Source organism: Aquarana catesbeiana, linkage group LG07, assembly GCF_042186555.1.
Source record: "Aquarana catesbeiana isolate 2022-GZ linkage group LG07, ASM4218655v1, whole genome shotgun sequence".
NCBI classification, from domain to species: domain Eukaryota; kingdom Metazoa; phylum Chordata; class Amphibia; order Anura; family Ranidae; genus Aquarana; species Aquarana catesbeiana.
The window spans coordinates 200,897,836-201,042,014 of NC_133330.1; the positions used below are offsets into that span (position 1 = coordinate 200,897,836).

The 144,179-nt window shown below is 43.1% G+C and overlaps 1 long non-coding RNA gene across 1 annotated transcript; it reads left to right on the top strand.

Annotated features, from left to right (window-relative positions):
- The first annotated feature begins 641 nt into the window (after positions 1–641).
- Positions 642–120,622, top strand: LOC141102517 (uncharacterized). Its single transcript, XR_012235130.1, has 4 exons — positions 642–708; positions 1,087–1,216; positions 117,388–117,549; positions 120,528–120,622. It is a non-coding gene; the product is annotated as an uncharacterized lncRNA (long non-coding RNA).
- The last annotated feature ends 23,557 nt before the right edge of the window (positions 120,623–144,179 follow it).

Genomic DNA, 144,179 nt, shown 5'->3' on the forward strand with positions numbered 1-144,179 from the left:
CCTATGCTACCTACACTACCCAGGTGCAAGGGTCTTAAAAAGACTCTGCCACATCTAAGATGGCCACCAGAGTACCATGGGTGGCTCAGCATCCAATCGGATTGTTGCCCCAGTGACTCGGGAAAGCATAGTGGAACCAGGTTCCTCATGACTTCCTCTCCCTCTACATTGCCGCTGTGGTTGAGCACCACCTGCAGTGGAGACAGCAGGCTGCACCTGTTCACAATATAGATAATACTGCGGTTATTGAGAATGAGCTTCAGCCATGCTTCCATCATACAGAGACAGCTTTAATGTAACCTGTTTAGAGGTAGCTCTCATTTTGATGCTTATTTCAATGTCCTTACCTGATTATAAAGATGTCATTCCTGTTCTTCGATTCTTTAATAACTTTAATATGTATAGAGCCCATTCTGTTTCAGTATCACTATTTTCAGAATATTTGGGTATTTCTTGTACTTATTCTTTCTGTTTTCCTTTGTATATCTTTATTTGAAAACCAATAAAAGAATAAAAAAATACTGTCAGGTTTAGATTGCAGGCCTGCTGCCCCCTCTGTTTGAATTCCGAAGCATTCTGATTAGGCAAAGGTCCTTGTAGCATTGCAGCTTGCCTGTCTCATCCTGCCCTATTTACATATTCTTTTGGTCAAATCCCAGCATAGGAATGTGTGCGAGACAGGATGGATAGCTGAAGCCACATTTACCAGTGAGTTTATTGTAACCTTGCATATGAGAATTGTTTATTTGTGACAAATGCTGTTGAAGTTTTGCTGAAATTGGTTGAATTAATTATAAAGAGGTACCCACATTTAAGCCTGTGTAAGGATAAGGCTGCATATAATGGCAAATGCCATCCACCAGCACATATGGATTTTAATATTTACAGTAAAATTCATGTAACATGCTTAGTAAAAGAATAGAGGAGCATCCATGAAATGTCATCATTGTTCACATCTCTTTAGAGCACGATAAAAACGCTTTGCTTAAGAAGTGCTTTTGTGTTGGTCTGGGGTATTCTTTGTTTTATTGCTGGTGCCTAAGTGATAAGAAGAATTTAAATATATAAATGTGTCCTGTCTTGCAGCTGGGCACTGTATAAATAAAAGGGGGACTGAGAAAAGACTGTGTTAATACATACCAATGATCATCCAAACAAGTCCAGGAGATGCATCCCAACTCTGAACAGTGTTCTTGTCTGCTGAAAATATATTGCGGTAAGCAGAGTTCACACTGAACATTTATTTTTTCATTTAATATTTAGTTATAGCTTTATACACGTAAGACATATAAACAGCATAAAATATACTGCATTTATATTCCAAATTATGCTGCTGTCTAAATAAAAACAGATTTAGTGCAATGTGTTAAAAACATTTCATTTTAAATATAGCGTGTAAAACTGAAAACCATAATTGATAACTATGGCCTGGATTTAAAAGCATCTTTTATAAACCTGAGGATATGACTCCAGCAGACAGCTTTTCCTGATTCATGGGCCACACACACTAGCTCTGGGGCAGATTGTCTGCAAGTGATGTCACTGCTTTGGAACTAAAACCTCATTCACACGAGTGAATTGATCAGTACACCCGTGCAGAGGACCATGTGTGCCTCCCTGGCCATGTAAACACAGCCCTCTGCATGGGTGTATTGATCAATATACCCATGTGAATGAGGCCTAATCAGTGGCGTAGCGTGGGGGTGCGGAAGGGGGCCATGGCCCCGGGCGCAACATTTAGGGGGGCGAAATTCCGCGCCAGTGTGTGACTACTGGCTGCCTCCTCCTAAATTCACTGCCCTGTGTCCCCACGCTCTGGCCGCCATGTTCAGTCTCCGGCGCCCTGTGATTGGCCGTATAGGGTCATGTGCGGCGGCGGGGCTGGCCTGTTCACGATCGCGGTACATCCTGGAGTCCCGCCTCTGCACATGTTCAGTCTCCGGCACCCTGTGATTGGGTGAATGGGGTCATGTGTGGAGGCAGAACTCCAGGAGCAAGCGCAAGCGTTAACAGACCAGCCCCGCCGCCGCACATGACCCCATACGCCCAATCACAAGGCGCCGGAGACTGAACATGGTGGAGCGCGGGGGACACAAAAATTCGAGATTGTGAGCCGCTGCTGTCTCCTCCTCCTGCTCCCCTCCAGACTGATGGAAAACAAAGAAGAAAAGGTGAGACTCCCTCGTGATGAGAGTCGTGTTGCTGGCCCCGGGGGGGGGGGGGGGCACGGTCTGGGAAGAGGGAGCAGCCAGCCAGAGAGAGAGAGAGTGAGTAGAAGAGCAGCTAGAGTCATGCAGTGTAGTTGTCAGTATAGGAATACTGTAGGCAGGATAGTGTAGTGGACAGTAAAGTGGGTCAGTGCAGTATAGTGGACAGTATAGTGGTCAGTATAGTGTAGTGGACAGTGTAGAGGTCAGTATAGTGGACAGTATAGTGTAGTGGTCAGTATAGTGTAGTGGTCAGTATAGTATAGTGGTCAGTGTAGTGGACAGTATAGTGTAGTGGACAGTATAGTGGTCAGTATAGTGTTGTCCATATGAGGCTCTTTACACTGATATGACGTTCTCAGTCTCTAAAATAAAATTGTGTGTAGCGCTACCCTAGTAGGAGCTACTAGCTAGGAGGGGTCCTCTGCGCTTTGCCTTCACCTTTTCAAGAACCTCAGCCCCTCTGACACACTAGGTTGAGTGTACAAACATACAAAATGACAAGAAATCACTGAAAGTAATACTTAGTAGTACTATATCAAAGAAAACAGGCACCAAACTAGGTGGTAAAGGCAAACTCAATATATTGTCACCTAATATAGTTGATAACTAGGCAAGCATAAAATGGATTAACCATGGTAATAATGCAATTTAGCATACAGTAAGGTCTAGGCATAAAATGAGATTTGACAGTAGTAAGGCCACCTCATGTGCAGCATTGAGCAGTAGTAAAGTTGAATCTACCAAGTGCTGGAAGTATACTGCCGGAGCACATTTATAGAGGCAATGCTAGTCCTAGACCGACTAGGTATGCACTGTCCAAAAGAAAAGAAGGATGGTAGCAGAGGGGCCAGGGAAACAAAGGCGAAAGAATATTTATTACAGGAGGCACAGTCCTTCGAGCTGTTCTTCTGCTGGCTATTATTGGGGCCCTTTAAGAACATCTTTGCACTTACAGATAGTCCCAGGGCAGCAGCATACCCCAATACACAAAAAAACAGCAGGTTGCATTTTATGAAGTGCACCACAAAGCACACTGAGGAATTTATAAAGGGTATCGAAGACACTTTAGAATTCCGTTGGAGCACAGCACTGAAAGTGTCAGTGCTTGCACCCAATTTGCATGGCATTCCGGTGAAAATGCCCCTAAAATAGAGTAGATAGGTTGCACCTCATAACACCAATCACTCTCTTTGCACCAACTCCTGAGTTTTGACTTGCTCCGCCTTCCAATGCGTGCATGTATTTGAGTGTTGGCATCTTTGCCCTAGATTTTAAATGACCTTGTCCCAGCACTACATATTAGTTAGTTTGCATGCATGCTACGTTCAAAATAATTTTGAAGCTACATTTTTAATATTTATATTTTTTATTTCTGTTTCTCTTTACATTTTGCCTTTTTTATTTCGGACCTTTATTTATGGCACACAGGCATGCTGACAAGTTTTTAATAAATGATTACACAGATCAAAACAGTCAGCAATGCATCCCTATGGGTGGGCAGATGTAAGCACACTTGCGTACAACTATATCTACCTACATCTGGATCTGTTCAGGTTAATCAAAACCGAACTTAAAAAGATTGTGTTCAGGACTGCTTTTACTGATGGACCAGAAGTGGGCGCATATAGGTGTATGCAAGTCCACTTAGGTACATTTTTTCCATGTAGGAAAAATCAGAACAAATAGAAAATCCAAAATGTCAGTTTATGATCCCCCGCTGAGACTGAACAAACACTGCCCATGTGAAAGGGGGCGTACACTGACATATATACACTAACTGACATACATACAGTGACATAGGCATACACTGACAACAAAGTAGGAGATTCTGGTTCTGAAATCTTGGTGCAGTGAGATGCAGGAGTGTTAGCTTTTGGCAAAGATACTTCCCTCACTCCATAAGGCAGCTGTGCAATTTTAGGGGTTAAATTTGTTTTAGAAATTAGTAAGGTAAAGCTTTAAAGCACACCTTCGCTCCAAGGAACTACTTTTACCTCTGGTATTCCTCCCCCCTCCGTAATGCCTTTTTTTTTTTTTTTTTTTTACAATTTTCTTTTAGTACTGCTCTACCTCCCACAATCATTCTTACCTTCACATATCCCATTTGGTTGCAAAAGCAGGGAAGCACAGCGGCCAGTAGGTGAAGTTAGCATCATAAAGGGACCGGGGGGGTAGTGACGTTCCTCTTTAAGGGGTACTTTAATGTGAACCTGTTATTTCCTCATGCAGGGCAAACCAACAGGTTCATTTTAATGGCTGCCTCCACAACAACCTAATATTTACCTAATATTTACATATTCTTCATTTCCCTACTGGTCCACTCGCCCTCCAAGAGCAAAACGTCTTAATCCTTAATCCTGTGTATGTTACAAGTTACAACTTGGATCAGAATTCTCCCCCTGCCCTCACTTGTCAGTGCTGGGTACCTGTTCGACCAGTCATCAAACACCAGCCCTGTTACATGGGGGTAAGGGAAGCAAGTTACGTATTATTCCCCCTCATACTTGGACGTCCTGGTGGCTGGACAGAGAAGTTAAAGAGAAAATACAATGCTTTGGGCCAATTTTATTTAAAGTTATTAAACTAGTTATATAAAATCCTACATACTTTTATTGTATCTCTAAACCCAATCACTAAAGTCTCATATAAGTATTTATACATCAACATGCTTTCAAAAGTTTTGTTCTCCAATCTTTTAAAATCTGCAGCTAAAAGCCATAAAGTTCTTTTTCAGACACCTCTTGTAATCAGATCACAACTCTTCATATGCTACCATATCATCCTGTTTCGTTTTATTAATTTATTGTGTTTTGTGTGTTCCTTTGTGCTTCCTTCCTGTTTGTGTAATAAATTGGTTGTAAAGGCCGAAGGTTTTTTACCTTCATGCTTTGCATGAAGATAAAAAACCTTCTGTGTGCTGCTCCCCCCACAGCCCCCCTAATTCTTACCTGAGCTCCCTCGCACGGGAGCCTCGGCTGTCCCGGGACTCCCTCTCCTCACTGGCTGAGACAGCAGTGGGAGCCATTGGCTCCCACTGCTGTCAATCATAGCCAGTGAGCACAGACCAGGGAGCGGGGCCGAGCAACGGCTCTATGTGTCTTATGGACACATAGAGAATGGCTTAGGAGTGAACACGCACAAGTGCCCCCATAGCAAGTGGCTTGCTATTGGGGTCACTGGTCAAGGAGGAGGAGCAAGGAGCTCTGGCGGGGACCCCAGAAGAAGTGGATCGGGGCTGTTCTGTGCAAAATCACTGCACAGAGCAGGTAAGTATAACATGCTTGGTATTTTTATTTTTTTAAAGCTAAACCTTTAATACCACTTTAAATGATTTAGCCCCAGTTACACACTTACAACCTCTCCATGCTCATTTTAGTTTCATTTTTACTCTAGCTGATTTAAGCTGGTCATACATTATACAATTTCCCTTAGAGTTGCCTATAACTACATAGTGCAGGGGTAGGCAACCTTGGCCCTCCAGATGTTTTGAAACTACAAGTCCCATGAGACATTGCAAGACCCTAACAATCACAAGCAGGACTCCTAGAGGCAGAGGGATGATGGGATTTGTAGTTTCACCACAGCTGGAGGGCCAAGGTTGCCTACCCCTGATGTAGTGCAAGCGCCTGTGTGATTGGATACTAATTGAAAGTGTTGTTTAGGTTTGGCCTCATACTTATATCATGTATGGCTAGCCTAAAGCTGACCATAGACGTTCATGGTGGCGGGAAAGAAGATCGCTAGATTTCCCCATCAACACAGCCAGTGTTGATGGAGGAACCCTCCCGCAGAGCTATTGTGTTCTCCCAGTGCAGGGGCCGGCTGGGAGAACACAGTGATTATTGCTAGCGGCTATAATAAATGGCATAAAATATACGGCAGGCTGGTTGTACCCAAGTTGATCAACTTGGGTACAATCAGCCTTCCCATACATGGTTCCAGTCTCAGCTGGTCCCCACTGAACTGCCCGAGATTCAAACCATCTATGGCCTGCTTAAGAGAACTTTTTAGAGTGCGTAGGTTATAGACACAAATGTCTTTTCACAGAAAAAAAAAAACATCCTATGTAATGTAACATTGGAAGAAACTATACTGGATTCAACTTCTGAGGCTTCTTGGTTGGGTGGCACTCTCTGTGCATCTTGTAGGTTCAATAAGTGCCCATATTTACAGACTGGGTCTCAGGAGGTATGTCTTTTGCACAAATCGACTTCTGGAACAGAAAAATCTTCCAGTTGTGCTCCTGCACTGTCATGTGCATCTAGGATAAATAGTACCAAATCTAGAGGGAGTTGTGCTATACAAAAGTATATTGCATTATGCCTGGGGCTGCAGAAAGAACAAAAACGTAACAATGCAGCTATGAAATATACATACAGCCATTTTTGTAGCTTAGTACCTACAGCTCATATGTTGCTATTTAGATGGTAATGTTAAACAATTATTTAACATGCGCAAGCCTCCTAAATGGCTAATAAAGCCTCTCAGAACCATAGGACACAGGCTCATAAAAGTCACAATAGTGACTGTGTTGTAACCACTCTGTCACTCCCTATTGTTTCCAAAGCCTTATTCAAATACTGTTTATGCTAAAGTATTATATAAACCACATAACTACTGCCGCACTAAGTAAACAAGAGAAAATTGCAAAAGAGGGTGCCCCGGAGGATTTTATGGGCAAAGGATGTTAATCAGAAAAAGGAATAACAAGCGTATAAAAATATACAAAATGTATTAAATACAAAACAGTAGTAAAGTACAGTGCCTTGCAAAAGTACTCACCCCCTTGGCTTTTTACCTATATTGATACATTACAGCCTTTAGTTCGATGTTTTTTTAATCTGAGTTATATGTGATGGATCAGAACACAATAGTCTAATGCCCCGTACACACGGTCGGATTTTCCGACGGAAAATGTGCGATCGGAGCGTGTTGTCGGAAATTCCGACCGTGTGTGGGCTCCATTGGACATTTTCCATCGGAGTTTCCGACACACAAAGTTTGAGAGCAGGCTATAAAATTTTCCGACAACAAAATCCGATCGCGTCAATTCCGACCGTTTGTGGACAATTCCGACGCACAAAGTGCCACGCATGCTCAGAAGAAATTCCGAGACTGAACAGCTCGGTCTGGTAAAATTAGCATTCGGAATGGATAGAGCACTTTCGTCACGCTGCAAAAATGGTTTAATACAGCGCACTCTGTTCTTCTTTATAATGTGAGAAGAATGAAGTAGTTTTGCTGCTCATATTCACACAGACTTCTCAAAACTTCTTTCTTTATTATTTATCATGATTCCCTCAATATATTTTGATTTGTCACATCTGGCCAAATTTCTTTTTTGTTGTTTTATTTTATTTTTTATTTTTTTCAAGGCTGTTTTTTTTTTTGGGGGGGGGGGGTGTATTTTTTTCAAGGCTGATCTTTGTTTTATTTTATTTTTAGTTTTACTCCATAATATTTTTGTGTGTGTTTTGTGTGTCAAGTTACCACAACACCATTGATATCTTGTATTATTTAATCTCAAGGAGATTGCTTGGTGTTGGTGTCCCTTGTTAATTTCACATTGTATTTTTGAAATGTACCTGAATCCTCACAAACTGTCCTTTTTGAAGGAAAACACACATAGGTGTGTATAATTGAAACAAAAATTCCTTTATTAAGGGCTCAGAACCAAAGAGGGAGGCAACGCTGGAGAAACATCAGAAATTGGCGAAGCCTTGGACCCCCAGGGCAGACATCAATTCTTTTACTGCAAAATTGGTGGCCATATGTAAGGGAGTGCAGTCTGGTCCAGAAGTCCCAGAGATCATGAAAGCAGCAGATGACATCTATGTCCCCAGGCTGTGGTACTACAAGAGCCTGCATATTTTGTCAGATCAGACTGGACCCAGGGTCATCACTCTCTGGTCTTCTTTCCACGCTTCCTTCCCGGCTGTGGCTCTGGTGTTGGAGATGTGGCAGGAGGAGGAGTAGGACCTGGAGGAGGAGGAGGAGGAGGAGTAGTAGGACCTGGAGGAGGGGGACTATGTGTGAGATTAAAAATGTAGGTAGCACATGTTATTTGGCCCCTCAACCCCTTATTGAGAGCTTCCAAAATTAAGGACTCACACAGGAGTCGTTGGCCCTCCTCCATCTGCATAATTTTGCCAGCAGTTATGCCAGCAAAGTCCTCCTCCACACTGTGGGGGCTTCTCAGGGCCTCTGTAGCCTTCCAAACGAGGCCTATGGCAGCCTCCTCCAGGTTACTCCTCTTCCTGCCACTTTGTCTTTGAAGGTGTAGGGGAGGGACCTGGATATCAGGCAGCCTGCTTGGCCCGGCCACCTCCTGGCTGAGACTTCCCTGTGTATGAAAAAGGGACATGGTTTTAGTTTTTGCATCATCAATCACAATCATAAATTAGTACTCCAAACTAACATCTAGTTAACATCATTGATTGGACAATCATAAAGATTTAGAGGAATGCTATACCTGGCTCAAGCTGGGCTCCTCCACATGTTGCTGCCTGGAAGGCCCAGGTTGGACTTCAGAAGCCTCAGCTTGGGGGGAAGGAAGCCTGGAAGGAAGATTGGAGAGTGCTGGCCTGGGATGAGTCCGACCTGCCAGAAAATGCAGTCTGTCATAGTACCACAGCCTGGGGACATAAATGTCATCTGCTGCAGCTCCTGATCTCTGAGAATCCTGGACCTTCTTGTGCTCCCTTAGACAAGTGCTCCTCAGGCCACCAATTAGGATCTTCAAATAGGTGATGTCTGCCGTGGGGATCACCGTCTTCACAAATTCCAGCAATTGATCCAGCGCTGCCTTCCTCTTTGTTTGGTTCTTACATTCAGGGTGGTTTATCTCCCATAAACAGGGTAGCTCCCTGAACATATCAATGAAGATTGGCATAAAGTCCTTATCTTTCAAGATATCCATTTTCACTGCAAGACACAACAAAAGACAAACCCTAATGTCAGCCTGAAGTCTTCTAAACTTGTGCAAATACAGGCCTCAATCTAGAAGCAGTATAGGCCCAGTGTTATATAGTATAGGCCCAAATCTTACCTTCGCAATCACGATCGGCGTCTCCGTTACTCCTTCCTCCACTCACAGATTGTACGTACTACGCACGCGTGTTACGCTTTATAGACACTGCGCATGCGTGAAACTCCGCCCACCCCTGACGTTCTTTCTAGTCTATTCCCCGCCCCTTCTCATTCGTCGCAGTGGGGAAGAGCACATGGCGGAGTCAGAGCAGGTGTCTGATAATTACTCCAATGAGGAGGAGGAAAGCCCGGAGGCAGAAACGTCCCGATCCAGAAGGAGACGATTTATGGCATCAAATATGTCCTTTGGGGAGATGTTGGAGATGGTCGATATGCTGAAGAAGGCCGACTATGACGGGAAGTATGGACCTTACCCCAACCCCAATGTCCGAGAGGCCAAGATCATGGTGAAAGTGGTCAAAAGTCTGCACCAGAATTTCGGGGTACGTCGATCAAAAGATCAGCTCAGGAAGCGGTGGTCGGACCTGAAATTAAGAGAGCACGAGCAGTACAGAAAGATCCGGGGAGTGCTGCAAAAAAGTAAGTAGTTGTGCTGTGTTCCTATTCTTTTTATGTTTATTACGTTCGTGCTGCTCCATGTGCTTTTCTTAACTGTTATCCAGTTTAAAATGTCAACTTTCATGTTCATTGGCACATTATTCGTTGGTATCAAACATTTTTCTTTTGGCCTATAAAACACCATTGTTTTGGCCATATGCATTTGCCCACATTTTTTAGGGCCTACTTGTGTGAAACTAATTTGGTTGTGTAGATGGGTTTGTTACTAGAATGAAATGCAAACTAGATTCTGTGTAAGGAGAGGACACTCAGCAGCTGTTTACACATCTGGACGCTGGAGCACTAGTGTGGGACACAAGAACACCCTTTTTATTAGGGGGCCCACACAGGTGCTCCAGTGTATACTATAGGGGTGTCTCTATCTGTGAAGCTTGTACAAAACAGGTAAGTATTGAAGCTTCACAAAGGACAAGAAAAATGCAACATCTTGGAACTCTGCCAAAACAGACAATTGTACCCCACTTCCAAGCAATGTTTCATATTTATAGTTCTGCCATCAAATATCTGTGTGCTAAGTAGACCTCGGAGGACACCCCTCATCCGAGGAGACCAGAGACCCCCCACCTCTGGAAGAAGGGGAAATCCACCCAGAACAAGCAGAACAGGAGGAGGAAGACGTGGTGGAAATTGGCACCACAACAGGTGAGTGTCTGCGACCACAGGCTCAGGTAAGAGATGGATGCCGGCATATTTATAATACATCGTGTTTTTTGGTTTATATCTTTGAGGTGATCGTGATGTTGTGGATCCAGATCCTTTCACCTCGGAAAGTGCACAGATCCTGATTGGGGAGATCATAAGGTGTAATAGGGACTTGGAAAACATCAAGAAAACCATCAATGATGTTATTCAAAAAATGAAGAACATCATTGATGTTTTAGGGAGAGTTTAAAATCCCTCAAAATCCCTTTGTTTTTTGTGTGCTAAAAATTTTTGACATTTTTTGACAAATTTGAGAAAAGCCAAATTTTGAAGATGCACACAGTGTGTCAACAAGTGCTATCTGCCATCATGGGAAATCAACAGACGCGTTTTGGGGGTACAACCCCTTCCTCAATAATAAAGTAGCTGTGAGGAAGGGGGTGCACCCCCAAAACACGTCCCTTGATCCCCCGTGATGGCAGGTAGCACATGTTGACATTCGTAAATTTGTGTGCATCTTCAAAATTTGGCTTTTCCTGGGGTGACTTCACCCCATCTGAATGCAATATCAAACACAGTTTGTAAATACTCATGTCTGATATTGCCTTCAAGTTCTACCAAATGTGAACTTTGTAAGTTCAAGATTTGTGTCGTTCTTGTTGGTTTTAAACATGCCTGTTTTATCTTAAATGGACATTTCTACTTTTTCTAATGTGACCCCAAAAATTGTTATACAACAAACATGTTGGTTTGTTTTAAAAACCTTTTCTAAATGCACATGTGATTGTGCTGGTATTAAAAAGATTGATAATCAAGAATGTGTGGATTATTGTTTCAACGCTCCAACACTTTTGTGGTGCTCTAATTGGTGAATTCTGTGACAATGGGTGTTATTTCCTAAGGGCAAATCCACTTTGCACTACAAGTGCAGTTTCAAGTGCACTTGTAGTGCAAAGTGTCTTTGCCTTTAGTAAATAACACCCACCAGTGCTTTGTAAGGTTACACAATCATGCCATTTTCAGGACTCATCACATTTCTGTCAGCTAAAACAAACACAAGCAGTAAATGTAACAAAATATTTGAGTAGTTATTTTGTTTTTTTTATTTGAAAAAGGTTTCAGACATTGTCTGGCATATTGATAGCCCCCCTACCTGCAAAGAATTTTAGGTATCTTAGCCGGACATCACGGGCACTCAGGGGGGGCAAGCCAGCACGGCCACTTTCAAGCGCCGTCAGGGTTGTTTCATTTTGAAGTCCAGCCTCAGGCCCAACTGAGCCAGCATAGTTGGCAGAATGTTGCCGTAAAAAGTTGTGTAGAACACAGCACGCCAGGATAATATGATTCAGTTTGTACTCCGCCATGTGTATGGGTGTAAGAAATAGGCGGAACCGGCTGGCCATGATTCCAAACGTGTTCTCCACCACTCTTCTGGCCGGTAATTAAAAACCCTCTGGTCTGGGGTGAGGGTCCTCATCGGGAATGGCCGCATAAGATGGTCCCCCAGCGCAAACGCTTCATCTGCAATGAAGACGAATGGGAGTCCTTCCGCATTGTCTTCTGGAGGTGGCAACTCCAAGCTGCCATTCTGGAGACGCCTGTAGAACTCCTTCTGGGTGATGACTCCACCTTCGGACATCCGGCCATTCTTCCCCATGTCCACATACAGGAACTCATAAGTAGCTGACACCACCAGCAACATCACAATACTATTGAACCCCTTATAATTATAATAGTACGACCCCGAGTTGGGGGGTGGGACGATGTGGATGTGTTTCCCATCAATTGCCCCTCCGCAGTTAGGAAAGTCCCACCACTGGGCAAAGTGGGAGGCCACAGTCTGCCATTCCTGTGGCGTGGAAGGAAACTGTGGAGTCAAACAAAAAAAAATGTAGTCATTTTGCACATAAACAGGGAAAGCTGATTTTTGAGGGAGTTTTTAAAGACCAAAGTATAAGGTACACCTATCAGATTCCCCCCCCTCATGGGCCATTTCTAACATTTTGGGGGGGGGGGGGGAACTCTTGGACAGGTAACCCTCTCCACTTCATTGAGAGATGAATGCCTAAATAATGTGTATTACTTTGAACAGCCCCTCCTTAGTTACACTATTGACAGCCCACTGGACAGGTAAGAAATGTCATAATACAAAGATATACATACACATTGTACACATTTGAGCACATTTGGACATTCTGCTATTACCTATCAAGATAATAATAGTATACAGAAACTTGAAACAATACCATTTGAAAGTATACAGGCAGGCCCTTGCACTACATGCTTTGGGGAATTCATCCATAAATCTGACCACAAAAGAGGTGGGTATAGTGTGTATGGGTTTGGCAAAGTCAGCAGATAGATGATTGAAGATAGATAGAGAATTGGTATCAGCTGACTTAGCAGTTGGCGGGGAGGGAGGGTTCCAAATGATTTGGGGACCCCCCAAAAAAAGCCTCTGGCACTCTGCCTGAATTTAAAGCACAAATCACATTTCAAAACATTTTAGGGGGTGTTTGGGGTAAAGCACTACTATGGAGCTGATAAAATACATTGTTAACTGACTACATGAGTAGTGATATTAAAGGATAAAATTCTTACCTTAATATACTCCTTCTGCAGGATCTGGATGATGGCAGAACAGGTCTCTGGGATAATGATCCCCAGAGCCTGGGGGGAGATGCCTGTCGAGAACTTCAAGTCCTGCAGGCTTCTCCCCGTCGCCAAGTACCGCAGGGTGGCGACGAGCCTCTGCTCCGGAGTGATGGCTTGCCTCATCCAGGTGTCCTGCCTGCTGATATAGGGGGTCAGCAAAGCCAACAAACGGTGAAATACGGGGTCTGTCATCCGGAGAAAGTTCCTGAAATCATCAGGATTATTCTCACGGATCTCACGGAGCAAAGGCATATGACAGAACTGGTCACGCTGAAGCAACCAATTCTTGGTCCATGAACTCCTCCCCACCCTGTTCATGGACTGGACTTGTGTCAAGGTAAGGACCCCAACACCAAGCCCCCGCACAGCATGAACTCTACAAGGAGTACGTATGCGCAACATGGCTAGAAAACGGTCGGCTGCTCAGAACGAAGTAACAGAACGCACTGAAGAACAGCAAGGCCTGTGAAAAGCTACCTAAAAAAACAGTAACGAACGAACAAGAACAGAATGACAAGAGTCACGCGTCACTTGCTGCACGCACTGAAGAACAGATACAAACCCACAAGCACAAACTGAACAGCAGAAAACGATCTCAAAAACCACGAGTCTGAAAAAGCTCCGAATCGTCTCTCACCAAACTTTTACTAACACGAGATTAGCAAAAGGAGCCCAAAGGGTGCCGCGCTTGGTTCTGAACTGGCCTTTTCTAGTCTCGTCGTACGTGGTGTACGTCACCGCGTTCTTGGCGATCGGAAATTCCGACAACTTTGTGCGACCGTGTGTACGCAAAACAAGTTTGAGCCAACATCTGTCAGAAAAAATCCATGGATTTTGTTGTCGGAATGTCCGATCAATGTCCGATCGTGTGTACGGGGCATAAGTTGGTGAAGTAAAATTAGAAAAATATATACATAAAACAATGTATGAGAAATAAAAAACTGATAATTGGCATGTGCGTATGTATTCACCCCCTTTGTTATGAAGCCCATAAAAAGCTCTGGTGCAACCAATTACCTTCAGAAGTCACTTAATTAGTGAAATGATGTCCACCTGTGTGCAATCTGTGTCACATGATCTGTCATTACATATACACACCTTTTTGAAAGGCCCCAGAGGCTGAGGCACCACTAACCAAACACTACCATGAAGACCAAGGAACTCTCCAAACAAGTAAGGGACAATGTTGTTGAGAAGTACAAGTCAGGGTTAGGTTATAAAAAAATATCCAAATTGTTGACGATCCCTAGGAGCACCATCAAATCTATCATAACCAAAGGGAAAGAACATGGCACAACAGCAAACCTGCCAAGAGACAGCCGCACACCAAAACTCAAGGACCGGGCAAGGAGGGCATTAATCAGAGAGGCAGCACAGAGACCTAAGGTAACCCTGGAGGAGCTGCAGAGTTCCCCAGCAGAGACTGGAGTCATAGAACGACAATAAGCCGTACGTTTCATAGAGTTGGGCTTTATGGCAGAGTGGCCAGAAGAAATCCATTACTTTTAGCAAAAAACAAAATGGCACGTTTTGAATTTGCAAAAAGGCATGTGGGAGACTCCCAAAATGTATGGAGGAAGGTGCTCTGGTCTGATGAGACTAAAATTGAACTTTTTGGCCAAAGAAAACGCTATGTCTGGCGCAAACATAGGGCCAGGAGACCATGCTGAGGAGGTAAGTGAAAGCAAATATGTATGAAGGACAACAAAAATAATTACATAAAAATCCAGCATGCATGAGGACAAAGGGGACATTCACAGCATATTACAATCATGGTAATTAGGGAATGAGGAAAGAAATACAATACATTAGCAAACATTAAATACAATAAAATGTGATATTAAAGGATAAAATTCTTACCTTAATATACTCCTTCTGCAGGATCTGGATGATGGCAGAACAGGTCTCTGGGATAATGATCCCCAGAGCCTGGGGGGAGATGCCTGTCGAGAACTTCAAGTCCTGCAGGCTTCTCCCCGTCGCCAAGTACCGCAGGGTGGCGACGAGCCTCTGCTCCGGAGTGATGGCTTGCCTCATCCAGGTGTCCTGCCTGCTGATATAGGGGGTCAGCAAAGCCAACAAACGGTGAAATACGGGGTCTGTCATCCGGAGAAAGTTCCTGAAATCATCAGGATTATTCTCACGGATCTCACGGAGCAAAGGCATATGACAGAACTGGTCACGCTGAAGCAACCAATTCTTGGTCCATGAACTCCTCCCCACCCTGTTCATGGACTGGACTTGTGTCAAGGTAAGGACCCCAACACCAAGCCCCCGCACAGCATGAACTCTACAAGGAGTACGTATGCGCAACATGGCTAGAAAACGGTCGGCTGCTCAGAATGAAGTAACAGAACGCACTGAAGAACAGCAAGGCCTGTGAAAAGCTACCTAAAAAAACAGTAACGAACGAACAAGAACAGAATGACAAGAGTCACGCGTCACTTGCTGCACGCACTGAAGAACAGATACAAACCCACAAGCACAAACTGAACAGCAGAAAACGATCTCAAAAACCACGAGTCTGAAAAAGCTCCGAATCGTCTCTCACCAAACTTTTACTAACACGAGATTAGCAAAAGGAGCCCAAAGGGTGCCGCGCTTGGTTCTGAACTGGCCTTTTCTAGTCTCGTCGTACGTGGTGTACGTCACCGCGTTCTTGGCGATCGGAAATTCCGACAACTTTGTGCGACCGTGTGTACGCAAAACAAGTTTGAGCCAACATCCGTCAGAAAAAATCCATGGATTTTGTTGTCGGAATGTCCGATCAATGTCCGATCGTGTGTACGGGGCATAAGTTGGTGAAGTAAAATTAGAAAAATATATACATAAAACAATGTATGAGAAATAAAAAACTGATAATTGGCATGTGCGTATGTATTCACCCCCTTTGTTATGAAGCCCATAAAAAGCTCTGGTGCAACCAATTACCTTCAGAAGTCACTTAATTAGTGAAATGATGTCCACCTGTGTGCAATCTGTGTCACATGATCTGTCATTACATATACACACCTTTTTGAAAGGCCCCAGAGGCTGAGGCACCACTAACCAAACACTACCATGAAGACCAAGGAACTCTCCAAACAAGTAAGGGACAATGTTGTTGAGAAGTACAAGTCAGGGTTAGGTTATAAAAAAATATCCAAATTGTTGACGATCCCTAGGAGCACCATCAAATCTATCATAACCAAAGGGAAAGAACATGGCACAACAGCAAACCTGCCAAGAGACAGCCGCACACCAAAACTCAAGGACCGGGCAAGGAGGGCATTAATCAGAGAGGCAGCACAGAGACCTAAGGTAACCCTGGAGGAGCTGCAGAGTTCCCCAGCAGAGACTGGAGTCATAGAACGACAATAAGCCGTACGTTTCATAGAGTTGGGCTTTATGGCAGAGTGGCCAGAAGAAATCCATTACTTTTAGCAAAAAACAAAATGGCACGTTTTGAGTTTGCAAAAAGGCATGTGGGAGACTCCCAAAATGTATGGAGGAAGGTGCTCTGGTCTGATGAGACTAAAATTGAACTTTTTGGCCAAAGAAAACGCTATGTCTGGCGCAAACCCAACACATCACATCACCCAAAGAACACTATCCCCACAGTGAAACATGGTGGTGTCAGCATCACGCTGTGGGGATTTTTTTCAGCAGTCAGGACTGGGAAACTGATCAGAGTTGAGGGAAAGATGGGATGGTGCTAAATACAGGGATATTCTTGAGCAAAACCTATACCACTCTGTGTGTGATTTGAAGCTACGATGGAGGTTCACCTTCCAGCAGGACAATGACCCCAAACACACTGCTAAAGCAACACTTGGTTTAAGGTAGAAACATGTAAATGTGTTGTAATGGCCTAGTCAAAGCCCAGACCTCAATCCAATAGAAAATCTGTGGTCAGACTTAAAGATTGCTGTTCACAAGCGCAAACCATCCAACTTGAAGGAGCTGGAGCAGTCTTGGAAAGAAGAATGGGCAAAAATCCCAGTGGTAAGATGTGGCAAGCTCATAAAGACGTATCCAAAGCGATTTGGAGCTGTGATAGCCGCAAAAGTTGGCTCTACAAAGTATTGACTTTAAGGAGGTGAATAGTTATGCACATTGAGTTTTTCTGTTATTTTGTCCTATTTGTTGTTTGCTTCACAATAAAAGAAAAACATCTTCAAAGTTGTGGGCATGTTCTGTAAATTAAATGATGCAACTCCTCAAACAATCCATGTTAATTCCAGGTTGTGAGGCAACAAAACACAAAAAATGCCAAGGGGGTGAATACTTTTGCAAGGCACTGTAGGTACATAGGGTATATAAACCTAAAAACAAATTAGTCAGACTGGATAGTTACATAACAGCTATATGCCAAAACACACAGTTGATCTCATGGTAGGAGGTCAAATGGAGTGCGTGTGCATAGATGTCCAATACAGGTATGAGTAATAAATTCCTTCTTCAGGGACCTATTAGAAACAAGCTGTTTTTTTGTCTGATAATGAAATAACAAAGATATCAAAAAGAGGAGAAAATGAACAAATGTAGAAATGTAAGAACACAGTAGGTAATAGCTTTGCATATATTAGATAGATAGATAGATAGATAGATAGATAGATAGATAGATAGATAGATAGATAGATAGATAGATAGATATTATATATATATATATATATATATATATATATATATATATATATATATATATATATATATATATATATATATATATATATATCGATCAAGTGATACTTACAATATAACTATCTTTAGCGAATATAAGTGCACATCAGGATTCACATGAAGGAGGGGCTTCAATCCCTAGAATGCCCCATTGCATAAGAGAATGCTCTGGATATTGGCTGGGGGCCTGGGTATGCGTCCTCACAGCACCGCTGATGTATGGTTGCTGGTGCCAAAATTATTGAGTTGTGTGGCATGAGATAAGAGGCATCCCTGCCGGCATAGAGAACACCAGGGCCCACGGGGATCGACCACAAATGTGGGGACGAGTCTAGCACAAAAAATATATATGTGTGTCTGTATGGGAACATAACATATTCAATTAAGGGGGGAATGCAATATTATGTGAGTGTAGGTGCGTCGCCATGTCGTGCAAGTGCACACATAGAGGCGCAACAAACAGTCAGTAAAGGTATAAGAAGCACACCATTCCCAGAAGGTCAGGTGGTCCGCACAGTAGGATATGCAAGAAGTGAAAGGGCAACAGGACATAAAGTCCGTCATAGTACTTACTCACATTGGCCATTTGGTATAGGTATCTAAAGCGTGGATTGCCGTGTGGTCCTGGCTGTGCAGCAGTAAAGGATTAAGCTTACCTGGCTTATAAAGGAGTGGAAGGTCATGTGGTAAACGCCCATAGTACTAGCAGAGTCCAATAAGTTGGGCAGATAGGTATCAGGTGATCGGGGGGCCCCCATCAAGGGTGATGAGTCTTACCGATCACCTGTATACCTGATGTGCATCAGGACTCGTCTCCTCAGGCGGTCCCCCGGTACAGGAGGGTCCAGCGTCATCGCTCAGGGCGAAGCCATGACGTCAGACATCGCGAGGCCGCTGACACACAGGATGGGTGGTACGTCTTAGATCGGATGGCAGTGAGCCTTATGCGCATGCACGAACTGGTGTGAAACACCGATCCACAGCACAGCAGAGAATTATAAACACATATATACTGCGCTGTCTATAAAATAAATCAAACAAAAATTGAAAAAACTAAAGCAGCCAGCACAGCAGTGGATAAAATTTCAAAAATGACAAATTGGGTGAAATGTGCAGCGCTTATGTGATCATATAAACCATAACAAATGCTATAAGTACAAAAAACGTGAATAATAAATGATGTGCTCAAAAATACTCCAAGCAGTCCTCTATTATGACATGTGATGTCTATAAATAGAGGAACTTGGACGTGTGATGTCCAAAAAAAAGTCAGTGACAAACTTCAATCATGTGTGATGATAGTCCTCAATCGCATGTGGATATGATATAGTGACAGTCTTTAACTTCAAATATGTATGATGTAATAATAAGGGATTGAACTCAAATAGGTGTACACCTAGTGAGTCAATCAAGCTTTGTGGTATAATATACCAAGGGGATCAGATGCTCTATCCAGATATGACCTCCAGATGGACCTCCGAACAGGTGTAAGGTATGGATGGACTCAGTAGATATAGGCAGTCAGCCCCACCATTAAAAGAAAGAGGAAGGCATATAGCGTAACTCTGTATGGAAATTTTAATACATGAAAAGCAAAGGAAATACACTTACATGTTTAGCAGTAAAATCAAGTGCTTGTATAAAAGAAGACAGTGGTCTCAGCATATCCTCCCGACGCATTTCGACTTAGAAGTCATCATCTGGGGTGCTGGATCACTATACTGACTGAGTATTTATAGATACTGGTTACCCTCATAACAAGTGGCAGCTCCATCTGATTGAAAGTGCAAATTATGATGATTACTTCCTGGTTCCATCAAAATGGCCCCTGGGCTTGCATTCCAAGCCTTGTTTTCATATGCAGAGGAGGATTGCTTCCTGGTTCTGCCAAAATGGCGCTGGACAAGAGTTCCAAGCCTTTTTTTAACATGTGAAAGAGGATGTGACATCATGTTTGTTTACTTTGTTTATTGGTAATGGAATGGTCCCTGTTCAGAAAATGTGTGACCGCTTCTATACCTCTGGTATGGGGGATACAGCTGTACAATGATGCCACGTCTGCAGTGGGACCTGCTGATGGCCACTGCAGACGTGGCATCATTGTACAGCTGTATCCCCCATACCAGAGGTGTAGAAGTGGTCACACATTTTCTGAACAGGGACCATTCCATTACCTATAAACAAAGTGAATATATTATTGAGCTATTACAATTCGCTACCAAACACAACTACTTCTGGTTTGACCAAAAGTTTTTCTTGCAACAGAAGGGTGTGCCTATGGGGGCTAAATTTGCCCCCAGCCTTGCCAAACCTTTTATGGCAAAATGGGAGGAGGATGTCGTCTATTCTCAACACAGGCCCTCACTGGCACTGTGGGCCAGATATATAGACGACATCCTCCTCCTATGGGATGGCACCCCTGAATCCCTCAGGGATTTCTTTGTGTTTTCAAATGACAACGATCAGGGGATTTCGTTGACATACGAATTTAGCTCATCTAAAATTCACTTTTTGGATCTCGAAATCGAGATGGTCTCACGCTAATTTAAGTTTCAAACTTACCTCAAAAATACTGACCACAATAGCTTTATACTAGTTGACAGCTGTCACCACCAATCCTGGTTACAGTCTGTGCCTCGTAGTCAGTTCCTGAGATTGCGCAGGAATTACACAGATGTAAACAACTATCTTACTCAAGCGTCAACACCGAGGGACAGATTCATAGAAAAGGGGTACGACCCAACATCCATAACCTCAGAAATAAATAGAGTGGCTGCAATTGACAAAAATTCTTTGCTGACACCAAAACCTCCTCGTGAACAAGATAGCTCCTTTAAATGCTCTATCCTCACCACTTTTTCAGTCCAACACAGAGAAATCAAAAACATCATTTACCCACATTGGGATATACTTAGGAATGACCGCGTTTTAAAGGAAATACTCCCATAACAACCTAAGGTCATCTTTAGAGGTGTGCCTTCTTTGCAGGGAAAAGTTGCACCTAATATCATAAATCTCCCCATAAGACCTTCTTTTTTTCATAACTTAGTGGGTTATTTTCCCTGCAAAAAATGCACTGTAAATCAATACAATTCCTGTGGTAGACGTAAAAGCCTCGAGTTTAAATCGAACACTACAAACTGTACATATCCCATTAAAACATTCTGCACTTGTGCTACCACACATGTCGTTTATCTGATTACCTGCCCCTGTGGGAAGCAGTATGTAGGCCGTACAATTCGAGCTTTCTCTGTTAGAGTAAGTGAGCATATCGCTAAAATAAAAAGCGGTGACGTCAAACATAATGTGCCTCGACATTATAGAGAGTATCACAGACGAGACCCTACTGGTTCCCAATTTCTTGTCATAGATAAATATACATCTCCTTGGAGGGGAGGAGCTAAGACAAGGGGAGTCTCTCACTTGGAGACTTATTGGATCCACCAATTGTAGACCTACTCCCCTTTTGAACATAGAATGGGACATCAGTGCTTTTATCAACCAATCATGATGCCTTTTCTCTATTTATGGTACTTTAGGGTCTAGTTGGTACCCATTAGAATATCTTTTATGAGAGGTTTTTTATAAGTATTTTTAAATGTTTTTATGAGGGTTTTTTATAAATTTTTCTGATAATATATATTTTAGATTTTTTATATTTTTTGTTTGAATGTATACTGGTTTGGCCCCTATTACGAATATCAGCTCGGTCCAACCAATAACGTGTCCTTTTTGAGGGGTGCCATCATTTGTCACACCTTAGTATCATATTTTTTTATATATATCACATCATTTTTATATATATATATATTTTTTTTTTACCCCCACATGGAATCTGGATTCAAACCAGCGACCCTTCTGCTGCTGGGTGAGCGTGATGGCCGCTACACCACTGTGCTGCCCATGTTCAGGCTAGAGCAATGTTTGGATGCATTGTATTGTTTTCCCATGTTTGCTGCCATAAGGGCGATACCTTGTGACTTAGTGTATTAATATACTTGTCCTTATGAAAAAAGGGCTCCATGTTGTAGGTTATATACACCTGACATTGCGCCGTTTTAAGCCACATCCGCTCCTATATGTCCCCCATGTTTTTGGCTGTTTATACCAGTCATTGTTCCACATGATGTCACATCCCCTTTCACATGTTAAAATGAGGCTTGAAACTCTTGTCCGGGCGCCATTTTGGCAGAACCAGGAAGCAATCCTCCTCTGCTTATGAAAACGAGGCTTGGAATGCAAGCCCGGGGGCCATTTTGGAGGAACCAGGAAGTAATCTCCCTAATTTGCACTGTCAATCAGACGGAGCTGCCACTTGTTATGGGGGTAACCAGTATCTATAAATACTCAGCCAGTACAGTGGTCCAGCACCCCAGATGATGACTTCTAAGTCGAAACGCGTTATACGCGGATATGCTGAGACCACTGTCTTCTTTTATACAAGGGCTTGATTTTACTGCTAAACACGTGAGTGTATTTCCTTTGCTTTTCATGTATTAAAATTTGCATACGGCGTTACGCTATATGCCTTCCTCTTTCTTTTAGTCATGGGGCTGACTGCCTATATCTACTGAGTCCATCCATACCTTACACCTGTTCAGAGGTCCATCTGGAGGTCATATATGAATAGAGCATCTGATCCCCTTGGTATATTATACTACAAAGCTTGATTGACTCATTAGGTGTACACCTATTTGAGTTCAATCCCCCTGGTAAGCAGCTTCTGGTGTCTTTGGTGGTGGATCTACTATCAATTGTTATTACATCATACATATTTGACGATAAAGACTCACTATATCATATCCACATGTGGTTGAGGATTATCATCACACATGATTGAAGTTTGTCACTGACTTTTTTTGGACATCACACGTCCAAGTTCCTCTATTTATAGACATCACATGTCATAATAGAGGACTGCTTGAAGTATTTTTGAGCACATCATTTATTATTCACGTTTTTTGTACTTATATCATTTGTTATGGTTTATATGATCACATAAGCGCTGCACATGTCACCCAATTAAGCACGGCAGAGAAGACTGAGCCCCAGAGGGTTCCCCCGAGGTGCAAATTGCATAAAGGGGCCCCCGCGTGCCGGGGAGCCCCGGTGTTCACAGACCGCAGAGATGGTATACGTAAAAATGAGATCACGCTGTAAAAAAACACAGAGACATATGCGATAGAGCAATGATAGGGAAAATGAAAAAAATATAAAATACAGACAAGTTAACGATGTAGATAACAGATATATAACTTGATGAGAAATCACTATAACATGTATGTTACACATAGATAATTCAATATCATCTTTTTGATATATTTGTTATTTCCTCCTACCATGAGATCAACTGTGTTTTGGCATATAGCTGTTATGTAACTATCCAGTCTGACGAATTTGTTTTTAGGTTTATATATCCTATGTACCTACTTTACTACTGTTTTGTATTTAATACATTTTGTATATTTTTATACGCTTGTTACTCCTTTTTCTGGTTAACATCCTTTGCCCATAAAATCCCTCGGGGCACCCCCTTTTGCAATTTTCTCTTTTGTACTGGGATGTGGCAAAGGTTTCCAGCATTATACCTATAGATGGTTTTCTTTTATCTATACTTTTTCTTCATTACCTGGTAGTATATACCCACAAGTCCCCCCACCCCCGTTGGAAACCAACCCTATAGTTACCAGTAGGCTTTCTTAGCATGGCAGACTTTTGCAGTCAGGCATGGGATGACTTTGCATCCAAACTCCAGAGGGAGTATGGCCAGAACGAATCCCGTGAATCTGAACTAACATTTTATTTTCTGGCCTTACCAAATGTCTGGAAAATAAATCACTCATGCATTGGCACATTAAGACATTCGAGGAATATATCAGGGAGGACCTGAATCCTTTGGGGCTTCGTGTACAGATTTTCTCCTCTTTTGAAAACATTGACCTCACCTTTAATATTGTGTGAGAGAGTAATCTCAAACTGTGTTCTACTAAAATGATGAGTCTCTTAATTGATGAATATCAGAAACATCTAATTGAATTGATATTAATATAGATAAAATGTATTCACAGATTAAACCACTGCAAGTTCACTCTTCCTTCCAGGAATTACCATATTTATCGGCATATAACACGCGCCGGCGTATAACACGCACCCCAAGTTTAGGAGGGAATTTTAAGGAAAAAACTTTTAGGAGGGAAGTTTAAGGAAAAAAAAACTTACATTAAAATGCCCATCAATGCAGCCTTATCATGTCCATCTGCAGCCTTGTCAGTGTCATTGCAGCCTTTTCAGTGTCAGTGCAGCCTTGCCCCAGTGTCCATTGCAGCCTTGTCAGTGCAGCTTTGCCCCAGTGCAGCCTTGTCAGTGCAGCTTTGCCCCAGTGCAGCTTTGCCCCAGTGCAACCTTGTCAGTGCAGCTTTGCCCCAGTGCAGCCTTGTCAGTGCAGCTTTGCCCCCGTGCAGCCTTGCCCCAGTGGTCAGTGCAGCCTTGTCATTTCAGCCTTGCCTACCCAGTGTCCATTACAGATTTAAATATGGCGCCGTGGAGTTCGCAGGGACTCGGCGGAGCTGAACGAGCGCCGCCGAGTTCACAGTGACTGGGCGGAGCCGAGATACACATAGCCGAGTGTACTCGACTCTTCTCGGCGCCGCTCACAGTCACGCCCAGTCCCGCCCTATGATGCACATAACACAGGTCCAATGGTGGGACTGGGTATGACTGTAAGCGGCGCCGAGAAGAGCCGAGTACACTCGGCTATGTGTATCTCGGCTCCGCCCAGTCACTGTGATCTCGGCGGCGCTCGTTCCGCTCCGCCGAGTCCCTGCGAACTCCGTGGCGCCATTTTTAAATCTACACACTATGTGTATGTGGGTGGCGATCGCGGCGATTGCCCCGATCGATCAAAATTAGCGGGGATCGGCGTATAACACGCACCCACGATTTTCCCCTGATTTTAAGGGGAAAAAAGTGCGTGTTATACGCCGATAAATGGGGTACATGAAAAATTGAGGACTTTAATAAATCAATACTTTCCAGGAAGGAAGAAAAATTCTTGAGAGACAAAACAGGCTTTTCAGGAAGGCAGAGCCTATAAATGGCAACAGAAAGTGAATAGCAGGGGTACCCAGCGTGGTCCAGTTCAGCCCTCCAGGCAGTCTGACATGTCGGATACCTCTTCTATATCCTCTGTCTCCCACCTTTCCTCTAAGCAGTCTAGACGTACCATCGGGACATCGGGACGATGACCAAACACCCTTCTGAACATCACACCTGTACTCCCTCTGGCAATACCGGAAGCAAACCAGCACCGGCACGAGGTGAGACTCCCAACACTGGAGTGCCTTTGGCCACTGCAGCCAACACTGCTTCCTACACAATGAATTCCCACTATAATCTTTTCAAAAACCAGGGGAATCCTCTGGTTCCCCCCGATTCAAACATCATTATAAACACGCACCATTTTTTCCCCCCACAATTCAATGTAAATTAATCTTTCATCTCACCCCCTCACGGCAGATGAAACTTTAGTTTTATCTAAAGGACTGACTTTCTGCCCCAATCACAAGCTGGACAAATTTGAAGTGATTAAAGACCTACATCTATACACACACAAGCTTCTATTGAGAAGCATGTTTGAGAAAGAGAAGCCGGGATCTGAAGGATGTCGTATGTTTAGTGAACAACAAGCCCTGGTGAATTTCAACTGCCTGTTAGAAGAAAGTGACTCCAGAGACTTGATCGAGACCATTGATCTAGAATCTCTATTAAAACAAGTAGATGATCCACCTACTAATACTATCACTACACGTATTAAGTCATCATTAAAGAAAAAAATTGGATATGTACCCTGCCCCTAGCCCTAACCATGGAATATAACCTTTCTAAAACTCACTTGTCAGGAGATCAAAGCCTTAGATCCATCGTCCAATCACTTAGGGAACCTTACTGTAAGTAAAAGAACAGCCTTGAAAAGTCTGTCCAGTAATTACAATTTAACCATTAAGCCTTCAGACAAAGGGGGCAACATTGTCCTTATGGACAATGAGAGATATGTACAGATGTGTACCAAAATCCTTAGCCACACTGATTGGTATCGACCAGTGGGAAAAGCAATCATTGATAGTTTCAGTGAGAAATTCTGTTTGTTGACAATGAATTTTACAATAATCTTATTTCCAAACAACTATGGAACTTTGTTCGTACCTCCTTTCCTAGAAGTGCTACTTTCTACTCGCTCCCTAAAATTCATAAAAACGAATTAGATCCCTCTGGTAGGCCCATATTAATTGGGCAATGGTGCTATCACTGAGAATCTGTCTAGATTAGAGGACGAACACCTTAGACCATTCATTCTTGCTCTACCCTCCTATGTCCGTGACACTATACATCTTTTACAAATAATTGAGGGCATTCAGGTATAGGGTGGCTCCATTTTGGCCACCATAGACGTGGAGGCCCTCTACAGTTCAATACTGCACTCTAGAGGACTTGCATGCATTTGTAGAGTGCTATCCCAAATTAGCCATCATGAAAAATCCTTTTATGAATTTATTTGATTCGATCTAAGACGTACTGCCCATCCTGCGTGTCAGCGGCCTCGCGCTGTCTGACGTCATCGCGACACCCTGCACGGTGATGCCGGACACCACCTGTGCCAGGGGATCGTCTGAGGAGACGAGTCTTGATGCACATCAGGTATACAGGTGATCGGTAAGACTCATCACCCTTGATGGGCCCCCTGATCACCTGATACCTATCTGCCCGATTTATTGGACTCTGCTAGTACTATGGGCATTTACCACATGACTTCCCACCCTTTTATAAGCCAGGTAAGCTTAATCCTTTACTGCTGAACAGCCAGGACCGCACAGCCATCTACGCTTTAGATACCTATACCAAATGGCCATTGTGAATAAGTACTATGACAGACTTTATGTCCTGTTGCCCTCTCACTTCGTGCATATCCTACTGTGCGGACCACCTGACCTTCTGGGAATGGTGTGCCTCTGTTACGATACCATTTATGACTGTTTGTTGCGCCCCCCTGTATGCACTTCCACGACATAGCGACGCACCTACACTCGCATAATATTGCATACCCCCCTTAATTAAATGTTATGTTCTCATACAGACACATATATATTTTTTGTGCTAGACTCGTTCCCACATCTGTGGTCGATCCTCGTGGGCCCTGGGTGTTTTCTATGCCAGCCGGGATGCCTCTTATCTCACTCACACCACACAACTCATTCATTTTGGCACCAGCAACTGTACATAATCGGTGCTGTGGGGACACATACCCAGCCCCCGAGCCAATATCCAGAGCATTCTCTTATGTGATGGGGCATTCTAGGGATTGGAGCCCCTCTTTCTTGTGAATCCTGATGTGCACTTTAATTCGCTAAAGATAGTTATATTGTAAGTATCACTTGCTTTATTACTTGCCATATATATATATATATATGTATGTATATGTATATATATGCCATGCTACTAACTACTGTGTTCTCACATTTATTCATTTTCTAATCTTTTTGATATCTTTATTATTTCATTATCAGACAAAAAACAGTTTGTTTCTAATAAGCCCCTGAAGAAGGAATTTATTACTCATACCTGAATTGAGATTGAGCCAGAGATAAGGGGATTATTGCAGTGCCAAAAGAAAACTAAAGTACATAAGATATAAAAGTATAATGTTTTATTAACAACTTTAAAAAGATTTATACAAAATTACATATCACAGGTGTGCACAGGACTGGGGAAGTTAAAAACAATTTGTAGCAGTCTTACAAGACCCAGCCTAATAGCGTGGTGGCCAATCTTGTAAACAGGTAATCAGAAGTCCTACATGTTTCGCCTGAAACGGCTTCCTCAGGGACAGTTGGTTGTACCTGTATCACTACTGTGAACTCTATAATGAAAAATTGTAATCAGGTGAGAAAAATGACAATGTAATGACATGCTATATACTTAACATGAGTGGAGGGTATAGATTTTGTGAGGCTGTCAGACATGACCAAACATCAGACCACATAAGGCAGAACTGAATGGGCACCTAGTGCATCCCACCCACCCAGATGGCCCCCATAGTCCAACGGGTATCCCAGAGTGCCTAAAGGTGGTAAGATACCTACCTACTGGTCACCAGGGGCAGGCGTGGGGGGATCCCGGGACTGATCCAGGGTATCAATACACAATAAGAGGCTGCAGGGGGCAAATAAGAGGACCTGGTGGATAAAGGGCAGTATATACATTTTAGGATAGGTGAAAGGGCTTGAATAGATTCCAGAAATTATCTGGATCTACAAGCCAGAGAACATAGGGTCCGACAAACAGAGATGGTATACGTAAAAATGAGATCACGCTGTAAAAAAACACAGAGACATATGCGATAGAGCATGGATAAGGAAAATGAAGCCCGACCTGTACAAAAAAAAAAAAAAATACAGACAAGTTAACGATGTAGATAACAGATATATAACTTGATGAGAAATCACTATAACATGTATGTTACACATAGATAATTCAATATCATCTTTTTGATATATTTGTTATTTTATTATCAGACAAAAAAATGTTTGTTTCTAATAACCCCCTGAAGAAGGAATTTATTACTCATACCTGTATTCCGAAACATGTTGGGACTTCTATGCACATGCACTCTATTTGACCATCTACCAAGAGATCAACTGTGTGCTTTGGCATATAGCTGTTACATAACTATCCAGTCTGACTAATTTGTTTTTAGGTTTATGTACCCACTTTACTATGGTTTTGTATATAAAATCCCCCGGGGCACCCCCTTTTGCAATATTCTTTTTTGTACTGAGATGTGACGAGAGGTTTTCAGCATTATATCTATAGGTGGTTTTCTTTTAAAACACCATCCTAAATGAGCCTTTGAAGAATCTGGCACAATTTACTAGCAAGAAAAACAGAAAAATCATAAAGAGATGCTTGAAAAGTATGTATACACATTTCTAAGTATTATGCAGTATAAAAGTACCTAAATCCTAAGGAGGTACACATGGCGAAATGACACTCATGGGAATAAGTATTTGCTGACTGATATGAAGGGAATATATCATAAAACAGTTGAGAAAAATTGTGATACACAACCAAATTACTTTAAAGTATTACTAAACCCAGGACCCTGCATTCACTATATCAGGTCTCCCCCTGTACACAGAACATGGAAATGCAATTATTTTAGCAACTATAAACTGCTAAATACTTTTTCTCATTGGTAGTATACAGCAGTCTTGTGACTTATATCTGTGTCCGGCCGAACACTGGTTAAAGTGGTTAAAGTCAGAAGGTTTTTCATCTTAATGCATTCTGTGCATTAAGATAAAAAAACCTTCTGTGTGCAGCAGCACCCCTCAGCCCCCCTAATACTTACCTGAGCCCCATCTCCGTCCAGTAATGTCCACAAGTGTCTCGGCTATCCTAGACTATCCCTCGTGATTGGCTGAGACACAGCAACGGCACCATTGGCTCCTGCTGCTGTCAATCAAAGTTAGTCAGCCAATCAGGAGAGAGATGGGGGTGGGGCTGGGCCACAGCTCCGTGTCTGAATGGATACAGGGAGCTGCGACTCAGCTTGGGTGCCCCCATAGCAAGCTGCTTGCTGTGGGGGTACTCAACAGGAGGGAGGGGCCAGGAGCACAGAAGAGGCACCCGAGAAGAGGAGGATCCAGGCTGCTCTGTGCAAATCCACTGCAACAGGGCAGGTAAGTATAACATGTTTGTTATTTTTAAAGAAAAAAAAAATGAGACTATACATTAAATTTAAAGCTTGTAGGAGAAGTTTTCATTCTCCTCTGACTGTCCTATGAGGCCCCATGACTCCTGACCCTCTGCCTGGACAGTGCCGATTGGCCCTGTGCTGATCATATGCATCATCCCAAGGAAAAAAAAAAAAAAAAAAAACTGTCTAGCAATACACACCAGATTGAACATGTGCAGAGTGCCCCCAAGGCTCTGTACTATCAGGAAATGGATTGGGGACGATGGAAGAAGGGGAGGATCAGAGAAGACAGGATCATCAGGATCATCAGCCTTTTTACACAATGCACAGGATTAACCCCTTAGGTTCCACAGTGCGTATAACAAGCATGATTTACTGCATACTGTATACAAACTGATTTTACTGTTGTGGGTTTAGAAACACTTCAATATTTGATAGCATTATCAAAATGAATAAGATGTTTACAACAATAACTATACATCTTTTTTTAACAATAGTTATTTTCTGTAAAGATGGTAAGATCACAAATTGACTCTTTAAAATCTGACATCCCTGCCACACTCACACTAAACAATTTGTATAATCATGTAGTCACATATTTTCAGTCTTCGTGTCTGTTATGCAAATATAATAAATTACTGTGTTGCTGTAGTAAAGGAGGTTGAATTGGGCAATAACAGGATTCACACATGAAGCAATGCCTACTGTAAATAGCTCTGGTTGCATTATGGGTGTAACCACAGAGGAAGGAGAGCTAGATTTATACTCATCACATATACAGTTATAGAGGATAATAATAGTTTTGGAGAAATGTATAATTTATTAGGACCACTACATTTTCTATTGCACTGGTATAGACCTTCAACATTCTCAACAAAAACGTACATCCGTTACATATGCTAATTTACATAACATACTATACATATGGGTATAAAATGGTTGAGTGACTGAATGACTGACAATGGCTGTGCACCCGTGCCTTACATATGCTCATTCAATAGGTACTTGTAAGGAAAGGGCAGGAACTTGTTGTATGCTATATGTATGTAACTGCTGGACAGTGGTGGCACGTCCATTAGGGGTGCCCGTGCGCCACCCCCTCTCTCCAGGCCACCCCCTATATGGTAATGGATATGCATAGCATGAATCTATCCATGGCTGCCGTGGCTACCCCCTATTCATGTGTCCGACCGGGCACATAAATTACAGCGGAGGGGGTGTTTTTTTGAAGCACCTGATTAGAGCCATAGGCTCTAATAGGCTTCAAAATCAGGTGGGCTTGGGTCGCAGAGCATGTGACCTGAAGCCCACCCAGTTGTCCTACAACAGCGAATTAAAATTCGCTGTTAAAACACTGATCCTCAACCCGGCCAATCAGAAGCGGGTGTGAGACTGAAAAGGCTGAAAAGAGAAGACTCCCGATTGGCCGCCGAGGAGGGAGGAAACAGAAGCCACCGCTGTGGAGAGCAGGAGAACAAAAAGCTGCCGGTAATTGGGAACTAGAGGCCGCCGCCGCCGAGCAGGGGGAAGTCACCGGTATTGGGGTAAGTGCTCACGACCGACCAACCCACCCGGGGGGGTGGGGGTGGCATACTGCTTGCTGCCCCCCCCCAAAAAAAATTTCCCACCAGCTTGAGGCTTGGTGATGGAAGGGTTTGAGAGAAGAGCTACATATATTTTTTTTTCAGTATACACTACAGAAGATCTTCATCAAGAACTTTTAAGTTGGACTAAGGAGATATTTTGTTTCTAACATAAGTGCAGAATTTCATCCTAAAAGGGGAAGTTCCGCTTTATGTCTTCTCCCCCCTCTACTGTTTTTGCCACTTTTTTTGGGGGGGGGGCAACTGAAAATCCCCCCAACCCCCTCCCCCCCCCCTTCCCCCCGCAACCCTCTGGGAAACGTCACAGGTCCCAGGAGACTGTGGGACCAACTCATGTGCAGTGGGCAGTTGGCTATGAAGCCGCAAGGAATCACAGCTGGCTGCCCACAGTTAATATTCCGGCGCCAGGGGTCCGAAGACCAGCAAACAACCAGTTTGGTTGAGCACAGCGCTGGACCCCTGGATAGGTGAGTGTCCTTTTATTAACCCCTTCCCACCAACAGTACGCATTTACAGTATCTAACAAATGTGAGTACACCCCTCACATTTTTGTAAATATTATGTTTTCATGTGACAACACTGAAGAAATGACACTTGTACAGAGTAAAGCTTTTATGACAGTGTAAATTGGCTGTCCCCTCAAAATAACTCAACACACGGCCATTAATGTCTAAACCGCTGGCAACAAAAGTGAGTACACCTCTAAGTAAAAATGTCCAAATTGAGCCCAAAGTGTCAATATTTTGTGTGGCCACCATTATTTTCCAGCACTGCCTTAACCCTCTTGGGCATGGAGTTCACCAGAGCTTCACAGGTTGCCACTGGAGTCCCCTTCCATCCATCCATGATGACATCATGGAGCTGGTGGATGTTAGAGACCTTGTGCTCCTCAACCTTCTGTTTGAGGACACCCCACAGATGCTCAATAGGGTTTAGGTCTGGAGACATGCTTGGCCAGTCCATCACCTTTACCCTCAGCTTCTTTAGCAAGGCAGTGGTCGTCTTGGAGTGTGTTTGGGGTCATTATCATGTTGGAATACTGCCCTGCAGCTCTGCTTCAGTAAGTCACAGTACATGTTGGCATTCATGGCTCCCTCAATCAACTGTAGCTCCCCAGTGCCAGCAGCACTCATGCAGCCCCAGACCATTACACTCCCACCACCATGCTTGACTGTAGGCAAGACACACTTGTCTTTGTACTCCTCACCTGGTTGCCGCCACGCACGCTTGACACCTTCTGAACCAAATAAGTTTATCTTGGCCTCAGACCACAGGACATGGTTCCAGTAATCCATGTCCTTAATCTGCTTGTCTTCAGCAAACTGTTGGCGGGCTTTCTTGTGCATCATCTTTAAAAGAGGCTTCCTTCTGGGGGGACAGCCATGCAGACCAATTTGATGCAATGTGCATTGTATGGTCTGAGCACTAACAGGCTGACCCCCCCACCCCTTCAACCTCTGCAGCAATGCTGGCAACACTCATACATCTATTTCCCAAAGACAACCTCTGGATATGGCGCTGAGCACGTGCACGCAACTCCTTTGGTCGACCATAGCGAGGCCTGTTCTGAGTGCAATCCGCCCTGTTAAACCGCTGTATGGTCTTGGCCATTGTGCTGCAGCTCAGTTTCAGGGTCTTGGCAATCTTCTTATAGCCTAGGCCATCTTTATGTAGAGCAACAATTCTTTTTTTCAAAGTTCTTTGCCATGAGGTGCCATGTTGAACTTTTAGCGACCAGTATGACAGAGTGAGAGCGATAACACCAAATTTAACACACCTGCTCCCCATTCACACCTGTGACCTTTTAACACTAACGTGACACCGGAGGTAAAATGGCTAATTGAGTCCAAATTGGACATTTTCACTTAGGGGTGTACTCACTGTTGTTGCCAGCAGTTTAGACATTAATGGCTGTGTGTGTTATTTTGTGGGGACAGCAAATTTACATTGTTATACAAGCTGTACACTCACTACTTTACATTGTAGCAAAGTGTCATTTATTCAGTGTTGTCACATGAAAAGATATAATAAAATATTTACAAAAATGTGAGGGGTATACTCACTTTTGTGAGAGACTGTATGTGGCCTCATTGAACTGGGCTTTTCGTGGGGCTGCATTTATGCATACATGTCTTTGTGCTGGGAAGTTACCGCACAGTGCGCTCCCAGTACAGAGACCGGGCTCTCACTGGGAGCCCCAGGTACCATAGTAACGATCGGGACCCGGAACTCCTGGTTCTGGGTCACCTGATTGCTGTTATAACCTCTGATTTGCTATCACAGGGATCAGTTACTGTGCAGCCCACCCCTGTGTTTTCTTTCTCTCTAAATGGAGGGAGAGAGAGATTATTTCTTTCTCCCTGCAAGGAGAGATAGATAGATACAAACAAAAGTGTGTAAAATAAATAATAAAAAATAAATAAAAAAATTGCTGGATCAAGGTTTGATCTCGGTCAGTAATATAATAATAGTGTAGCGCTACTAAAAGGTGAAAATAAATCACAAAAAATGGAAAATAAATAACACATCTAAAAAGAAACCAAAAAACAACATAAATTGGCTATGCTGAATTTAACCCAGTGAGGGTGTGAAAAAGAATGTCCACAGAAAATCTTAAATGGTATATTCCTCTGGTGAGAGTAATCCCAATCGTGAGATAATCAGTGTAATGCCCCATGGAAAATGTCCGATCGGAGCGTGTTGTCGGAAATTCCGACCGTGTGTGGGCTCCATCGGACATTTTCCATCGGATTTTCCGACACACAAAGTTGGAGAGCAGGAGATAAAATTTTCCGACAACAAAATCCGTTGTCGGAAATTCCGATCGTGTGTACACATATTCCGACGGACAAAGTGCCACGCATGCTCAGAATAAATAAAGAGATGAAAGCTATTGGCCACTGCCCCGTTTATAGTCCCGACGTACGTGTTTTACGTCACCGCGTTTAGAACAATCGGATTTTCCGACAACTTTGTGTGACCGTGTGTATGCAAGACAAGTTTGAGCCAACATCCTTCGGAAAAAATCCTAGGATTTTGTTGTCGGAATGTCCGAACAAAGTCCGACCGTGTGTACGGGGCATAAGGCTTGTCTGTAGTCAACAACAGCGGAACTCAAGATATAAATGGGTACTCTTACTAGCTATGATGGACCCCAAATGCCATACGACAGAGGGATCAGACAGGCTTGGGATCTTATATTATTTATATCAGATGTTGTTGTATTCATCAGATGTCACTCAAATACTAGACACAGATGGAAGAACCCGTTCAAGGTGGTATCCTCAGCTCCTGGACCGTGAAGGCTCCAAGTACTCCCCTGTTAAATAGCCGTCTTCAACGATGTTCCGTGAGGGCTCCAGGGAATGATCATGTAAAGCAGAAGGAAGGAGAAGGACTCCAATGGTGCAGGTCAAAAACCAATGAGGTTTATTAAGAATAAAAATTCAGATGGTAAACACCAATCAATAAAAGTGATCACAGGAACAAGTAAAAATTAAATAAAAGCAATGTGGGATACAAGAAATGCTAGCCCGACTGGTTTCGACACTAAGGGGTCTTCAACTGGGGCAAAACTCATTGATCTCGGTCAGTGCCAGGGTTAGTGTTTAGGTCAAGTAAGGGTCAAAGGTAATGGTCAGTATATTTTGGGCAGTTTTTTTTTCAAAAAGCGTTTTTTAAATTAGTGTCAGTGTGTTTTAGGTAGGATAAAAAAAAAAAAAAACACCACAAAATGCGCACTATTGTTTCTGGGCTGTACTACGGGTACAAACAGCAACTAACATACACATATGTGGTATCACTGCGATCTCCAGGAACAGGAGAATTTTTTTGTGTTGGCCTTTGGTTGGAGATTATGGTAGGAGCAAGAAATATACAGCTCAATTAAAAAATACTGTATTTATCGGCGTATAACACGCACCCCAAGTTCAGGAGGGAATTTTAAGGAAAAAAACTTTTAGGAGGGAAGTTTAAGGAAAAAAACTTACATTTAAATGCCCATCAATGCAGCCTTGTCAGTGTCCATCTGTAGCCTTGTCCATAATTGCAGCCTTGTCAGTGTCAGTGTAGCCTTGTCAGTGTCCATCTGCAGCCTTGTCAGTGTCAGTGTAGCACTGTCAGTGTCCATCTGCAGCCTTGTCAGTGTCAGTGTAGCACTGTCAGTGTCCATCTGTAGCCTTGTCCATCATTGCAGCGTTGTCAGTGTAGCCTTGTGAGTGTCCATCTGTAGTCTTGTCCATCATTGCAGCCTTGTGAGTGTCAATCTGCAGCCTTGCCCCAGTGTCATTTGCAGAGCTGCCGTTTAAAAATGGCGCCGGCGCTCTCGGGGACTCTCGGCCGCTCTCGGCCATGCTCGGCGTGTCTCGGCCGCTCTCGGCGGCTTTCGCCTGCTCTTGGCCATTCTCGACGTGTCTCGGCCGCTCTCGGTCATTCTCGGGGGCTTTCGGCGGCTCACGCGGGATTGCAAGAGCCACCGAAAGCCGCCGAGAATGGCCGAAAGCGGCTATAGGTTATAGGTTATAGGTCAGTGGAAAGATCTTTGGTCCCTAAGATCTGTGTGGTCTCAAGTTGTTTAAAGAAAGATCTCCACCCTACAAACAAAAATTTAAAAGCCAGCAGCCACAAATATACACACTTACCCGTCCCAGGATCCAGCAATGTCCTCGCCCGACCCAACTCTTTGCTGGTCTTAAGGACCAGGCATTGACATCTTAACTGGTCCGAATGTCAAAATCAGGTACCCACCTCCCAAAAAAAGACATTCAAAATGGGGGGGGGGGGGGGGGTGAACTGAACTGTCGGTTTTTACTTAATGTGCATTTGCCAAGTTCTTTACCAGTGTTAGTTCCAGTATGTTTTTTTGTTGTGCAGTGTGTACCTTCTGCTGATTACAGTCTAGGTCTTGAAAGTGGAACACCGACAGTGTGCCTGAGTTTTCACCAAGGTGCCAGTTCACAATCTGCTTAATGCACTGTCACATCCTTAAAACTTTGCATTTCTGCCAGATTATTCTGATTGATTCTGTTTCAAGAGTGGTTGGTGCTTAGATTTCCATAATTTGGTACCTTATCTGCTCGCCTGTTGCTGGCTGTCAGTTGTAGCCAGTGGGGCAAACCCAAAGGGTGCAGTCTGGGAGCTGCCATTCACCCAAGTGCTGACCTTATCTGTGGGGGAAAAAGTTAAGGCAAGCTACTCCTTATACTCAGTGCAACAATTTGAGTCTATGGGGTTGATTGAGCTGTGAAAATGTAGAATAGGCCACCTCAAGAACTGGTTCTGGACAGCTCAGTAAGTTGTTTAAAAAAAAAAAAAAACTGGATGCATTCCTAAATGAACAAAACATAATTGGATGTTAACGTTTATACATAATAACACCAGGGATTATTGATTCAGGGAACAAATGATTTGCCTTTGGGGATCAGGAATGTATTTATTTTTCCCTCGTTGGAGCAAATTGGACCATGCTTTATAGGGTTTTTTCTTCCTTCCTCTGCATTAACAGTGGGTATAGGATTCTGTATTAGGAGGGGTTCTTTTTAGCTACTCCAATATTTTTTTTCTTTATTTATTTCTGTTTGTTAAACTAGATGGACTTGGTCTTGGTCTTGGTCTTGGTCTTTTTCCAACCTAACTATGTACAGTAACTATGTTTAGAAAAAACAAAAAACACACAGTGAAACCTGGATATTCGCTGACTTGATTGTTGTGGACACATCAACCCAATTGTCCTGAAAAAGGGAGGGTTGATGTACTTAAACTGGAGCCTGCAAAATCTGGTGCATCTCTGCATAGAAACCAATCAGTTTCCAGGTTTTAGTCTACGTTCACAATGGAGGCTGGTTTGAAATTGAACTTGTGCGATTTCAAACCCATCTCCAGTGTGTTTCATTGCAAGTTCGGGTGGCGATTTGAAAGGCAACTGTGCGGGTTCATGCATAGAGGTCTATTGAAATTGCCCCCAAAGTCGCCAAAAGTAGTGCAGAAACTACTTTTGGAAATCAGTGCGGCACCACACTGATTCGGATGGTGCCGTTGCCAGCAATAGGCTGCAGTATGACATGTAAACGGGGGCTAAGTGTCAAAACTTCATTGGACAAGCTGAAGTTAGAAGCCAATTGGCTACCTTGCACAGCTGCACCAGATTTCACACTCTCCAGTTTAAGTAAATCAGTAAATCACCCCATGAAGTCAAAAGGTTGTAAGAACTATTCAAGATTACTTGTATTATTACAGTCTCAGACTAGGAATATGTTGGAGAAAAGTCGAAGTTTTTATACAAACCAGGATACAGATGAGAGAGATGAAAGATTACTGACAGCATGGAAAGTCAGGGAGGACCTTCAAGTGGCACAAAGGGCATTATCTTGCAGCCAACCTACCACTTGACCTCTGTAACATTTACCCCCCTTCATGACCAGGCCATTTTTTGAGATACGGCACTGCTTACTTGATTGACAATTGCGACACTGTACCCAAACAAAACGTATGTCCTTTTTTTTTCTCACAAATAGAGCTTTCTTTGGGTAGGTATTTGATCACTACTGCATTTTTTGCGCTATAAACAAACAAAAAAAAATGTATGTGTATATATATATATATATATATATATATATATATATATATATATATATATATATATATATATATATATATATATATATATATATATATATATATATATATATATATATATCTTTCTGCTAGAAAACATATCCAAAAAAAAAATTTCTTGATAAATTCAGGCCAATATGTGTTCTGCTACATGTTTTTGGTAGCGATAATTTCCATTAAGCGTATATTGATTAGTTTGCACAAAAGTTATAGTGTCTACAAACTATGGGATATATACTGGCATTTTTTTTTATGTACTAGTAATGGCGATCAGTGACTTATAGTGGGACTGCGATATAATGGCGGATATTCAGACACTAACAGACACTTTTGGGGAACCAGTGACACTAATACAGTATTCGTGCTAAAAATATGCACTGTCACTGTACTAATGATACTGGCTGGCAATGGGTTAAACATCCAAGGCAATCAAAGCGTTAAATGTGTGCCTAGTCAGTGTTTAGGTGTACTGCGGGAGGTGCTTTTACTAGGGGAAGTAATAGATTTTACTCCCTGCTTTGTGGGGAAGAAAAATCTATTACTTCCCCGCTGACAGGACAGGGCTCTGCCTGGTTTACGTAGGAAAGGCTCTGTTCTGTGTACATTCATGATGATAGCCGGGTGCTGGTGGTTCTTGTTTGGCCTGCACCCGCTGATTGACATCTGCTGTGTTTAATCACAGCACGGCCAGGTCACCAGCGGAGCACACGTGTCCCCTACCTGGAAGTATCAGATCATGTACCTATTCTGTCATAAATATTCTGGTTTGTGGGTGTTCTGTTTCAAATGGCACTTAGTTCATTGATATAACTCCTTAGGCCTGATTCACACTCATGCAAGTTGCAGTTTGCATATTGCAGGTGCATTTTGCATTTTTCGATACCCCCTTTTCATCCACTGAAGTCTAAAAAAAAAAAAAAGTCCCTGGCCCTTACCATAAAATGCACAGATGTGAACTACATCCATAGGAAACCATGTTAAATGGACTGTAGTGTGTTTCTGCAAAACTGAAAGCGCTAAAAAATGCATAGGTGTGAACCAGGCCTTAGACCCAATCTGTCCAGATAGTATGGTCACCTGCTGACTTGGCACCATCCACAAGCAGCTTAACACTACAATAAGACACAGAGGTCAAATCCAATGCAATACTACTTCAGATAAGTGCAGGCCACAGGAATGTTCTACAGTTGTTTGAAGCATACAATTGCAATGACCTTCCCACGTGAAGAACTAACCCTCACTGAGGGAACAAAGAAGAAACAGGGCAGGTCCAGCTAGGATAGAACTAACTAGCACTTATCAGGGGGGGGGGATGACAGAGGGAGATGCTAAATAAACAATTTGTAGTGGCCCTAAACAACCTCTAGATATCAGCATATGTCAGATAGTAGCCAGAAAGAGTTCAATGCAAAAACAGAAAAAAATATAGGTGGTGGCACAGACCCCTCCCAGCCTGAAATCTTACCTTTCACTATTGACCCTGGTTTACACTGATGCATTTCGGAATGCATGGAATCACATGACAAGTGAAATAACATGTTTTCTATGGAGGCTGTTCACATATATGCAGTGCAAATGCAATGCGATCTTACCCACTTGCCGACCAGCCACTGCGGTTTTACTGCGACAGAATGGCATGGGCAGGCGAATAGACGTTATGTTACGTCAATTCCCTAGGTGGCCACTAGGGGCGCCGCCATTACGAATAAAAATATAATAATAAAAATGCTATAAATCTATCCCCTATTTTGTAGACGCTATAACTTTTGCGCAAACCAATCAATATAAGCTTACTGCGATTTTTATTACCAAAAATATGTAGAAGAATACATATCAGCCTAAACTGAGAAAAAATTAGAAAATGGGGATATTTATTATAGCAAAAAGTACAAAATATTGTATTTTTTTCAAAATTATCTCTCTTTTTTTGTTTATAACGCAAAAAATAACCACAGAGGCAACCAAATACCACCAAAAGAAAGCTCTATTTGTGGGGAAAAAAGGACATAAATGTTGTTTGGGTACAACGTTGCACGACCGCGCAATTGTCAGTTAAAGCGATGCAGTGCCGAATCGCAAAAAGTGCTCTGGTCAGGAAGGGGGTAAAATCTTCCGGGGCTAAAGTGGTTAAAACTGGGCCTGTGCCTCCTTAGAGTGGTACAAAGCAATTTTGCACTCTATAGACTTGAATGTAAATCGCATGTCAAATGCTTATTTGTTCAAAGATAAGACTATTGCAGTGTATTTTTCGCAAGTCTCCGCTGTGTTCCTGAAAGAGCTGTTATATCCAAATCACATGAAAAACACAATGGATTCCCATCTGAACCACATCAACTCACACTGAACGTGGTCCTTGAAATGGCACCACATGGCAAATACAAGTCCATGAAGATTGGACCTCCTTGCTATGTAAGCCCTATTTATCTCCTGGTTGAAGTTACAAAATTCTTTCCCTCTCCCTACAGTGTCTTTACATAAGTTATTGAGTTCATGCAAATGCTTTCCAGACTTCTAGAGTTTGTATAAACGTGTAAAAAATATTCATTCATTTTGACACTTTTTGAGCTGTTTGAGTTTGGATCGGTAACAGTTTTCCATCAATAAACCTGCTGGGGCATTTAGCGGAGCTGATCTCGGAGTGTGTTTATCAGCCTGTGCCAAGTCCTTATTTGTATAAAACACAATGGCTTGTTTTCATTTTGAACACAGAAGATAAGTATTAGACGAAGATCCTAAGATGGTAATATATGTTTTCCAGAAAATGTTCATAGCCACAGTACAGAATTATAGGTATATAGTATTTGATAAGGGAAACAAACAGTGAATAAATGAGTGTTAATTACAGTCACATCATAAAGTGTATGTAAGGCAATGTTTAGTTTTGGATAGAGTAGGGAAGAATTAAAATCACTGGCAGGTTGTTTTTTTTGCTGGAGACACTTTCCTTTATTTCCTGCCCTGGGGACACCATAAGGCGCGATTCACACTAATGCGTTTTTTTGATGCATTTTGCAGAAATGTAGGGAAAATTTTTCTATGGAACACGTTCACATCAATGCATTTTTGTGCCTCGGTGTTTTTGGAAAGGGTCAGGGACTCTTTTTTCCCGCAAAATGAAGCGTTTTGCATGCAATAGACTTCAATAGACCCGCATCCAAAATGTGAGTACCACGTTCTTACCGCAATTTTGACGCCATTTTGCCACAATTTGTGGGGCTTGTTTTTTTGAGCTGTACATTCACTTTATATAATTGGTTGCTAAGAAGGGGGCTGGGAAGCCGGCAGCCGCGTCCTTAACCAACGAGTCATCAGCCGTCAGAGGGCTTCCCCTCTGAATGTAAAAAAAAATCTAAATGTATCTAAAAAATTGGGAAAAAAACCAGCGTAGTGTCGTCCCCCCCCCCCCCCCCCCAGGTCCATACCAGGCCCTTGGGTCTAGTATGGATTCAGAGGGGACCCCCCTTGCCAACATTTTTTTTTAAAAACCCTCCAAGTGCATCCTGAACCATACCAAGCCGCATGCCCTCAACATGGGGGGGTGGGTGTTTTGGGGCGGGGGGGCTCTGCCTCCCCGCCCCAAAGCACCTTGCCCCCATGTTGATGGGGACAAGGGCCTCTTCCCGACAACCCTTGCCCAGTGGTTGTCGGGGTCTGCGGGGCAGGGGCTTATCAGCATCTGGAAGCCCCCTTTAACAAGGGGGCTCCCAGATCCCAGCCCCCCCCCTATGTGAATGAGTATGGGGTACAAGTCTTTTTTATTAAAAATATCTTCTTCTTCCCTGCTTCTTCTTCCGGTCTTCCTCCATCTTCTCCTGCATCTTCCTCCTCTAGGCTTCTCCTTCTCCCGCTGCTTCTTCTTCTGCTCTTCTTCTTTCTCCTGTCTTCTTTGTCTGGTGTTCTCCTTCCTCTGCCGCCGCTGACCCTCCTCCGATGCTGAGTCCCGCTCCCGCCACCAACCCTCCTCCGATACTGCGTCCTGCTGATCTGTCCGCACCAATGTCAAGCATGTCCTACATGATGGGGGCGTGACCATCATATCACATTATCCGGAGACCCCGCCCCCTTGTGATGTCACAGACTCATCATGGTGACATCACAAGGGGGCGTTGCCGTTTACCATTTCAGGTCCGATTTCAGCCCGAATTTTGGCTGAATTCGGACCTGAAATTAACCAAAAGATGCGCAGGGCTCCTGTTCCATTTCGCAATAGTGCAAGGCCAGCCTAAAGCAGAACTTAGAGCCCTTTCACACTGAGGCAGTTTTCAGGTGTTTTAGCGCTAGAAATAATGCCTGTAAAGTGCCTAAAAACTGCCTCCCCATGCCGCCCAAGTGCTTTCACACTGGGACAGTGTGCTTGCGGGACGTTAGAAAAAGTCCTGCAAGCAGCATCTTTGAGGCAGTTTGGGAGTGCTGTATACAGCACTCCCAAAACGCCCCTGCCCTTTGTAATGAATGGGCAGCACTTCCGAAGCGCCTGCAAAGCAATTCGGAAGCACCGCAACACGTGCATTTTTAACCCATTCTTTGGGGTTAACCCCCCCTGCTATCAGACAAAATCCGCCGCTTAAACACTGCTTTTTAGCCTATATTAACTGATCTCTTCCCCCTAGTGATTTAAATGTGTGCCTAACCAGTGTTTTGATGTACTGTGTGTGGTGCTTTTACTAACTCTTTTTAGCGGCGCTTTACTGCTAACGCACAGGCGACCACAGTGTGAAAGGGGTCTAAAGGTAACCATACTTACCTCTGTTCCAATGGTGCGATGCTTGCAATGTCCCACTCCAGTGCCAGCATCTTCTAGGTGACGATCTTCAGGTCTGTTGATTGGTTGGTGCAGGATGATGTCAATCCCACGCATCTGCAGGAGTGTAGTCACCCTGGTACCCAGGCATTGTGTAAGAATGTAAACTGCATATGCAAGGAGATTGTGAACAAGGAGATTGCCACAGGTAGGTAAGTATTTTATTGCAGAAGGGACATTGCATGTCTCTTTTGCAAAAAAAAATCCTGCCTATTTGCAAATTTTTATTTTGTGACTTTAGTTCCGCTTTAACCGCTTGCCGACCGCATAACTTACATGTGCGGTGGTAAGGTCGCTCTGCTGCAGATCACGTACTAGGTAAGTGATCCGGCACTTCTGGGTAGGGGGCACGCATGCTCCACCAGCAATCCGGCTGTGCTGTGATTATACACAGTGGATGCCCATCGGTGGGTGCTGGCCAATGGTTGACCGCCAGCACCTGCCAATTGTCAGGAAGCTACACAGGACAGAGCTCTGCCTATGTAAACTAGGCAGAGCTCTGTCCTGTCTCCGGGGAAGTAATGGATTTTCTTTCCCCACAAAGCAGGGAATAAAATCCATGACTTCTCTTAGTAAAAGCACCACACACAGTACACCAAAACACTGGTTAGGCACACATTTAAATCACTAGGGGGAAGAGATCAGTTAATATAGGCTAAAAAAAACACCTGAAAAAAACGCTCAAACCAAGCGTTTTCAGGCATTCCCATTGAAGTCTATGGGGATGGGGGGCGCATGCGCGCGAGCGACGGAGATGGTTGTCTGATTCCTCCGCTCCGCGCCGACGGAACCAGAAAACCGGCCTGACACTGCACAGAGCGAGCGGGGACACAGCCATCATTCCTCCCCAGGCTCCGGATCACCTCTGGAAGCAATCGGTAATGTACTGCTCCGTTAAAACTAAGCCCAAGAACCGGCAGCCCCATAAATCTCTCCCAGGCCCTGGCAGAGGGAAATCTAAGATGGCGCCTGAGCCTCCGGAGTCGGACGATGCCACTCAGCTCTCTGCTGAGGATCCAGCATCTCCTGCAGATAGCTTGCATCAATTTCCCACAGACCTGCAGAGTCCTCTCCCTGCGGAGTCTGATAATTTGCTGGACAAATTCCGCAGCATAGTGAGGGACGAGATTACTACAGCCTCCCACAAACTCTCCTCAGACCTGGTCCGGGGCCTTAAAGAGATCAGCTGGAACAACGTATGGATCTGGCTACCACGGTGCGGGAAGGCCACGAGGAGGAAGTGGATAAAATGTCAGCCGAGATTGAGGCCCTAAAAGATACATTGGAGGACGCTGAGAACAGGGCCCGCAGGGACAACCTGCGCATACGCGGTATCCCAGAGGTTATTACTGACCTACAAGGTACAGCCACTGCTTTCTTCCAGGAACTGGCCCCTGAGATCCCAGTGGAGAGGCTCGAGTTCGGCCGTATTCACAGGTCCCTGGCACCCAAACCCTCAGATGGCCCCCCAAGGGACGTTATTATTAAATTTCATTATTACCATACTAAAGAGAAACTTTTGCAAGCGGCAAGGGATCAGCAAAGCCTCTCTTTTCAAGGACATTCCCTCCAGTTGTTTGCTGATCTATCTCTGGTCACCATAGCCAGGCGGCGAAGCCTCAAACCCTACCTTCAAGTTCTACAAACCCAGGGGATCAAATATAGATGGGGATTCCCCCTTTAAGCTGTCTTTTTCCCCTTTGGGCCGCCACTTTCAGGCTACCTCCCCATCTGATTTGAAATGTCACTTCCAGGATCTGCAGTTGGACCTCCCTTTGTCCCCGACGGACGCATTGTCCTCTTCTTTCAGGCCGGGACCTTCTAGGCCTCCTCGACAATCCTCTCAACGTTCCCAACCAGGATCCCAGGCACTGAAGGATCTACAGGCTCAACGTTTCCATAGTCCAATAATGGTTGAAGGTACTTTGCATTTTTGTGATCCCCGATCTCTCTTGTCCCTTGACTATATGCCACAACCGAGGATTTATGTTTACCCGCTAGTTTACTACCCAGATCATCTGGGAACTTCTTGAAATGCCCCCCCTGATTTACTTGCACCATGTTCTGTTCTAGGTCCTCTGCCCTGGAGATCTATTTGAACACTCTACTTTAGGCTGCCCCATTTGTGAGATGGCAGTGGAGGGTGTTGATCATCATCCTTGTGATTAACCCAGAGGCATGGACACTGGCAGGACCTTTTGACCCCTCTCCACACAAAGGACAACCTGAAGTCTGTCTACTGAATTTTTTTTTTCTGACTCTTAAGATGTGGAGGGGGGGCAATGTATTCCTTGCAAGGGTAACTTTTATTGGTTCATTAACCAGGTTGTGCCTTCTGTTTCTGCACGATGGCTCTCTGGCTCTGTTTGAGGGTTTGGCGGAGTTGCTGCTGCTGTGAGGTCGAGCCGGTCCCCCTGGCTCCCGGGAGGCGGAGGCCTGGTGGCTTTCGTCGCCGGGCGCCCGGGGACCCCATGTAGTTATACCTTCACATGTTTTTTTTATATGTATTTGATTTTCACTGCTTAAGCTGGTTCTACCTAAATGTTTCATTAGAATTTTTTTTTTTTTGACTCTGTGCACAATTTACTGTATCTGACTTTATTCATACTCAATAGGCCGGTGGTTCCTACGGTACACTGCTCCCCCTCATGTGTTGGCACTTGGCTAAGACGGTTCTCTTGGCCAACGTCCCACCCTACTGTGGGCCTCGTAACCCACAAAGAGATGCATTCAAACTCTTAAGGTTAGCTCTTTTTTGAGTTCTCCTCAACACACTTATCTTTTTTGTCTTGCTTTCCTTCTCCCTCCCTCTTCTTGTTTCTATATCTCCATGTCCTTTCTTCCCTTCCTCCCAGTCCACAGAGTGTTTGGCTGGAATACTGTATAGGAGTTTCCCTCCGCTTCAATGACTCTCAATTGGTTGTCCTTGAATGTCCAGGGCATGAACTCCCCCCCCAGAAACTGATTAAAGTTTTCAAATACCTCAAACAACAAAAAATAGATATTGCATGCCTCCAGGAAACCCATTTTTCTTCCTCCTCCTATCCTAAATATTTTGCGGCGGATTACCCCCATGTTTACTTGGCTAATGGTCCCACTAAACAGAGGGGTGTTCTGATAGCCTTACGCAAATGGTAGGCACCTAATTTTACAGGGTAGATCCAAATGGTAGGCACCTAATTTTATAGGGTACTATTCAGGATACCGAGGTTACGATTATGACTTATTATGCCCCGAATAAAAATCCTGGCCCTTTCCTGACCCATGTCTGCGCCCTGTTGAGGTCCCACCAGAGAGGTACTCTCCTTCTGGCAGGTAACTCTAATGTGACATTGAAGCCCTCCCTAGACAATTACCCTTTGGATCACAAACTCCCTTCCCCGGCAGCTAAAACATTTTCACATTCACTGCAATATCACACTTTAATAGACATTTGGCGGGAATTTCACCCCCTGGGTAGGGATTACACCTACTATTCTCACCCTCACCACTCCCACTCCAGGATAGATCATATGTTCGTTCTTCACAAATATCTCCCCTTAATAGAATCAATTTCTATCCTGGTGGCCCCATGGTCGGACCACGACCCCATCCTGGCGGTTTGTAATTCTCTGCTTAGTAAACCACAATTCTCCCCCTGGGTGATGAATGACTCTCTCTTGTCCTATAAAGCAATTCTTAATGACATCCATAAAGCTTCTCTGGAATACTTTAGCTTTAATTCAGGTTCAGTTTCGTCTCCTGTCACATTGTGGGAGGCATATAAAGTAGTTCTACGAGGCCATGTTATCCGCCTAGCGTCTAAGCGCAAAAAGGAGAGGGCACAGGCACGCCACGAGCTAGAGTCAAAATTGAAGGCAGTAGCAAGGACCTTCAAGCAATCCCCCACCCTCGGTAATCGCAAACTCCTAGATAAGGCCAGCACAGAGCTAGATTTGTGTTTGACAGATGAGGCGGAATGCACCCTACATTGGGCCCGGCAAAAATGGTACGTCAAAGCCAACAAACCTAATGCAATGCTAGCCAACAGACTGCGAACCTTTGCCCCAAAATTTGCTCCCATTACACTGTGTACTCGCCACAATACTCTTACCGGCAATCCCCAGCGAGTTCTGGAAGAGTTCCGGTACCGTCTTACTAAATTGTATTCTGCACCTGATCACTCTTCCACCCGTGGCCTTGAAGCCTTTTTGACAAATCTATCTCTGCCTTCCCTATCCGAATCCCACACATCTCTGATGGACCGAGACATACAAGTCTCGGAAGTCCTCCAGTGCATTAAAGAGTTAAAGGTGGGCAAACGACCCGGTCCAGATGGCTTTACGGCACTTTACTATCGGAAATTAGCGGATATTATTGCTCCTCACCTAACAAATATGTATAATTCAGTTAAGGAAGGTCGCCCCTTAACACCCAACCTGCTGACTGCCAACGTCGTTATGATCCCTAAACCTGATAGGGATCATTCCTCGTGGACTAACTTCAGGCCAATCTCATTAATTAATATGAAAATCTTAACCAAAATCCTGCCCAACCGCCTCAATTCCTTTCTACCACGCTTGATAAAAAAGGACCAGGTGGGCTTTGTCCCAAGAAGACAGGCTGGTGATGCTATCAGACGTCTCCTTCAAATACAACACATATTCCATAATAGGTCCCTAGAAACAATGTTTTTGTCATTAGATATCAACAAGGCTTTTGACACGTTGTCATGGCCCTATCTGACATGCTACGGATTCTGCGCTTCCTTTACGCGTTGGGTTTCAGCTATCTACGATTCCCCCCAGGCCAAAGTGAAATACTGTGGGCTTGAGTCACCTATCTTTCCTATTAATAGGGGTACCCGTCAGGGTTGCCCACTTTCCCCACTTTTATTTATCCTGGCATTGGAACCCTTGGCGGAGGCCATCCGATCTCCTCAGGATATAGTGGGGGGTAGAGGTAGTGGGTACTCCGCATAAGTTATCATTATTCGCAGATGATATCCTGCTGACCATCACTAAACCTAGAATCTCCCTCCCGAATCTGCTTACACTTTTGGATATTTTTGCCACCCTTTCAGGCCTATCAGTCAACCCTGCTAAATCCAAAGCAATGTCAATCAACCTCTCTTCCTCTGAGTTGGGAGCCCTGCAATCTGCATTTCCCTTCCAATGGCATTACCCTATCTTCTTATCTTCTACGCATACACCAACGAAAAAGTATGCAATTTATATGGGGCTCTAAAAAACCTAGGATTAAACGGCAGGTGTTGTACGCCCAAAGGATCAATGATGACCTCTCGGTTCCCAACCTACACGCTTATTATACAGCAGCAGCTATTGCTCCACTATCTCACCTTCATGAGAAACAACAAATGCCGCTATGGGCCACTATTGATCTGATGGACTCGCAACCGACACCATTAGCTTCCCTTCCTTGGCTTCCCCGAGCCTATCGCCCAACCACTATTGGTCCATGTTTGGCCCACTCTCTTCGGTTATGAGACACGGTCAAATATTCAGTGAGCTTAATCTCTCCCCACCTCCCCCTACCTTGCCTTCTTCAGTGTCCACTATTTCCACCTGGTTGCGATAACCCACTACAATTTACGTGGTGGACCAGGAGTGGCTTTGTAGATGTCCACTCAATGTTTACCCCTACCAAGATCATCCTATTTGCAGTCTTAGGTTCCTCCCATAATATCCCCCTTAGGGAGCACTATAGCTATATACAACTCCGACATTTCCTTCAAACCCTTATAAAATCTCAACCAACCCCCTATACGTTAACCCCCTTTGAAAGCCTTTGTAGATCATGACCTCAATCCTCGGGTTTGATTTCTTTAATATATACAGCTATAATTAACTCCAAAAGACCACCCTTGAGCTCATACCATCTCCAGTGGGGGGCGGAATTTGGGAAGCAGTTGGACCCGGAGGATTGGCAGGTCATGACTATTGCATTGTCCAAATGCTCCAGGAATGTTCTTTTCTTGGAAAATGCCTATAAAGTGCTTTATAGCTGGTATTACACCCCGGCCAGATTAGCTAGTTTTATCCCAACTTATTCCCCCCTGTGTTTTCGTGGGTGTTCTCGGGAGGGTACGATGGCACACATTTGGTGGCAGTGCCCCAGGGTATGCAGACTATGGGTTAGAGTCTATGCATTGCTGCGTAACCTCTTCAACACTAATATAAAGAGAAACCCCTTGAAGCTATTCTGGGGAAACCGATTACAGAATTACTAAGACCAGAACACCAATTGGCATCTCATATTTTTACTGCAACTAAATTAACCATAGCTAAGGCTTGGAAAAATCCGCCTCTCAGCTTTGAGGCAGTTAAAAACCGTGTAAATGAGATCATGGTTAATGAAAAACTGATGGCCGTCTTATCAGATATGCATGATAAATTTCTTGGGACCTGGCAACCATGATGTGGCATATTCCCACCCTTCACGTTTTGACTCAGCACTACTCTCTTTATAGTAAGCCTCCACCCCTCTCACCCCATGGACTTCCCTCTCTCCTCCTTTTCTTTTCCCTGATTATTCTCTATATTCTTTGTCCTACTCACCTTTTTCACCCTTCTTCTGGTCCTCTCTCCTCTTATTCCTTCTTTTTACCTTCTCTTTTCTAGGTCTCTCTAGCCTACAGGCTATGTCCTGCTGGGCTCGGACACATGATGAGAAACAACTTACGAACATATCTCGCCCTTCTTTAATTACACATTGCTGAGTTATGTTTTACATTTATCTTTTTGTTTTTTGTTTTTTTTTGTTGTTTTTTTTTCTTTCTTTTTTCCTTATCACAATGGTTATATAAAATTCTGCAAATATACTTGCAAAAATAATGGAAATTAGCATTTCGCTATACTATTAGTATATGTTGATCTTATAAGATTTTTAGTGTAATTTTGGAATCTAGTGCAAATTCTGCTATTTTAGACTACCATTCTTTGCAATTTTATAACTTATGCAAATTTGTATACATGATGTGTCCTTCAGTGTCTATATGTATCACTATGTTGATTGATATGTCCAATAAAAACCTTTGTACAAGAAGTCTATGGGGACAAAAGCACTCAATTCTGCCTAAAAAGAAGCTCATGTACTTTTTGGAGCTATAGGCATTTTGCTACAAACGACAAAACGCTCAGTTGCGAACAGGGACCATTGAAATGAATGGGATTTTGTTTAAGTCTTTTTGAGCTTCAAGCTACAAACTACAAAATGCTAAAGTGTGAACGGGGTCTTAACCACTTGACCTCCAGAAGATTTACCCCCCTTCACGACCAGACCATTTTTTGCGAAATGGCGCTGCGTTACTTTAACTGACAATTGTGTGGTCATGCGACACTGAAAAATTGATGTCCTTTTTTCTCACAAATAGAGCTTTCCTTTGGTGGTATTTGATCACCTCTGTATTTTTTTTTTTTTTTTTGCGCTATAAACTAAAAAAAACAACAGTTTTGAAGAGAAATAACTATATATATATATATATATATTTTTTTTTTTTATATTTTTTATTGAGTTTCAGATTAGAAATTAAACTAAACAACGAAAAAAGAAAAAAGAAAATAGGAACAAGAAGACAATAATTTTTACTTTCTGCTATAAAGCATATCGAAAAAAATAGAATAAAAAAATAGAAAACAAATCGAATCTCTTTTATAAATTTAGGTCAATATGTAGTCTGCTACATATTTTTGATAAAAAATCCGAATAAGTGTATATATTGATTGGTTTGCACCATAGCGTTTACAAACTTTGGGATATTTTTATTTATTTATTTATTTTTAATAATGGCGGTGATCAGTGACTTATAGCAGGACTGCAATATTGCGGCAGACATTCTGACACATTTTGGGAACCTGTGACACTAATACAGTGATTAGTGCTAAAAATATGCACTATCACTGTACTAATGACACTGGCTGGGAAGGGGTTAAACATCAGGGGGAATCAAAGGGTTAACTGTGTGCCTAGTAAGTGTTTTACTACACTGTGTGAGGTGCTTTTACTGTGGGAAGAGATAGAGTTTATTTCCTGCTTTGCAGGGACACAAATTCCATTCCTTCCGCCTATCGGAACGGCGATCTGCCTTGTTTATATTGGCAGATCGCAGTTCTGTCTCTCTTCGATCAGCGGGTGCGGGCGGACATCAAGTACCCGACACCCGCCGGCCAGCTTCCGCTGTGTATAATGACAGCAAAATCAGGCCGCCGGCCAAAGTGTCGGATCATGTATACGTGATCCGGAGCACGGGTGCCGCCCTGTAGCAGTAAAACTGCTATAAGGTGGACCTAAAGTGGTTAATGACTGATTGCTTATGTTGCAGTAGAGAACATGGATGTATTGTTGACGCTGGAGGAAACTTTTGTTGCTGTAGGGGGTCAATTATTGCTGGGGGGGTGTATTTTTGCTTGGGACAGTGGGATTATTGGTGCTGCTCCTACAATAACTCACTCAAAGGGCTCATGCACATAGGTGCTAAGACCTGTGCAGTGTAAAAACTAGGCATGTTTCGGTACCTGAGAGTCACAGGTCTTGCATTCAGCTAGTAGAAGTCAAATACAAACTGAAATACATCAGCACCATCATATTTCTCCTCTAGCCTGTCCTGCTGGTTACTCTGTTATATTTTTGCATTTAAAGTGTGTACTTATGATAGCTTTTTCTTTTATAGGTTATATACTCTTGATATGCAAAGTTTATTGCGGATGTCCAGAGTGAGTACTTTCTACCAAAAAAATTAACTAGCATGATACAGAATTTCAAAATATGGATCGGATTTTGTTCAAGAAACCCCGAAACTCTAATAGCTCAGACTCGTCAATGGCTAAAACTGTGCAGGATGACAACAGTTTAAAGTGGTTGTAAACCCTTTTAAAAAACTCCCCCCCCAAAAAAAAACCTGCAAGACAAAGGCATAATGAGCTAGTATGTATAGCATACCAGCTCATTATGAATTACTTACCTGAGATCGAAGCCCCCGCAGCGGTCCTCGTTCACTGATCCGGTGGCCGATATCTCCCCGGGGGGTTTCTTCTGGGTATCGCGGCTCCGGCGCTGTGATTGGCTGAAGCCGCAATGACGTCACTCCTGCTCATGCGCGCGGGAGCCGCCGGGAACGGCACAGTACAACTGAAGCAACGGCAAGTACGTGCCATTGTTTCAGTTTGCTTAACACTTGCCGACCAGCCGCCGCAGTTGTACTGTGGCAGAATGGCACGGGCAGGCGAATCGCCGTTATGTTACGTCGCTCCCTCTGGTGGCCACTAGGGGCGCGCGTGCGCCCGCAGCTCGCCCCCAGAGCCGATGCGCGTGACCCCCGGGCTCCCGCGATCGCTCGTAACATGGCGAGAACCGGGATCTCTGTGTGTAAACACAGAGATCCTGGTTCTCTGAGGGGAGAAGTGACAGATCGTCTGTTCATACAAAATATGAACAGCGATCTGTCATCTCCCCTAGTCAGTCCCATCCCCCCTTCAGTCAGAACTCACACTAGGGAACACAATTAACCCCTTGATTGACCCCTAGTGTTAACCCCTTCACTGCCAGTGACATTTTTACAGTAATCAATGCATTTCATTTTTATAGCACTGATCGCTGTACTAATGCAATGGTCCCAAAAATGTGTCAAAATTGTCATAGAATGCATTAAGATAAAAAAAAAACCTTCTGACTTTACAACCACTTTAATTATATCTTTACATAATGTTGTGCAACAAAAATTGTGTCATCAATAAATAGAAAAACCTGTGCTTGATTGGCTGAAGGTTTTTCACCTTAATGTATTCTATGCATTAAGGTGAAAAACCTTCTCTCATGCTGCAGCCCCCCCAGACCCCCCGTATTACTTACCTGAGCCCTGTCTTTCTTATCCCAGGACGAGCACACCAGCTATGGCTGGTGTCTCGTGTCCTGATTGGATAGGTTGATAGCAGTGCAGCCATTGGCTCCCACTGCTGTCAATCAAATCCAATGACACAGGCGCCGGGGGGCAGGACTGAACCCTGCTTTCTGTGTCAATAGATGCAGAGGCAGGACAGGAGAGCACGCCCGCATGGGTGTCCCGAAGAAGAGCGCTTCTCCGACGGGGCACTCGAGAAGAGGATGAGCCACCAGCTCCGCTGAGGGACCCCAGAAGAGGAGGATCGGGGCCACTCTGTGCAAAACCAACTGCACAGTGGGAGGCAAGTATGACATTTTTTTTTTAAATAACAAAGATTTAGTAACCCTTTAACAGTTGACGCTCAGTCAATGTTTGACTAGATAACCAATGTTCTTGGAATTCTTAAAACCGACTGGTCATCAATGATCTCTGTATGTATTGATGAAGCAGCTACTATGTCTGGATGCATTGCAGGTGTTCAGATGAAATGTAAAGAAAAAAATTATGAAATAATCTATGTTGTTTTTTGAAATTTTATTAAAATGTATTTAATATGTATTCTCACAGTGTCTCCCAGTGTTAGTTCTCCTGCAGCCCGCTCTAAAGAGCGGACTGGGGCAGACTGATGCTGGTTGAGACCCGTTTTGGTAGTGGAAAGCTTCTTGAGGATGCAGAGAAGTGTTTGCAGAGTGTGGTTATGTCTGCCAGCGAAGGGCCCCGTGCAAAGCACAGACGATCGTCTGGGGGGAGTGTGTTCACTCTGCTTAGACATTATCCGTTATGGGGGTTGTACACTCCTGTGTCTGTGTGTCTGATCAACACATAGGGAGGCTATGGCGTGTTCCCAGTGGCGGAATTACCAAGGTTGCAACAGTCGCACTTGCGTTGGGGCCCAGCATTCCGCCACTGTGGGGGGCTCAGCGGGGTTGCTATTCACACACGGCTCAGAGCGGAGATCGGTGTCTGTCATGGAACAGTAGCACAGAGACACTGGCATTAACGTTCTATTTGCCCGTCCGTCCTCTCTTGCAGGGGATGAGAGAGGACACACAGCTGATCTCACTGCTCCCCCTTCTCCCCCCTCCCCTCTCCTGTGTGTTCCACGGGAAATGTGAGCTCCTTAGCTTCAAACTTGACTGCTCGCGGAGCACACAGGAGAGGGGAGGGGGGAGCAGTGAGATCAGTGGTGTGTCCTCTCTCATCCCCTGCGAGAGAGGACGGACGGGCAAATAGAACGTTAATGCCGGTGTCCCTGTGCTACTGTTCCATGTCAGACTCCGATCTCCGCTCAGAGCCGTGCTGTCCTGAGAAGGCAGACGGCACTGATGGAAATTAATAGCATTCACTGATGAGCACTGATAGAAGGCACTGATGGGCACTGATAGAAGGCACTGATGGGCACTGATAGAAGGCACTGATGAGCACTGACAGAAGGCACCGATGAGCACGGATAGAAGGCACTGATGGGCACTGATAGGAGGCACTAATGGGCACTGATAGGAGGAATTTATGGGCATCGATGAGCACTGATGGGAGGCACTAATGGGCACTGATAGAAGACACTAATGGGCACTGATAGGAGGCACTGATGGGCACTAATAGAAGGCACCAATGGGCACTGATAGGAGGCACTAATGGTCACTGATAGAAGGTACTGATGGACACTGATAGAAGGCACTGATGGGCACTGCTAGGAGGCACTAGTGGACACTGATAGGAGGCATTTATGGGCACTGATAGGAGGCATTTATGGGCACTGATAGGAGGCACTGATGGGCGCTGATAGGAGGCACTGATGAACACTGATAGGCCACATTGTTAAGCACTGATAGGCAGCACAGATAGGAGGCACTAATGTGCACTGATAGGTGGCATTGATGGGCACTGATAGGTGGTACTGATGGGCACTGAGGAACACTGATAGGCAGAACTCAGGCAGTATTGATGGGCTTTGATGGGCAGAATTGAAGAGTACTGATAGGTGGCACTGATGGACGCTGTAAGGCGGCATTAATGAGCACTGATAGGTGGTGCTGATAGGCAGAATTGATGGGCACTAATAGGTGGCATAAATGAGTACTGATAGGTAACACTTGTAGGTGGAAGTGATGGGCACTGATAGGCGGCATTGATGAGCACTGATAGGCAGCATTGATGGGCACTGATAGATGGCACTGATGATTGGAGCACTGATTATCAGTGTAAACAATTTACTGACATTCATGACAGTTAACGGCAGTCCTTTCCTAACACAGACACAGCGTGGGAGGAAAGGGCTGCGGATAACTGGCAAGTCTGTTTACATGCTGATCACATGGTAAAGGGCCGCTGTGATTGCGCTGGATGCATGTCCCAGGGGTCATGCGGGAAGCACGGTTTTGGGATGATGTCCATGGACAACCTCCCAAAATTGGAAGTCCGCGGCTCGGATGGAAGGGGGGCAGGGGGCCCATCATGGTTTCTTGCACTGGGGCCCTGAAGGTTCTAGTTACGCCTCTGCGTGTTCCTGCAGATAATCTCCTATAGGAATGGTAGAATAATCCGGGTATGCATTCTTTGAACAATGCAGAATAAGGATTCACGCCAACGGTAAAAACGAGAGTCTTTGAGTGTGTTTTGGTCGGGGGGCAGTGTTCATGATGTCAAGACCAGCCATGCGGCTTTCTTTGTCTAGCTGAAGATGATGGCTTACAGAGACAGGGGGCAGGAAATCATACATACACAGTTGTATAACTCCTCCTGTTTGAAGGATTGCCTGTGCGTGATTGGCTGATTGTAAAACCATCAAGCTCTATTGTTTAGTACTTCAGATTTACCAAAACCATATAATATGAGGTCAAACCTTAGGAGTTTCAATTTGTATGCAATCAGGCAGGCTCTTGCACTACATGGTTTTGGTAAATCTGAAGACAAAAATCAGCAGAAAATCTGATAGTGTGTATGGGGCTTAAATAAACAGAACACAGGGTCTCTAGAATCAGTCGAGCTGTGGAACTATGGATGTAAGGATGGTGGTCATGTCTGTTTACTTGGGAAGATACGGGAAACAGGGATTTACTAAGATGCATTATACCAAGAAGCTGAAAGGGCGCTTTATTAGCGCAGGAGATATGGATTATGTGTAGCGCATAGTGGAATTTCCATGACAATATACACTGTTATGCACATTGTTTGAACTTTGTCCTAGTAGATGCTTGCACTTCAAGCAAGCAAAACAGAACAGTATTTGACTTTTTTTTGTGGCATTATTAAGACTCTGTATACCTTCATGGAGGCAAGTCCTGTGCGGCATGCTGTAATGGAGAAGATTTCACAAGAAGTAGGATCTCAGTTGAAATCTTTAAAGTCACTATCTAATACAAGGTGGGCATGCAGAGCAGACGCAGTGGCCGCAGTAAAGCAAAACTTTTCCATTATTCTACATGCTCTAAATTAGATTGATGAAACAAGTCATTTAGCTGATGCTAAAATAATAGCAAGAGGCCTTATTTGTCAATTAAACCGGAGTTCCACCCAAAGGTCGAACTTCCTCTCTCTCCCCCCTCCAGTGCCAAATTTGGCGCCTTTAAGGGTGAGAGGAGAGCATATACCTGTCTTTGACAGGTATCCTGTCCCCACTTCCGGTAGTCCAGGCCGCGGCAAATTACATCAGCGGTTTGGCTCCCTCCTCCTCCCTCCTCCTTCTCCCGCTGCCGGGCCAGTAGGAGAGCGCAGTAGGGACCCGGCGTGAAGCCGTAGTGCTTCACTACCGAGTTCCCTTACCCACAATGCTGGCAGCAGCACCCGACAGCTGATGGAAACATCAGCTGCGGTGCCGACATTGCTGGACTCGAAGTCAGGTAAGTGTCCTATTATTAAAAGTCAGCAGCTGCAGTATCTGTAGCTGCTGGCTTTTAATTTTTGCAGGGGTGGGCTGACCTCCTCTTTAAGTTTTTTCAAATTTGCTCTTAACATGATGCACCCTATTATCCATATAGTGGTAAAAGTTAGCAAGACTTTGCAAGCATCAAATCTCAGCTTGCTTACTGCAATGGCAGTGGTGAAAAGTTTGCGCAACTCCATGGTCTCCGTAAGAAATGACCCAGAATATTTTCAGTCTATTTTCAAAGACTGTGATAAAATGTGTGCAGAAAATAACACATCTATTCCTCCAGTTAGTAAGAGAAAAACATCTGTTCTTGTTGATGAGACAGCACATTCCCAGCACCACTATGATACAATAGAGGAACAGGATAAGATAACTTCATTTTAACCTCTTCGCGCTGCGTCTCCCAGCCCATTAAGAAGTTTATGGTGATGGGAGGCGGGGCTTAAGACCACGATTGGGAGCTTTCAGTTAGGTGCCTGTAACTGTACCGGGAGCGCGCACACCCTCGGCACAGCTGTATTGACAGCAATTCATGCAAATATGCGGCCTCTCAGCGTGAATGGTGCCGAATGGTGCCGAAAATCGCGCATGCGCAGTAGCGGTGGGCAGCGTGCACGTTCCTCGCGGTTAAGACGCCGCACCCGTAGGCACGTTCCCTGCTGAGATGCTGGCACCTTCCCCACGGAGACTCCTCGCGCTTGAGAGGTACTGCTGGGACCCGAGAGACGTTGCTGGGACCCGAGAGACGGCTTCATAGAGGGCTGCACATACCATACTCCTGCATGGCTACCATTACTACTATTCGCTGGTGAGCATTTTGCCTTATTTAAACTGACAGAAACAATCCAACTAGTAGTATTATTTTATTCTATTATAGTACTGACACTGAAATGATGATCTTTCTGTCTATAGCAGTCAGACAACATGTATTACTTACCACTTGGCCTTTGTTAAACAACAAGCCAGCACTCTTGCCATGCAATACTAGTATTTAAAATTTCTGTCTGTCTGAACTGCAGTAGATCTGACTTGTAGCAAAAAGATTTTATATAACTGAGCTGAATAAATATGATTTAATTTGAAATGGAATGGAATGGATTGCAATTGCATGCTATTTATTTTTTGAGCTATTCTGTAGCTATAGTTGAGTATAGTTACATGACAGCAAGCGCATTAATTTTTTAAACATGACATGACAGCATGCAATAAATATAATATAGTTATTTAGTATAACTTATAATACTAGTATACTACGCTGACAAAGTGTCAAATTCAATGACAACAAGCACGAGTTTATAGTATACTACAGAATAGCTCAAAAAAATAAAATAGCATGCAATTGCAAACTGCAAGCAATCCATTCCATTTCAAATCAAATTTAATCAGTTCAATTATCTTTTTGGTACAAGTCAGATGTACTGCAGTGCAGACATAACTACCTTGCATGGCAAGAGCTGCACCGTAAAAAAAAAAAAAAAAAAAAAAAAAAGATTGGTTAGTTTTTTATTTTTTAAAGCTGCTTTCTGGGGTTTAGCTTTTAAATTGATCTCGTCCTTTTTTTCCCCCCTCAGATTTCACTCCCACTTATAAAAAATCATTCTATGCTATTATTCTGTGCTACCAGCAAAGGTGGACCATGTCTGCAGTGTGGAAATATTTTAAAGTTTCTGATAAAGACCCAAAATTTGCAATCTGTAGTCTTTGCTCAGCAGAAATTTCAAGAGGGGGTACAGTGCCAAGGCATTTTTCAACAACAGGTTTGATACACCACCTGAAAACACGTCATCCAGTTTAGCATACAGATTATAAGAAAACAGCGCCACTTTTAAAAAGTGCCTCAAGCTTAACACCATCTGTGGCCACAGTCTTTGAAAAGGTTAAAAAATTTACAAGTGACAGTCCCAAAGCTCGTGCCATTACAAATAAAATTATGGAATTTATTGCATTAGACGACCAGCCATTCTCTGTTGTGAAGGATGTTGGATTCCGTAGGCTCATGCAACATATTGAGCCGCGTTACTCACTACCAAGCAGACGCTACTTTGCAGATACCTGTCTACCTGAATTGTTTTGCAGTGTTAGAAAACACGTTCATGAGCTCATGACTACCGACATCATAGCAATCAGTTTTACTACCGACATTTGGAGTTCAGACGTCAGTCCAACGAGCATGCTTAGCCTGACAGCGCAGTGGATAGATGACTAATTTCAATTGCAAAACATCCTACTTAACGCACGTGAGTTTGTTGGATCACATACAAATGAAGAGGAACACACTCCCTCCATATCTGATATGTTTGAAGAAATTTTACACGAATGCACCCCAATCCATAGCGGTGCCACAACAAGTGCAGCTACCCAACAGCTGGACATTTATTTAGCTGAACAGCCTATTGCCAGAAGTGACAATCCCCTTGAGTACTGGTGCATCAACAAAGAATGTTTTCCCTTGCTTGCACAGATTGCACGCAGATATTTATCTGCCCCAAGCACCAGTACAGAGAGTGAGAGACTATTCAGTCTAGCATCTCATATTCTTGATGAGAAGAGAAACCATCTCTCCTGTGAGAAAGCTGAACAACTTTTGTTCTTCAAGCGAAATCTGGCACTTTTACTTTATGACTGACTACCTAGTATGTTCCAATTGTCTAGTTGTGCCATTTGTTGTTTGTTCATTGTAGTTCTTCTACAGTTTTTTGCACTTCAATTTAAGAGAGAACTCCAGCTTTTGAACTACTGTACCATAGTTTGTTGCTGTTGGGCTAAACTATGTCTCTCCCTAAGCTGTCAGTCCGCTGCATGTGCAAAATGCAAAACTGTATGTTCTGTATCTGTGGCTGTCTACATACTACAGTACTATACCGCACTGTGTTCCGGGTATGGGCAGTGACTTCCATAAACACAGACTAGTCTACATTGCTTGCTGTGATTGGCTGAGCACCTTTGCTGTAGACTAGCGGTCTACTGTATTGACTAGTATGTATCTAACCCGCAGCTACATACATACACTTTTATATCGCACATCCACCCGCTGACACCTTAGGGAGAGAACTTGGGGAAAAAAACTACTAGTTCTCATTTAAGTTGAAAGAAAATAATAGAATACACATTTTATTATAGCACTGTACTATGTTATATTTACAGAAACTGTGAAACAGAATAACGGCCTTCTGCCATATTTCTGTTATGGTTGGTTGAGAGAGTTGTTCTTTAAAGTACACTACTTATACATAGTTTGTTGAAGTTCTTCTGTTGTTGGGCCAAACTATGTCATTGTCTCTCGGCTCTCTCCCTAAGCTGTCAACCGCTGCATGTGCAAAACTGTTTGTTCTGTATCTGTGGCTGTCTACATACAGTACTATATACACTATACCGCACTGTGTTTCGGGTATGGACGGAGACTTCCATAAACACAGGCTAGTCTACATTGCTTACTGTGATTAGCTGAGCACCGCTGCTGTAGACTAGTCTGTGTTCCAGGATGTCTCCGCCCATACCCGGGGCCGGAACAGTGTGGTCTTTTGTATGGCTATGTATATAACCCGCAGCTACATACATACATTTATCGCACATCCAGCCGCTGACACCTTAAGGAGAGAGAACTGAATTACTAGTTCTGATGTAAGTTGGAAATGAATAAAATATAAAAAAGTCAGTCTTTGGCATTTTTATATTATTATTATATTAATATTAATTATTATTATTAATATTATATATTATTTTTTTTTTTTATGCCTCTTTTATTTGGTATGGTGGTGCAATGTGCACTGACTGCAGTTTTATTTTATTTTACTTTTATCTTCTGTGTCCACTGTCCAATTTTATGTGGGTTACTTTTTATTAACCACTTCCCGACCGGTGCACGCCGATGTACGTCGGCAGAATGGCACGGCTGGGCAAATGGACTTACAGGCACGTCCATTTGAATTCCCCGCCGTGCCATTGAGTGCGCGCCGGCGGCGGCTCCATGAGTCGGGTCGCGGGTCCCGCGGACTCGATCGCCGCGGGGATACCCGCGATCGCCTCACGGAGAGGACGAACGGGGAGATGCTGATGTAAACAGCATCTCCCCGTTCTGCCTAGTGACAAGTGTCACTGATCTCTGCTCCCTGTCATCGGGAGCAGTGATCAGAGTAATGACACTGCTAGCCCATCCCCCTACAGTTAGAATCACTCCCCTAGGACATACTTAACCCCTCCCCGCCCTCTAGTGGTTAACCCCTTCACTGCCAGTGTCATTTACACAGTAATCGGTGCATTTTTAATCGCACTGATCGCTGTATAAATGACAATGGTCCCAAAAATGTGTCAAAAATGTTCGACATGTCCGCCATAACGTTGCAGTCACAATAAAAATCGCTGATCGCCGCCATTACTAGTGAAAAAAAAAATTATTAATAAAAATGCCATAAAACTATCCCCTATTTTGTAAACGCTATAACTTTTGCGCAAACCATTCAATAAACGCTTATTGTGATTTTTTTTTAACCAAAAATATGTAGAAGAATACGATCGGCCTAAACTGAGGAAAAAAAATGTTTTTTTATATATTTTTGGGGGATATTTATTATAGCAAAATGTAAAAAATAATGCGTTTTTTTCAAAATTGTCGATCTTATTTTGTTTATAGTGCAAAAATAAAAATCGCAGAGGTGATCCAATACCACCAAAAGAAAGCTCTATTTGTGGGGAAAAAAAAAAGGACATCAATTTTGTTTGAGAGCCACGTCGCACGACCGCGCAATTGTCAGTTAAAGCGGCGCAGTGCCGAATCACAAAAAGTGCTCTGGTCAGGAAGGGGGTAAAATCTTCCGGAGCTGAAGCGGTTAAAGTACTTAATTGACATTACTGGATTGTAGTATTTTTTTCTTCATAAAATTAATGATTAAGTCAAATACAAATAATATAATGAATACAAACAATTTTGTATATCCAATAATTTTTTTGGGTAATATATAAAAAAAAAGCCTATTTCGGTTTCGGCACCAAAAAACCCATTCGGTGCATCCCTAATATATATATATATACACACACACGCACGTGTGTTTAAGCTTTGGTTTGTGGTGCACATCCTGCTCTGATGAGTGCTCACCAATGGCTGGATTGCTAGTGTGACATGACCCTTAACCACTTAAGGACCGGAAGGATTTGCCCCCTTTATGACCAGGCCATTTTTTGTGATACGGCACTGCATCGCTTTAACTGACAATTGCGTGGTCATGCGACGCTGTACACAAACAAAATGTATGTCCTTTTTTTCCCACAAATAGAGCTTTCTTATGGTGGCATTTGATCACCTCTGCAGTTTTTATTTTTTGTGCTATAAACAAGAAAAGGCCGACAATTTTGAAAAAAAACAATATTTTGTACTTTTTGCTATGATATCCAAAAGCAAATAAAAAACAAATTTCTTCATCAGTTTAGGCCAATATATATTTTTCTACATATTTTTGGTAAAAAAAAAATCACAATAAGCGTAAATTTATTGGTATAGCGCCTACAATACAGGGGATATATTTATGGACTTTTTATTATTTATTTATTTATTTTTACTAGTAATGGCAGTGATCAGTGATTTTTAGCAGGACTGCGACATTGCGGTAGACAGATCGGACACTTTTGACAATTTTTTTTGGGACCAGTGACTTATACACGTAATCAGCAGGGCCGTCTTTTCGTATGGGCACACTGGGCATTTGCCCAGGGGCCTCACTTGCCTGGGGGGGCCCACCTGCCTAGCGACCCCAGCCAAGCATCATTCAGATGTCACAAAGTTCGCTGCCGCATTGTGCCAGTGCTGTGCGGCTCCCTCACAGAGACAGTGTGCCACGCGATCAGTCCCGATATCAGTCAGCGACTTAGCGGCGGGCAGTGTGCAGTGTGAGTCAGCTGTCACTGTGAAGAATGGAGCCGATGCTTTCTGTGTAGTTCCGGCTCTTCACAGGCGGAGTGATATGAAATGCATCGGCTCTGCTCTCTACTGCAGCCACATGCTGCAGCTTCCTGTCACACTTCCGCATCCCAGAGGAGCCAGGCAGCAGTACACACGCCAGCATTAATACCCACCAGCACCAGCAGTACCCACGCCAGCATTAATACCCACCAGGCAGCACCAGCAGCACCAGAGTGTGAGTGTGCACATTTATATATATTTATTTCGTTTTTTTAAGTTTTTTTAAGTTGTATGATTTAGTGGTGAAAGTTATTAGTGCCCAGCCCCCCAAGTTTTGACTGCAATATCTTGTGTCCCCCTTATATATCAATCTTAGAGTTGCCACTAGTTTGAGGAAGTATAAGAAAGGTGAGGAAAAATTAACTTTATTAGGTGTTGGTGAAAATAACCTTTAGAGCAGAAATTAAACGTGATGTTTTGAGTGGAGCACAGAAGAGGAAAAAGGCTGCAGAGGAGAAAGAGAAAATGTGCAAACTTTGAGCAATCATGCTTGATTGTGTAGACAGGGCCCCAGTGCACTGTATTGCCCGGGGGCCTATAATGCTCTTAAGATGGCACTGGCAATCAGTGCTATAAAAATGCAATAATTACTGTATAAATGACACTGGCAGGGAAGGGGTTAACACTAGGGGGCGATCAAGGGGTTAAGTGTGTCCTAGGGAGGTGTTTGTAACTGTGGGGGGATGGGACTAACAGGCAGTAGAGAGATCGCTGTTTCTAACACTAGGAACAGACAATCTCTCTGAACTCCCCTGACAGAACAGGATCTGTTTGTTTACATTGACAGATCCCATGAAAGTTGGGCAACTTCCGATCAGTCTGATTTTCATTCAACTAAGGCTCAGTTCACACTGCCATGATCTGAAAGTTGTGCGACTTCAGGGCGACTTGAGTGCAACTTGAAGCAACTTTGAAGCGATTTCAGGAAATGCTGGGTAATCTTCCTGTAATGTCGGATCCAAATCACATCAGTTAGGATGAGGATCCGACTTGGAGGCGACTTCCATTAAAGTCTATGGGCACAAGTCGGATAGAAGTTGACTTGAAGTAGTAGAGGAACCTTTTCTAAAGTCCAAGTGACTTCAGTAGTGCGAATTAAGACAGCTCTCATTGACTAAAATGGGATTTTGCATGCAACGTGACTTGGGTCTCACAAGTCAGATACCAAGTCGCGGCAGTGTGAACCGAGCCTTAATGTGACTTTTTACACTCTATGGCATTGAAGGCGTATCAAAGTCGGACCAAAGTAGTGCAATAACCTTTTCTAAAGTCGAAGCGACTTGTGTAGTTAAGACAGCTCTCATAGGGAAACATTGAATTTACATGTCATCAGACCTGCTCTCACGAGTCGGCTCCCATGTCGCACCAGTGTGAACCGGGCCTTATTAGAATATCTTATCAAAACTACAACACCTGTTGCAGGTAATTGCCTGAAACTTGACTTGTACCTGTCTGCAGATTTCTGAGAATAGTGAGACCATCACACAAGCAGGAAATAAGATTTATGAGGGCCAGTCCTGCACACCTCGAGGTAATTATATTGCAAGGAAGTGATATTTACATTTTATGACAGTTTAAAAAAATTGCAGCTGCACTGCAGACAGAAATAGAGAAGTCATTTTTAAAACAATATAGTACAAAATATATTGGTATCATATAGATATATTATAACACATTTTAACAAAAGAGATACGATGTACCAATATTGTTTTATATTTCTCTAAAATAGAACTAAATGCAAACCTTTTGTTTTCATTCTGAATAGAGCAAAGCCTCGTACACACGATCGGATTTTCCAACGGGAAATGTGTGATAACAGGCTGTTGGCGTAAAATCCAATCGTTTGTGCGCTCCATCAGACAACTGTTGTTGGATTTTCCACGGACAAATGTTGGATGGCAGGCTTTAAAATTTTCCAGGGACAAATGTCTGTTGTCGGATTTTCCAAGCGTGTGTACACAAGTCCATCAGAGAAAAGTCCAAAGTACAAACACACATGCTCGGAAGCAAGGATGAGCCGGAAGCGGTCGGTCTTGTAAACTAGCGCTCGTAATGGAGAATTAACATTGGTGACGTGGCAAATTATGAAATCTCGAAATGCAGCGCACAATTCTCTTCTTCTTTAATGGGATAATAATGAAGCTGCTTTGCTGGTGATACTGATGGAGTTATTGCATTGAATTTTCAAAGGCTTTTTTTTTAGTGATATCAAGAATAATATTATTATGCTTGTTTTTTTTTTTTTTTTTGGTGCAAGTTACGATCAAAGATACAACTATGTTGGTGTCCCTTGTCAATTTTAAATTGTATTTTTTTAAATGTAACTGCCTACTCCCAAACTGTCATTTGAAGTAAAAAACATAGCCAAGTATTATTCTGCACAATTTTTTTATTGTGCAATAAAAAAAGAAAACAAATAAAATTAGACATGCTATCTGCCAAATAGAACTTAACCAAAAAGTACATTCTATGCAGCCAAAAAAATACAAAATATACCAAATCAAAACATTATTCAACCAAAAAATAAACTAAAAGCCTCATGCATGTGTCCTGCTTCTTAATATAGGAGGTCAACAATGCCAAGAGTTGGTGAAAGCAGGGGTCCGTCATCCAGAGATAATTCTGAAAATCATCCGGATTATTCTCCTGGAGCTCCCGCAGGAAAGGCATATGACATAATTGGTCATGATTAATCAAGCAACCAATTTTTGGTTCAAAAAATCCTCCTCCTCCTGTTCCTGGACTGGACTTGGGTCAAAGCAATAACTCCAAGGCAATAATAAATAACACGTTATCTCCTTCGATTCCGCAACATGGCTTGTTGACGAACGGCTGTTCAGAAACTAACTAAAAAGTGCGAAATGAAAAGTGCGAAATGAAAAGCGCGAATCAACACTCACCAAACTTCTACTAACAAGAAATCAGCAGAAGGAGCACAAAGGGTGGCGCCTGACAATTGAACTTCCTCTTTTTCGGCTCGTAGTACGTCTAGTACCTCACTACGTTCAAGTTTGTTGGCCGACAATTGTGTACCGTTTGTATGCAAGACAAAATCCAAGCACACGCCCTTCGGACAAAAGTCCGAGGTTTTGTCTGCGGAAAATCTGATTGTGTGTACGAGGCTTTAGGGAGGGTTATGACTCCTGACATTTTTTATTTTTCAATCTGTGTCCTTTTTCAGGAAATTTCCCTTCTCTTCCCGTCCCATAGGCAAAACAGGAAAAATAAATCCCTCCAGAGTCACCAGAACTATTGTCCCTATTGGAAGATCTCCCCTCTTTACTGCTTTGGATTTTATTTCACTTTTGGTGAGAATACTAAACAGGATAACTAGGAGGGGTGAGTCCTCCTAACTAGGGAACAGGGAGTGATGAATGGTTGGGTTTACTAATCCCTCTCCACTCTGTCTAAAACTAAAAAAAAATATGCCTAAGGACAAAGCCTTTTTCTGGCAAGTAAAAATCTGTATTTTTTGCTAGAAAATTACTTAGAACCCCCAAACATTAAATATATATTTTTTAGCAGAGGCTCTAGAGAATAAAATGGAGGTTCTTGCAATTTTTTTATGTAACACATTTTTTGTGCAGCGGTTTTCCAATGCAATTTTTTTTTAAATAATACACTTTAATGAATGCAAAAAACCAAAACACAATATATACCACAATTTTTCTGTAAAATATGAAAGAGGATATTACGCAGAGTAAATAGATACCCAACATGTCATAGTACTTAAAAATCTCCATAGGCGGCGCTTTAAAAATTTCTACAGATTACCAGTTTAGAGTTACTAGAGGTCTAGTGCTAGAATTATTGCTCTTGCTCTGATGTTCACGGCGATACCTCACATGTTTGGTGCACACACTGATTACATATGCATGCGTGACTTACGTATGCATTCACTTCTGCACCTGAGCACTGAGGGATGGGGGCGCTTTACATTTTTTTTTCTTATTTATTTTATTTTCTATCTTTTTATTTTTACACTCTCCCTTTCATTTTATTTGATCACTTTTATTCCTATTACAAGGAATGTAAACATTCCTTGTAATAGAAATACTGTAAGGATGATGGGTCCTCTTTATGAAGAGATCTGGGTCAAAAAGACCCTTTTAAAAGCAAAAGGTCAACAAAAAATTTTTTTTTTCTTTTGCTTCAGATAAAAAAAAAAGTTTACTTCCACCATGGACTGGAAGTGACGCCATGACATCTCCCCATTCCTCCAAGGCCATAGAGGTGAGGCCATCTTTTCTTCTCTCATCTCTGTGCCCAGCCTTCACCAGTGCCGGACAGGTTCCTGGAGCTACCGATTGCCCAGGTAAACTGGGGAACCACTAGAAAGCAATGGGAGGGGAGTGGCAAACCCTCATGCTGCTTCTAAAAGTGATCCAGTGGCAGATGCGCCACTCCACCCATTTTTTTCAGAAGGACCAGCACTTGAGGGAAAAAAATAATATTGGGGTTATGGCATCTAGCTGCAGCTATAACCCCAGTATTAAACGTCAAAGTAAAGATGTATTTTTCCAGTTAGGTGGACTGCAAGTGGTAAACAGGACAGGCCAACTGGACAAGCAGTGATAGCGGGCCCTGTTCAGATTCTGCATAAACTCTGTTTTCATTTAATCCTAAGTAGCAGTGTTGACTTGGGGGGCTGTCCTGTTCATGTACTTTAAGGGCCCATTCACACAACGTATTGGAGCAATGCTGAGCAGCCTTGCCCAACGCAGTCCTAACGCATAGACAAAGTGATTTGCTTTGGGTTCTATGTGTTCAGTTCATACCAATGTTCTGCAGTGGTGTGCACTGAAAAAAGTAGTACAACCTGTACTTTTTTAGTGAGCTCATTGTGATGCAGAACACTGCATCACAACCAATTCCAATTAATACAAATGAACCAAATGTCACTTATAATGTGGCCACTGGTGAGTATGAGCCCTAAAACATATGTCAAGGCAAAATAAAAAAGTATGTTTCTGTAATACATGCACTTTTCTATTGTTTTATTTCTTCAACCATATAAAATATATATTTATCAGATACCCCAGAGAATAAAACAGAGATCATTGCAATACTTTATGTCACACCATATTTGCGTAGCGGTCTTACAAACGCAATTTTTGGGGAAAACATACACTTTTTTGAATAAAAATAAGAAAACAGTAAAGTTAACCCAATTATTTTCTATAATGTGAAAGATAATGTTAAGTAAATTTATACCTAACATGTCATGCTTCAAAATTGTGCACGCTTATGGAACGGTGACAAACTTTGGTACTTATAAAATCTCCATAGGCGACGTTTAAAAATTTCTACAGGTTACCAGATTAGAATTACAGAGGAGTTCTTCGGCTAGAATTATTGCACACGCTCTAACAATTGCAGCGATACTTCACATGTGTGGCTTTAACACCATTTACATATGTGGGTGTGACTTGCGTATGTGTTCACCTTTGTACGTGAGCTCGGAGGGACAGGGTGCTTTAAAACTTTTTTTTTTCTTATTTATTTTACTTTATCTTATTTTTTTTTACACTGTCCCTTTAAAAAAAAAATTTTTGATCACTTTTATTCATATTACAAGGAATGTAAACATCCCTTATAGAAAAAAAGCAGGACAGAGCCTCTTTAATGTGATATCTGGGGTCAAAAAGCCCTTAGATCTCACATTTACACGTTTTTTTTAAAACTGTCCCTTTAAGGCAGGAGGGCGGAAGTGATGTTTGACGTCGCTCTGGTCCTCCAAGGGCATAGGGTTGAGTGGGGGCCATCTTGCCCTCACTTGACTTCCTGCCCACCCATCCCGAGGATCGGATCATTTCTGCCGCTACCAACGGCTCCGGTAAGCGGCGGAGACTATCGGGAAGCAGCAGAAAGGGAGGGGGCACCTCTCCCACCGCCCATAAAAGTGATAACACTTTTATGTTAAAGCAGACCGCCCGCTGTTTAACCACTTCCCATCCCGCGTACACTAATATGATGGCCGCAAGGTGGCTCTGCCATCCCGGGCAGCCGTCATATAATGTCCTCGGCTTCCCGGCCGACTAGGGGGCGCCCGTCATGTCACTCTGGAGCCGAGTCAATGAACTGTAGCTCCCCAGTCCCGGCAGCACTCATGCAGCCCTCATTCATGCAGCCCCAGACCATGACACTCCCATCACCATGCTTGACTGTAGACAAGACACACTTGTCTTTATACTCCTCACCTGGTTGCAGCCACACGCTTGACCCCATCTGAACCAAATAAGTTTATCTCGGTCTCATCAGACCATAGGACATGGTTCCAGTAATCCATGTCCTTAGACTGCTTGTCTTCAGCAAACTGTTTGTGGGCTTTCTTGTGCATCATCTTTAGAAGAGGCTTCCTTCTGGGACGACAGCCATGCATACCAATTTGATGCAGTGCGGCGTATGGTCTAAGCACTGACAGGCTGACCCCCCCCCCCCACCCCTTCAACCTCTGCAGCAATGCTGGCAGCACTCATAGGTCTATTTCCCAAAGACAACCTCTGGATATGATGCTGAGCATGTGCACTCAACTCCTTTGGTCGACCATGGCGAGGCCTGTTCTGAGTGGAACCTGTCCTGTTAAACTGCTGTATGGTCTTAGCCACCATTCTGCAGCTCAGTTTCAGGGTCTTGGCAATCTTCTTATAGCCTAGGCCATCTTTATGTAGAGCAACAATTCTTTTTTTCAGATCCTCAGAGAGTTCTTTGCCATGAGGTGCCATGTTGAACTTCCAGTGACCAGTATGAGCGAGTGAGAACGATAACACCAAATTTAACACACCTGCTCCCCATTCACACCTGAGACCTTGTAACACTAACAAGTCACATGACAACGGGGGAGGGAAAATAACTGATTGGGCCCAATTTGGACATTTTCACTTAGAAGTGTACTAACTTTTGTTACCAGCAGTTTAGACATTAATGGCTGTGTGTCGAGTTATTTTGAGGGGACAGACAATTTACACTGTTATACAAGCTGTACACTCACTACTTTACATTGTAGCAAAGTGTAATTTCTTCAGTGTTGTCACATGAAAAGATATAATAAAATATTTACAAAAATGTGAGGGGTCTACTCACTTTTGTGACATACTGTATATCCACGGTGGGCGGTCCAGAAGTGGTTAAAAATCAAAAGAACCATAATTTTAACCAAAACAATTGGTATAATGCCTCTTTGTTCACAAATCCCCCACTTACACCCATCTGTTTGAAATAACATTTATATACATATGATTTCAACCCAGTACATTCCAAAGTCACTTATCCTATCCTGTGATAATATAATAGACTAAAGCCTAGTACACCCTTTTTTAACTTGGTGGGCTTAACAAAAAAAACAACTGACAGCTCAGGTCGGAGCCGATGTACTAACAATTCGATGTTAGTACAGCAGTCTCCTCTGCTGTTCTATTGTGTTCTCACAGAACACAATAGAACCAGCCAATCAGCCATTGGTGAGAGAGCGCTGACCAGGAGCTGGTCGGCAGACCTTTTTCGGTTATGCCCCTTCGACAGAAGCCGGTTGAAGGGCTGGCTTCTGTCAGACCGGCTGCAGTACACATAAGCCAAATGTCAGACGGTTTCTATTGAACCAGCCGATGCCGTCTGACATTCGGCCCGTGTGGCTTAATTGAGGTGATAAGGGCTTAAAGTGGATGTAAACCCAATTTTTTTTTTTTTTATGTCATTTTGTAGAGTATAAGATTTCCTATCATTTGAGCCCAGTCTTGCCACACAGAGTTAATCCAACTCTGAGCAATCCTCTTATATTGTTCAGTGAGATAAATCTTGACAAACAGAGAAAAACTTTGTTAAATCCTCCCCCTTGCTATGAGTGACAGGTGATTTACATATCTCGTGCACTAGCCTATGACATGCATTGTTTAATTCCCACCCCCACTCCTTTCTTCAGCAGCTCTGCAAGGATTGGCTGTTCCACACCTCAGCATGATTTGGCATGCTGAAGTCATGTGGTTACTTTCCTGTCTTTTCACTGGATGTTAGAGATCATAGCAGAAGTTTGGTGTAAGAAATATACACAGGAGAAAATGCATATTGACAAGGGGAGTGTAGAGGTGGGCGGGGAGTCTACGGACATCACGACTCCACCCACCAAGCTCCAGACAACAGACCCACCCACAGAATCTGCAGTTTTTCGGCTCGCATAACAGACAGAGGGGAGACATTTGGCAGGTAAAGATACATGCAGGAGGCATGTATATCCTTATAGATAACCCCTATGACAGTAGTTTAGAAAGGATGACATTGAGTTTACATCCACTTTAACTCAATTTGTTTCCTGTAAAAAAATATTCCACTTATTCAAGGTTGCATATGAAGCCAATGATTCTGTCTGTGGTTTGCAATAAGGCATCATCACAAGAAATATTTCCTGGGAAAGTGCAAGGGTTCTACAGAAGGGCGAGGGTTTTTTCAAGAACCCCAACATCCAGTGACAGCTACACTTCAGTAGGCCCGGGCTCTTTACACTGTTAAGCCTCGTACACACGATCAGATTGTTGGCCAACAGAGCGTCAGACTTTTGTCCGAAGGGAGTGTGCCAGGAACTTGTACATACTAACAGTACACAATGGTCGGCCAACAAACACGAACGTAACGACGTACTACGTGGAATTTCAGCTCTTGAGCACCACCCTTTGGGCACCTTCTGCTAATTTCGTGTTTGGTGAGCATTGATTCCCAGCATGTGTGTTTGTACTTTGGACTTTTGTGTGACAGAATTGTGTACACACGATACGAAAATCTGATAACAGATCGTTGTCCGCCAAAAATTTACTAGCCTGCTATCCAACATTTGTTGGCGGAAAGTTGGACAACAATTGTCTGAAGGAGCGTACTAATGGTCGGATTTTAGGCAAACAGTCTGTCATCACACAATTCCCTGCCAAAAATCCAATCGTGTGTACGAGGCTTTACTGTTGGCTTTACCTTTGGTCTGTTTATTATAGTTGTCCTCTTTTAAGAGTAATATTCATTAGGAGTGCATTACCATATTCCAAATGTGTCAAGTCTGTGTATTTAGTACAAAAATGTCACATCAGCAAGATTAATGCATGTATACTCCAAGCAAGTACAGTATAATATTTATGATTAGCTTTAGATCAGTGCCAGTTCATTTTTTTCCAAGTTCAAATATTTTATTAAAGTATAACAATGTGCAAATCATATTACACTTGCCAAACAGATAAAGAAAAGCACAACAAAAAGATTCAAAGTAAATGCCATCAACAAATGGTTTGTTGTAGTGAACAGTAGCAATGTACCGATAACAGTAGGGGGCCATATCTTGATCTGTGGATCCAAGTAGTATAAGGTTTAATTGGGCAGGCCCCACTATGCAGGGAGGGTAAGTAACAAAGTAGGCATAATGTAAAAAATACCAACAGATGGCTTCAGTTAGAAGGGTTTACAGGAATAACTAGGGTTGTCAGATGGGGGTGGTGGGGGCAGGGTATGAATAGTCCAATCAGGGATCCACCAAAGGTCAAAGATGGGATCCTGAGGTGGACTGCATTGGGCGGCCTGCAAACTTGTCACCAAGAAGAAGAGGTGAGGAGCTCTGATCACCTAGGACTTCAAGGATAGGTGTAGGAGAGCAACTTCGGGCACATGAGGGGGAAAGAGAGGAGGAAGGGAGGAGGGAAGGTGGGGTAAGCGGACCCCTAAAGAGGAGCTCAGCCTAAGCAGTAAGTAGGTTAAGACAGCAAAAGTGATATATCGAGTTTGGGAGGTAAAATGTGGGAGGCCCAGGGCCTCCATAGTTTTGTAGGGAGCAAGTTTGTCAAGGTTGATCGCTTCAGTCTTGGCGTGAATCATTGCTTGGGTGATTTTGTGTTTTGTTGCTAGGATACTTAAGGAGGTGATTTCCAGGCTTTCACAATGGTTTGTTTAGCTGCTGTGGTGACAAAGAGTAAGAGTTTGAATTGGCGGTGGGTGACAGTCAATGGTTTGTTGTTCAGGAAAGCCATAGTCGAATCTGGGGTTATGGGTATATTGAAAAGAAGGCTTGTACAATGGGGCAGTCCCAACAAATATGTACATAAGTACCTGGGGTTTGACAGCCATGAAAGCAGTGTGCAGAGCATTGGGGAAAAAATTTGGACATCCCGGTGGGGACCAGGTACCATCTGGTTAGCACCTGGTAGTTGGTTTTCGGGGCTACAATGTTGGGAGAAGCAGATTTAGTAGCCTGCCAGATATGTGACCAGTCGGCTGGTTCAAGGGTAAGATTATGGTCTTTTTCCAACACGTATGCTGGAGGTGAGGTTATGGGGTATATCAGGAGTTGGGCGTATAAGCAGTGGCATCCCTAGGGGGGACACCCGCCAGAGGGTTGACTCCATCCCAGGGGTGGCGAAAGCCCTGGCTTCCTTTGACAGTTTTATTTTTTTTCATCCGGAACACCCGACTCCCTGGCCGCGCCTGGCCTGTGTTTTCCTCCTCTTCTCTCATTACTGCACTATTCTCCGCCTGGGCTTCACAGCTGCTGCTGCACACTGTGTCCTCTCCAGCTGCCGCCCAGGTGTACCTGAGGCTGAGTTGCCTGCCCTGGCCCTGAGCTGCTGCGGTAACGGGCTGGCGGGGGGGAGGTGGCGGATTACAATGGGGGTGTCCTCTCGAGCCCGAGGTGAGCTGCTGTGCTGGGAGTGGGTATAGCATGGTGTCCGCCACCCAGTTGCAATTGAAGTGGTTAAAAAAAAAACGGGGTTTAACCCCAGTATTTAAAGTCAAAGTAGCGACGTACAGTATCTCACAAAAGTGAGTACACCCCACACATTTTTGTAAATATTTTATTAATCTGTCTACGTGACAACACTGTAGAAATTACACTTTGCTACAATGTAAAGTAGTGAGTGTTCAGCTTGTATAACAGTGTAAATCTGCTGGTTTAATGTCTAAACCGCTGGCAACAAAAGTGAGTACACCCCTAAGTAAAAATGTCCAAGCTGGGCCAAAATTTTCAATATTTTGTGTGGCCAACATTATTTTCCAGCCCTGACTTAACCCTCTTGGGCATGGAGTTCACCAGAGCTTCACAGGTTGACACTGGAGTCTTCTTCCACTCCTCCATGACGACATCATAGAGCTGGTTGATGTTAGAGACCTTGCGCCCCTCCACTTTCAGTTTGAGGATGCCCACAGATGCTCAATAGGGTTGAGGTCTGGAGACATGCTTGGCCAGTCCATCACCTTTAGCCTCAGAATCTTTAGCAAGGCAGTGGTTGTCTTGGAGGTGTGTTTGGGGTCATTATCATGTTGGAATACTGCCCTGCAGCCCAGTCTCTGAAGGGAGGGGATCATGCTTGGCTTCAGTATGTCACAGTACATGTTGGTATTCATGGTTCCCTCAATGAACTGTAGCTCCCAAGTGCCAGAAGCACTCATGCAGCCCCAGACCATGACAATCCCACCACCATGCTTGACTGTAGACAAGACACATTTGTCTTGGTACTCCTCACCTGGTTGCTGCCACACACACTTGACACCATCTGAACCAAATAAGTTTATCTTGGTCTCATCAGATCACATGACATGGTTACAGTAATGGTTCAGTCTGTCAATGCTCAGACCATACGCTGCACACTGCATCAAATTGGTCTGTATGCCTGGCCTCCCAGAAGGAAGCCTCTTCTAAAGATGATGCACAAGAAGGCCCACAAACAGTTTGCTGAAGACAAGCAGACTAAGGACGTGGATTACTGGAACCATGTCCTGTGGTCTGATGAGACCAAGATAAACTTATTTGGTTCAGATGGTGTCAAGCGTGTGTGGCGGCAACCAGGTTAGGAGTACAAAGACAAGTGTGTCTTGCCTACAGTCAAGCACAGTGGTGGGAGTGTCATGGTCCGGGGCTCTATGAGTGCTGCCGGCACTGGGGACAGCAAATTTATATGGTTATACAAGCTGTACACTCACTACTTTACATTGTAGCAAAGTTTAATTTCTTCAGTGTTGTCACATGAAAAGATATAATAAAATATTTACAAAAATGTGAGGAGTGTACTCACTTTTGTGAGATACTGTATATATCTCATCTGTTTCGCCGCTTAGCTTGCTGCCAGTCTGTTTCCCTCACCATTGGCCACAGCGGAGCCAATCAGAAGAGACTAGGGCAGTGATGGCGAACCTTGACACCCCAGATGTTTTGGAACTACATTTCCCATGATGCTCATGCACTATGCAGTGAAGTTGAGTATCATGGGAAATGCCAACGAGCTCTAACGCTGGGCTGCCGACCCAAAAATAGGGGTTTGACACCATTTTTTACCGCACCAGGTGACACCAACCCTAGTGATGCCACTGCGTATAATGCCATGTACACACGAGCGGACTTGAGTCCGACGAAAGTCCAAAGGACTTTTTAACGGAGTTCCCACGGAGTTCTGCTGAAACGGACTTGCCTACACACGCTCACACCAAAGTCCAACCGTCTAGAATGCGGTGACATACACCAGGTCTGACAAGACTATAAAACGGAAGTTCAGTTGCAAGTGTGCCACCCTTTGGGCCCCTTCTGCTAATTTCGTGTTTACCTCGTGTTAGTAGAAGTTTGGTGAGAGACGATTCGCGCTTTTCAGACTCGTGTTTTTTCAGATCGTTTACCTGTTGTTCAGTTTGTGCTTATGAGGTTTGTATCTGCTTTTCAGTGCGTGTAGTCAGTTCGCATTGGTTTATTCAGTGCGTTCTTGTCCGCTCGTTGCTGATTTTCAGCTCGCTCTTCACAGGCCTTGCTGTTCTTCAGTGCGTTCTGTTTAAGTTCGTTCTGACCAGCCGACTCTTTTGAAGCCATGTTGCTTGTACGTACTCGTCGTAGAGTTCGCGCTTTGCTTGGGCTTGGTGTTGTAGTTAATTTTTCAACCCAAGCCCAGTCCATGAACAGGGTGGGGAGGAGTTCATGTACCAAGATTTGGTTGCTCCTGCGTGACCAATTCTCTCACATGCCTTTGCTTCGTGAGATCCGTGAGAATAATCCTGACGATTTCAGGAACTTTCTCAGGATGACGGACCCCGTTTTTCACCGTTTGTTGGCTTTGCTGACCCATTATATCAGTAGGCAGGATACCTGCATGAGGCAAGCCATCATTCCGGACGAGCAGAGGCTAGTCGCCATGTTGCGGTACTTGGCGACTGGGAGAAGCCTGCAGGACCTTAAGTTCTCGACAGGCATCTCCACCCAGGCTCTGGGGATCATTATCCCAGAGACCTGTTCTGCTATAATTCAGGTCCTGCAGAAGGACTATATTAAGGTAAGATTTTTCCTTTAACATCACATTTTATTGTATTTAATGTTAACGCTAACATTAATGCTAATGTATTGTATTTCTTTCCTCAATCCCTAATTACCATGATTGCAATATGCTATGAATGTCCCCTTTGTCCTCATGCATGCTGTAATCTTTTAATGCTCCTTTTTTGTCCTTCATGCATATTTGCCTTCACTAACCTCCCCAGCATGCTATGCTGGGCCCATGTGCACCTAGTCTAGTCACTTAACAATGTATTTTGTCAGCTCCATTGTAGTGCTTTACCCTAAACACCCCCTTAAAATGTGTCCAAATGGTCTGTGTGTCCTTAAATTCATTTATAAGCCCCCCCCTTAAAATGTGTCCAAATGGTATGTGTGTCCTTAAATTAATTTATAAGCCCCCCCCCCTTAAAATATGTCCAAATGGTGTGTGTGTGTGTCCTTAAATTAATTTATAAGCCCCCCCCTAAAATATGTCCAAATGGTATGTGTGTGCTTAAATTAATTTATAAGCCCCCCCTTAAAATGTGTCTAAATGGTATGTGTGTCCTTAAATTAATTTATAAGCCCCCCCTTAAATTTTAGCAATGGGCCATCAGACCATCAGAGGGGGTGAGGAATCCGATAAGTGGGCCTTATATTTTATTCTTTAAATAATAATTAAAATAAATGTTATACTGATGTTGGGCAAGAATGTTTTTTGTGTAATCTGCTTGCAATGTTATGTGCAAAAGTACTTATATTTTTTTTCTTGTTTCACTCCCCAGTTTCCTTTAACGCCACAGGAATGGCAGACTGTGGCATCCCATTTTGCCACCCATTGGGACTTTCCCAACTGTGGAGGGGCTATAGATGGGAAGCACGTCCACATTGTGCCACCACCCCATTCAGGGTCATACTATTTTAATTATAAGGGGTTTCATAGTATTGTGTTAATGGTGGTGGTGTCGGCACAAGATGAATTTCTGTATGTGGATGCGGGGAAGAATGGCCGGATGTCGGATGGAGGAGTCTTCGCCCAGACGGAGTTCTACCAGCATCTCCAGAGTGGTGGACTGGGATTGCCACCTGATGCAGATAACGTAGAAGGACTCCCCTTTGTCTTCATTGCAGATGAAGCCTTCGGTCTGGGCGAGCACCTGATGAGGCCATTCCCCCAAAGGACCCTCACCCTGGAGAGGAGGGTTTTTAACTACCGGCTGGCCAGAGCAAGAAGAGTTGTGGCGAATGCCTTCGGGATAATGGCCAGCCGGTTTCCTCCTGTTTCTGACAGCAATCCATCTGGCGGAATACAAACTTAACCATATTGTCCTAACATGCTGCATCCTGCACAATTTTTTAAGAAAAAATGCCAGAAAATATATTTCATCAGCTGGGCCTGAGGCCGGACTTACAGACAATCCTCTGGCGGGCCTGGATACTGCCCGTACTGGCGTGGCCCCCCAAAGCGCCCGTGAAGTTAGGGAGAAATCTGTTACTTATTTTACGGGTATGGGGGCCATTGCAGTGCCAGACAATGTCTGATTTTTCTTAATAAAAAAAATAATGATCAGATAAAATCTTGAAATGTATTTATTGCTTGCTTTTCTTTTTGGCTGTCTCCTAGGTTCTCCTAGAGCACTTGTAGTGCCAAGTGGATTTTCCTTTAGTAAATAAGCCCCATTGTCACTGTAAACACAAAATTGCTTACAAAACTGGTATTGAGCATTGAAAGAAGAAGCCACACATTGTTGATTAGCAAACTTTTTAATCTGTGCACATTCACATGTGCGTTTATAATAATTTTTTTTTAATAAAAAAAGATATATATAACAATATAATTTAAAAAAATATATATATATATCTTTTTTTAACAATATAATTTTTTTTTATAAAAAAACTCTTTTTTTTTTTTAAACTTTTAAAAAAAAAAAAAAACAGTTTGAAAAAAAAAAAAGAAGAAGTTTATTTATTTTAATTTTTTTAAACAGGCATGTTTTAAAACATAACATACACACAACTCTGGAACTCAAATCTGCATCTAAAAAGGAAATGAAGAACATGTTCGATTTCAATTTAAATTCTTTTAAATTCTACCCAAAACATCGATCATGGTCTTCATTTCCTGCTGCATGATGTCCAGCCGATTGTGCATGGCATCAATCTCCCCATTCCAGGCCATGATCTGGCCAATCAGTCTTTGTGCGCTGTCAGTTGTAAAAGGTTCGGCCGCTTCCACTTCCACAACCAGCACATCACCTAAAATTGATGAAAAAAACATGTATTTAGAAATATGCAGGCATACATAGATTACCTGAAGCTGGGGTGTCAGACACTCACCTGGTGGGGTGCCCATGTCAACCACTTCCTCCACATCCTTGGGGGGGCTGGAGCTAATACCCATTTAGGCTGGCGAGGTCAGGGGTCCCTGGTAGCCTGTTGTCTGAGTCTTTTCTCCCCTATGAGAATGAAACAAAAGGTATACTTAGAACACAGATATTTGAGTCCAGAAATATGAATATGAAACATTGCTTTAAAGTGGTGTACAATTGTCTATTTGGGAAGAGATCCAAGTTGAAGACATGATTAAAAATCCCTTTTAACCAAACTGCAATACTTACCCTTTTTGGCCAAGTTTCACAGATGGAGACACCTCAAGTATCCACTGGAGCACCTGTGTGGGTTACCCTAAAAAATGTGCTCTGGTGTCCCACACTAGTGCTCCTGAGTCCAGATGTGTAAACAGCTGCTGAGTGTCCTCTCCTTACATTCCACTGAATCAAGTTTGCAATTCATTCAAGTTTCAAAGATATCTAGACAACAATGTCCTAAACTTCTTTTGATAAGACAAATTAGCAAAAATCCTGTATCAACTAAATACATTGTATATATTGTCAAACAATGTTTCCTTCGAACGATGTTTCCTACTAATAACGATGTTTCCTATGAACGAATACTGTGTCCACGAACATGAAAGTAGCCATTTAAAACAGTAAAGAAGAAGCACATGGAGCAGCATGAAAGTTAATAATCAGAATAGGAACACAACGACGAGTACTTACTTTTTTGAAGCACTTTTTTTATTCTTCTGTACTGATCCGGCTCCCTCAGTTTAAGGTCGTTTCCTCAGTTGGTCTTTGAAGCGGCGTACCCCAAAATTCTGCTCCAGAGTCTTCACAACTTTGGACATGATTTTGGCCTTGCGCAAATTCGGCTGGGTGTACGGTCCATGCTTCTCATCATAATCGCTCCTCTGCAAGATGTCCACCATCTCCTCAAAGGCCATATTGTAGGCCTTGAATCTCTTCTTCCCAGATAGTGACTTTTCGGGCTCAGAGCTTTCCTCGCTACTGGAGTAATTAACACATACCTGCTGTGTCTCCGCCATGCTGCTCCTAACTGAGCACCGTAAAAAGAAGGGGCAGGGAATATTCGTGAAAAAAAGAACGTCGGGGGCAGACGATGCAGGCAGAGTTTCACGAATGCGCAATGTATATAAAGCTAACACGCATGTGTGGTACGTACATTTTCTGCATGGAGGAAAGAGGAACTGAAGTTGTGAGCATCGGAAACGAAGGTAAATTTTATTAAATTTGGAACATCAGTGGCCTATACTGCTTAAAGATTGAGGCCTATGTTGGGATAAGATTATGAGAGTTTAGGCTAACATTAGTGTGTTGGTCTTGTGTATTGTCTTACAGAAAAAATGAATAGTAAGTTTAAGGACCCTGAATTCATGTCCCAATTTATTGACAAGTACAGGGAGATGAGGAATCTGTGGGAGGTCAAACACTGTGCATAAGGAAGGCAACGCTGGAGAGACTTCTGGCATTTGTGCAGACTTTGATCCCAGAAGCAACCTTGGAGATTTTGGAAGATAAAATTGGGATCTTGAGGAATATGTATAGGAGGGAGCATAACAAGATCCAGGGTTCCCTGAGATCAGGAGCATCAGCAGATGATGTGTATGTACCCAGGCTGTGGTACTTTGATAAACTACGTTTTCTTGATGACCAGACTGAAGCCAGGGAATCTCTTTTGACCTTCCCTCCACCCTTCCCTGCAGCCTTCCCTCCACCCTTTCCTCCACCCCAGCAGAGGCTGACGAGGAACAACCTGGGCCTTCCATCCTGGAAGAACCGGATGCACCCAGCTGGAGCCAGGTATATTATTTTTAGACATATTTAGTGTCCTAATATTAATGATGTTAACTAGATGTTATAATTGATTACCTATTAAGGATTTTATCCAAAATATGATGTATACATATCAATTGACAGTAGTGGCCAAAAATGTTTGTCACCAGCTTGAAAAAATGCTAGGGTCAGAATGATACTCTTTTATATGTATTAATACTGAATTTGCAAGTCATGAACTGAAAATTGTGTGTGATGAACCAAAAACTAAAACGATGTCCCTTTTTTTTTTTTACACAGGATGAGCTCAGCTAGGAGGAAGTTCTGGAAAGTGGCAGGCAGGAGGAGGCTGGGTCCATTGACAGCCAGGAGGTGGCCATGCCCAGTGACAGCCAGGAGGTGGCCAGGCCCAGTGTCAGCCAGGAGGTGGGCGGGCCCAGTGTCAGCCAGGAGGATGCCCAGTGACAGCCAGGAGGTGGCCGGGCCCAGTGTCAGCCTGGAGGTGGGCGGGCCCAGTGTCAGCCTGGAGGTGGGCGGGCCCAGTGTCAGCCAGGAGGTGGCCGGGCCCAGTAGAAGCCTCACCTAATCACAGGTGCCTCCCCTCCGCCTTCATACCAAAAGGCCCAGGAAGGGGATGGTGACAGAGGAGGCATCACTGCATCTCATTAGAGAAGCTACGAATGTCCTCACGAGCCCCCCCTGATGCTAAAGAGGCCTATGGCTGCTATATAGCGAGCAGGTTGGTCGAATTGGAGAAGGGCCAATGCCTCCTCTGTGAAATAATTATTTTTGATGCCCTTCACAAGGGGCTGAGGGGCGAGTTAACTGCCAACAGCCAAACATATGAGCAAGCTCATCCTCCTCCTCCTGCCAGAAGTCCACCACCAGAGCCACAGCCTGCAGGGAAGGCTGCAGGGAAGGCTGCAGGGCAGCGTGGAGGGAAGGCTGCAACGAAGAGAAGAAAGTGATGACCTGGGTTCAGTCTGGTCTGACAGAAGATGCAGGCTGGTGTAGTACCACAGCCTGGGGACATATATGTCATCTGCTGCTGGTCTTGATCTCTGAGATTCCTGGACCAGATTGTGCTCCCTATTTTATGGACTCCTTAAGATCCCAATTTTCTTTTCCACAGACTTGATGTGTGCCCTGGGGGCAAAAGGCTTCACAAATTCCAAAAGTTTCTCCAGCGTTGCCTTATCTTTATTTTGTTACCCAGAATAAATGGATCATTTATTTTATGAAAATACTTGCCTATGTGTTTTTATTCAAATACATTTCTAAAAGACAATGTCAAATTAACGGCACACCAATGTCAAATTAACGGCACACCAACCTCCTTGAGGTTACAAAAAAAACAAAAAGATAATGTTATTGTTTTAACTTAACACACAAAAAATAAAACATTAATAATGTTATTGTGTTAACTTGACACACACAAAATAAAACATTATTAATGTTATTGTGGTAACTTGACACACACAAAAAAAAAATATGGAGATCACTAGAAAATAATTTTTAAATAACCAGAAAAAAAGATCTTGATGAAATCAAAAATAATAAAAGATGACTCAAAAAATAAATTTGTAAACATTTTTATGGAGACTGGGCTTTTAAAAAATACAATATCATTCATGAGATCAAGAGAAATAATCCAGAAATCTGTTCGTGAGAATTCTGTGTGAATATGAGCAGCAAAACAACTTCGTTCTTCTAGCATTATAAAGAAGACAATAAATGTGCTGCATTAAACGATCACAGAATTTGCAGCCTGAGCAAAGTGCTAGCTCCAATATGAACACTAGTTTTACCAGAACGGGCACTTCCGTCTCTTACTTGCTTCAGAACATGCGTCATTTTTTGTCCGTCGGACCAGCATACAGACGAGCGAATTTCTCGATAGGTACTGGGTCCGGCGGAGTTCCGTCGGAAAGATTTGAAACATGTTCCAAATCTAAAGTCCGTCTGATTTTCGACAGAAAATGTCCACTAAAGGTCCGATGAAGCCCACACAGGGTCGGATTGTCCAACGGATTTGTTCCGTCGGACAAGTCCGGTCGAAAAGTCCGCTCGTGTGTACACGGCATAAGTCAGCGAACAGACCTCTTCTATGCAGGTCAGACTTGTAAGCCTGTTAAAAAGAGGTGAAGCGTGTTTGACTTGTAAGTATCGGAAGAGTTCCGAGGAGGCGGTTTGTGAATTTCACAGAGCGACGGGAAGGGCGTAAAAGAGTTGGTCTTGCAGAAATGGTGAGCACGTATCAGGCCTGCCTGACCCCAGGCTGAGAAGGACGATGGTGATGTACAAGTCGGATAAAAGGAGGGGTTGCGGAGGAAGGAGCGTAGGGGGTTGTGTAGGGATCGGAGGCTTAATCGAGTTCTGAGTCTATTCCAAATGATCAAACTGTGTTTGGTTATGGGATTAGTGATAGAACACCTTAGTGATGGTACTAACTAGAAAAGGTTAGCTGTGGAGAACGGATCACAATCTACTGATTCAATTGCTACCCAGATGTTTCTTTAGTAGCATGGTAGTTGGGAAGTTGTGCTAGCTGAGCTGAGTAGTAGTACTTTGCAAAGTTAGGTACCCTAAGGCGACCCCTAATACGGGGGATGGAGAGAGTTGGTTTGGGTAGGCAGGGTTTGAGTTTGCCCCAGATGGGAGGCTCGAAGCTGTAGAATCCTCAGGTAATAGGCTGGGACAGGTATGGGGAGTAAATAAACAAAACAAAAACTCTTGCGCATAAGTGTGTAGGCCGGACAGTTCAATGTTCAAGATGGACGGAAGCTTTCAGCCTTGCTGCCCTCAAGGATAGGGGTATCCTAACAATCAGACAAAAAACAGAAAAGAAAAGGAAGGGCAGACCGGCCTTGTGCATTATCCTTAAAAAAGTTTATTACAAAAGAACACATAAAAAAACCTACTCACAAGGGTAGATGAAAATCACCCATAAATGGTGGTGGTGATGAGTGTACCGATAGCAGTCTCCAGACCTGAAGACGAGGCGTGCAGACAGCTGCTGGCTAACGCGTTACGAAGGGGGTCCCTTCTTCTTCAGAGCCTAACAGTGTACATCTCTTACGGCTACTTTAATAGGTATGGGGAGTACCCTAAAGAGATAGAGGATTTTAGGGAGGATGGTGTCAGGGCTGGGCTCAGCCCTTCCTTCTCTGAGCTGGCCGCTCAGCTGTCGGCTCAGCTGTCGGCTAATTGCCAGCTCCCATCTCTCTCCACAGTTACCCAGCTGTTGTTGATTCTGCTCGTCAGTCCTGCCTACTTAAAGTCGGCCAGCTCACTTGACCTCTGCCTTCGCCTTTGTCAACATCACAACATCATTGTTTTGACTAAGCTTACTCTGTTTACATTATTATTATTATTATTATTAATAAACAAGTGTGATTTAACTTTACTTCTGTCTCGGTCTGATTCATGGTTCCTGATAGATGGACATTTTGATCACTGTTATTCTTCCCATCCATGCTAACAGTAGGGATGACCAGTCAGACAGAAGGTTAGAAAGGTTTGATAGCATAGGGAGGGTAGTTGGCTGCATACAAGTCATTGGGGTTAGCAGTGAGTTTGATGCCCAAGTAAGATATAATAGGTGGCGTATGGAAATGGGAGAAGTTCAGTCAAACGGGTTACTAGAGATGGTGACAGAGAAACAATCAAAGCCATTGTTTTGTGGGTTTACCTGCAGGCCTGATACGCGCCCAAATTGGTAGAGTGTGTCTAAGAGATTAGGGGAAAATATTAAGGGGGAGCAGGTCATTTTTTTATGTACAGTATGTAAGTAACTAATCTTTTTTCTTCTTTTTTCATTATTTGCTTAAAATCTTATTGTTTTTCAAATGAAAATTTAATGTAGGGTGATTCCATGACAACATGTCATCAAAGCATTCTGGAATTTCTTTTAAGATAGCCCAGCAGTAGCTCCTCATTCTTGGATAGCCTGTGTCTAATTGAAATGCCATACACAGCCTAATATAGCAGTGACAAGGTGGGGGAGAATTACTAAAACTGGAGCACTCAGAATCTGGCGCAGCTGTGCATAGTGACCAATCAGCTTCTAGGTTTTATTGTCAAAGCGTAACTGAACAAGCTGAAGTTAGAAACTGGTTACTATGCAGAGCTGCACCAGATTCTGTGTGCACCATCTTTAGTAATACTCCCCAGCTGTGTCCTTCATTTGACACATTCAGCTGTGGTTTCTGAATAGCAGGTGATGAAATTACTTGCATCAATGAAAAGTAGTACATGATACAGCAGAAATTTGGATGAACTGACTTGATTGCATCAGCTGCTAGCTGCATGTGGTACAGATATGATATTATCAATCTACAAAATTTCATATTTACCTGAATAAAATGAAATTAAAAATACAGTTTTTAATCTTTAGTCCTGACCTTGAATAAATATATATGTAGACATTCATGTTAAAAGGCCTTAGACAGTTTTGGTAAATAGATTCAATTGAAGTTTCTTGAACCCAAATGATAGTAATATTGCCAAAATGAGGGCAATAGTGTTAAGTTTCAGAAAGGGAGCATTGTACGTGGTACTACTGGAATGTTTAAAGTGGGACTAGAAATTGGTTACACTTGCATGGTTACGCGGCTGCCTGCATAAACTATTGTAATGTGTTTTATTTTCACAGGTAAACTGTGTGCCATTGAAAGGTGTGCTGCCCCTTTAAATGTTTCCCATACTTGGGTGCCCAGGTAAAGTGTCCAATTAGGTGTGGTGGAAAATTCTGTAAGGTATGGTGCTCATTATATAAAGGGCTGCGTCACAGGTGCCTGTCAATCAATCAGCAAGTGAGCTTCCCTTCCCCCCTCCCGTCGCAAGCACTTGTTTGTAGTATTGTAACCCTCGGATCCGTGGGGGGCTTTGTTATTGTATAATATGTGAAATCGCTTGAGTTTATTGGTAACTAAGCACTTACTATTTTTTACAGATTGTTGGTGTTTAAGCTTAAAGTGATTGTAAAGTTTTTTTTTTTAAATGACGAACATGTTATACTTACCTGCTCTGTTCAAGGGTTTTGCACAGATCGGCCCTGATCCTCCTTTTCTGGGGTCCCCCAGTAGTGCTCCTGGCTCCTCCTCATCTCGAGTGCCCCCACGGAGAGACGCTTTCCATGGGGGTACCCGTGCGAGTGTGCTCCTGAGTCCTGCTGCTGTGTCCATTGACACAGACAGCATGACTCGGACCTGCCCCCCTGTCTCCCGCCTTATTGGATTTGATTGACAGCAGCAGGAGCCAATGGCTCCTGCTGCTATCAATTTATCCAATGAGGACCCGAGACAGCGTCTAGAGCTGCTGTGCTCGTCCCCATCGCTGGAACGATCGGGCTCAGGTAAGAAAAAGGGTGACAGCTGCAGCACAGTAGGATTTTCATCTTAATGCATAGAATGCATTAAGGTGAAAAACCTTGCGGGTTTACAACTTCTTTAAAGCACAGTTGTTTTAATTTTGTTGAAACCAAAATAAAGGGCCACGGCCCAATTTTTTTTTGGTTCAAAGATTTTTCTAATGAATATAAGTGGTACATACATACAGTGGTCCAGAACAAGGATTCAAAACATGTAAATAAAAATACATACCCCTTGAAGGAAGGGAAGACCCTCACCATGTGACCCGGTCCTTCATCTGACGGTCACCGCCGTGTGGCGCAGCGGCGAGGAGGTTTCCCCTCACTGGGTAGAGCAGGCGCTAGTGAGCCCTGATCACTGTCCTCCACCATCATGTTTTTCACCTATTTTTTTAACTGTCACCAAGTCACTAATTCACCACTCACAGTCTGATTCACCATCAGCAGCTTCACGACCTGCTATCTGCACAGCCTGCCATCTGCACAGCTTGAACCAGCACAGCTCAGCCTGCTCGTCTCGTGCACGACTTGTGACTGAGCGCTCCCATCTTCTGAAGCACGCCCTACTGGTTGGCCATGTGACCCCGCCCTTCATCTGACGGTCACTGCCCTGCGGCGCAGCAGCGAGAAGTCTCCACTCACTGGTTAGAGCGAGCGCCAGTGAGCCCTGATCACTGTCCTCCACCATCAAGTTTTTCACCTATTTTTTTGACTGTCACAAAGTCACCAATTCACCACTCACAGTCTAAATTCACCATCTGCACGACCTGCTATCTGCACAGCCTGCCATCTGCACAGCTTGAACCAGAACAGCACAGCTCAGCCTGCACATTTCCGGCTTGTGCACGCGCTCCCGTCTTCTGATGCGCGCCCTGCCGGTTGGCCACGTGGCCAGGCCCTTCATATGACGGTCGCCGCCGCACGGTGCAGCAGCGAGGAAGTCTCCCCTCACTGGGTAGAGCGGGTGCCAGTGAGCCCTGATCACTGTCCTCCACCATCAAGTCTTTCACCTATTTTTTTGATTGTCACCAAGTCACCAATTCACCACTCACAGTCTGATTCACCATCTGCAGCTGCACGACCTGCTATCTGCCCAGCCTGCCATCTGCACAGCTTGACCCAACACAGCACAGCTCAGCCTGCACGTCTCCGGCTTGTGAGTGCACGCTCCCGTCTTCTGACGTGCACCCTGCCGGTTGGCCACGTGACCTTGCCCTTAATCTGACGGTCGCCGCTGCCGAGACGCGGCGGAGACTGGGCCATCTGCGGTCGACGCGGCAGACCAGGGGACCACTGGCGGCTGCAAGGACGAGCTGACAACGCTGAGGACATCGCCTTGTGGCGGACAAGGATTGCAGCAGCCTTAGCGACCACCTTACAGTTTTTATTTACATTTTTTGTGCACTTTTTGTAGGTTTGAATCTTTGGTAATGCTTTGATATTGCACTAGTATGGATCTGTTTCACAGGCCCCCACACATTTGAAATTGTTTGAAATTGTTTCATAGGTTTACCATATTATGAATTGTGTAATAGGCTCCTCGCCCTTTAGCACTGTTGTTAATTGAAGGGTTCAGGCTCTCTTCCACTAGGGCTGCGAGAATACCCTGTTCGGTGTAGTTTTACTGTGTATTCCTATGACATAGGCTTTTCGCTTTTAGCATCGTTTAAACTAAAGGGTTTAGGTGTCTCTCCCACTAAGGCTGCGAGACCACCTTTTTTAGGGTAGTTTTACTGTGCATCTCTACGTAAATAGTAGCCAATATGGCTCTGAGTAAACATAGCTCCCATGATAAGACTATAGTAGACACAGCCTTAGCTCTAATAAACCTACACTCCCCATCATTTTTATCATCAGATGACACTAAGTGTATTTTACATATTAATGCGATTTTTCAGCCTGAGGTCAATAATTCCAATTTACACACTCCGTTCTCTCATAGTTCTCTCACTTCCTCGGGTCAATGTTCTCAATACACCTCCCCATCTATCAAGAAATTCTCCTGCATCCTCCTTAACAGGGGGTCTTCTAAATTGCAGGTCTGCAGTGGCCAATGCAGCTAATATCGCGACCCTTCTCTTGGAGGAGGACCTGGACTTTCTCTGTCTTACTGAGACTTGGCTCCAGGATTTTAAAGCTCCCATCCTGGACGAGCTGGTCCCACCCCAATACAAAATACTTCAATGCAACCGCCCAATTGGCAGGGGGGTGGGGTCGCCGTGATTTTTAAGAAACACCTCCTAGTCTCAGTTTCAGAGGACTTTAACACTACATACAAGTCCTTTGAAAACTTGGTCTTTTCTTTCCAAGTAGCTAGTAATATTACTTATGGGTTCCCTTTGATTTATCGCCCCCAAGCTTTAAAACTTGATTTTGTTTTTGAATTTCTCAGCTTAGCCTCACAGATGTCCATTGTGTTCAAAGGATCCTGCATTATGGGAGACATAAACTTCTGGGCAGAGGACTTAAGTGATGCCCTCATCCAATCTCTCATTCAAGAACTGGCGCTTTTGGGGTATCGGCAACATGTGACAGCTGCTACCCACACTGCTGGCCATGTGCTAGTTTGGCTCCTTTTCAGTGGAATTCCGGCAACCTGTGCGCTGCCCAGGGAGTTGACCTGGTCAGATCACAGGTTTATTTCCTTCATCCTGGCTTTACCTCCACATATTCCAGATCGCATTGGCCCTAAAGTCCTCAAAAGAAATCTTTCAAAAGTTTGCCCAGAAAGATTTGGAAATCTTGTGGCTAAGGATATCAACCAGTCAATCTTTTTTGAGCTGGTTGATCCTGCAGAGAAGCTGAGTATTTTTCAGGAGTTGGTTGAAGTGGCCCTTGATGTGGTAGCACTCCGTAGTATGAGATCCAACCCCCGTCCCCTGGGCAAGAACCCGCAATGGTTCACCGAGGAGCTTAGGCTCCTCAAACAGCGGGTTCGGTCCAGGGAGAGACGCTGGAGGACGTTCAATCTGGAAGATGACAAAAAGCTGCGCATGAAGGCCCTCTATCTTTATAAGAGGGCAATAAGAGAGGCTAAAAAGACCTATTTCCGGGAGCGAATCAGGGAGGCAGCCAACAGCACGGCTGAACTCTTTAAGATCTCTTCTGAGTTAACCCACCCTGAAGCTACCAGCCCTGCTCCTAAGGAGTCACAGGATTGGTGCCAGGAGCTTGCCGACTTCTTTGTCTCTAAGGTTAAAAACATTAGAGACAATATTATCAGGCCAGAGATTGTGCAGGAGGACATTTGCTGAACAGTGATGGCTCCTGGACTGTCTTGTTTCCAACCGGAAATGGCTGAACAGGTGGTTGAGGTAATTGCCTCTTTGAGACCATCTTCCTCCCCCCTGGATGTCTGTCCTGCCGGTTTGGTTAAAGAAGCCGCTGTTCTAGCCCCCTTTATTGGGGAGATAATCAACTGGTGGTTCAGGACAGGCACCGTCCCGGGTGTTCTGAAGCAGGCCGTGGTCTTGGCCCTGCTGAAGAAGCCGACCTTGGACCCTGCCGTCTTAAACAACTATAGGCCGATTTCCAACTTGCCTTTTGTGGCAAAGGCGAGTGCCTGGTAGTTATCCAGCTACAGGCTTATCTTGAATCCTTCTATCTTTTGGACGAATTCCAGTCTGGATTTCGACCTGGTCGTGGAACAGAGACGAGCCTCATCTGTGGTTACGATGATGTCCTTCACAGTTTGGACAGAGGCGACTCAGTAGCACTGGTCCTCTTGGATCTGTCGGCCGCGTTTGACACCATCAACCATACAATTTTACTGGAGCGGATGAGATCAGTTTTGGGCATGAGCAGGTCGGCCTTGGCATGGGTGGCCTCTTTTTTAGAGGGCAGAGTTCAGGGAGTCAAGACTGGCTCCTTTTACTCTAAGAACACCGCCTTGGACTGTGGAGTGCCACAGGGTTCTGCCCTGTCTCCTCTGCTGTTCAACATCTATATAAGGCCTCTTACCGACCTTCTAAAGACCACGCCGTCCAGTACCATGTATATGCGGACGACACCCAGGTTTACCTGAGGATTCCTAGGAAGCAGCTGGCTGATGCCACCCTTGCCAACTGCTTGGAGGCCATCAATACATGGATGTCCACTAATTTTTTGAAACTCAAATGGTGGAAAAACTAAATTGATCATCTTCAGTGACTTGGCTATTCCTCCAGCTATTCCGCCTTGGCCTTCCTCATTTGGTTCTCCTCCTGAGGTGGCCTCCCAGGTTCCTCACTTGGGATTCGTCTTAGACTCAGGCTTAACCCTGGTCCCTCAGGTAAATAAGGTTGTCAGTGCATGCCACTGGCAGCTAAAATTCCTGAGGGTGTTTAAATACTTAGACCCTCCGGACAAGAAAACCGTCATCTGTGCCATGATAGGCAGCCGCCTAGACTATTGCAATTCATTATATCTGGGATTGCCAAAGAAGACAGTGCAGAGGCTTCAACTCATACAGAATGCTGTGGCAAGGCTACTTATGGGTGTCCCTTTGAGGGATCATATCACCCTCGTTCTTTGTGTCTTGCACTGGCTGCTGGTCTACCATCATACTCTGTTTAAAGCAGGTTGTACCATGTTTAAGATCATGAGAAGCCTTTCTCCGATATACCTCTGCTCACGCTTCCACAAACGAGTTCTGGGAAGATCACTTAGATCAAGCAGAAAAGACCTCCTCCACATCTCTGTGCCTAAGAAGACCCGGCGGGGTGGTCAAGCTTTCTCCCATCAGGGTGCCGTACTGTGGAATAGCCTCCCTGCTGAGCTCCAGGAGGCCCCTACCATCTTGGTCTTTCGCAGGAAACTGGAGACTTGGCTCTTCACACAAGCCTTTCCTGCGTAGCCTCTCTTGTTCCATCTCTCATGCTGCTTCCACCTGATTCTGTCTCCTCCTAGTCACTGTGTTTTTTTCCAGGGACTCCGCCAAGCCCGTCGGGATCCTATGGGGTAAATGACCGTGCTATATCAAGATGCCACTCAACTTAACTCAACTCACCATGCCAACATCCAATATATATATATATATATATATATATATAGGGATTGAACAAGTAAAAAATTGGTGGACTTTGTGGGCACATAATGAGAGGGAGAATCAATAAAAAGGTATACATTACAGCATAATTAAAAAACAAATGTATATTTTTCTGTTCCATTTAGTGGTACCTACCATAGAGCACATGATATGTGTGTACTTCATCACTGCACACATATATATGAAATTTGAAACTTCGCCTTTTCGGTTGTCTGTGTAGTTTTGCGAGGTTCTCCCATACCCTGAGCCACAAGTTTACCAGTTTATATGTTGTCATGTCTATGTGTATATGGTTTTTGTGTATATGTATGCCTTCTGGAGAAATGTTGCAATAACTATTGTTATACTTATATAGATATATATTACATTAAATACTTATACATGTACTTCTTTGTTTTTAAATACACCAGCACCTACCCAGTATCTGTCCTGAGGAAGCTAATATTTTAGTGAAACGCGTTGACGGGCACGTTTTTGGAGGCATTTCTGGAGCACTTTGATATATTACCAAACCAATCCTTGTACTTTAGATCCAGCTCTCTGTAACTGCATTATTGGATAACTGGTAACTGTCCATACAGGGTGTTGTATGTATGTTGTTTATATGCTTTTTATTTATAGGTATAATAAAATGTATACCTTTTTATTGATTCTCGCTCTCATTATGTGCCCACAAAGTCCACCAATTTTTTGACTTGTACATGCCCCTTAAAATTTTCCACATTTTGTCATGTTACGCCCAAAATAGTAAATGTATTTTATTGAGATTTTATGTGATAGACCAACACAAAGTGGCACATAATTGTACGTGGAAGGATAATGAAAAATTGTTTACAATTTTTTTTTTTGCAAATAAATATGTGAAAAGTGTGGCATGCATTTGTATTCCGCCTCCTTTACTCTGATACCCCTAACTAAAATCTAGTGGAGTCAATTGCCTTCAGAAGTCACCTAATTAGTAAATAGAGTCCACCTGTGTGTAATTTAACCTCATTATAAATACAGCTGTTATATGAAGCTCTCAGAGGTTTGTTAGAGAACCTTAGTGAACAAACAGCATCATGAAGGCCATGGAACACACCAGACAGGTCAGGGATAAAGTTGTGGAGAAGTTTAAAGCAGGGTTAGGTTATAAAAAAATCCCAAGCTTTGAACATCTCACGGAGCACTGTTCAATTCATGATCCGAAAATGGAAAGAGTATGGCATAACTACAAACCTACCAAGACATGGCCGCCCACCTAAACTGACAGGCCGGGCAAGGAGAGCATTAATCAGAGAAGCAGCCAAGAGGCCCATGGTAACTCTGGAGGAGCTGCAGAGATCCACAGCTCAGATGGAAGAATCTGTCCAACTATTAGTTGTGTACTCCACAAATCTTGCCTTTATGGAGTGGCAAGAAGAAAGTTATTGTTGAAAGAAAGCCATAAGAAGTCCCATTTGCAGTTTGCGAGAAGCCATGTGAGGGTCACAGCAAACATGTGGAAGAAGGTGCTCTGGTCAGATGAGACCCAAATTGAACTTTTTGGCCTAAAAGCAAAACGCTATGTGTGGCGGAAAATTAACACTGCTCATCACTCTGAACACACCATCCCCACTGTGAAACATGGTGGTGGCAGCATCATGTTGTGGGAATGCTTTTCTTCAGCAGGGACAGGGAAGATGGTCAGAGTTGATGGGAAGATTGATAGAGCTAAATACAGGGCAATCTTCAAAGAAAACCTGTTATGCCACGTACACACGATTGGAAATTCGGCCAGCAAAAGACTGATGAGAGCTTTTGGTCGGAAAATGCGACCGTGTGTATGCTCCATCGGACTTTTGCTGGCCGAATTTCCGTCAGCAAAAGATTGAGAGCATGTTCTCAATTTTCCAGACGGAAAAAGTTCTATCGGAAATTCCATTCATGTGTATGCAATTCCGACGCGCAAAAAACCACACATGCTCAGAATCAAGTACGAGACGGAGCCGCTCAGTCTGGTAAAACGAACGTTCGTAATGGACATGGCACAATCGTCACACTGCAAATTTTTAAATCTTTCAATGCAGCGCATTCTCTTCTTCTTTATAATGCTAGAAGAATTAAGTTGTTTTGCTGCTCATATTCACACAGAGTTCTCACAAACTTCTTTCTTTATTATTTCTCGTGATCTCATGACTAATCTTTTTTGTTTTTAAAGCCAGATCTCCATAATAATGTTTATTTTTTTTTATAATGATCTCCTGTTGTATTTTTTTTTTTTATTATTATTTTATAGTGATCTCCATATTTTTTTTTTTGTATGTCAGGTTTCCACAACACCATTAATATCTTGTATTTGTAAACCTCAAGGAGGTTGCTTGGTGTTGGTGTCCCTTGTTAATTTGAAATTTACTTTTGAAATGTACCTGCCTACTCACAAAAAAGTCCTATTTGAAGAAAAACACATATAAATAATCTCCATTTATTCTGGCTCATAATTATAAAATAAAGAGGAAGGCAACGCTGGAGAAACAGCTGGAATTTGCGCAGCCTTTGGCCCTCAGGGCAGACATCAACTCTGTGGATAAAAAAAATTGGTAGCTTGATAAGTCCATATAGAAGGGAGCACAATCTGGTCCAGGACTCCCAAAGATCAGGAACAGCAGCAGATGACATGTATGTCCCCAGGCTTTTGTACTACAACAGGCTGCATGTTCTGTCGACCAGATTGAAGCCAGGCCATCACTTTCTTGTCTTCCATGCAACCTTCCCTCCACGCTGCCCTGCAGCCTTTCCTGCAGGCTGTGGCTCTGGAGGTGGACTTGTGGCAGGAGGAGGAGGATGGGCGAGCGTACATAAGTGGACGTCATCCATCATTTGGCCACTCAACCCCTTATGGATGGCCTCAAAAATTATTTTCTCGCATTTGTGGCTTAGGCCCTCCTCCATTTGCTGCAAATTTGAGGCTATATAGATGCCATAGGCCTCTACAGCGTCGAGGGGGCTTTCAGGGCGTCATTAGCTTCCTTAATGAGGCCCAGTGCTGCCTCCTCCATGTTCCTCCCCTTCCTGGGCCTTTTGGTTGGAAGGCTGAGGGGAGGGACCTGGGATTGGGTGAGGCTGGGGAAGGGACATATTTTTAGTTTTTGGTTCATCAATCACACACAATTTTCAGCTCATGACTGTTGCAAATGAAATGTTAATAAATAGAAAAAACTATCATTCTGAGCCCAGCATTTTTTATTCTTGTCCCAATCATTTTTGGCCCCTACTGTCTATTGATATGTAAAGCACTTTTTGTTAAATCATTAATTTGTTAGCAATAATAACATCTAGTTAACAACAATCATTTTCCCACAAAAAATATGTTTAAAAATACTATACCGGGCTCCATCTGGGCTCCTCAATTTCTTCCAGGATGGAAGGCCCAAGTTGGTCCTCGGTAGCCTCAGCTGGGGTTGAGGGAAGGGTGGATGGAAGGGGGGCCGGAAGTGTCGAAAGTGATTCCCTGGCTTCAATTTGGTCTTCTACAAACCACATCTTGTTGAAGTACCAGAGACTGGGTGCATACACCTCTTCTGCTGCTGCTCCTGACCTCAGGGACTTATGGACCTTCTGAAGCTCCTTCCTATGCGTGCTTCTCAAGCTACCAATTTTCTTATCCACAAATTTGAGGTCTGCGTTGGGGCCCCGAGTCTTCACAAATTCCAGCAGTTTCTCCATCGATGCCTTCCTTGCTGGTTTGTTGCGATATAACGGGTTTTTCACCTCCCACAAATTGTGCCTATCCCTGTATCTGTCTATGAATTCGCCGAGGAAGTCTGGGTCTTTAAATTGTTTCATTTTTGCTGCAAGACCAAAAAAAAGACAAATACATTAATATCAGGCTAAACTCTCCTAATCTTATCCCAATATAGGCCTCAATCTAGAATCAGTATAGGCCACTCATGTCCCAAGTTAAAATGTTACCTTCGTTATTATGTTTGTCGCTTCTGTTCCTCCTTCCTCCGCACACAGAACGTAGGTACGACACACTCGTGTTAGCTTTATAGACACTGAGCATGCGTGCAACTCCGCCCGCCTCGCCCACCCCTGACGTTCTTTCTAGAATATTCTAGAAAGTGGGGGAGAGGAACATGACGGAGACACAGCAGGTGCATAATAGCAGTAACGAAGAGGAGGAAAGCCTGGAGTCAGAAACGTCCCGATCCAGGAGGAAGAGATTTAAGGCCTCCAATATGGCCTTGGGTGAGATGGTGGAGATGGTGGACATATTGAAGAGGGCCGACTATGATTGGAAGTATGGACTGTACACCAACCCTAATGAGAGAAAGGCCAAGATCATGACTAAAGTTGTAAAGAGCTATATGGGTAGAGATCAGTGTTTATAAACGTTTTTTATATATGTACCATCATCCCTGAAGTAGTAAACCAAAAAATATGTAGAAAATGGGATTTTAAAGGTACCCCTGATATAGGAAAAGACATTATCTACTAAAAATATATCAAATATTTATTAAAGCAGTTTTACAAAAAAATATACGATAAAATGTGAGAACAGTTTTACATTCACAGTCAAAGGTATACATCCTCAACCTAATATTGACAATGAAAAAAAGAAAAAAACTGTGGTCACCAAGAGTTCAAAGCATAACCACGTCCACATAATTTCAACATGTTTCGCCCAGAAGGCTTCATCAGGAAAATGGACGAGGCTTTTCAATTATTCAACAACAATATTCACGATAAAAACAACCTTGGATGTTCAAAAGAGAAAGAGAAAAAAGGTAAATACACAGAAAAAAAATACATAAAACATTAACATTTATGTAACTTGAAAGCTCTTTAGCTTGTGCAACCATAACTCCACCAAAACCACCCTCCAGAAACAAAAACAAAAACAGGAACAAAAACCATCCCACCCCCCCATCCCACTCCCCCCCCCCCCCCAAAAAAAACAAAAACAAAAAAAAAAAAAAAAACACCCAACAACCCCCATCACACAGGCTCACACCAAACCCTTCCCTAATACTCCCACCCAACACAACCACCGCGTCAACTCCATACCTCTGTAATAGAGTTCTGGGGAAGTCGCAGGATACGAGGCGTCAACTGAGAGAAGAGGGGAGGAGGGGTGCCCCCAGAAGTGACTCCCCCCTGTGTAGTCCAGATGGATGCCTGATCACCCGTAGGGAGGCATGTATATTCACATGGATGAAAATCATCAAAAGCAAAAAGGATGATTACGGTATCTGTAACAGATATCATAGATAATAAAATTTCACACATATTACGGGTGAAGAGAGAGGTAGACCACAAGACAAACTAGACAGTGGACACCACTCACCAACCCCCCGAAGAGTATTTGTATTGGGAGCTCATGAGGACTGAATGGCACAATATCAATTGTAAAAAAGCTCCTGTGTAGGTGAAGACAAAGCTGCTCCACAGTTTCTGAAAAAGTATATAAAAAAAAAAATGCATGTAGCTATATTAAACTTCAATGCGACGAGGAACATATGTACGCTGCAGTTTTAAATCTTCAAGGGCACCTGCTCACCTTGAAAAGATATCACATCGTTATGTAAGAAGCTACGTCACATTTCTATTGGCGCTGCTGAAGGGGCACCCTAAAATAGTGGGCCACAAAAATAGTCACTTCCTATGAAAAAAAAAAAAAAAATAGATTTGTTTAAAAGGAAATAGAGCACCAAAAAGTGGTGCTTTAGTTTACAATTAGACATATCACAGAGTGTTGAACCGATTAACGGTCAATGTTTAGTTTTACCTGGTGCCGGCATCCATGTTTAGCATGAGCTCCCTGACTGCTAGCAAGCATCTGAATGTGTGGGGTTTAAATATCCCTCCCCATGGCCCCAGAATGCTGTGTGTGTCATCACACTGCACTGGAGCGAAGCGGACGCAAAGAGGAGGTTCCTGGTCCAAGGACTAATGACCCGGAACCGGAAACGACAGACAGGAAGTAAAACTACTTCCTGTGTGCCCAAAACAGCACTAAGACTCCCTTTGGAGACAGTGCTGAGCCAAGAGGAAAAACTTGGACAGTTGGAAAGATGGCTGTGGGATACGGTTATACCGGTATGCCAAGGACTATAAGGAGACCACAAGGCGGGCGCATACCGGGTTGGCAACCCCCAGGAAAGAAAAGCCCAAGGGGGATGTGTGTCCAACCTAGTATACACCCTTGGGCGTCCATACGGGGATCAAATGGCACTGAACTGGGGGGGGGGGGGTAAAAACGAGGGAAAAATAGAGCCTGGGGAGGGGTAAAAAAAAAAAAAAAAAAAGGGAAAGAGGGGTTCCCCAAGGTTTGGGTGTGGTCATGATTGCACATTACAATGATTTGTCTACAACATTGCACCACTAATTTACATCCACATATGAAAAGCTGTATCAATATGCATATCATTGCAGCTGACTCAATATATGTTAGTATCCCTTTTCTAAAAGATGTATTGTTTCTAATAGAGGCAATTCTGGCCTAGACAACTAATCCAGGATACCAATGAGTTATTGAAAACATTGAATGGATTACAGCTACCTCAGGGATGTTGGCTAGTTGCGATCGATATAGAGGCCTTGTACAACTCCATACCCCATACCAGAGGTGTGGAGGTTGTGCGAGAATTCTTGAATGAACGAGATCTTGACTCGTGGAAGTATAACGAATTTGTGATTGAAATTCTTAATTTTATACTTACACACAATATTTTTGTGTTTAACCACTTGAGCCCCGGACCATTATGCTGCCTAAGGACCAGAGGTCTTTTTCCAATTTGGCACTGCGTCGCTTTAACTGCTAATTGCGCGGTCATGCAATGCTGTACCCAAACGAAATTTGCGTCCTTTTCTTCCCACAAATAGAGCTTTCTTTTGATGGTATTTGAACACCTCTGCAGTTTTTATTTTTTGCGCTATAAATGGAAAAAGACCGAAAATTTTGAAAAAAAATGATATTTTCTACTTTTTGTTATAAAAAAAATCCAATAAACTAAATTTTAGTCATACATTTAGGCCAAAATGTATTCAGCCACATGTCTTTGGTAAAAAAAATGTCAATAAGCATATATTTATTGGTTTGCGCAAAAGTTATAGCGTCTACAAACTAGGGTACATTTTCTGTAATTTACACAGCTTTTAGTTTATGACTGCCTATGTCATTTCTTGAGGTGCTAAAATGGCAGGGCAGTACAAAACCCCCCCAAATGACCCCATTTTGGAAAGTAGACACCCCAAGGAAATTGCTGAGAGGCATGTTGAACCCATTGAATATTTATTTTTTTTGTCCCAAGTGATTGAATAATGACAAAAAAAAAAAAAAAATATTTACAAAAAGTTGTCACTAAATGATATATTGCTCACACAGGCCATGGGCCTATGTGGAATTGCACCCCAAAATACATTCAGCTGCTTCTCCTGAGTATGGGGATACCACATGTGTGGGACTTTTTGGGAGCTTAGCCGCGTACGGGGCCCCGAAAACCAAGCACCGCCTTCAGGATTTCTAAGGGTGTAAATTTTTGATTTCACTCTTCACTGCCTATCAGTTTCGGAGGCCATGGAATGCCCAGGTGGCACAAAACCCCCCCAAATGACCCCATTTTGGAAAGTAGACACCCCAAGCTATTTGCTGAGAGGCATATTGAGTCCATGGAATATTTTATATTTTGACACAAGTTGCGGGAAAGTGACACTTTTTTTTTTTTTTTTTTTTGCACAAAGTTGTCACTAAATGATATATTGCTCACACAGGCCATGGGCATATGTGGAATTGCACCCCAAAATACATTTAGCTGCTTCTCCTGAGTATGGGGATACCACATGTGTGGGACTTTTTGGGAGCCTATCCGCGTACGGGGCCCCGAAAACCAAGCACCGCCTTCAGGATTTCTAAGGGTGAAAATTTTTGATTTCACTCTTCACTGCCTATTACAGTTTCGGAGGCCATGGAATGCCCAGGTGGCACAAAACCCCCCCAAATGACCCCATTTTGGAAAGTAGACACCCCAAGCTATTTGCTGAGAGGCATGGTGAGTATTTTGCAGCTCTCATTTGTTTTTGAAAATGAAGAAAGACAAGAAAAAACTTTTTTTTTTTCTTTTTTCAATTTTCAAAACTTTGTGACAAAAAGTGAGGTCTGCAAAATACTCACTATACCTCTCAGCAAATTTTGTCATTTTTTTGTCTTCAGGTACGCCATTCACGACTTTGAATGGTTATACCAGAATGATGCCTGCAGGTTTAGGTATCATCTTGGTATCATTCTTTTCAGCCAGCGGTCGGCTTTCATGTAAAAGCAATCCTAGTGGCTAAAAAAAAAAGACAAAAAAATGGTTAACAATAAAGCACAGTAAACGGTAAAGTATAAAAAATTGCATACCTGAAAAGCAAACATGATAAAACATAATAACAATAAAACATTTCAGAATAGAATACAGTAAAAAAGAGCAGAACAAGAGAGAGAGAATAGAGAGAGAGAGAACAATAAAACGACAACTATTTTTTTTTATTTTATATATTTTTTTTTTTTTTTTACACTTTTTATGTAACTAACTTTTATAACGGTAACCGGTTCCAGGTTCGGGTCTCTCAAAATGCGATGGCATCTTGGGAGACCCTGTGAAAGTGTGCCTAGTCTGTGCAATGCTGTACCCTACGCTAATACTCAACTAATGAATGGTAGCGTTCAAAACATTCACCAATGCAAAGACCAGGATTGTCAGGACAGGAGGGACAATAATAGAGGGTGTCACGCCTATATTCGCGCTTGCTGCAGACACGACATCTTTTTTTGGGGGTTCGTTGGGTAGGGGTACTCGGGAGGACATAAAGAAAATGCCTCTCATGCAGCCGACTGCATTTGGTTGGGGATGTGAATGGGGGAAGTACGGGCGCTGCAGAAGCGGTGGGTTCCCAATTAGGATTGGCGAATGCAGCAGGAAGGGCATTATGGGCACGACGGGCCTGTGTTTGTCTTCTTGGTGGCAGCGGGACACTACTTGTGCTTGCCACCTCACCAGCTTGAACTGCACTTATGGGACTCGCCACGTCACCAAGTGTTACTGCAGTGCTGGTTTGACTACGACCGGGGTGTACTAGGCCGCTGGAGCTTGCCAGTTCAATAAAAAGCTACCAAAAAAACTGTTAGCGATCGCAGGGATCAGGCCTGACTCTGCGAATGCTGCAGTTATGCGTTAAGTGTTTTGTAAGTGACAGTGATCGATCGATACTGCACTTGGGTGGGCTGGGCCGGGCGGAGGGGCAAAATGCAGGTGCTAGCAGGTATCTGGGCTGATCCCGCTAACACTGCGTTTTTGGGAACCCTAAACTGCTGGGGACGCCAGTATAGATCTGATCGGATCAGATATTGATCCGTTCAGATACTATACCACTAAGGAAGGTGTACGGTGCGTGCGTGGGTGTTAGCGGTACTGGCGCTAATCTGACGCTGCTTGGGGCTGGTGCTTGCCAGTTCACCAAAATACTACCAAAAAAACTGTTAGCGATCGCAGGGATCAGGCCTGACTCTGCGAACGCTGCAGTTATGCATTTAGTGTTTTGTAAGTGTCAGTGATCGATCGATACTGCACTTGGGTGGGCTGGGCTGGGCCGGGCGGAGGGGCAAAACGCAGGTGCTAGCAGGTATCTGGGCTGATCCCGCTAACACTGCGTTTTTGGGAACCCTAAACTGCTGGGGACGCTAGTATAGATCTGATCGGATCAGATATTGATCCGATCAGATACTATACCACTAAGGGAGCTGTACGGTGCGTGCGTGGGTGTTAGCGCTACTGGCGCTAACCTGACGCTGCCTGGGGCTGGTGCTTGCCAGTTCACCAAAATGCTACCAAAAAAACTGTTAGCGATCGCAGGGATCAGGCCTGACTCTGCGAACGCTGCAGTTATGCGTTTAGTGTTTTGTAAGTGACAGTGATCGATCGATACTGCACTTGGGCTGGGCCGGGTGGAGGGGCAAAACGCAGGTGCTAGCAGGTATCTGGGCTGATCCCGCTAACACTGTGTTTTTGGGAACCCTAAACTGCTGGGGACGCTAGTATAGATCTGATCGGATCAGATATTGATCCGTTCAGATACTATACCACTAAGGGAGGCGTATGCTGCGTGCGTGGGTGTTAGCGGTACTGGCGCTAATCTGACGCTGCCTGGGGCGACGCATATCACCGCCGGGCGATCAGGGGGCTAAACCTTTATTCGGTAATAAACGGCGGGTGCCCTGACACTATAAAAAATAAACAAACTAACCAGCGTCACCCGTAACAGTTATACGGTGATCAGTGGTGAAAGGGTTAACTAGGGGGCCATCAAGGGGTTAAAACATTTATTCGGTAGTATATGGGGGTCCCTGTCGCTAAAAAACGCTGACGGCGAACCTAAATATTTAGGTCCCTAACTAGCGTCATCAGCAACACTAATACAGCGATCAGAAAAATGATCGCTTGGCGACACTGGTGACAGGGGGTGATCAAGGGGTTAAAACTTTATTAGGGGGGGTTAGAGGGGTGTCCTAGACCTACAGGGGGGTAATACTAACTGTCCCAACACTGTAACTGTCACAAACTGACACCAATGCAGTAATCAGAAAAAAAAAAAAAAACTGCTGGTGTCAGTTTGTGACGGGGGGGGGGGGGTGATTGGGGGGGGATCGGGGGGCGATCGGGGGGGGGATCGGGGTGTTTTGTGTGCCTGGCATGTTCTACTGTGTGTGTGTAGTGTTGTGCACTCACATGCCTGTCTTCTCTCCTCGGGCCGGAACGGAAATTACCGAGCCAAGGAGAGATGACATCATTTCCTTTGCTGCTGTTTAGCATACAGCAGCAAAGGAATGATGTGATTGGCCGGCGGCGATCGTGAGGGGGGGGCCACGAACGGATGGCCTCCCCCTCATCTCCGATCGCCGTGGGACAAAAGACGACCGCCTCGGGCACCGGGGGGGGTCCGATCGGACCCCCCACCCGCGGAAGGCAAATCACGTATATGTACGTGATTTTGCCTGTCCGTGCCACCTTGCTGACGTAAATCGGCGTGAGGCGGTCGTCAAGTGGTTAAGGGTTCCCACTACCTCCAGGTACAGGGCGTGGCAATGGGGGCAAAATGTGCCCCCTCCTACGCAAACCTGTACCTGGGGGGGTGGGAACGAGACCTTTTCTTTGATGAATCCAAAGCAGAGTTTATAGGTAAGATTGTATCATGGCATCGATACATAGATGATGTTTTTATGGTGTGGGCAGGATCAAAAGAACAACTACTAGAGTTCCTGGTGGGTCTACAGGTGAACACATACAATCTTAAGTTTACTTACACGTTCGACCAGTCAAAAATTACTTTCTTAGATGTAGAGATCTTTATAAATGAAACAGGAATGCTCTGTTCCACACTATATCGCAAACCCGTCAGCAGGCAACAGCTTACTGCATGCCAGCAGTTCACACCCTGAAAAAGTAATCAAAAGCATCCCTTTCAGTCAATTCTTGCGCCTGAAATGCAATTGCACATTGGATACAGACTTCCAAAAGGAGGCAAACCTGCTACGCGATCGCCTCCTAGCTAGAGGATATAGTAAAACATGTCTGAAAAAAGCATTCAACAGGGTAAAAAACGAGAATAGACAACTGTTGCTATACAAACCCAGACGAGATAAAATATCAACATCAACAAGAGTGATTACCAAATATAATAGACAACATGCAAAGGTGCGACATATCTATAAAAAGTTCTGGTACCTATTGGCAGCTGATCAAAAAATTTCCAAATTCGTTAGACCCTATCCAGAGATCACCTTCAAACGCTCTCGCTCCTTGAGGGATAGTCTAGTGAGTAGCCACTATCGCAATCAGACTGTACTCAAGTCTAAATCACCAGGCACCTACCCTTGTGGCAGATGCAACTATTGTCCCTTCATTTTAGAAGGGAACAATGTTACCCTTCCCGACAATAACATCTGGACCCCCAAACATAGAACAAACTGTCAATCGGTTGGTTCAGTATACCTAATGAAATGTCATTGCGGGGCATTTTACGTGGGAAAAACTAAGCGCCCACTTTTTTGTAGAATCAGGGACCATGTGTCCCTTATCTCCAAACATAGGATGGAAACACCTATTAGCCGCCATGTGGGGCTATACCACAATTTCGATTTAAAAGTTATCGGCTTTTTTAGCCTTGAACACATACCAGAACATGAACGAGGAGGTGATATAGATAATAAACTTCTCCAATTGGAGACGAGATGGATCTATTGTTTACAGGCTACTCGGTCCCCCGGCCTCAATGAGGGGATTAGCTATAAGCCTTTTCTATAAATATCCCCCCTTTTGTGATCTGGTCACTTCTGTCTCCTTGGGAGCATGTGCCCCATTGAGTGTCTTCTCTTCCCTTGTTTTGTTAACATTTACTGCGTTTGAATATCATGGGATCACCAGACGTTTACTATTGCTCTCGCGACTAATTCTGGATTGGTTGTCTAGGCCAGAATTGCCTCTATTAGAAACAATACATCTTTTAGAAAAGGGATACTAACATATATTGAGTCAGCTGCAATGATATGCATATTGATACAGCTTTTCATATGTGGATGTAAATTAGTGGTGCAATGTTGTAGACAAATCATTGTAATGTGCAATCATGACCACACCCAAACCTTGGGGAACCCCTCTTTCCCTTTTTTTTTTTTTTACCCCTCCCCAGGCTCTATTTTCCCTCGTTTTTACCCCCCCCCCCAGTTCAGTGCCATTTGATCCCCGTATGGACGCCCAAGGGTGTATACTAGGTTGGACACACATCCTGGATGGGGAAAAATTACTCCTGCGCTTGTGAGGGTCTGATTTGGTTTTGAAAAGGGTAGTATTGTAAACTGTAGCACAGCTTGAAGAGATGGTATTGCTTGTCCCGCTGCCCAGAGAGTGACCCCGGGGTGGTCAGGTAAGGCTAAGTGGAGAGTGGTGGATGAAGGGCGCGTGATCAAGCTTACATCAAAACATATAAAATTTATTTCGGAGGAAATAAAGAGCAAATAAAAGCAGTTGAATAATACCAATACTACGTATCATGCAAACAGGTGACAAAATATAAAAAACATGAAAAATTAAAAATGGGTTAGGAATATCATGAGCCCATGTTGAGGCAAGTATTTAGAGTTGGCTAACGCGTTTCGAGGATGACCTCTTCATCAGAGCCTATTTTAGAACCAGGGTGCAGTCTCTATATGCCAGTAGGCCAAAAGTATGTACATCATCTTGATGGCTAGTTGGAAAAAGCGGCCTGAAATGGAAGATGCGATTTTCTGTGTTCCATACCAGTCCACGTTCAAGCGTTCTATGTGATAGTAGATGGTGTGTAGGTTCTCCTTTAAGTTAGTAGATAAATGGTTATGGGGTGGCGTGAACCTGTCTCTGGCTGGGTGGAGGGGAGATCTTTTGACTTGTAAACTCCTGGTGGGGTGCTGTCCAAAAAATGGAGGATGGAGGAGGGTGAAGGTCTCACGAGAGAATGCTGCAGCCGTGTCTGTCCGCAGCAGTCACTCAGTTCACCTGAGACTGAGTGACTGCTGCGGACACACACGGCTGCAGCATTCTCTCGTGAGACCTTCACCCTCCTCCATCCTCCATTTTTTGGACAGCACCCCACCAGGAGTTTACAAGTCAAAAGATCTCCCCTCCACCCAGCCAGAGACAGGTTCACGCCACCCCATAACCATTTATCTACTAACTTAAAGGAGAACCTACACACCATCTACTATCACATAGAACGCTTGAACGTGGACTGGTATGGAACACAGAAAATCGCATCTTCCATTTCAGGCCGCTTTTTCCAACTAGCCATCAAGATGATGTACATACTTTTGGCCTACTGGCATATAGAGACTGCACCCTGGTTCTAAAATAGGCTCTGATGAAGAGGTCATCCTCGAAACGCGTTAGCCAACTCTAAATACTTGCCTCAACATGGGCTCATGATATTCCTAACCCATTTTTAATTTTTCATGTTTTTTATATTTTGTCACCTGTTTGCATGATACGTAGTATTGGTATTATTCAACTGCTTTTATTTGCTCTTTATTTCCTCCGAAATAAATTTTATATGTTTTGATGTAAGCTTGATCACGCGCCCTTCATCCACCACTCTCCACTTGGACACACATCCCCCTTGGGCTTTTCTTTCCTGGGGGTTGCCAACCCGGTATGCGCCCGCCTTGTGGTCTCCTTATAGTCCTTGGCATACCGGTATAACCGTATCCCACAGCCATCTTTCCAACTGTCCAAGTTTTTCCTCTTGGCTCAGCACTGTCTCCAAAGGGAGTCTTAGTGCTGTTTTGGGCACAAAGGAAGTAGTTTTACTTCCTGTCTGTCGTTTCCGGTTCCGGGTCATTAGTCCTTGGACCAGGAACCTCCTCTTTGCGTCCGCTTGGCTCCAGTGCAGTGTGATGACACGCACAGCATTCTGGGGCCATGGGGAGGGATATTTAAACCCCACACATTCAGATGCTTGCTAGCAGTCAGGGAGCTCATGCTAAACATGGACGCCGGCACCAGGTAAAACTAAACATTGACCGTTAATCGGTTCAACACTCTGTGATATGTCTAATTGTAAACTAAAGCACCACTTTTTGGTGCTCTATTTCCTTTTAAACAAATCAATTTTTTTTTTTTTTTCAATAGGAAGTGACTATTTTTTGTGGCCCACTATTTTAGGGTGCCCCTTCAGCAGCGCCAATAGAAATGTGACGTAGCTTCTTACATAACGATGTGATATCTTTTCAAGGTGAGCAGGTGCTCTTGAAGATTTAAAACTGCAGCGTACATATGTTCCTCGTCGCATTGAAGTTTAATATAGCTACATGCATTTTTTTTTTTTTTTTATATACTTTTTCAGAAACTGTGGAGCAGCTTTGTCTTCACCTACACAGGAGCTTTTTTACAATTGATATTGTGCCATTCAGTCCTCATGAGCTCCCAATACAAATACTCTTCGGGGGGTTGGTGAGTGGTGTCCACTGTCTAGTTTGTCTTGTGGTCTACCTCTCTCTTCACCCAGGGGTGTTATGGTTTTTGTTCCTGTTTTTGTTTTTGTTTCTGGAGGGTGGTTTTGGTGTAGTTATGGTTGCACAAGCTAAAGAGCTTTCAAGTTACATAAATGTTAATGTTTTATGTATTTTTTTCTGTGTATTTACCTTTTTTCTCTTTCTCTTTTGAACATCCAAGGTTGTTTTTATCGTGAATATTGTTGTTGAATAATTGAAAAGCCTCGTCCATTTTCCTGATGAAGCCTTCCGGGCGAAACATGTTGAAATTATGTGGACGTGGTTATGCTTTGAACTCTTGGTGACACAGTTTTTTCATTGTCAATATTAGGTTGAGGATGTATACCTTTGACTGTGAATGTAAAACTGTTCTCACATTTTATCGTATATTTTTTTGTAAAACTGCTTTAATAAATATTTGATATATTTTTAGTAGATAATGTCTTTTCCTATATCAGGGGTACCTTTAAAATCCAATTTTCTACATATTTTTTGGTTTAAAGTTGTAAAGAGTCTACGCCGGATATTTGGGGTACGATGATCCAAGGAGCAACTGAGGAAACGCTGGTCGGACCTCAAATTAAGGGAGCAGGATCAGTATAGAAGGATCAAGAAGGTGCTTCTAAAAAGTAAGTAGTTGTCGTGTGTTCCTATTCTTATTATTACTTGCATGCTGCGCCATGTGCTTTTCTTTACTGTTGGACAGTTTAAAATGGCCACTTTCATGTTTGTGGGCACAGTAATCGGTCGTAGTAAACAATGTTCGTTTGCAAATAAATACGATGTTTTTACCAGATACAGGGTTAACTACATTTGGTCATGATAATTTGTATTCAAAGAAGTTTAGGACATTGTTGTCTAGATGTGTTTGAAACTAGAATGCATTGATAACTTGATTCAGTGTAATGTAAGAAGAGGACACTCAGCAGTTGTTTACACATCTGGACTCAGGAGCACTAGTGTGGGACACAAGAACCAACTTTTTAGGGTGTCCCACACAGGTACTCCAGTGGATACTTGGGGTGTCTACATGTGTGAAACTTGTCCAAAAAAGATAAGTATTCCAGCTTTGGTAAGGGAAAAAACCATGTCTTCAGCTTTGAACTCTGCCAAAACAGATAATTGTACACCACTTCCAAGCAATGTTTCATATTACTGTTTCTGGACTCAAATATCTGTGTGCTAAGTATACCTTTTGTTTCATTCTCATAGGGGAGCAAAGACTCAGAAAATATGATGACATCAGGGACCTCCCCCCACGTCCTGAAGAAGGGGAACAAAGGTCACAACCTGAGGATGTGGAGGAAGGAGAGGTGGTGGAGATTGTCACCACAACAGGTCAGTGTCGGACACCACAGATTCAGGTAATAGATGTATGCCTGCATATTTTTATTACATGGTGTGTATTTTTATTTTAGGTGATGTTCAGGTTGTGGTACCAAAGTCCAGTGATTTCACCAGTGACAGCGCACAACGGATGATCCAGGAAATCATGTTTTGTAGTCGTGATTTGGACATTAACAAACAAAAATACAAGGAGATTGAACGAAGACTGAAGAACATGATTGATGTACTAGGGAGAATTGAAATCCTAAAAAGATTCCTGGAATATGTTTTTTATTTTTTAAAATAATTTTATCTAAAGTTGTAATACAGTTTAAAAGCCAAATTTGGAAGATGCACACAGTGGGGCTGATTTACGAAGCATTTGCGCCATGACTTGTGGTGCACGCCGATGCGCAAATGACATTTTCGTATTTACAAAGCATTTCTGCCGGTAACACAGCACGATCCCCCATTTACTATTCTCTTCCCGGCGCACAGGAAGAGGTGATCTGTACGCCACTATAGACCTGGTGCACGGCATGTTTAACTTGAAATTTAAACAAGCTGGAAGTGCCAATAATATGGGGGTGATGTGGGGTGATGTGGGGAAGTGTTGTACTAACTGCTCAAGTCACAAATATGGCCAATATAGAACGAGAAAGTAACTTTCTCGGAACAAGCCGGCAGCACCGGCAAATACATTTAAACTGCAGGAGGTGAATTTATACACTGCGCATGCTCAAACGGCATTTGTGCTTGTTCAAATACTTTAGTTCAGGGCACCGGCAAAATATTAGTACATGTCAGGCAACGTAAAAGCATTTGCATAGGTTGAACGGGCGCACCTCTAGACTTTTTTTTTTTTTTTTTTAACGCTGGTTCACTTCATGCAGCTTTAATGAAATGTCGGTCCGGCAATACACATACAAGTTCATTGATAAAAACAGCATTAAGAAAACAAACACAATTCAGAAAAAAAAAATGCGGGGGTTCCCCCGAAATTCAATACCAGGCCCTTCAGGTCTGGTATGGATATTAAGGGGAACCCCACGCCAAAAAAAAAATGACGTGGGGTCCCCCCAAAAATCCATACCAGGCCCTTCAGGTCTGGTATGGATTTTAAGGGGAACCCCGTGCCAAAATTTTTAAAAAATTGGCGTGGGGTCCCCCCAAAAATCCATACCAGACCCTTATCCAAGCACGCAACCTGGCAGGCCGCAGGAAAAGAGGGGGGGACAAGAGAGCGCCCCCCCTCCTGAACCGTACCAGGCCACATGCCCTCAACATTGGGAGGGTGCTTTGGGGTAGCCTCCCAAAACACCTTGTCCCTATGTTGAGGACAAGGGCCTCATCCCCACAACCCTGGCCGGTGGTTGTGGGGGTCTGCGCGCAGGGGACTTATCGGAATCTGGAAGCCCCCTTTAACAAGGGGACCCCCAGATCCCGGCCCTCCCCCCTGTGTGAAATGGTAAGGGGGTACAAAAGTACAAAAAAACTGTCAAAAATGTTAAAAATGACAAGAGACAGTTTTTGACAATTCCTTTATTTAAATGCTTCTTTCTTCTATTTTCTATCTTCTTTCTTCTATCTTCCTTCGGTTTCTTCCTCCATCTTTTTCTTCTTCTGGTTCTTCCTCCGGTGTTCTCATCCGGCATCTCCTCCGCGGCATCGGCGTCTTCTTCCCTTCTTCTCCTCGGGCCGCTCCGCATCCATGATGGCATGGAGGGAGGCTCCCGCTGTGTGACTCTTCATCTTCTTGTCTTCATCTTCTTTTCGGGCCGCTCCGCACCCACGCACAGGGTTCCCCTTAAAATCCATACCAGACCTGAAGGGTCTGGTGTAGATTTTAAGTGGGGACCCCACGCCATTTTTTTTTTTAATTTTGGCCGGGGCTCCTCTTAATATCCATACCAGACCTGAAGGGCCTGGTATGGAATTTAGGGGGACCCCCACGTCATTTTTAAAAAAAATTTTGGTTCGGGGTTCCCCTGTGGGGAATTCCCATGCCGTTTTTATCAATGAACTTTTATGTGTATTGTCGGACCGGCAATTCATTAATAGCCGCGAGTAGTTTTAAATGACTTTTTTTCCCTTTGAAATGTCATTTTGCCGTCAGACTGTTCTAAACACGGGAAACATGTGCCCCTTTACAGGCATACTATAGACACCCCCCAGGTACAAAATTTAAAGGGATATTACACTTTTATTGTTTCACTTTAAGCATTATTAAAATCACTGCTCCCGAAAAAACAGCCATTTTTAAAACTTTTTTTTGCATTGATCCTTGTCCCCTGGGGCAGGGCCCAGGTCCCCAATCACTTTTTATGACAATAACTTGCATATAAGCCTTTAAAATTAGCACTTTTGATTATTCATGTTCGTGTCCCATAGACTTTAACAGTGTTCGAACAATTTTTTTGCCTGTTCGCAAGTTCTGGTGCGAACCGAACAGGGGGGTGTTCGGCTCATCCCTAATCAAGACCTTTTTCACACTATAAAATGTCTGATATTGCCTTCTTTTTTGCAACATTGAACTTTGTCAATTCCAGAGTTGTGTATGTTATGTTTGCAAACATGCCTGTTTCTGTATTTTTTCAGAAATTTCAAGGTAAAACTTTGAAAAAAAAAAAAAAAAAAATTAGTTTTTTTCCCGTCAAATGTTTTATAAAATGCACATGTCAATGTGTACGGAGTAAAAACTTTTATACTCAACAATGTGTGGCTTCTTCTTTCAATGATCAATACCATTTTTTGTGTTAAGTTAGTGTTTACAGTGACAATGGGTGTTATTTAATAATGGAAAAACCACTTGGCACTACAAGTGCACTAGGAGAACATAGGAGACAGCAAAAATAAACCCAAGCAGTAAATGAAAATCTGATCTGATAAAAGATAAAACGTATTCAAAATGTGCTGGCATAGCAATGGCCTCCCTACCCGTAAAATATTCAACATATTTTTCTCGCACTTCACGGGTGCTTTTGGGGGGCAAGCCAGGACGGCCAGCTTCCAGGGCCGTCATTGGAGTTTCTGAAAGTCCCAACGGGGGCAACATAACTTGCATTATGTCTTTTTAAAAAATTGTGCAGGTTGCAGCAACATAAAATGATAAGGTTTAGTTTGTATTCCACCACATTTATGGCTGTTTGAAATAGGCAGAACCGGCTGGCAAGGATCCCAAAGACATTCTCCACGACTCTTTTGGCTCTGGCCAGCCGGTAATTAAAAACCCTCTTCTCCGGGGTGAGGGTCCTCTGGGGGGAATGGTCTCATCATGTGGTCACCCAGACCGAATGCCTCATCTGCGACAAAGACAAATGACAGTCCTTCCACGTTCTCCTCCGGAGGTGGCAATCCCAAGCCACAACTTTCCATATGTTGGTAGAACTCGGTCCGGGCAAATACTTCACCATCCAACATCCGGCCATTCCTCCCCACGTCCACATATAAAAAATCATATGTCGCCGACACCACTGCCATCAACACAATACTATTAAACTCCTTGTAATTATAATAGTATGACCCCGAATGGGGTGGCGAGACAACGTGGACGTGCTTTCCATCGATTGCCCCTGAGCAGTTAGGAAAGTCCCACCGCTGGGCAAAGTGGGATGCCACAGTCTGCCATTCCTGTGGCGTTGAAGGAAACGGTGGAGTCAAACAAGAACAAAAAATGTGTCATTTTGCACATAAACATTGCAAGCAGATTAGACACAAACATTCTTGGCCAACATCAGTATAACATTTATTTTAAGGAGTATTTAAAGGCAAATATATAAGGCCCACTTATCAGATTCCTCACCCTCTCTGATGGCCCATTGTAAAAATTTTAGGGGGGGGGGTATGTTTTGGACAGGTAACCCTCTCAACTTCATTGAGAGCTGAATGCATAAATAATGTGTTTTACTTTGGCCAGCCCCTCCTTACTTACACTATTGGCAGCCCACTGGACAGGTAAGAAGTGTCTTAATATAAAAATAAAAATACACACTGTATGAATCGAAGCACATTTTTACATTCTGCAATTACCTATCAAGATAATAGGAGAACAAAACTTTAAACAGTACCATTTGAAAGTATTCTGGCAGGCCCTTTCACTACATGCTTTGGTGAATTCATCCATAAATTTGAACACAAAAGAGGTAGGTATAGTGTGTATGAGTTTGGCAAAGTCAGCAGATAGAGGACTGGTATCGGTTGATTTAGCGGTGGGGGGGGGGGTTCCAAATGATTTTGGGCCACAAAAAAAAATCCTCTGGCACTCTGCCTGAATTTAAGGACACAAATAACATTTGTACACATTTTAAGGGGTGATTAGGGTAAAGCACTACTATGGAGCTGACAAAATACATTGTTAAGTGACTAGGCTAGGTGTGTATGGGCCCAGGATAGCATGCTGGGGAGGTTAGTGAAGGAACATATGCATGTAGGCCAAAAAAATACATTTTAAAAATTCAAGCATGCATGAGAACAAAGGGGACATTCACAGCATATTCCAATCATGGTAATTAGGGAATGATGAAAGAAATACAATACATTAGCATACATTAAAGACATAGAATGTGATGTTAAAGGAGAAATCTTACCTTAATATAGTCCTTTTGCAGGACCTGAATGATGGCAGAACAGGTCTCTGGAATAATGATCCCCAGAGCCTGGGGAGAGATGCCTGTCGAGAACTTTATTTCCTGTAGACTTCTCCCAATCGCCAAGTACCGCAACGTGGCGAAGAGCCTCTACTCGGGAGTGATGGCTTGCCGCATGCAGGTGTCCTGCCTGCTGATATAAGGGGACAGCAAAGCCAGCAAATGGTGAAAAATGGGGTCCGTCATCCGGAGATAATTCCTGAAATCATCAGGGTTATTTTCATGGATCTCCCGTAACAAAGGCATATGAGAGAGTTGGTCACGCTGGTGCAACCAATTCTTGGTCCATGAACTCTGGACTGGGCTTGGGTCAAAGCAAGAACCCCAACACTAAGCCCCCGCACAGCAAAAAATTTAAGCGGAATTCGGTCGGAAAAACCATCATGGCTTTTTCCGACGAGAATTCCGATCGTGTGTACGCGGCATTAGAGTCTGCAAAAGACTTCAGACTGTAGCAGAGGTTCACCTTTCAGCAGGACAATGACCCTAAGCATACAACCAGAGCTACAATTGAATGGTTTGGATTAAAGCATATTCATGTGTTAGAATGGCCCAGTCAAAGTCCAGACCTAAGTCCCACTGAGAATCTGTGGCAAGACTTGAGAAAATTGAGTACTGTCCGTGATACTTTTTTTATTTGCACTAACATATAATTTTTCATGAACGAGCTTTCTGCTTGGACCTTGAAGAAGGGGACACACCTTGAAAGCTCGTCCATGAAAAATGATATGTTAGTGCAAATAAAAAAAGTATCACAGACAGTACTTAATTTTCTCTGTCACAATTGCACTAACACGGCTTCAATCACCTCAAGTATGGCAAGGCTTGGAACTTGATGTTTACAGACAGAGCTTGAGCTATTTTGCAAAGAAGAATGGGAAACAATGTCACTCTCCAGATGTGCAAAAGCTGGTAGAGACATCCCCAAAAAGACTTGCAGCTGTAATTGCTGCAAAAGTTGGTTCTACAAAGAATTGACTCAGGGGGGCTGAATACAAATGCACACCACACTTTTCAGGTATTTATTTGTAACAAATTTTGAAAACCATTTATCATTTTCCTTCCACTTCACAGTTATGTGCCACTTTGTGTTGGTCTATCACATAAAATCCCAATAAAATACATTTATGTTTTTGGTTATAACATGACAAAATTGGAAAATTTCAAGAGGTATGACTACTTTTTCAAGGCACTGTACATTTTCCTGTAGAATTTTCCTACTTGTCCTCTGACTACCCGGCCTGTACTGATCCAGGAAGCTCACCAACAAACCTCTGACAATAATCAGGCTCCAGTCACTAGGGTCTTCTTACCATGTATCGCAATTCTCAAACCAGACAGAGAATTTGGGGGTTGCAGAATAGACAATTCACTGCTGTTCTCTCGTTCTCGCATAGGGTGAGACTTGCGGTGATGTCACTTCCGCTTCTTGGAACGCATTTGGAATACAAAGCGATATTTCTAGTTTCATTTTCTGCCTGATCTTTCTTTAATGGATGTGAATTACTATTTTACAAAAAGTTTTAATAAAACTACTACAAAATGAGTGGCTTTCCCACGTTTTTATGCTTGTGATAATGGGTACTATTGAGCATCTTAAAGGCACAAAGGCACCTTAACAACTACAAAGGGAAAGGACGCAGCAGCTGGCCGCTAAAGGGACCGAGGACCATTAACAATCTTGTGGTATACCTCACGCATGGCACACCAAAAAGAATGCGATATTTGACTTCTTTTTTATCAAAGAGGTCAACAACATCTGGTGAGTGCGGTGTGCATACTAGATACACGGAAGAGAGAGCACATCCGTTTTGTCACAATGCACAATTTTATTATTTGGACTGATTTATGCACTGAGCACTTTATTCACATGGAATAGTTGTGTATTTATTTATGGATGCACATTAATTATCGGTGTATATTACTGTATGATAGCGCTGTCTTTATCCTATTAGGAAAATTTATAGGTCTGCTTTTTAGCTACAGATTACTCAGCATTTTGCTGTAGTGTTTAATATTAATAATTTATTTCAAAGTAATTTATTTTAAAGTATCAGGGCTACATGAACATGCCCTGCTAGTTATTGATCTTTATTTTCTGTACATATATATATATATATACACTACCGTTCAAAAGTTTGGGGTCACATTGAAATGTCCTTATTTTTGAAGGAAAAGCACTGTACTTTTAAATGAAGCTAACTTTAAACTAGTCCTAACTTTAAACAAATATACTCTATACATTGCTAATGTGGTAAATGACTATTCTAACTGCAAATGTCTAGTTTTTGGTGCAATATCTACATAGGTGTATAGAGGCCCATTTCCAGCAACTATCACTCCAGTGTTCTAATGGTACAATGTGTTTGCTCATTGGCTCAGAAGGCTAATTGATGATTAGCAAACCCTTGTGCAATCATGTTCACACATCTAAAAACAGTCTAGCTCCTTCCAGAAGCTACAAAACTGACCTTCCTGTGAGCAGATTGAGTTTCTGGAGCATCACATTTGTGGGGTCAATTAAACGCTCAAAATGGCCAGAAAAAGAGAACTTTCATCTGAAACTCAACAGTCTATTCTTGTTCTTAGAAATGAAGGCTATTCCATGCGAGAAATTGCAAAGAAATTGAAGATTTCCTACAACGGTGTGTACTACTCCCTTCAGAGGACAGCACAAACAGGCTCTAACCAGAGTAGAAAAAGAAGTGGGAGGCCGCGTTGCACAACTAAGCAAGAAGATAAGCACATTAGAGTCTCTAGTTTGAGAAACAGACGCCTCACAGGTCCCCAACTGGCATCTTCATTAAATAGTACCCGCAAAACACCAGTGTCAACATCTACAGTGAAGAGGCGGCTGCGGGATTTTGGGCTTCAGGGCAGAGTGGCAAAGAAAAAGCCATATCTGAGACTGGCCAATAAAAGAAAAAGATTAAGATGGGCAAAAGAACACAGACATTGGACAGAGGAAGACTGGAAAAAAGTGTTGTGGACGGATGCCAAAGGTGTGCAATGCTGTAATTGCTGCAAAAGGAGGATTCTTTGATGAAAGCAAAGTTTGATGTAAAAACAATGTTATTTCAAATACAAATCATTATTTCTAACCTTGTCAATGTCTTGACTCTATTTTCTATTCATTTCACAACGTATGGTGGTGAATAAGTGTGACTTTTCATGGAAAACACAAAATTGTTTGGGTGACCCCAAACTTTTGAACGGTAGTGTATATATATATATATATATATATATATATATATATATATATATATATATATATATATAATATATGTATAGAGAGAGAGAGAGAGAGAGAGAGAGAGAGAGAGAGAGAGAGAGAGAGAGAGAGTAGAGAGAGACAGGTCACCATCAGCAACAATTGTTTGTCTTTCAATAGGATGATGCAACATGCAATAGCAACCAATTAGAAATTGGGGTTTGCAATATACAAATACACGATTTTTGCAGCCAAATTTGAAAAAACACCAGTATATGTTTGTTATATGTTTCCACTCATATAACATACCTAAAAACAACAGGAGCTGGGCTACAGCACCATGGAAAAGGAGACATTGCCTTTTATTCTCTCCCTCTGCTGAGAAAGCGATGTTATGCTATACCTTTCTCCTCTGGCCAGCAGGAGGAGTGCAAAAGCCAATCAAGTCTACAGTATAGGCTTCTGTGCAAAGCATTGAGAATCCTGGTAGTTGTAGTTAGAGACGGCAGCCATATAATGGGACGACTAGACTCTTAACACTACAGATCCCAATAGGCACTGTGCAGTAGGAGGAGTGGAGAGATGATTTTTATTAAGAAGGGAGCCCCCCTTCTACAGCAAGAGGTCACTGCAGCATCTCAAGGAATGGATGAGAGGGCTAACCATTGATAATACTGCTAGCAGCCATTGAGAGCAGGACACCAAGTGTACCCAATTCATACTGCGCCCATACTGCAGTCTATAAACCAGGGTGCAGGTAGTGATGTGTCCCATTGTGTTTTTTTACCATTTTGTAATGAAATATGAGTGGTGTATCCGCGCAACGGAACAGGAAATTAAAAAAGTGGAGAAAATGGAAAAAAATGGAAACAATGGAAGAAATCGCATAAAAGAAATCGCATAAAGGACTGCTGCCTCCACAGATGTGATTTCCACCAAGGTGGAAAAAACAGAAGGTAAGTGAAGGGTTAATGTGTGAGTGTGGCGCTGTCCTAATTCATAGAAATACTTGGTAAATCGTGTGTAGCCAAATCCCATATGTAAAGTCGCATATAAAGTGTAAACCAAAATTGCAAATAAAAAATTCAACGAAAATAAAACCAAACATAAAACAGCAAAGTGACCCCCTTTGGAGTGTGTAGGTGTAATGTTGTTCTAGTGGAGAAAAAAATGGAGAAAATGGAAAAAAATGGAAACAATGGAAGAAATCGCATAAAGGACTGCTGCCTCCACAGATGTGATTTCCACCAAGGTGGAAAAAACAGAAGGTAAGTGAAGGGTTAGTGTGTGGGTGTGGCGCTGTCCTAATTCATAGAAATACTTGGTAAATCGTGTGTAGCAAAATCCCATATGTAAAGTCGCATATAAAGTATAGACCAAAATTGCAAATAAAAAATTCAACGAAAATAAAACCAAACATAAAACAGCAAAGTGACCCCCTTTGGAGTGTGTAGGTGTAACGTTGTCCTAGTGGAGAAAAAAATGGAGAAAATGGAAAAAAATGGAAACAATGGAAGAAATCGCATAAAGGACTGCTGCCTCCACAGATGTGATTTCCACCAAGGTGGAAAAAACAGAAGGTAAGTGAAGGGTTAGTGTGTGGGTGTGGCGCTGTCCTAATTCATAGAAATACTTGGTAAATCGTGTGTAGCAAAATCCCATATGTAAAGTCGCATATAAAGTATAGACCAAAATTGCAAATAAAAAATTCAACGAAAATAAAACCAAACATGTTTGGTTCTGTTGGCATAATGTGATGGGCACTAAATACATGTATACATGATGACCTAGGCTAAGCCTTATTATTTGAGTAGAGCTTTCATCGTCTATACAATAGACTGTTGGATACAAACATAATAGGCTTGTGACTTGCCCTATGGGCTAGATTCCTTCTATCCTGAAGGACATTATATATCACTATAAATGGACTGGGAGTCTATAGGAGCTTGAATATCTGTCCTGTTCACACACATTATTGCTCTATATGGTATACAAGATATTGCTTTTGGATGTGTGCTCCTTTGGACAGCTCCTCAGACACAGGAACTTTGTCTCTATATATAAATATCTCTCTGGTATATCCAGATAGCTTGGTCACTTTTCACCTTAGAAGATGTTTCTAGAAGGATTGAGCCATTGTACTGCCTATGTGAATTTTATTTGATTCAGGCACCTCCTTTGTGCTATATGGCTGGTTGAATGTGTCCATCTCCTAGAAAACCACTTACTATTTTTCCTAATCAGGTATGTTATTTGGTTGCTGTACTACAAGAGGGATCCTTGCCAACCTTTCATGAACACTTATTTGTGATATAATGCCCAATATAAGATGGCATCACAGTAGTGGTACCAGTGTATACGATTTAGTCTTGGCTAAGGTTTTTAGAATGTATATGTTTTTAATTTGTTTATTAATAAAGTATAATATATTTTATATTTTCATTCGGATGTGTCATATACATAATTTAATTAGTATTTCCTTTGTAAAAGTGGCTGATAGTCAAAGTCTGATTTCTCTTCTTTTTGGTTTATTGTCTATGTATTATATTGACGACTCCCCTAATTATTAGGATTATTGAAGAATTTTTTGCCTATCATTGGATTGACCTGGCTGAGGATTCTTTTTTATTGGTGATTGTACACTCTATGCAGCACTTATTCTAAACCTAGACTGCACCTATACCAACGCGATACTGCATTATACCGAACTTTTACTGCATCTGAACCACATCTACCTTGCACCTGTGCTGAGACTATACCATACCTATACTGCATGCAGGTTAACTTGGACTGTTGTTAAGTGCACCAGCACTCTTAAAGGGCCCTAACAATAGCTGGAAAAAGAACATCTCAAAGGACTGCCTCTCCCATAATAATTATTCTTCATGCCCCCTGTGTTCACCTACCCAACTCTGCTACCATCCTCCTTTTTTTTTGGACAGAGCACATCTAGTCAGCCTAGGACTAGCATCGCCACTATAAATGTGCTCTGGCGCTATAGTTCAGATGCTGGGTAAATAAACTTTGCTACTGCTCACTGCTGCACTTGAGGTGGCCTTGCTATTCTTTATGCTGATCTGGATGCCAGTGTCACCTTATGTATAGACCTTACTGTTAATCAATACACAGTTTTTTAAAATATTTATTACATTTTAGATGTTTCTCAGGAGAATGTACCATGGCTGACTCCAAGGTTTTCTGAACAATGTTAGCGTGCGCCTGTCCCAAGTCTGTCCTCATCAACGCACAATGAAAGAAATTGGGATAATCCTTCGCGCTACCAAGTGAAAAAATAACTGAATCAATTATGTAGAAAAAGTAAGTGAAAACTGCTGCTAAACCTAAAGTGTACACGGTGCTCAAACAATGGATATAGATAAATAGCGGTCATCGCAACTTCCTATACTACAAATTATTTTGATAAATAAACTGTGATAAATAAAGTGCTAAATAACTTTTCAACAGATGTGTCAAAATTATATAAAAAATTCTTGGACACCAATTCCTATATTAAATTATTATAATAAATTCTTGCGTTCAGTGATTCTTCTGTGTAAAATCTTCATAATTTTTGTGAACTTAGGGCTCCCAGAGCTCTTACCTCAATGAGGAGTATAAACCGACCTTAACGATCTCTTAAGGATAGATCGAATCTCCACCTTTAAAAACCGCTCGATCACTCCAATTACTGGTGGTCCTGGACCCCGCTCCCGATCTCTAATAATGTCGCCGACTCCAGAACTCCCAAACGTGAGGTGGTTCCAATGTTTTCAGTTGTTATTAAGGGATAAAGGAAATACCTCCCATAGCGTAAAAACATTTAACCAAACACATTTATTAAAAGCCAGGATGGACTCTAACATTTAAAACAGAAAAAATGGCAATAACAGTGCAAACAATGTCTTGGAGACAGCGTTGTGCACCTCTTACATCACTTCCAGTTCGTTCAGTGTATCTGGCCACGCCCTACGCATCACGTCACAACACGTGACTTCATCAGGGGAACCGGATTGTCTATCAACTGATTCTATTTATCTGCACAGACAGGAAGTGACTTATCGGCCATTTTGTTGGAGATGCTGTCTCCAATATGGATGCGGCCATTTTCTAGGTAGGAAAAAACGGCAAAACGGTATAAGGTGGCCATTTTCCACAAGATCACAAAATTGTGTCGTATCCCTTGTAGAAGCCATTTTCTTGGTGGGTCAAATTGTTGTATATCAACAGCGATCATAAGATCATAAGTCCTAAGACAAATGGTATTAAAAAACTATAGGCAGATACCATAAATAATAACATAAACACCAGTATGTGTGAAAATTACTAAATATAAACTTTATATCTGGATTTCTAAATTTTCTTATCCAATATTGTTATAATTAAATGTTGGTGAGTGACTAAGTACACTCACCATATAACAAAATGGATAAATAAAATAATAACAACAATTCTTATAAAACATTATATATTTAATAACTAAAATCTAGAACCACCATACGTATCAGAAATGAGGCATAGAGGATTACATAGCAATACTAAAATTACAGTAAATACAGTAAGTAGTATAAAATAAGAGTAAATACAGTAAAATAATTAAAATTCTTAAAAGTTGCTTAAAAAACAATTTAAGTCAAATTCAACGTTTAAACCATCAGGTACAAGCGTTTGGAGGGAATGTATCCACTTAGATTCCTTCTGACTAATGGATCTTACTTTGTGTGCTCCCCTCCATGGCTTGTTGTATCTATCAATGCCCCAAAACTGTAACTGTGTGGGGTTATTAGCATGTACCTGTGCAAAATGTCTGCTTAAATTATGTTCAGGGAAACCCTTAATAATGTTTTGGACATGTTCCCTAATTCAGACCATCAAGGGTCTTTAATCCTTCCCATGTACTGTAAATTACAGCTGCACTGTAAAATATAGACTACTCCCTCAGTCTGGCAACTGATAAAATCTTTAATGGGATATTCTTGTCCTGTTTTCATCAGTGTGAATGATTTTCTTCTTAATTGTGGTTTTTTAGTATGTTTGCAGGCGAAGCAATATTTACAAGGGTAAAATCCCTTTCCTGTAAAGAATGTATAGCTCCTATCTGGGGGTGGTTCCACAACGTTTTTGACTATGATGTCTCTTAGGGTAGGTGCTCTTTTATAAACTATGTTAGGTTTTTCTGAAAGAATACTATTTAGATGTCTATCATTCTTCAATATGTGCCAATGCCTCTTAATTTATTGAAAAGTTATTTAGCACTTTATTTATCATAGTTTATTTATCTGAAAAAGAGAAAAGTTCTCCGTGCCACAAATAAATTAAAAATACAATCGAAAAAATCAAAGAAAGCTGCTCCCCTAATAAGTGATATACACTCCTAAATGCAAGAAAACGTGATATAGGGTGCGCTAGTTATATCATCCACAGTGACATACCACACAAAAAATGTGAATGAATAAGCATACCTAAATCATGAATATACATGTAAAACAATCAGTGCAAAGTTCTTATGACATTTTTTTTTTTTAATAAATAAAAATGTGAATATAAATGAATATATCCAAGTGCTGAAAAAAATACAGTCCCAAAAGAATGTGATATTCCAATCCCAAAAAATTGTTGCAAAGGTGATCTTATTGGCTGAATTTGATAGTGAGCAATCCTTCACCACATCAATAAAAACACCCAGCGTGAGCAGATAGAAGAGCTGCTTACCAGATGTATTTGACTTCTTTATTTAAAAAGAAAGTCAAATATCGCTTTGGCAGGTATATGCCTGCTCGCATATGAGTATGGCTTGGAGATGCACAAGGAACCCTCTTCCTCAGAGTGTGGGGTAGGATATTCAAAACAATCGAAAGACATCCATAGCGTGATACTGTTTATTAAAACATAGGAATAAAAAGAGTAGCCAAGTGGCTACTTACATTAAAAAGTGCCTAACCGGAACTGGGGCTGCTGGCTTGTCACACATGGATGAGGCTGGCTTGTCACACACACAGGCTAGATCTTTAGCGCGTCCACCTCCGTGGAGGGCGTGCGTTTCACCGACCTCCGTAGACAACCAGAAAGCCCGGATATGTTGTAGGGCAACGTGACCAGGTATCGCCTCGAGGTACGTTTCGTGATTACGTCTTCAGGAGGCAGTTTATTTAACACAATAATTTGTAGTATAGGAAGTTGCGCTGACCACTATTTATCTATACAATGAAAGAAGCCCGACCTCTACACCTTTAACCCTTTGTTAGGAATGACGTTGTTTAAATCTAGTTACAATTGACATTGAAGATCTTCCTTCGCAGTACAGAGTTTAAATGGAAGTCCAGGGTCGATCCTTTCCCCTGAAGCCGCCACTGGGAGCCGATGATGTGACCAGACCAGAGTGTCCTCAGAATAGGTAAGTAAAAGCATCCTCCTTCTACAGAGTAGTTGGTATATGATTTAGAAGGGGGGTGGGGGCAGATTTACATTTAAATAGTTACATAGTAGGTGAGGTTGAAAAAAGACACAAGTCCACAATGTGTGTGATTTTATGTCAGTATTACATTGTATATCCCTGTATGTTGCGGTCATTCAGGTGCTTATATAATAGTTTCTTGAAGCTATCGATGCTCCCCGCTGTGACCACCGCCTGTGGAAGGGAATTCCACATCCTTGCCGCTCCTACAGTAAAGAACCCTCTACGCAGTTTAAGGTTAAATCTCTTTTCTTCAATTATATAGAGTGTCTTATTAAACTCCCTTCCGCAGAAAAGTTTTATCCCTATTGTGGGGTTTACCAGTATGGTATTTGTAAATTGAAATCATATCCCCTCTCAAGAGTCTCTTCTCCAGAGAGAATAAGTTCAGTGCTCGCAACCTTTCTTCATAACTAATATTCTCCAGTCCCTTTATTAGATTTGTTGCCCTTCTCTCGCTCCATTTCCAGTACATCCTTCCTGAGGACTGGTGCCCAGAACTGGACAGCATACTCCAGGTGAAGCCGGACCAGAGTCTTGTAGAGTGTGAGAATTATCGCTTTATCTCTTGAGTTAATCCCCTTTTTAATGCATGCCAATATTTGAAGAAGTTTGGCATTGCATGCCATTGCTGAGCCTATCATCTTCTAGGATCCCCAGGTCCTTTTCCATCCTTGATTCCCCCAGAGGTTCTCCCCCCCAGTGAGTCGATTGCAGCCATATTTTTGCCACCCAAATGCATTATTTTACATTTTTCTACATTAAACCTCATTTGCCATGTAGTTGCCCACCCCATTAATTTGTTCAGATCTTCTTGCAAGGTTTCCACATGCTGCGGAGAAGTTATTGCCCTGCTTAGCTTAGCATCGTCCGCAAATACAGAGATTGAGCTGTTTACCCCATCCTCCAGGTGGTTTATGAACAAATTAAATAGAATTGGTCCCAGCACAGAACCCTGGGGGACCCCACTTTCCACCTCTAACCATTCTGAGTAGTCCCCATTTATCATCACCCTCTGAACTCGCCCTTGTAGCAAACTTTCAATCCATGTCCTCACCCTATGGTCCATGCCAACAGATCTTACTTTGTACAGTAAATAGGGAACTGTGTCAAATGCTTTTGAAAAATCCAGATACACCATGTCTACAGGCCTTCCATTAGCCAGATGGCAGCTCACCTCCTCATAGAAGGTTAATAGATTGGTTTGGCAAGAACGATTCTTCATGAATCCATGCCGATTACTGCTAATGATACTGTTTTCATTACTAAAATCTTGTATATAGTCCCTTATCATCCCCTCCAAGAGCTTGCATACTATTGATGTTAGGCTAACTGGTCTGTAATTCCCAAGAATGTATTTTGGCCCTTTTTTTAAATATTGGTGCTACATTGGCTTTTCTCCAATCAGCTGGTATCATTCCAGTCAGTAGACTGTCAGTAAAAATTTGGAACAATGGTCTGGCTATTACTTGACTGAGCTCCCTAAGGACCCTCGGGTGCAAGCCATCTGGTCCCGGTGACTTATTAATGTTAGGTTTCCAAGTCTATTTCTAATTCTGTCATCTGTTAGCCATGAGGGTGCTTCCTGTGATGTGTCATGATGATAAACACTGCAGTTTTGGTTACTGAAGCCCTCCGATTCCCTCGTGATAATAAATTCAATACCTTCGCCATCTCCCCATTTTTTGTAACCAGATTTCCTTCCTTATTCTTTATGGGGCCAGTATGGTCTGTCCTCCCTTTTTTACTGTTTATATACTTAAAGAATTTCTTACATTTTGCACAGCAGTATTCGCCCTCGATCAGATGATGAAGGAACACATACATCCCGCAAGATGTACACCGAGTTGCATCTTCACATCCGCCGAGCTTCGTACCTACTAATTTAATGAGGATTGGGTATTATACCCTGTCCAAATTAACTAACAACTAGCTTCCTGACACTAATACTCAACAATACACAGGTACTCAAACAATACAATACACAGGTACTCACAGCCCACGTATACTCACAGCCCACATGTACTCACAGCCATAGGTGTGCGCAGCCTATTGCATTAGGGTGTGCACCCCAAAGCTCAAACACACATGCGCGTGTGTGTATGTATGTATGTATGTGTATATGTATATTACACACACACACTCACTCTTATGGCAGAGCCTATTGCATTAGGGTGTGCACCCCAAAGCTCAAACACACATGCGCGTGTATGTATGTATGTATGTGTATATGTATATTACACACACACACTCACTCTTATGGCAGAGCCGATGCAGTAAAGAGAGGTATGGTAGCACTTTATTAATGGCAGAACTGGTCAGAGTGAGATATTTCCCATCTCCCCGCGGGCACACAGAGTGATAATGCTAATGCGTTGGGGTGATTAGGGTGTGCCCAGGCACACCTGGCACACCCCCTGCGCACGCCTATGCTTGCAGCCCACGTGCACTCAGGTACTCACAAATACTCAGGTACTCCCAACTCTCACAATACTCTGGTACTCCCAATACACAGGTACTCACGATACTCAGGTACTCCCAATACGCAGGTGCACAAAATACTCAGGTGCACACAATACTCAGGTACTCACAATACTCAGATACACATAATACTCAGTTACTCACAATACTCAGGTACTCACAATACTCAGGTACACACAATATTCAGGTGCTCACAGTACTCAGGTACACACAATACTCAGGTGCTCACAATACTCAGGTACACACAATACTCAGGTGCTCACAATACTCAGGTGCTCACAATACTCAGGTGCTCACAATACTCATGTACACACAATACTCAGGTGCTCACAATACTCATGTACACACAATATTCAGGTGCTCACAATACTCAGGTACACACAATACTCAGGTGCTCACAATACTCAGGTACACACAATACTCAGGTGCTCACAATACTCAGGTACACACAATACTCAGGTGCTCACAATACTCAGGTACACACAATACTCAGGTGCTCACAATACTCAGGTACACACAATACTCAGGTGCTCACAATACTCAGGTACACACAATACTCAGGTGCTCACAATATTCAGGTACACACAATACTCAGGTGCTCACAATACTCAGGTGCTCACAATACTCAGGTACACACAATACTCAGGTACACACAATACTCAGGTACTCACATACACTGTCAGTCAGGTTTTGTAGTTTGTGTCTCTATGTCACTCTGCACAGCCTCCCCTTGTAATCTGACACTAGCAGTCAGTCACCTTCAGTGCCACCGCTTCACTGATCAGCCTCACACTCTCAATCGCTGTATAATTGTCAATCACAGATCGCCGCCATTACTAGTAAAAAAAAAAAAAATAAGAATAAGAATTCCATAAATCTATCCCCTATTTTGTAGACACTATAACTTTTGCACAAACCAATCAATATAGGCTTATTGCGATTTTTATTACCAAAAATATGTAGAAGAATACATATCGGCCTAAACTGAGAAAAAAATACTGGGGATATTTATTATAGCAAAAAGTAGAAAATATTGTGTTTTTTTTTCAAAATTGTCGCTCTTTTTTTGTTTATAGCGCAAAAAATAAAAACCACAGAGATGATTAAAATACCACCAAAAGAAAGCTCTATTTGTGGGAAAAAAAAGGACGTAAATTGTGTTTGGGTACAGAGTCGCACGACCGCGCAATTGTCAGTTAAAGCAACGCAGTGCCGTATCGCAAAAAATGGCCTGATCATTGAGCAGCCAAATCTTCCAATCTTCCGAAGCTGAAGTTATTAAAGGCTCTTTTTCCTGTACTGCTGTCTGCCTTATCTCACCTATTTTTGTCTAAGGAGTCTGCCAATCTGTCTGTTGCTGATCGTTACTAAGGGTGTCATGTGCCCTATCCCCTCTCACCCACATTTTTCCTGTTGTGAGAAATAAACCTCTCTTGTTTAAGCATAAAATTGACTGGCGTCCAACTTTCTTTCTTTTTCATCACCCACCATGCCTAGTAACCTGCCCCCAGAGGAATTATGTCAGCCTTCCCTACCCCTGGTAGTCACCATCAGGCTCCTGGAGCATTGGGGTAGGCGCTACACATATTTATACTGTACTATATACATGAATGCATCTACTGACATGTACAAGGAAAATGAGTGATGAATCAGATGGTCTGATACAAGATGTGACGTTTCAGGAGACACGTGGGTTGAAGATCACAGACATGTTACAGTCGAGTAACTGAAGACACAGGAAGCGCCACCTGCTTCCTGCAGCATACTAAACACGTTTCCTGATTTCTGCATTACAGGGCCATGCACGGTGTCTGCCAAATGTTAAAGCTGACGTTCCACCTGTATGCAGGATAAACATACAGAAAACGTTAAAATCTCATTGCATGCGTAATCCAGGAGTAAAATGTTTTATTAGAAGAGGACCATGGTAATGTTGCAGCATTCAAACCAATATGCAGCTCTGCAGCTGGTATCTTATTTGTACAAAGAAACATTTTTATATCATTAAATGCCAAGCACTTACTTGCATAAAAATATGTGCATAATAAAGATTATTAAGATAGTTATTATTTAGCAACCACCAACAAAAATAACTCAGAAAATGGAATATTGGCTCTAGAACCTAATACTGTACATCGTGATAACCACAAAGTGCTCTGTTTAGCAAAGAAAGTGGTGTTCTGTAATTACGTAATCCAGTGGTTAAAATGAATTTCCAACAACCTACAATGAGTTCACCAGACGCCTCGCCATGCACAGGGACATTTTTGCAGCTTAAAACCCCTCTCCGTGAGAAAGATCACTTCTACTTCCCTCAATTACAGTGAAGAAACCCCTGTTTTCCTGGAACGTGTACTGCATACACTTTGTGGGGAACTGATTTTGTTAGTGAATCAGCTATTTGTATGCTGTCAGAATTCTGGGCATCTCTGCAACCTCTATGTGCGTAATAAATACTATGAGGGTATTGTTGGCTTTCCTGGCTGATTGGTGACATAGCAATTCAATGGCAAACACATGTAATCTTTACATAATTTAATAATTTTACCTAAAGTCAGCACTTAAAAAAAACTGCAGGACCCATTAGATGATTACCTGTGAAAACTATTACTAGGTACATACAGTATATCATAGTTTTTTCTGATTATACTAAAGTAAGGTTGCCACCTGTCCAGGATTCACCCGGACAGTTTAGGTTTGGAATCATGCGTCCGGGTTTCAGACTGCCTGAAACCCAGACACATTATTTAGACTGGACTATGACTTCCCAGCAGGGTTGCTGCATGCAGTTGTCTGCACTGAGAGTGTCAGTTACACTCTTTCACAATGCCCAAAGCCAGCACTAACAAACCCCCCTCCAAACACACACACAGACGGGGGAGGAGAGAGGGCTCGATCTGCACCTCTTCCCCCCACCCCTACCCCTCTGTGTCTGCCCACACTCCAATCCTGGCACTGTGCTTCAGAAAAGGAAAGTTGGGGCTGGAAATTTGAAGTCCAGCAGCCTCAGATACATCTGGATGAGAGGTGCTGACTGCCAAGGGGTGAGTGAGCTCACCATCCATCCCTGTCTGTGACCGAAGTCTCCCACCTTCTCTCTCCTGTCTGAGTGAGTACACTAAGGTAAATCAGGGTTCTCAGAGCACTCATTTCATGAGAGTTCCCCTTTACACCAGAGGCCACAGTGTTCCCCTTACATCAGAGTCTTCTCCATACATCAGAGTTCTCAGTGTTCCCCTTTAAATCATGGTTCCCAGAGCATCCTTTATAGTGGAGCCCTCAGAGTCTGCAGAGTCCCCCTTTACAGTGAAAGGGAACGCTGCGAGTTCAGATGTAAAAGGGGAACTCTGTGGATTCAGATGTAAAAGGGGAACTCTGTGGATTCAGATGTAAAAGGGGAACTCTGTGGATTCAGATGTAAAAGGGGAACTCTGTGGACTCTGATGTAAAGGAGGAGCTCATAAATTCATATGATTAGAAATGTTATTTAATAGCAAAATATATGTATAGTTTATACTATAAAAAAAATTGCCGTGCGCCGCTAAAGTGTTCGGGTTTGACTTGAAGAAAAGGTGGCAACCCTATACTAAAGCTTACTAATAAAGTATACAGTATGTAACCAAATTACTAAAAACTCATATTAGGTTTAACAAATTATTGGAACTTCAAAAGTAATTTTAATATTTTTCAAATAAAAATTTACTAAAGCATTTATATGGTCAAAATGTAAAATCATATATTCATTTCCACATTAAATTTCAGTTATTTCTAGCCTATTCCTATTCGGACCCTTTCACACTGATGTGATTTTGCTGTGTTTTTAAAATGCAAGAAAAAAACGCAATAAAAATATTTCCTTTTAAATCCTATGGAATGCTTCACACCACAGCACTGCATGCTGCATCTTTTATGTGATTTTCAAAACCACACCAAATACACAGCTCCCCATTAAAATGAATGGGAAATGCATCAAAATGCATACAAAATACACCACAGTTCCAATTTTATTTTTAAAGGAGTTTTTATTCACATTTTGCACAATACAGCTAAGCTGAGAATGAAAATGGCATATGGTGCATACACATCAAATGATGACATATATGAATGAAGCGAGCTAACAGTCAAGAATCATAAATCAATACAATAAACCATAACTAAACAGGTAATGTCTGACCTATATGAGCAAAAGCATCCCAGAAGTATAATAGGAACTAAAAAGCATGGATGATACAGGTATCTTTGTCTCATACCTTGGGCACAATGGTAAGAGCGATAACAAACCTACAAGCTAGACTTTAAATCACAAACAAAGGTGTAAGTTTTAACTAGACTAGACTTAAGCCTTGTACACACTACTATTTTGTTCGCTGGGTTGAAGAAAAAAAAAAAACCTCACAGCTGAGGTCGGAGCTACTGTACTAACAATCTGATGTTAGTATAGTGATCTCCCCTGCTGTACTATTGTATTCTGACAGGGGCTTGCCTCCCTGCCAGAACACTCCAGTCAGTTCACCCAGCCATTGGCTGAGAGCGTTGATCCGGAACTGGTCAGCAGACCTTTTTCAATCATGACAGAAGCTGAACGGCCAACTTCTGTCAGGCCGGCTGCCGCACATACGGGCAGAATGTTGCCCGGTTTCTATTGAGCCACCGATGTCGCCCGACATTTGCCCGTGTGTACTTGGCTTTAAACTTTTAGCCTACAGAGTCTTCACAGTCATATATATAATGGATGCAGGTGGTACAGGTGTCACAGGAGGTAATCACAGGGTGATGTCATGTTCATTAGAGGATGGGCGTAGCTTACACCCTTCAAGGGTGAGGGGTTCACTGCCCAGACTGGGTGCAGAATCCAGTATTTTCAGTTTGACAGTTGCATTTTTGGTGCATTGAGTCACGTGTCCATGTTTCACGGGTGCATGCCAACCAGAAAATACATCAGAAACCCATAAAAAAGCATATACATTTTTTTTGTGTTTTTTCAACGAAGTAGTGTGAAAGCACCCTTACTGTGAATGATCTTGAAATTTCTAAACTTACTTTGTGAAGATCCCCGCACATTTGCTTCCTTGAATTCTGTGGTGAGTATTAACTATGACTTGAGAGTAGGCATGCCAGTGTCACAGAATTCATAGAGCCTGCCTTCTGAACTACAAAGGTGCCGAGAGGAGGAATTTAGGAGACATAGTCAGTCAGGAATCACTGCTTGCAGGCAGCAATGCACCATGGGAGTTGTAGTCCTTAGAAATTGAAAATAAGCAGCAGAGGAGAATCTTTGAAGAATGCAGGGAATTCAGAAAGTTATGAAACGAGACGGTTGATAGGGAGCACTCACAACATGAAAGGAGGTTTTTCAAGTTTTTTTTCAAATATTACTAGTGTTTACATTGCTATTATAATGCTGATGTTATAAAATGAAAATGTATGCCGTGACAATAGATTTTCTTGAAATAATGTGGTGATCCAGACATAAAGGTCTACTTCCAGGCACTTTCTTAAAGAGGAACTGCAGTCTGCTCTTTAAAGAGGAAGTAAACCCTGATGGGTTTTACTTCCTCTTTATTTCCCTGCAAAGGTAAAGCATAATGGGCTACTATGCATCGCTGCCCCCACAAGCAGGGAGTGTCCATCTTCGCCCCTCTTCCCTCCAGGGCCGCGAACTCCGGCTCTGTGACTGGCCGGAGTCACGTGACGTCACTCCCATGCATCCGCATGGGAGCCGCCAGTCACGGCATGACCCCTATGAGAAACGGCATGATGTGCCCTTTCTAAAGTGCACATGCGCCGATGACATCGGCACATGCGCCGTAGTTATCGGCGCTCTGCTTTTTCGTAAGTAGGTTTAGGAGATATTTCCAGCACCTACAGGTAAGCCTTAATATAGGCTTACCCGTAGGTAAAAGTGGTTGTACAGGGTGTACAAACACTTTAATAATTTTGAAATATAAACATCTTTGCCATTCTGAAGCTTCCCTCCAACCACTTTGCATATTATTTTATATATACTGTGATTCTGTACTTGCCAAATATACTACAGAAATCTCCCTCCACTAAGTCTGGCTGCATCCATTTTAACTGTTGGCAGCTGAAGCTGCTGCCTGTTCACTTCCTGGATTTACACAGACATACAGAGGCACACCTCCAGCTCTGCAGCTCTCATTGGCCCTCTTATGACTCCTCCCCCCTCCCTTCCTCGCAAACTCTCACAAGAATGAGAGAGAGAGCTGTGCATGATGTCATAAGCCTAGGCTAATAACCAGACAAGAAACAGGAAGTGGGCTGTATAAGGTATTTACTGGCAGAAAAAAAATGTTTTACTATCCAAAGTTAAAACAACAAGGACAGAAGATTTAATAGATGGAAAGATGAAAAAATGACTGAAGGTCTGCTTTAACAACGCTCTATCCCTGCTTCCCTATTGTGCTCCTGAGTGGTCACCCTGTCACATGGGTTTTATGAAGACTACTGGTGGCCTTTTGAATATACATTATACAGGCATTGTCCTCTGTCGTCAATTTTAACAAACTTACCCTGAGAAATGCCATTCAGCCACCTCTAAAGTGCATGTAGAGAGGAAGTGACCGTAGAAGATCAGCAGCACTTGTATACAAAAAAGCATTAAAAAAAGGTAAAAAGTTGGCAGTTGCTTGTTAAAAACGACTCCTGATCTGGCATGCAACAACATTTTAACTGCCAAATGTGATTTGACCAAAAGGACTTCCCACGTGGACTTGGATTTCTTATTTCAGAATACCCTAATGAACATAAACAGCCCTCTGGAAGTGCCATGACCTTTCACTTATATTATTATTATTATTATTATTATTATTATTATAATACAGGATTTATATAGCGCCGACAGTTTACGCAGCGCTTTACAACATTAGGGCAGACAGTACAAGTACAATACAGTTCAATACAGGAGGAATCAGAGGGCCCTGCTCGTTAGAGCTTACAATCTAGGAGGGAGGGTCAAGTTATACAAAAGGGTAATAGCTGTGGGGGATGAGCTAATGGAGAAAATAGTGCCGTTGTTAGATGGAGGCAGGATAGGCTTCTCTGAAGAGGAAAGTTTTCAGGGATCGCCTAAAAGTGGATAAATTTGGAGACAGTCTGACAGATTGGGGTAGGGAATTCCAGAGGATGGGCGAGGCTCGGGAGAAGTCCTGGAGGCAGATATGGGAGGAGGTGATGAGGGAGCTAGAGAGCAGGAGGTCTTGGGAGGAACTTGGCTTTGTAACTTATTGTTAGTATTTTGAATTTAATTTGTTGGGCGAGTGGTAGCCAATGGAGGGATTGGCAGAGAGGGGTAGCAGACAGTGAGCGGTTTGTAAGGTGGATGAGTCTGGCAGTAGCATTCATGATGGACTGAAGGGGGGATAGTCTGTTTAAAGGTAAGCCAATGAGGAGTGAGTTGCAGTAGTCAAGGCGAGAGATAACCAGGGAGTGAATCAGGAGCTTTGTGGTTTCACTGGTTAGAAAGGGACGTAGTTTAGAGATGTTGCGGAGGTTGAGGCGGCAAGCTTGGGAAAGTGATTGGATGTTGGGCTGAAAGGAGAGTTCAGAATCCAGGATAACACCTAGAACCCTGACATGTGGGGACGGGTGGATGGTTTTGCCATTGCTCTTGACAGAGAAGTCAGGGGAAGAGGCACGTGGGGGAGGAAATATTATAAGCTCGGTTTTGGACAAGTTGAGTTTGAGGAAGTGGTGTGACATCCATACAGATATGTCGGTTAGTAAGTTAGTGATGCGTGAGGAGACTGATGGAGTGAGTTGAGGGGTGGAGAGATAGATTTGTGTGTCATCAGCGTAGAAATGATATTGAAAGCCGTGAGAGGCTATCAGCTGACCCAGGGAAGAGGAGTAGATTGAAAATAAAAGAGGTCCAAGAACAGAACCTTGTGGGACCCCGACAGAGAAGAGAAGTGGAGGAAGTAGAATTGTAAGTGACACTGAAGGTAGGTTGGGATAGGTAGGATGAGAGCCACTGAAGAGCACAGTCACGGAGACCGAGGGAGTAAAGTTTTTTGAGGAGGAGGGGGTGGTCAACCGTGTCAAAGGCAGCTGAAAGATCCAGAAGTAGGAATACTGAATAGTGTCTGTTGGTTTTTGCAGTTAGTAGGTCATTTGTGAGTTTTAAAAGAGCAGTTTCTGTGGAGTGTTGAGGGCGAAATCCAGATTGAAGGGGATCAAGAAGGTTGTTTTTAATGAGGTGGTCACTCAGTTGGTTGCAAACCAGGCATTCAAGGAGTTTAGAGGAAAAGGGGAGCAAGGAGATAGGGCATAGATTGTTAAGATTGGTAGGGTCTAAGGATGGCTTTTTGAGTATGGGAGTGACCAGTGCATGTTTTAGAGCATCGGGGAAGATGCCAGAGGTGAGGGAGAGATTGAAGATGTGGGTTAGAGAGTGTAGGATGGGATCAGAGGGCGACCGTAGCATTTGAGAGGGAATAGGGTCCAGGGGACAGGTGGTTAGGTGGGCGATAGAAAGGAGTTTAGCAACTTCGTCTGGAGTAGCAGATTTGAATAGGGGGAGTGTCAGTTGTACCTGTTGACATGGGGTCTTAGCTGGGGGAGATACACCTGTAGAGCGGAGATTTCATCACGGATTGTATCAATCTTGTTTTTGAAGTGATTAGCGATTTCCTGGGCACTGAGTAAGTCAGTGGGTGGAGGCAGTGGAGGACAAAGTAGAGAGTTGAAGGTAGAGAAGAGTTTACGGGGATTGGACGAGAAGGTGTTAATAAGAGTGGTAAAATAGGTTTGCTTGGCAGTGTGGAGGAAAGAATAGTATTTTTGGAGGGCAGATTTGTATTGGTTGAAGTCTTTGAGAGACTTAGTCTTGTGCCACAGACGCTCAAGAGCACAACTACGTTTTTTGAGAATTTTAGTGTCATCTGTTTTCCAGGGTTGTAGGGGTCGAGGCCTGATTCTGCGTGTAGTGAAGGGAGCGAGCTTGTCCAGGGTGGAAGACAGAGATTTATTGTAGATGGACGTGGCTTGGTTGGGTCAGAACAGGGGAGAGATTTTGTCATAGAGGTGGTCAGTAGCAGAATAGAGGAGAGAGGAGTTGAAGTTGCAAAAGTTTCTACGGGTGGTGGTTAGGCGATTGGAGGGAAAGGTGGTGGAAGACAGGGGGAGAGAGAAACTAATAAGGTGGTGGTCAGAGAGAGGAAAAGGATTGTTTGAGAAGTTGCATGGAGTGCATAGGTAAGAGAATACAAGGTCAAGGGTGTTGCCATCAGAGTGAGTAGAAGTCTGTACCCATTGCTTCAGGTCAAATGAAGAGGTTAGACTAAGAAGTTTAGAAGTAGCAGGAGTGTTTGTATTAGCAGGGATGTTGAAATCACCGAGAAGGATTGTGGGAATATCCGAAGAGAGAAAGTAGGGTAGCCAGGCAGAAAACTCATCAAGGAAAGTCGATAATGGTCCAGGGGGCCGGTAGATCACAGCAATTCTTAGGGAAGTAGGAGAGAATAGACGTATACAGTGGGCTTCGAATGATGAGAGGGAAAAAGAGGGAGGAGGGTTAATAACCTGGAAGGTGCTCTGGGGGGATAGGAGGAATCCCACTCCACCTCCCTTGCGTCCATTAGGCCTAGGGGAGTGAGTCCAGTGAAGGCCACCCTGGGAGAGGGAAGCAGGAGAAGGGGTGTCATATTCGTGGAGCCAGGTTTCGGTGAGAGCAAGTAGATTAAAGGAATTAGTGACAAAGAGGTCATGAACAGCAGTGAGTTTGTTGCAGACAGAGCGGGCGTTCCAGAGGGCGCAGGAGAGAGGGAGGCTGGTGTTGGGAAGAAGAGGAATGGAGACTAAATATTATGTATCTCATTCCTTGCATTTTGAATTTTTTTCACCCTCTTCTACTTAAAGGGGTTGTAAAGGCAGGAGATTTTTTATCTTAATGCATTCTATACATTAATATAAAAAGCCAGCTGCCCCAGCACCCTTTACACTTACCTGAGATCCCTCTCTGTCCAGCAATGTCCACGAATGTCTCAGCCATCCGAGATTCTCCTTCCCGATTGACTGAGACACAGCAGTGGCGCCATTAGCTTCTGCTGCTGTCAATCTAAGTCAGCTAGCCAATAGGGGAGAGGGGGACGGGGCTCCATGTCTAAATGTATACATGGAGCTGTGGCTTGCTTTGGGTGCCCCCATAGCAAGCTGCTTGCTGTGGGGCACTGAACAGGAGGAAGGGATCAGGAGCAGGGCCATCTTAATAACATCATGGGCCCCTAGGCAAAGTAATGCACTAGGGAGATGGTGACCTATGGCACGCTATGTGCGCAGTGTCATGAAGTTGGTATGGCTAAATAATGCTATATATTGGGCATGGCATTTTAGTCTGATTAGAAACAACAAATACAGACAACTAGGGAATTATCTCAAATTAAATTCACCCCCTATACACACTGTCCCGCTCTCTCTACACACTGCCCCCCCCCCCCCCCCCCCATATACACTGACCCCCTGTATACACTGACTCTTTTTCCCTGTACACACTGCTCCCACTCCTTTTTGAAACTATCCCTCTCCCTTTACACACTGCCCCCTGTCATAAAAGCCTCTCCCAGCCTATCAGTGGCCTGTATTTATGTATGACTGTACATAATATGGGAGGTGGGGGCAGGAGGGCACAGTAAAGGGGGGTTGGAGGACACAGTAGAGGGGAGGTCAGGAGTGTACAGTATCGGGTGTAGTTATATATAGTGTCAGGTTTGGGTAGTATATGGAGGTATAGTGACAGCATTAGGTAGTATAGGGAGGTATAGTGACAGGATTGGGTAGTATAGGGAGGTATAGTGACAGGATAGGGTAGTATAGGAAGGTATAGTGACAGGATTGGGTAGTATAGGGAGGTATAGTGACAGGATTGGGTAGTATAGGGAGGTATAGCGACAGGATTGGGTAGTATAGGGAGGTATAGTGGCAGGATTGGGTAGTATAGAGAGGTAAAGTGACAGGATTGGGTAGTATAGGGAGGTATAGTGACAGGATAGGGTAGTATAGGGAGGTATAGTGACAGGATTGGGTAGTATAGGGAGGTATAGTGGCAGGATTGGGTAGTATAGGGAGGTAAAGTGACAGGATTGGGTAGTATAGGGAGGTATAGTGGCAGGATTGGGTAGTATAGAGAGGTAAAGTGACAGGATTGGGTAGTATAGGGAGGTATAGTGGCAGGATTGGGTAGTATAGGGAGGTATAGTGGCAGGATTGGGTAGTATAGAGAGGTAAAGTGACAGGATTGGGTAGTATAGGGAGGTATAGTGACAGGATAGGGTAGTATAGGGAGGTACAGTGACAGGATTGGGTAGTATAGGGAGGTATAGTGACAGGATTGGGTAGTATAGGGAGGTATAGTGACAGGATTGGGTAGTATAGGGAGGTATAGTGGCAGCTTAGTGCTGTATGTAGTGACATGTGCTCAGTCACTTACAGCATTGCTGGATATGGACTCTCCCGGGGCTGCTGTTGTCTCTCCTCAGCCTATGTTAACAAGTGTTTGGGAGGAGTGGAGGAGGCAGCCACACCCCCGGCTCCGCCCACCAAGCAGAGCTGCCGCGGGATATATTGAAGATCCCAGAGGGACAGTCTATCGTGATTAAATGAGAGGGGAGTGTTACAGGCAGCCTCCTCCGCTCCCGTTGACCCGATCGACTTGATAGCAGTGAATGTTGAAAGCAGTACATGTTTACAAAATTTACAAAGCTGCAAGGGGACAGGAAAAGTACAGGGGCCCCCCTATACAGCTGGGGCCCCTGGGCAGTGCCCAGGAGTGCCCGTTCATTAAGATGGCCTGGTCAGGAGCACAGAAGAGGGACCCGAGATGAGGAGGATCCGGGTTGCTCTGTACAAATCCTCTGCAACAGAGCAGGTTAGTATAACATGTTTGTTATTTTTATAGGAAAAAAATGAGCCTTTATAATCACTTTAATAGACTGTAAATGTATACTTGTGACACTTTTACATGTTGTATAACAAAGCAAAACACTCAACTTCACAAACTTGTTTATTTCACAAACTTTTGTGAAATAATCTGATGTCACATTCATGCAACTTTATTGTAAAGTAGCAGAGTAGTAAAGTGAATTTACATTTTTTTTTACTGCTGGAGAGCTTTACTCTCTTTTTGATGCTACATTGTGAAACACGCAGGGGAAAAAAACAGTTTGCATAAATTGTTAGGCGCCTTTTACACGATAAGCCCGCTCGGATCTGCCTGTCCGTTTTTCAGGCGGATCCGAGCGGGCCACCCATTGACTTGTATTGACACCATTGACACTATATCCACTGACCACTACACTACACACCACACTAACCTACCTGATTCCTATACTGACCACTACACTACACACAGACCACTACTCTACACACTGACCTCTACACACCACACCACCCTACCTGATTTCTATACTGACCACTACTACACAAACTACACTATCCACTGACCACTACACTACTACACAATACAATATACACTACCCACAGACCACTACACAATACACTACATACTGACTACACAATACTCTACCCACAGACCAAAACACCACAAACACACACACACACAATACACTATACACCACACACACACACGCAATACACTCCACACACACACACAGACACACACAATACACTACACAGACACACACACAATACACTATACACTACACACATTACACTATACACTGACTTTATGGCTGCTCCCTCTCCCCAGACCATATCTACTTCCCCCGGGCCAGCAACAAAACTCACAAATGAGTCTCTTACCTTTTTTTCTTTCATGATCTGCTCTGCCTCTGCGCCACCGCCTGCCACACTGCCAGACTGCCTGCCCCGGCGGGGACATGATCGGTGACCCGGAGAGGAGGAGGAGAAGAAGACATCGGGCACAGATTGCATGCCTCAGCGGGGACATGATCGATGATCCGGAGAGGAGGAGGAGAAGAAGACATCGGGCACAGATTGCATGCCTCAGCGGGGACATGATCGATGATCCGGAGAGTAGGAGGAGAAGACAGCGGCCACAGCTCACAGTGAAGGAAAGCCCCGCTCTGCCGCGATTGAGGAGACAGGCTAGCCCCACCTGCCGGACATGACCTTTTCGTCCAATCACAGGGCGCCTGGGGCCGGCCTGAGACTGGACATGGCAGCCTGAGCGCTGGGTCACAGAAAATTGGAGCGAGGGTGACACATAGATGCTTGGCTGGGGTTGCTGGGTAGGTGGGGCCCCCAGGCAACTGCCCAGCGTGCTCAATGGAAAAGATGGCCCTGTGGGCTCAGCAGGGATCAACGGATCGATCTCCCGCTGAGCTAGCTTAGTCTGCTGAGCACATCCACCCCTGTGTGAAAGGGGCCTTAGGCTAACATTAAGATAACAATAAGCTGAGTTGACAAGAACACAAATTAGCAGGAAAGCAACTTTTTCACAAGCTTGTGATAGCTAAACATTCAAATTACATTGCATTCACTTTTACATGAGTATATGATGCATGCTCAGTAAATACCATCCAGATCATCTGACATCATCGTTAGTACCATTGGATTCATCTAGGGAGATATTTTTGTTTATTTTTACGATATATAGTATTTATATATGAGGAAGTTCTCATTTGCTGATATCCCCATTTGTAGGATCCCAGAAGTGCTCAGCCCATAGCATTTCTGAGTTCAGAGCTGTTAGATCTAGGCCTCTGCGGCTGGGAAAATAGCAAATAAAGTGTTTGAGCTTAGTGCAGGCATTAGAAGTCTGAGGGTCCATGCACACTGGCTTAAAAAAACGCCAGTGCTCTTGGCAAAAAAAAAAAAAAAAAAGCTAACATTGAGTGCTTTTTGTGCTAGCGTTTAGCAGCATTTATGAGAGGTTGCCCTCTGACATGAGGGGTTATTTTTCTGCCTCTAAAAGCTATGCTTAAAATATGCCTCTAAGGCCTCATGTACACTGCATGCTGGTAAACGGACGTTCAGAGGCAGCTGGCTTTTTAAGCTGCCCCTGAACACATCCAATGTTATCTTATGTGTACATGTACACGGGTTAGTTTAATGTGGTTTTTAGTCAGTTGCGTTTAGAGGCTTTTCTTTGAAGGCAAAAAAAATGAGTTCAGACGCCGAAGTTTCCGACGTTTCAGACGCTAAACGCCGCTAAACGCAGTACCGGCATTTAGCCGCGTTTCGTTTTCAGGCATTTTTTATTTTTGGCTACTTTGAAATAAATAAATAAATAAATAAATACATTTTCAAACGCTTCTAAATGCAAACATGGCAAAACGCGGCAAAACGCCACTAAACACGGCATGTAAACGTGGCAAAATGTTTTAAATGTGGGGTTTTGTCTGTCAAGTAAACTCATTCAGGAGAGGTTGTAAAAACGTCCCGTGTACATGAAGCCTAAACGACATCCATGGACACATAGGATAACATTAGTTGCTTCTACAAGTAAAACACGAAACTCTAGGAGCAGCTTTTTTTTAAGCCAGTGTGCATGGACCCTAAAAGACCCCTGACATCTCCTTAAATTGAACCTGTCATCTGCACTAGACTAAGGGCTTATAAAAAAAAATGTTAAACTCAAAGTCTAATAAAATAAATATAAACATTCTCAAAAATTTAAAAAGCCTCCCTCACCCATGTACATCCAAATATGGACCCCAAAATATAAAAATGATTTTACAACACATATTGAGTATCACTACTTACTCTGGAATGAGAGGAATAGTTCTAGGGCCATAATTTACAGTTTACATCTCTAAACTGAAGTAAAGGCTTTTAAAGTGCCACCTGAGGACACCTGAGGACACCTGAGGACAATTTTGAGTTCCATGGTTTTTCCCCATTTTGCAGACACATGCAGTTTTAATGTTTGACATATTTGGTATCTATTGTAAACATAAAAGAAAAATTTGCACTAAATAATCAATATTGCTCAGAAATATAGCTGCTAGCACAGGGCAATAGAAAAAAACAAACAATAAATCATATAAAATAACGTCAACAGTGTGACGAAATGCATTGGACAGGGCCAGCTGTGACACTACCCCTCTCCTACGGCCGCTCGATATACTGTTTGCAATTGCTACAGCGCTGATGTAACTACACGCTCGTTTCCAGACATCATGTGACTGCATCCTGCTTTTTTATACCTAAATAAATTGTTTATACAGTATCACGCTATGGTTCTTTTTTCATTCACATCATGCAACAATCTAAAAAAAAATCAAGAACAGATTAGAAACAAAATAATGTACATGTATCTGTCTAGGAAGGGTTTCAAAGCCATTTTTAAAGCTTTGGAACTCCAGTGAACCATGTGGAGAGCTATTATTCACAAATGGAGATAACTTGGAACAGTGGTGAACCTTCCCAGGAGTGGCCGGCCTACAAAAATTTCTCCAAGAGCATGACGACAGGAAGTCATAAAAGAACCTAGAACAACATTTAAAGAACTGCAGGCCTCACTTGCCTCAGGTAAGTTCAGTGTTCATGACTCAACAATAAGAAAGAGACTGGACATAAATGGCATCCATGGGAGAGTTCCAAGGCCAAAGCCACTGCTGACCAAAAATAACACAAAGGCTCATCTCACATTTACCAAAAAACATCTTGATTATCCAACACTTTTAGGCAAGTATTCTGTGGACTGATGAAACAAAAATGTAACTTTTGGGAAGATGTGCATCCCGTTACACCTGGCATAAGACTAATACATCATTTCATAACAAGAACATCATACCAACAGTCAGACATGATGGTGGTAGTGTGATGGTCTGGGGCTGCATCGCAGCTTCAGGACCTGGACGACTTACCATAATTTATGGAACCATGAATTCTGAGCTCTAACAGAAAATCCTAAAGAAGAATGTCTGGCCAATTTAGGTTTTGGAGTGGCCTAGTCAAAGCCCGGACTTAAATCCAATTGAGATGCTGTATCATGACCTAACACAGGCCGTTCATGCTGAAAAACCCTCCAATGTGTCTGAATTAAAACAATTCTGCAAAGAAGAGTGGGGCAAAATTGCTCCACATCAATGTGAAAGACTCATTGCCAGTTATTGCAAACACTTGATTGCAGTTGTTGCTGCCAAAGGGTGGCACAACCAGTTATTAGGGTTAGGGGGCAATTACTTTTTCACATAAAGCCAGGCAGGTTTGGACAACTTTTTTGCCTTAATAAATGAAACCATCATTTAAAAACTGCATTTTGTATTTACTCGGGTTATCTTTGTGTAATAATAAAATATTGTTTGATGATCTGAGTCATTTAAGTGTGACAAATATGCAAAAAAATAAAAAAAATCAGAAAGGGGGCAAATACTTTTTAACACAACTGTATGTTGACACTCCTGGGAAACAGTTTTCCCCACTGCGTTGTTGGCTTTTTCATTAGTTTGGAGGCCAACATCTTCTGGTAAACTGTCATCTTTCTATCTTGGATGTGTTTTTCGGGGGAAGCTGGTGTTTTTCTTCCTATGTATATTCTCTTTCTCCACCCTCCACTTACTGGATCTGATTGGGACTTTGGATTTCATTTCTAAACCCTTTTTTTCACAGACTTTTTCAATGGACTTATTTTTATTGATGAATTTATTTATCATGATTATCATATTCATTTTATTTTGAATCATGTTCATATTATCTGATAGCGCTGCACTTTTTATATGATTTAATATTTGATATCTATTAATTCAACAAAATCTCATCCTTTAGATCCATCAAGTCGAACCTATGTGTGTGATTATATGTCAGTATTACATTGTATATCCCTGTATGTTGCAGTCCTTCAGGTGCTTATCTATTCGTTTTTTGAAACTATCAATGCCCCCTGCAGAGACTACCGCCTGTGGAAGGGAATTCGACATTCTTGTCGCTCTTACAGTAAAGAACCCTCTACGTAGTTTAAGGTTAAACCTCTTTTGTTCTAATTTTAATGAGTGACCATGTGTCTTGTTAAATTCCCTTCTGCGAAAAAGTTTTATCCCTATTGTGGGGTCACCAGTATGGTATTTGTAAATTGAAATCATATCCCCTCTCAAGCGTCTCTTCTTCAGAGAGAATAAGTTCAGTGCTCGCAACCATAACTAATGTTCTCCAGACCCTAGCTTTGTTGCCCTTCTTTGTTATTGCTCCAATTCCAGTACATCCTTCCTGAGGACTGGTGCCCAGAACTGGACAGCATACTCCAGGTGCAACCAGACCAGAGTCCTGTAGAGTGGGAGAATTATCGCTTTATCTCTTGAGTTAATCCCCTTTTTAATGCATGCCAATATTCTGTTTGCTTTGTTAGCAGCAGCTTGGCATTGCATGCCATTGCTGAGCCTATCATCTACTAGGACCCCCAAGTCCTTTTCCATCATAGATTCCCCCAGAGGTTCTCCCCCCAGTGTATAGATTCTATTCATATCTTTGCCACCCAAATGCATTATTTTACATTTTTCTACGTTAAACCTAATTTGCCATATAGTTGCCATTAACCCCTTCCCGACCAGCCGCCGCAGTTGTACTGCGGCAGGTTGGCACCCCTGGGCGAAACGACGTTACCTTACGTCGGTTCCCCTTTTGACCACTGGGGGGGGAGCCCAGGCCAATGGGCATGCCCGGGGTCGTGATGACCGCCGGGCACCCGCGATCGCTCCACACAGAGACAGAACGGAGATCTGTCAATGTAAACAGACAGATCTTCGTGCTGTCAGGGGTGAGGAGAGCGATCTGTTGCTCATACTAAGTATGAACAACGATCGTTCTCCTCACTCAGGCAATCCCATCCCCCCACAGTTAGAATCACTCCCTAGGACACACAACTAACCCCTTGATTGCCCCCTAGTTTTAACCCCTTCCCTGCCAGTGACATTTACACACTAATCAGTGCATTTTTATAGCACTGATTGCTTTATAAATGCCAATGGTCCGATAATGTCACAGTCCCGATAAAAATCACTGATCACCGGCATTACTAGTAAAAAAAAAAAATAATAGTAAAAATGCCACAAATCTTTCCCCTATTTTGTAGATGCTATAACTTTTGCGCAAACCAATCAATATATGCTTATTGCAATTTTTATTGAATATGTAGAAGAATACATATCGGCCTAAAAGGAAAAAAATTGCTTTTTTTAAAAAAAAATTGAGGATTTATTATAGCAAAAAGTACAAAATATTGTGCTTTTTTTTCAGAGATGGTCAAATACCACCAAAAGAAGCTCTATTTGTGGGAAAAAAAGGAAGTCAATTTTGTTTGGGTATAACGTCGCACGACCTGCAATTGTCAGTTAAAGCGACGCAGTGCCGTATCGCAAAAAATGGCCTGGTCATTGAGCAGCCAAATCTTTTGGGGCTGAAGTGGTTAATTTGTTCAGATATTCTTGCAAGGTTTCCACATCCTGCGGAGAAGTTATTGCCCTGCTTAGCTTAGTATCGTCTGCAAATACAGAGATTGAACTGTTTATCCCATCCTCCAGGTCGTTTATGAACAAATTAAATAGGATTGGTCCCAGCACAGAACCCTTTGGGACCCCACCCCTGACCATTCCGAGTATACCCCATTTATCACCATCCTCTGAACTCATCCTTGTAGCCAGTTTTCAATCCATGTCCTCACCCTATGGTCCATGCCGATGGATCTTACTTTGTACAATAAATGGGGAACCGTGTCAAATGCTTTTGCAAAATCCAGATACACTATGTCTACGGGCCTTCCATTAGCCAGATGGCAGCTCACCTCCTCATAGAAGGTTAATAGATTGGTTTGGCAAGAACGATTCTTCATGAATCCATGCTGATTACTGCTAATGATACCTTTCTCATTACTAAAATCTTGTATATAGTCCCTTATCATCCTCTCCAAGAGTTGCATACTATTGATGTTATAACCGGTCTGTAATTCCCAGGGAGGTATTTTGGGCATTGGCTTTTCTCCAATCCGCTGGTACCATTCCAGTCAGTAGACTGCCAGTAAAAATTAGGAACAATGGTCTGGCAATTACTTAGTGTGTGCTAAATGACATTTTGGTGGATTTTTTTTTTACTGAAAATATAGTTGCCCTAACATTGTTCAACATAAACAAAATGCAATTGCTGTCATTTTAGTCTATAGGTCCTCTGCTAATAAAATTTTATGTTTTGGGAGTTTTAAATAATCCTAAGGTCAAAACGACAATTTAAACATGTGCATGAATGACAATGAAAATGTCTGAGTGCAAAAGGGTTAAGAGCACCTGGGTTTTGGAGGACAATGGCAGTTTTGAAGAGGTGTTTGAATCTAGTGTGTAGGTGGGGGAGATGCCAGTGAAAGTAGAACAGGCAGTGTGGTAAGATCTGTGATAGAAGTTTGTGCAGACACCGGGGAAAGAGGTGCATCACCTGCTGCAAAGAGTGTTTTTGTGATGTGCACTCTGCTGAGGGAACATTGATATTGATGATAAAATAATGTCTCTACCAAGGTGTAGGCTCTGCCAGGATAGGGATAGACAGGTAGTGGAATCCCTTTAAAGAGTTTGTAAATGAATTATCTGCATTAAGGTAAAAACCTTCTGTGTTCAGCTCCCTCAAGTCCACTTACACTTAACTGAGCCCGATCTTGATCCAGCACTGTGCCCGAGAACAGCGTCCGTCTCTCTCGCTCTCTCTCTCCTCTCTGGACATGGAGGCAGCAGTGGCAGCTATTACCTCCTGCTGCTGTTAATCACAACCTGTGAGGAGGGAGCAGAGGCAGGGCCTAGCCACGCTGTGTGTCAATGGACAAATGGAGCCTGGCTCAGGATCGAGTCTGCAGGAGTGCCCTCATAACGAGCAGCAGTGGCGAAAGTATAGGAGTCGCTGAGGTCGCCATGGTGACCGGGCCCCATACTGCAGGATGTATATAGGAGTATACCTCGATAGGAGGAACGACAAGGGCGGCTGAGACCGAGCTCCCCGATCATCAGCCAACTGTTATCAGCACTGTGCGGGGAGCTGGTCACATTGATTAGACCTAAACTGAAAGCACAGTGTGTGCTGTTGCTCTTTGTCTCCCACTACAGTGCAGTACCCGGCGGGAAGAGGTAAGGTAAAGGACTGACGTTTTTAAAAAGGCTATCTGTATGTATGTTTATATGTGTGTGTGTGCATGTGTTTATGTGCATGTATATGTATGTATGTGTGTGCATGCATGTATGTTTGTGTGTGTGTGTGTGCATTTTTATATATATATATATATATATATATATATATATATGTGTGTATTTATATATGTGTGTGTGTGTATATACTGTATTTATTGGCGTATAACACGCACTTTTTCACCCTGAAAATCGGGTGCAAATAGCACGTGCATGTTATACGCCGATACTTCAATTTTAGCTGCCTCGGAGGGGGCGGGACAAGCGCCTTCAGATTACATACAGTAAGAATCTCCTGTTTACTTGGCGGCCTCTGTAATAGGAAGTCCCGTCTCCTGAGCCGCCATTGGACCACTGTTCTGTCTATCATAGGAGATTCTCACTGTATGTAATCTGTCGGCGCTTGTCCCGCCCTACTCCCTGTCCCCTCTAGGCTGCCGATGGGCATCGATCAGGCTGCACTGATGGCAATGTTGAGGCTGCTGCATTGAAGGCAATGGTGAGGCTGCTGCATTGAAGGCAGTGGAGAGGCTGCTGCATTGATGGCAATGGTGAGGCTGCTGCATTGATGGCAATGGTGAGGCTGCTACATTGATGGAACTTGTGAAGCTGCATTGATGTGGACTGATGAGGCTGCATTGATGGCACTTGTGAGACTGCAGATGGGCATTGATCAGGCTGCATTGATGGCAATGGTGAGGCTGCAGATGGGCATTGGGCACTGACCCTTATTTTGCTTCAAAAACGGAAAAGTCTGAGAGCTGCTCCCTAACATGAGACACCTCCATCCCTATATTGCGCAAACATACAAAAATTCGCCCGTGGGACTTTAAATGAAGTGTCCATGGTGATCACAGAAAAATAACAAGAGTATAGAGATGACAAAATTTATTGTGATAAATAACATCCAGTACAAGTCAGTT